This window comes from Bos indicus x Bos taurus, chromosome 6, assembly GCF_003369695.1.
Source record: "Bos indicus x Bos taurus breed Angus x Brahman F1 hybrid chromosome 6, Bos_hybrid_MaternalHap_v2.0, whole genome shotgun sequence".
Classification (NCBI taxonomy): domain Eukaryota; kingdom Metazoa; phylum Chordata; class Mammalia; order Artiodactyla; family Bovidae; genus Bos; species Bos indicus x Bos taurus.
The window spans coordinates 67,836,754-67,978,407 of NC_040081.1; the positions used below are offsets into that span (position 1 = coordinate 67,836,754).

At 41.8% G+C, this 141,654-nt stretch overlaps 1 protein-coding gene and 1 long non-coding RNA gene across 5 annotated transcripts; one reads left to right on the forward strand and one right to left on the reverse strand.

Annotated features, from left to right (window-relative positions):
- Window positions 1-6,652: 6,652 nt before the first annotated feature.
- Window positions 6,653-8,328, reverse strand: LOC113894277. Its single transcript, XR_003511528.1, has 2 exons — window positions 7,975-8,328; window positions 6,653-7,894 (listed from the first exon to the last, which is right to left on the reverse strand). It is a non-coding gene; the product is annotated as an uncharacterized LOC113894277 (long non-coding RNA).
- A 269-nt stretch (window positions 8,329-8,597) lies between these two features.
- On the forward strand, window positions 8,598-79,895 carry DCUN1D4 (defective in cullin neddylation 1 domain containing 4). Of its 4 annotated transcripts, none has more exons than XM_027544482.1 (11): window positions 8,598-8,736; window positions 31,058-31,128; window positions 31,300-31,339; window positions 40,073-40,187; window positions 43,218-43,309; window positions 50,637-50,707; window positions 55,402-55,493; window positions 62,104-62,212; window positions 74,136-74,240; window positions 76,316-76,418; window positions 76,528-79,895. In XM_027544482.1, the coding sequence occupies exons 1-11, from the start codon at window positions 8,712-8,714 to the stop codon at window positions 76,581-76,583; spliced, it is 879 nt and encodes a 292-aa protein (XP_027400283.1). In that variant the 5' UTR covers window positions 8,598-8,711; the 3' UTR covers window positions 76,584-79,895. The 4 variants fall into 4 exon arrangements, with proteins under 4 accessions (XP_027400283.1, XP_027400284.1, XP_027400285.1 ...); XM_027544484.1 differs by lacking the exon at window positions 8,598-8,736 and adding an exon at window positions 9,004-9,205; XM_027544483.1 differs by lacking the exons at window positions 31,058-31,128; window positions 31,300-31,339.
- The last annotated feature ends 61,759 nt before the right edge of the window (window positions 79,896-141,654 follow it).

Consider the following 141,654-nt stretch of genomic DNA (forward strand, 5'->3'; position numbering starts at 1 on the left):
TGATGAACAGGGAGAACACAGGACATTGCCTGGACCCCTAGAACTATAAAAAGTGTTACTGCTTACAGCTTCCACATTAGAGGTCCTGAAGTGTGTGTTGGCGGAGGGGGAATTGGGTGGGTAACCGACCCCCTGTAAAATGCTTTACAAAGATGCAGTATAGAGTAGTGACTAAAAGATAGATCTGAAGCCAGTCTGTCAGTGCAATTCTTTTGGTTCTGTCACTCACTAACTGTATGACTCTGGGCAAGTTACTTTACCTACTTATGCCTCAGTCTCCTCACCTGTAAAACGAGTTGAACAGAAGTTTCTGCCTAGTGAGATTGTTGGGCTTTCCAGGTGGTGCTAGTGATAAAGAATCTGGCTGTCAACGTAAGAGTTGCAGGAACCATGTGTTCAATCCCTGGGTTGGGAAGATCCCCTGGAGAAGGGCATGGCAACCCACTCCAGTATTCATGCCTGGAAATTCCCATGGACAGAGAAGTCTGGTTAACTGCAGTCCATGGGGTCGCAAAGAGTCAGACATGACTGAGCAAGTGGGATTGCTGGGAAGGTTAAACGAATCCACACAAGCACTGGAATAGTACCTGGTGCCAAGTGAGTGATATTGCAAAACTTAAGTGTTTGCCAATATTTATATCCTTCATTCTACCTCCTGAAACTTGAAATGTTTCCCAAAGTTGAAGTTATGGGATTTGAATAGAGGCTTAGAACAGGCTGAAGTTGTGGTGATAGAGCTTGGCAGCCAGAAAAAGTGATCGTGAGGATGGAAGAATGGAGAATAAAATGGAAGCGGTTATAGAGGTGCAAGGCAGGACTTGCAGGATAAACCCATTAGATTGTGGGGTTGGGGGTGGAGGAGGTGCGGGGCTGCTGGGAGGCCTAGAGCCCAGCTGGAGCTGATGAGGACCTGGGGTTGGGGATGCAGGGAAGAAACTTAAAGGACAGAGAAGGCATGAGGCAACACTGGGCAGGGTAGGGCCCACAGGCTGCATGTGGCTGACGCAGAAAGAGTAGTTTTGACTGCAACCCAGTTTGGAACTGGAGGTGAGCAAAATTTGTAGAGATGAAATTTATTTTTGGCACCTCTCCAGAGAGCCCTGCTCCTGTTACTCCGTGTTTGCTACATGCACAGCGCCCTGAAAATGCTGCCCCTCCCCGCCTGAAATTGCCTCCTCACCCTCCACTCCCCTTATCTGAATGTAGGCTCAGAAGTCAGCCTGCCTAAAGGAAAGCTAACAGAGAGGAACTCCTCTCTCAATAACTAAATTACTGCTACCCACGGACTGTCCCTAAGGTGCCTGGATTTTAAAAAGGAAAAACCTGTAAACTAAAATGAATTTCTCATCTAGGAATCCTTAATTTAGGGGGTGATGGGGTGGACGTAGGTAGGTTTCAGGCCTTTGACAGAGAGTCATCATTCTCAGGGATTCTTAAAGGGAGTCTGTGATTCCCAAAACGTTAAGGGCATTTGCTTTAACCTATTTTGGTTAAGGCAGTGGAACAAACTAAAATGGAAGCATTCAGATTAGTTGGAAGAACATAGTTTTCAATTCCGTTAGTGGTTTGTCTGTGTGTCAAAATTCTTTCCTGTTTCTTTTTTGGAACCATAGGTTTTTTTTTTTTTTTTTTTCTTAAATGCTTGGATTCATGCTTTCTTCCTACCGACATGGCTCCTGTGGTAGCTCCGACTGGGGTTCAGGTGTGACTATCAGGAGGTGTGGGGTATCTTGAGACAGGTGTTTCCAGGTTGTAGGGGCTGGAATCTGCTTAGTCATAGGTTTTTGACATCCTACATAGTCTTTTCTTTCTAAAACAGCAAGTTCATACTTCTGTAACGTGGAACCAAGGAAGTGGGTATGCCTTTTCCACAGCATCCCTCCTCCTCTTCCCTCCCCCATTTCCTACTGCTGTCTGCAGCTCCATCCACTCTCCCGGCATGCTTCACTTTGCCATAATGAGATGCTCGGCTGCTGTGCAGCCACGACGTCTGGAGATGGATGGGGCCTCCTGTACTGCCCTGAGAGGGATGTTAAAAAGACATTGTATTCATGGAAGCGGGCTAGAAAAGGCAAGGAGAAATGAAGAGCCTCATTTCAACAACACACAGCAGCCGTTGTCCAAGTAAAATGGTTTTTCCTTCTGTCTTATCCCCTGCTTACTGGAGTAACTAAAGCAATGGTATATTTCTGAAAGTCACTCTAAAGGTCATCCATTGTTTAGATTCTATTGGAAAATTATACCTTCTGAGATTGAATTTAATGCGACCTCATTAGGACTTGATTAGCTCAATGCAATTAAGGTGAAAACACCCAATTCAGAGAAGAACTTGTGGTAATGAATGAATACATTTTTATTCAAATATTCTGTTAAATCCCCAGACAGGTATGATTTCCATAAAATAAAAGGCTCTGGATAAAATAGAAAGGAGTCGTTTTAAGCATCTTACAGTTGGGCTGGAGAAAAGATTAGTTTAAAAAAAAGGCTTATTAATGCTACCCTAATTGTCACATGTCAAGAAATCTTGCAGGTTAGAAATAGTTTTTAAAAATAAATGAAATTGTCTCTACATTGAGGACAGGCAAAAAATTTAGTGCTAAATGAAACTAAAAACTGAAATACCGATGTCAAATCTCAGTGTAATTGAAAAATTCTTAGCTTTTCTGAGAGAAGCCTAAGATGGCTGCTTCATAAAGAAACCAGGCTCTTCTAGAATTCAAAAATACAGACTCATTTTTACTTGAAATAGTCCCAAGCATAACAATTATCCAACTGCATCTCATAAGACTGCATCAGGTTCATATGGAAATATGTGATCCCATCACATAATTGGTGCTCATTCATTCGTGTTTCCCTCTGACTTTTATAAAATGCTTTTATATATTAGTCCTTGCTTCTCCCTTGAAGGTATTAGTCCCATTTTTATAGTTGAAGGAACTGTTCAAGAGTTTAAGTGGTAGGTAGGGTTTAACTCATAATTCAGGCTGGCCCAACGGCAATACTTAAAGACATTTTGCCTTTGCCTCTAGCATGCCGCTCAGTCGTGTCTGACTTTTTGCGACCCCATGGACAGTAGTTCGCCAGGCTCCTCTGCCCATGGGATTCTCCAGGGCAAGAATACTGGAGTGGGTTGCCATTCCCTTCTCCAGGGGAGCTTCCTGACCTAGGGATCGAACCTGGGTCTCCTGCATTGCAAGCAGATTCTTTAGCGTCTGAGCCACCAGGGAAGCCCTGCCTTCTAGTACAGAAGATTTAAACTGTTTTATACCAGTTCCTGTGGCTCTCAGGAAAAGGTAGTAGTACATCAAAGTATGAGTAAGAGAAATTATTCATTATGGAACATAACATGTGTCTCTATTCAGGCAGAATCCCCTGTAACTGATGACGATCTGTTTACTCCTTTGGGGTATACCATCTTTCTATAGCCACAGGAATTTCCTATATCCATTTGAACTTCCAGTATCAATCAATTTTCATTACACAAGTTTTTAAAGAATTTGAACAGTGGACATTGATGTTGGGTACTCACTTTTTATCTCTACTGTATGAAGTCTCACATGTCAGTTCAAACTAATTTCACACCGGTGGCATGTCCTAGGTCCTAGTGAAGGATGTTCTTGAATACTAACTATATGTTTCGCCGTGAACTCTAGAAGGGAAGAAGGAAGCCCAGCTAATAGAAAATAGTGACTGTGGAGTTAGAGACTAGATTAGACGAAAAACAAGCTTGGGATGAAAAGCTGGACATGAAGGGGGAAAAGTTTATTCTAGAATGTGTTGAGTCCTGGAGAGTGTCACACTGATCACAGCAGCTAATGTTTATTGAACATTATTCTATGCCAGGTACATTTAAGTGCTTACTTGTATTTACTCATTCATGTAATCCTTACAACATTGCTATGAGGAAGGTTTTACTATTTTCACTATTTTGCAGGTAAGCAACCAACAGAATTTTAGTCCAGGCAATCTGGCTGCAGAAAGCCTAAATTCTACTTCAGCAAAAGATGGCATAAGTGCTCTGGAGGCTAAATAATGTCCAATGTAGAGGTGGTTCCAGAAAGTTCCATCTGCTAAGTGTTTTTGTATATTGGGAGACATGATATAGCCCCAGTGGAGGCTGATGAAAAAATGGAAGGCTCTTGAATGTACACTATAAGCCCACATGACCAGAGCATATCAATTTTATGAAGTAATCTGTAGTCACTGTTGCTTGCTTGTGTTTAATATCCTCCAGTGTTCTGACCTCCAGTGTAAGAGAGGCAGGGGAAAAGGAAGCTGAAGAAGGGAAAAGTGTAGTAAAGTAAGACAGAAGGCAAATGATGCTGTATTTTTGGCTTGTCAATTACTCCCAGTTTTGAGGAGAGGCTGTCCTTTCTGGCCAATGAGGAAAATATCTACTTCTATGCTTTTTCCTTTAACAACCTGATCACTGGGACCTGACTATGATGCAGGTTTGAAAAATGAAACCAACATTTTTATTATCCTAGTAGCATCTGGAAAATTGCTATTTGCAAAACTGTTCTATGTATATAAGTGAAAAGCAATGGATCTTACTCTGACATACGTAATTAAATTAAGAGCTGAAACTGGTTCCCAATAACACAGGCCTCAGTGGTTAGAAGGTTAATTCCAGTAGGCTGAAGAGGCTTTCCTCTCTTACTGATATAGCGTGAGTGTGTGCTCAGTCAGAGTATTTATTACATTCAGCAGAACCTCATTAGCTACTCTGGATAAATAACCTCATTAATGACATAGCATGAAGTAGACAGATGCTTTTGAAATAAGATCAAAAGGATCAAATAGATAAGAAAGCTGTAGTAACCTGGAAATAATCTTTCTGACTAACATTTCATAATACATATCTACAAAGGCAGCTGGAGTAGCTAGATACTCTAGAAAGAGGCCAGGTTTCATACACTATTTTTGAAAATCACATTCATATCCATATTATTATATTCTTGTAAATAAACCTCTCAGGTAGGAGGGCATGTACCTGCCCCCAGCACAGGAACACGACAACATAGGGAGTTTGACTTCTCAGGGGCACCATTACTTATCAGTGGCAAGTTACTATGGCCTTATTTGTCTGAGCAGGCCCAACTGTATTTCAGTCTTGAGGACTACGCTATTTTCCATTCTGTAACCCCAACCCTAAATGCAAGAAAAGCATGCTATAGTGGAATTTGGGGAGAAGTTTTGAAATTTTATTACAGAGGATTGTTGTTCTTTCTCACTTGACTTTTCCATACTAAATTTCAACCTAGGCTTAAGGTATTAAAAAAAATGATTTAAATTAAGGAGACTTCCCTGGTGGCTCAGACGGTAAAGAAGCTGATTAAAATTAATGTTGTACAACAAATAGAAAAATTCCAATTAAATTATCATTTGAAAAAAAGTAACTTGCTTTAATATTACCTTAAAGCAGTAATTGGATGAAGCAAAATGGCAGAGACTACATTCCTAAATACCTCTACCCACCATAGTCCCAAGACTGTGGTTCTCCAAGGACATGAATATAAATGCACAGAATAACATTATTATCTCAGTAAACATCCCCACAGGAATTGAGTCATTTGGGAACGCTACCAATGAGAAAAAGTGGAAATGTATTATATATTTAAAAAATTCCTTACGGAACTTCATAAAAAAGAAGGCAATATTCTAACTCTGAAGTACAGAATTTGAAGTAGACATAACTTTCCATCTTTGGAATTTGAAGATTTGCTATTAGACAGTGTGATTTAGTAAAAGACCTGGTTTAGGAGTTGGGATACTTGAGTTTAATGCTATTAACTAGCTGAATGACTTTACGTTTAATTCTTTTGGACCTCAAGCCTCATATTCTTAAATGAGGAAGTTGGATTTGATCATCTGCAGGGTTCCTTCCACATCTAAAATTACACCTTACCATCAATGTGCAGTTCACTCTGAGGAAGAGTTAATTAGTGCCTACTCTGAATGCACTGTAGTTGGTGCTGGGGACATAAAGATTAAAAACAAGCTTTCTACCCTCAAAGGTTTATAATCTTGGGGATTGTTAAAATGACAGGGTGATATATACAGAATAGTATGCAGTCACTTGAGCTTCCCTGGTGGCTCAGATAGCAAAGAGTCGGCTTGCAACGATTGAGACCTGGGTTCGATCCCTGGGCCGGGAAGATCCCCTGGAGAAGGGAATGGCTACCTACTCCAGTATTCTTGCCTGGAGAATCCCACAGACAGAGGAGTCCAGCAGGCTACAGTCCCTGGGGTCGCAAAGATTAGGACACAACTAAGCAACTAACACTTTCACTATGCAGTCACTTCATTATATCTGTTTTATTATTCATAAGACTTGTGGGCCAGAGAGGCTTAGCAGACTGTGAGCTTGCCTCCCAATCCTCAGGCTACAGCTGACTCACTATAAACATCTGTGTAAATTACTCTCTAGATCTGTTTTTTTTCTTTAAAAATAATCATACGGACCCAACTGAAAGGCTGTATACAACAAAGGCTGTATATTCTGTACATTTTTATGTGCCAGAGGACAATGTTGGGTGTTGGGGCAAAGCAGCTGGCAGGTGCCTCATGTAGATTAATATTAATATATCAATACATTATTATATAGTTGGCTGCAAATAAATCGATATAGCAAATGACTATCTACAACAAATTAATTTTGGTCTTATTTTAATTTAGAGGTGTCAAATAACAAGTCCATTTTTGTGCAAAAAAACATGTGTCTCGGCCCTTGAAGTACCATTATAAGCAGTAAAAAGCCATACAAATATCACATATTCAAAATATTATAAACTTGGATGAACTATAAGTACTTCTTAGATGTGTAGAATAAGTTGAAAACACAAATGGTATAAAGAATGCAGGAGCAGTTTCTCTGCTCAGGCTAAGGACAGACGTTTGTACAATTAGATCTGCCCCAAAAGGATGCCTCATTTCAGAGTCCAGAGGTAACTATCCATTTCTGCAGGGCCCAGCTGATGCTCTGTTAGGTTAAAGGTCACCAATGAAGAGATGAGATTCTTGTCTTGTCTGAATTGAACCTGAAGTGGATAAATTCAGGTTCAATTCTGAGAATCTATTATTAGATGGAGTGATTCATAAGTATTTTAATGATAGAAGCATAATAGATACAAAATGAGACATTAGGGATTAAGAAAGATGGAGTATATTACAAGGGGAGTGGTGTGGGACGGAGGAACTGGTTTCATCTTGTTCTTTCAAATAGGCTGTTTTTGGCCTTAATATTTATGCCCTGATTTGAAACATAAATTTCAGAACCCTGAAACTCAAAAGCTTTGGCTGTATAAGTCTAAAACCAAACGACTCATTGGTTACCAGCTGTTTTTAGTGTCATCCATTCTCTAAGGCGGGAGGGTGGAATGGCCTAGCTGCAGGATGGGGCAAGGCTTCTGCACACAGGGAAATGGTGTTTGTGTGCTGTGGCTGGGATAGGAGAGGCGGTCCTCCACTAATATCTCAAAATATTATTCCGCTACAATAACATGGTGAGTATGATGAGTTGGTTTGAAAGCCTTGCGAAAAACTCGTCGGAACTCTGGAAAATGGTGAGAATTCTTGACTGAGGAAACTCAAGGATCAGAAGAAGTCATCTAAACTAACTCCTTCCTCTGCCAAATAACAGCCAAACAAGTTTTTCGGACCGCTTCTTGCCGTCATTGACTTAGGTTCGCTTAGCTGACGCTTACTGTCTTTCGAGGGCTGGTGACCTGAGCCCTGGACTTGCTCAGGTGTTAGCCTGAGCCCGAAGCTCAGAGAGTGGCCGCTGGTTTTCTGCATGTGGTCTGCGGGCACACAAATGTGTATCACCGACATGGAGCAGTCGAAGCCTTTAGAACAGCCCATTTGTGACGAAGGAGGAGGAAATGTGTTGTCGCTGGAAAAGAAGCGCATTTCGAAAATGAGGACAGAATGGATTGTTGTGACTTGTTGTGCAAGAAAGAATTTGTTCCTCACCAGAGGGTTTGCTGGAAATAAAGACGCGGCGATTCTTGACCAGTCTCTAGCTGCAGGAAACAGCCAGCAAGCGAAGTCACAGTCCAACTTCGTCGCGGACTGGGCTCCCGTAGAGAGCCGCTCGGAGGCGTGAGAGACAAGCAGGAGACTCCGACGCGTCGAGTCAGCGGAGAAGAGCTAGTTCCCCTACTCAGTGCAGCAGGAACAAGCCGCACCAACAGCTCTTCCCCTTCTCAATTCTTTGGGAAACACTTCGCTTGCTTTGTTTCAGACGCCGACCTATCTTTCTTGGTTGGTCTACAGCTCCACCAGTCCCGCCCACCAGAGGGCGGGGCTCCAGGGTCAAGGTGGACCAATTCCCCAGCCTCGCCCCTACACGCGCTTTTGGACCCCCGGGGCTGAGTGACAGCGGCCAGGTCCAACCTGTTATTCGGAAGCATGGCCCCCGCCAGGGGCGGTACGGGGACGAGCCGCCGGGGCCAATCATATTGGACTTCAGGGGGCGGGGCCTCTTTGCCAGCTCCAGACCAGCTCTCTCCGCACTCTTTTTGTCAAATGAGAGACGCGGGTGGGCGGCCCCTCAGCCGAAGTTCAGCCAATGGAGGAGGCGAGGTGGGCGGGCCGAGAGTGCCCGGCGGCGGGTCCTCAGCTCCCAGCCGAGGTGCGGCGAGCCGGTGGGGGGACCGCGAGGCGAGCGCGGGAGCTTGGGCGGCGAGAGCGGTGTGAGCTGCCCGAAAATGCACTCGGATGCCGCCGCTGTCAGTGAGTAACAGAGAACCAGCCGGCTGGGAGCGGGTGGCTGCCAATACTCTCCGCTCATCTCCCGCAGTCCCCGCCCCGCGCCTCCTGTCCCGAAACGCGCCGGGATCCCCTGCCCGGGAGCCACCCCTTCCCCTCCCGGGGCCGGGGCGGGCGGTGACGCTGCGGGCGGCGCGGGGCGGGGGCGGGCGTGGGGGGAAGGGGCCGGCCTGCCGGGGGAGGGCGGAGGTGAGGGGGGTGGGGACTGGCTCCATTTCAGTGTTGGGGGAAGGGGGGGCGGGACGTGCGATGAAGGGCCGGGACCAGAGTGTCCCGGGTGAATGGAGGTGGAGGCGGCGGCGGGCGCTAGCGAGCAGGGTTGGGGGTTGGCACCGACGGGGGGAGGGAGAGAGGGAGCGAGCAAGCGAGCGGGGCGCAGGGGTGAGGATTTCCTAGGGGCTGAGCGGTGCGGGCGGCTCCGTGAGAAAGGCGGGTGAGTGCTAGGGGAGCGCGGGGGCGGGGACAATGGGAAGAAGGGCTGGATGGCGGGGGTGGGGGGGAACAATGGGGTGGAGGATTGGGGGCAGCGGCCGTGCGGGGCAGGAGGGCAGGCAAGGAGATGAGGGCTGATGTAATGGGAAAGCGAGATGGTGGGAGGGATTGGGGTGTGATGGGATAGTTGGGGAGTCCGGCGAGCAGGAGGGCCATAGGAAACGTGGAGGGATAGAACTGGGGGTGGTGAGAGGGGGCCGACGTTGGGGTAATAGGATGGAGCAGGTGTTGGGAACATAAGGAAATTGGGAGTGAGAGGAGAGGCAGAAGGTGGTTTGGGGTGACAGGATGGGGGCAGGGGTAGAGGAGGTGCTGTGGGGGTGAAGAGCTAGTTGTGAGGGAAGAGAGGTTGGGAGGGGCCGGGGCAGGGGGAACACTGTCTTGTCCAGATTCTGTCCGCGCGGGGCTCGGGGAGGGGGGGGGAAGGTGTCGGACTATGTGTTTGGGGGAGATGTATCCTTCCCTGGATTAAGGCTGGGTCCCTTGAAGGGGAGCCTTGAGCTTCGGAGTATAAGGGGGGGCGGGGCTGGGGTGGAGGGGGCGGGGGAGGTGCCCTGAGGTTGGCGCTTGCCGCGGTTACCCCTGATCGGCGGGAAGCGAGGTCAACGCTGGCGCGGGCTATGGCTGCGGGACTGGGAGGCGGGGCAGGGAAGCAGGCTGCGGGTTTTCCGCTGTGGGTGCTGGAGGGGTCGGGCCCTGGAGTCTAGGGGCGGGGCGGCGGGGGGGGGGGGTCCCTGACGGTCCGAGGATTTGGCAGTCTGTGACGCAGTTGTCTAATTTCTGATCGTCAGGTGTGGAGGCTGGTGCTTCGGGATCCGCTTCCCTGCCGGGAGGGCCGGACCACAAACCCAGCGCAGCGCCCGCGGGGCGCGACCTCTTACAGCCTTGCGGAGAGGGCGCTTTAGGGGTTTCCTTTAGGGTCTGGCACCAGTCGCCGGGTGTGAAGGGGAAAGGCGGTCCCGCGGAATTCTGGGACTTGTAGTCCGGACCGCGGTTGGGTTGGGTGCACGTGGGTAACTGTGGAAACGAGTCCCAGAATGCAGCGCGCCCCTCGGAGCCTCCCAGCTCCGCTAACTCGTGCTTTATTCCCCGCGGACCCTAGCGCACTCCAGGGAGGCGTTCATGTTCCCTGGGACCTTCTCCCCGTGTCAGCGGGTGGGCGAGAACCAAGCCAAGCGCAGTCCTTTCACACTTGGGTTCTTTATCTCCAAGTTGAATATTTCCCACTTGCATTTGGTACCCTTACTTGTAGAATAAACGCTTCGTCTTGAACCATTTAGTACATAGGTTGTGAAAAACATTGAAGATGCGACGCAATTTAAAGCAGCGTTTAGAATAGTGTGTATTTGTGACTTCCTGTGTGTATAAACACCAGGTTAAAAGGTTCCGTCTTAGTTAAATCTAAGAATGCGGTGGAGACACATAAAAATGTTGTGAAGATAGTATGAATTGTGTTTGCAGTTCTTGGGCCGTTTGGATTGCCAAAGAATAAGGGGACTTTTGGGGAAAAGATGGTCTTGAATTTAGTGTGTGTGCATGTACGTGTGCGTGCTTAGTCTCTTCAGTTCTGTCTGATTAATTGGTGATCCTGTAGACTATAATCCGCCAGACTCCTCTGTCCATGGGATTTCCCAGGCAAGAATACTCGAGTGGGTTGCCACTTATACGCCAAAGGATCTTCCTGACCCAGGGATCGAACTCAGGTCTCTTGCGTCTCCTGCAATGGCAGGCGTATTCTTTACCACTGTGCCACCAATTGAGAGCTGGAGGTGGCTTAATGGAATTGCGATGAAAATGATCTCATTTATTTAAGCCAGTGTGAAAATGTCAGGATGAGCAAAGGGAATATTTGATGTCTACGGTTTTCAAAGAAGCATGGAAAGCAAATGAGACTAGAGGAGGGTAAACTTGGTGGAGAGAACCTTAGGTTTTCATGTGTTTTTCTTTAGTATTAGAAACCATCCTTTCAGCCTGTAGACTGCAGACATCACATCCTTTGCCAGTTCCCTTTACCATTTATATGCAATGACGACTCCAAAACGTGTAATGTGGAGGGCTTTCAGGTTAGCTCAGAAATGACAGAGTTTTTTAATGTGATGTATAAAGTATTATGAAACCATTGGTAGCATGGTCACTAGAAGATTATTGTGATGACCCCGATGATAAAAATTTTACGAAGAAGTCCAAAGATTTGGAAACAATCTAGTATGGTTAAAAATATATTGAACTTGAGTGCTTGACTCAATGAACTCATAAGGTTCATTTCATAATGGCTGAAAAATTGGGCAGTGTGTGATTTTATCAGGAAAAGATTTATATCTGTTTTATATTTTTCTTAAGCTTATGGTGACATATCCAGGAACTCCTTTGTTATATGTAAATATTTAACCTGGTTATGTTTTCCTTTTTTTTTTTTAATAGTGCATGTGTCATGAAATTTGCTCTTGTAAAGGGTGAGGTGTATGAGGTTGAAAACCAGAGCTGTAACTGTCTTTAAGGTGGTGTTTTTAAAGAAAATATTAGGCCAGTCATTTTGTTCCCTTTTCTCTTTTTTCAATTTCATCCCAAAGGGCAGGTGCCCTATAGATACACATGACGCTGTCTCTTCCCCAGCACTCAAACCCCAGGTTCCTATACGTTATTATCGTAGCACTTTCTGCTATGGTTTTTAGGTTCCTCTTTGATTTTTGGCCTTTGGGGAGGTTTTATTTTCTTTTGAGCTTAGTTATGCATTTAAACAGATGTTTCTTAAACTTTTCCCAGAACTTTTGCAACTGTTTTAAGCAGATGGTTCCAACTTAAGAATGGTTTGACTTTACAGCGGTGTTCAATCAATCTGCATTTGATAAAAACTGTACCTTGCATTTTGGATTTTGATCTTTTCTCAGGTTAGTGATGCATGGTATTATATTCTCCTGACGCTTGAATGGCGACCTCGGCAACTCCCAGTCAGACACGTAATCAGGAGGGTAAACAACCAGTACATTTGCAATCGTTTTGTACCCAGACAGCAATCCTGTTTTTCACTTTCAGTACAGTTTCAGTAAATTACCTGAGGGGACTTCCCTGGCAGTCCAGCAGTTAAAACTCTGCACTCCCAATGCTGAGAGCACTGATCCTATCCCTGGTGGGGGCACTAAGATCGCGCATGCCACATAGCATAGCCAAAAAAAAAAAAAAAATTACCTGAGATAGTCAATATTTTGTTATAAAATAGGCTTGAAGTGAGATAATTTTGCCCAGCTGTGTGTTAACATAAGAGTTCTGAGCATGTTTAGGATGGGCTAGCCTAAGCTGTTATCTGTAGGTTAGGTTTATTAAATGTATTTTCGACATAGGATATTCTCAGTTAGATAGTGGGTTTACTCAGGGCATAACCCCATCATAAGTAGAGAAAAATCTATAGTGGGAAAATTTTTAGGTTGTTTTACCAGTAACATTGCCAGAAAAGAAAGACCCCCTCATTTTCTCCCTTGGAAGAGAAAATGGTAACCCTCTCCAGTATTCTTGTCAGAAAAATCCCATGGACAGAGGAGCCTGGTGGGCCACAGTCCATGGGGTTGCAAAGAGTAGGACACGACTGAGCTCACATTTCCACTTCTGAGAATTTCTGTACTTTTGTTTTTTCTTCTTCTCTTCTTGCTCCCAAGAAGTACCCCTGTTAACACTTGATCACATTTTTTCAAATGTTCTTTAATGTTATATCCATTTCTCTTTAACTGCTCCCAGAAGCTCTTATTTATTGCTTTTTTCCTATTATATGTGTTTGCCTTGCTCTCATCTCAATAGTAATAGTCTTGTGTAGTCAGCAGTGTAAAAAAATCATAGTTTCAGAAACTGACCTCCTGATAACTTTTGTTGTATGATTTAGGATGCCTCTGGCAAATAAATACTCCATCAAAAGTGGCTTAAGTAATAGAGCTTATTTTTGTTCGGTAGCAAGAAATTTAGAGATGGATGGTTCTAAGGCTGGTACAGAGTCTCAGTATGTCTTTTAAGAATCTAGGCTCTTTGTATACTTTTTTCCTTTATTTTTAGTATTTTGGTTTATCAGGAGCTGTAGGCTCATTGCCTCATGTTCGCAATGTGGTTGCTGTAGCACCAGACATCATGCCTATGTAAGAATAGGGTGAAAGCAGCGTATTTCCTTATAGTTCCCTCCCTTGCAGAGAGGAATCTTTTCTGGAAGGTCACCTTGGAGACTTTCCCTTTAGTTTCATTGGGTAGAATTGGCGTCATGCCACTACTAGTTGTAAGGGAGGTGGAGAAGGTGAAAGTCTGGCATTTTTAGCTTCTGTTGTGGATTCCAGACTTCCCTAGGGCTGAAGAAGGGTGAGGAGAATGCTATGAGTTGGCAGCCTATAGCCTATAGTTATATCCCTGAATCAGCTACTGTGTCCAACTGTCTTTGACTTGGTCTCAATAATTTTAACTGTTGATATATTTTCTGCCAAATTCTAAAATAATTAGAGGTAACTTTAAATAAAATTCTGTCAAGAGAAAGAAAATACAGATTTACAAGCTACACATAAATGCTTGCTGTATGTTAGAAATGGGCCATGTATTTTGGCTCTGAGCTTCCTAGTGGCCAAAATAAAGATGAAAACAAGACCAGTTCACTTTTTTCATTTGGTGAATGAAACTGCAGTTCATTTAATAACCCAGGCTGGAAGCTTAGACGTTGCTCATCCTCTCTTTTCTTGGTTGGTAGCAAGTGCAAGCTTGCATCTCTTCCTATGCCTGTACTCTCTGTTCCATACTGATTGCCATCACCCTAGGTCTGAGCCATCCTTTCTTATAATAACTAGCAAGTAATATTTTTGCCAGGCTCAGCCTCCTATTTATCCTCTTCATCATCAGTTGAATATCTTTGTCCTTATGACCCCTCTACCCCAAAACCTCAAAGCTCCCAGTTGCTTACAGATGTCTCAGAAGCTGGGGTTGAACTGGTTCTATATTTTAAGCTCGGTTTCTTTCCCCTGAACCCTTCTCCTCCCTCGGCCCTCAGTGCCGCTTCTCTTAATTGTTCCTTGTTCCCACTCTAGCAGACTCCTTCCCTCCACTGAATCTCCAAGGACTGTTGACTTTTATTCTCAGTTTTCTTATTAACAGTAGCTGTGTGTTTACTTACTTGTCCCTTTTCCAGTTAGACGATAACTCTCTCTTGAGATCTGGAACTCTGCCTTAGTATCCATGCTGTGGTCCAGTGCATTGCATTGCTTAGGACCTCAAATATGTAATGAACTGAACTTAGATGGTCAGCTCTTGAGCAGGTAGTGAATTATCTGAAAGATTTTAATGCTTCCTCCTGCAATTCTGCTTCTGAGATGTCTTTTGTTATCTTTAGGTTTTTCTTCCAGGAATACGAATTTTCACTTATTCATTCTCTGCCCTTTTTTTGGACAGAGTTGTCCTATGCAAACCAAATTAAATAATATGTATTTTTAAATACATGCAGATATCAGTTTTGAAGAATGTCTGTGGCATGGAGAGGTTCTCCAGAAGGGAGTAGCGCGCCGGTGATGTGCTGAGGGACAAGAGTGTGCATGTAACAGTACTTGTGTCCACTTCTGACCTGGTGTGTAATAGGCCGCGGTGGGGAAGGCTTGGGCAGGGCTTGGCAGGTCTGATGGTAAAGGGCCTGGAAGTGTCTGTCTCCCTTCCTATTTTGTTTTATGAACAGCGTCTGGTCCTAAGGGTTTTTTGTTTTTTTTTTTTAATGTTAAGAATACATTAAGCTCACCAAAGTCTTTCTTTATTTAGAAAGTAAATTGTGTTAGTTGGAGGTGAGTTTTCTGAGGCTCTGACATTAATACTGACATCTCTGTTTAGGTGACCAGCTTAAATTACAGTTAGTAGCCTTTCATAGCATATTCTTTTTTTTTATTCTGAGATTCAGGTTAGCAGAGGTACCTCTCGAGAATTACTCTTTTAAGCAGAACATACATTTAAAGATATTTGTGGCTGGGAATCGGAGAAGGCAATGGCACCCCGCTCCAGTACTTTTGCCTGGAAAATCCATGGACAGAGGAGCCTGGTAGGCTGCAGTCCATGGGGTCGCTAAGAGTCGGGAATGACTGAGCGACTTCACTTTCACTTTTCACTTTCGTGCATTGGAGAAGGAAATGGCAACCCACTCCAGTGTTCTTGCCTGGAGAATCCCAGGGATGGGGAAGCCTGGTGGGCTTCCGTCTATGGGGTCGCACAGAGTTGGACACGACTGAAGCAACTTAGCAGCAGCAGTGGCTGGGAATTCCCTGGTGGTTCAGCGGTTAAAACACCACACTTCTACTGCAGGAAGCACAAGTTTGATCCCTGATTTGGAAACTAAGATCCTGCATGCTGTGCAGCCACAAAAAATAAAAACAAAACAAACAAAAAAAAGTACTAAAAAAATAGTGGTGGCTATCAGTTCAGTTCAATCGCTCATTCGTGTCCAACTCTTTGCAAACACATGGACTGCAGCACGCCAGGCTTCCCTGTCCATCACCAACTCAAACTCCTGTCCATCAAGTCGGTGATGTCATCCAAACATCTCATCCTCTGTCATCCCTGCCTCCTCCTGCCTTCAGTCTTTCCCAGCATCAGGGTCTTTTCCAGTGAGTCAGTTCTTCTCATCAGGTGGGCAAAGTATTGGAGTTTCAGCTTCAGCATCAGTCTTTCCAATGAATATTCAGGACCGATTTCCTTTAGGATGGACTGGTTGGATCTCCTTGTAGTCCAAGGGACCCTCAAGAGTCTTCTGCAACACCGCAGTTCAAAAGCATCATTTCTTCAGTACTCAGCTTTCTTTACAGTCCAACTTTCACGTCTGTACATGACTACTGGGAAAACCATAGCTTTGATGAGATGGACCCTTGGTGGCTATAAGAGAGGCTATTATGTTGGTGGCTATAAAAGAGGCTCCAATTTTTGGCTTATGTTTCAAATAGAAAAAAATGCTGAAGTGCATTTTAAATAGAATCATATATTTTAACAACTGTTGTATGACTGTTCAGATCTAAGGGTCTTTTCTCTATCATGTCCAGTATTCTGGTAGACAAAGTATTTGCTGTTTTAGATTTGAATTGTTTTTGTTTTAATCCGAAGATGCTGTTAATGAGTTATTTTCAATCTAGGAAGGTAGGCTTTGTAGTTTTTGAAACTATTAAATAACGTACAGGTGCTGGTGGTGGTTTATCCGCTAAGTCATGTCTGACTCTTTGTGACCCCCATGGACTGTAGCCCACCAGGCTCCTCTGTCCATGGGATTTTCCAGGCACGAATACTGGTGTGAGTTGCCATTTCCTTCTCCAGGGTATCTTCCCAACCCAGGGATTGAACTTGTGTCTCCTGCATCACAGGCGAATTCTTTATCACCTGAGCCACCATTAAACGTTGAATAATGCGTTGAAAGACCCCCACCCTCCCCAAATCACAGTACCTCTGAGTATGATTCATTTTATTTCCATCTTTGAGGATTGTTTTCCTTGTGAATATTTTTGAAAACCTTTCATTACTTGCTGTCTATGTCAGTAGTATTTGCAAAGATGGGGTGTCATCCCTTTATATCTGTGATGGCCTTTGCCAGTCTCTGGGGCCCTGGTTCTTCCTCTGATTGGGGAATTCTAACTGTCAAAGCAGAGCTGCCCAGACACACCCACACCAGAGTGTGATTCTGAAACTGAAGGCAGGTCCAGGTTATGTCAGTGGTGCACTCTGCCCTTAGATGTTTTGGTTGTACAGCTGGTATGATTGGGCCTCTGGTTTTCCTGGAGATTGTGGGAACTATCTAATAACCTTAGAAAAGAAGAATTGCTGTTCTGTTTAAGTTAGCTAGTTGGTTTGTGATGCTTGCAACTAAGAATTCTGACAAATTCAACATCCAGACCTATCACTGGTCGATACATGGCAGAGGCCGATGTGGAGAAGAGCAGTGATCTGCCTTTCCACCCTGCCTGGACTCTGTTCAGAGTCCAAGAGCCCTGACTTGAGGTGATCCAAAAGACTGAAGAGGGTACTGAGGCAGTGTTTGTGGTAGGAGCTGCCTTTGTCAGTGGTCATTGCAGGACTCTGAGGCATTCAGTCACCCCACTGATCTCACTGTGTAGAGCTCTTTACTGCTATCTTCTCTTAATCACATCTGTGTCCTCTCCCCCACTCCCAAATTGTTGAGAGTATTAGGTGTGGAAATAATACTGGTAGAATATTTATTTTGTTTAGCCAAAAATCATATCTAATATGCTTTTTAGTTGACTTTACACTAAAGACTTTACACTTTAGTTACACTATTGAATGTAATTAATTCTATAAATTGTACTCGTTTGATAAATACGTGTGTGTGTGTAACCACCACAATAATTAAGATATAGAATGTTTTTGTTACCCCTCAAAATACCCTTGTATTCCCTTGCAGTCTGTACTTCTGTACTTTCCACAATTTTTGGCTTTTAATATATATCAGCTTAGGCCTCCTCCATGTTATTTGATGATTTGTCATTTTGCTGTTTGTGAGGATATTACAGTGTAAAAAGATATAATAATCTCTTCTTACTGAACTATTAAATCCAAAAGAAAACTAACAGTGCTGCATAAACTATAAATCTGACAATTAATACTTTACACATAGAACTGACTTGAATTAGTTGACTTGTTCCCTTGACAGATTTTTCTGGTGGATGGCTTTTCTGTGGACCAAAGGCATATAGTTCTAGGATTAGTTCCTTGGATGAGATGATTTGTTTTCTGCGTCAGGTTGGGAGGCAGGGAAGCATAGTAGTTAAGTGTGGGCCCTAGAGTCAGAATATCTGGGTTCTGTCCCTGTTAGCTGTGTGAATGTGGATAAATTACTCAGCTACTCTGTGTAAGCTTCAGGTTCCTCATGCATAAAGCCACCTACTGTGGGGTTTGGAATTGTTCAGTCAGTGGTGTTTATTGAACACCTACTGTGTACTAGGCCCCATTCTTTATCTGGCATGAAGTTTTCATTCCAGCATGGGAAAGTGTGTTCCATGGTGAGCAGTTCATTAGAGAAGAACCAAGCAGGAAAGGGGAGCACACCCGTGCCCCATGTGTGCAGGGGAGGGGAACGAGAGCAGAGGATGTTGTAGTTTACATGGTTTGGGCAGGGAAGGCCTGAAGGAGGTGAAGGGGACATTCTAGGGAGAGGGAATGCAAATTCAGAGACTCCCAGGAGGGGAGCAGACCTGTGTTTGAGGAATGGCAAACAGGCAGTGTGCTTGGAGTGGAGCTGGGGGTTGGGCAGAGAGGAAGAGTAGGAGGCAAGATCAGGAGTGATCCTGAGAATTAAATTAGATAGAACACAAAATGTTTAGAGAAATGCTTGGCACTTTTCTGTTTTTGTTGCTAATGATTACTGTGTAATGACAGTTTTCTTATTAGGCTTTAAAAAGAGGCCCTTGAGGGACTTCCCTAGTGGTCCAGTGGCTAAGACTCTGCTCTTCCAGTGCAGGGGGCCCAGGTTCTATCCCTGGTCAGGGAACAAGAGCTGACATGCCACAATTTAAGATCCCGTGTGACTCAGCTAAGACCCAAAGCAGCCAAATAAATAAATGAAAGGAGACCGTGTTGAGGAAAAGAGGTCATAAGAAACAAAACAGGCAAATGAGGCATTGCCTCACTTGGTCACTCACCAAACCTTTGAGGTTTTTCCTGTAGCCAGGTGCTACTGCGACAAAGACAGCTGAGCCTGGCCCTTGTGTTTAAGGAGCTTCCTTCCAGTGCTTAGTGGTCGAGGCAGAGAAGTCCTGGACAGTTGAAATATGGGACAGGGAAGGTTAGATGGATGCCCAGCATGCTTGGAAACAAATAGGTAGTCATTCAAATTAGACTTCAGGGAAGTGAAGTGACGTGTTAGTCGATCAGTCGTGTCCGAATCTTTGTGACCCTGTGGACTGTGTAGCCTGCCAGGGTCCTGTGTCCATAGAGTTCTCCAGGCAAGATTATTGGAGTGGGTTGCCATTCCCTTCTCCAGGGGATCTTCCAGACCCAGGAACTGAACCCTGGTCACTTGGATTGAAGGCAGATTCCTTTACCATCTGAGTCACCAGGGAAGTCCTTCAGGGAAGGGTTACCTATTATTGTGTAAGCTTAGCTTTTGAAGTTCTATTATGTGAAGGAAAAGATGGGTGTGTGCCTCCAGGGGTGAGGTGGAAGGGTGCTTTCCAAGTAGAGGGAGCAGCCTGGCAGTAGCAAAGAGTTGGGTAAGCCAGAGCTAAGGGGAATCAGGTGGAGGGGTGGGCAGGAGCCACATGGAGAGGGCTAGAAAGAGGCTCCAGGGAGTGGAAAGGAGGTGAGTGGTAAGAGAGAAATCAGAAGATGTAGGATGCAGGGAGAAAGGAGGAAGAAAGCGGGGGGGGGGGGGGGTGCAGGGGAGGAGAGGGACTGACAACATGTTTATACACAGTGATTAATCATAGGCTGTTTCAGTTGCCTTGCCTGCATTCATTCATTTAATCCTCACTCCGGCCCTTGAAAGTAGGAATACGAATGTACTATTATCATCCCCATTTTACAGATGAGGAAGCTGAGGTACAGAATGTGACCTTCTGAAGGTCACACAGCTGGTAAGTGGTGAGTTGAGATGCTAACTCGGGCATTCTGACACTGGTGTTGAGGTGCCTGCGACTGCCTATGAAATAATGTGTGTGCTTAGTTGCGTCCGACTTTTTGGGACCCAATGGACTGTAGCCCGCCATGCTCCTCTGTCCATGGGATTTTCCAGGCAAGAATACTCTGAAATACTATTATTTTATTTGTGCATTTCATTTAATCCTTTGGTAACCTGGCAGGTATACTGGAATTCTGTGTTTTGTCATTGGCTTATGAATGCTGATGGCAGAGCCTGTTATGATTAACTTTGTTTTGCATTTGGTTCTTTTCTTCTTGGAATGGATCCCAACGGGGTCTGGGATGAATTCCTTCTTTCCCACTCCTCCTCTTTCATTATTGCCATTTCACAATGAAACTAGTCATTTATTTAAAAATGCATTCTAGCTGGGCAACTGATTATGGCAAAGAAGAGTATTTCCATACTTTTTCTTGTCACTAATGAAATAGTAATTTTTAGTCTTAAAGGTTTTATTTTAAACAGACATTTGTATTAAGTACCTTTTAAGCATATACTTTTTGAATATAGGAGATACCTAACATCATTGCCGAAAAGCCAGAAAACTTATAGAGCTACTAATGTTGTTTTTGTGTAACATCTTTGAACTGATTTCTTATCTTTTTCTGTAGTTGAGGAGTTTAAGTCTTTTTCCCCTTTAAGATCTCTTTCTACAGATTCCATTCCCAAAATTAGACCACAGATTATTTGTTCTTAATTAAACAGGAAGCTTGAGGAGGAGTGTTGAACATTCAAGTCCAGACAGCTGGCTATTGACGTGAGAGTGTTAAAGACTTGTCCCCTTGTCATTCTTCTGCCCTGTCTTTTTGATCTTCTGGGTTCTGTCTGCCTTAATCTTTTCCATGTTGAATAATAATAATAGGGATTAAAATAATGAACCTTTGTTGGTTCACAGTATGGGCCAGTGCTGTGCTGAGTGCTTGGCACACACCCTAAGAGCCTGGTGAGGAGGGGCCTGGTGATTGATTTAGTGAGGCTGGGTAACAGGAACGTCCTTCAGCTAGGACTCTGCAGAGCAGGGACTCTAACCCGGGGCTTTCCGAGGCCAGAGCTGTACTCTTTACCCCAAATCGGGCCTCTTCTAACATCAGTGAGATGAAATGGATCTGTGTTCTTCAGTGGGTAGGGTGGGGTGAAGCCAGTGAGTCTAGGGCCCTTTGTATCTTGTCAAGGTGGGAGAGCAGCCAGTCTGGCTAGCTCCTTTAAGATGGTGGCACCAGCAGGCGCAGGCTGTGCGGTTGGTGACAGGTGCTGGGTGGCACGCCACCTGTCCTGGATCGGGGCTTCACCTCCCAGCCACTTTTTTTGGGTCCTGTGAGAGTTAGGAGGAAAAAGCCAGAAGCGGTGGTGTGCTTGGATGGCCTTAGCTTCGGATCTTGTGTTCAGTGAAAGGTCCGAGTCACCCACGATGACCTGGTCCCACCTCGTCAGTTTCCTCCTTTCCACGCTCACGTTCCTGACTTTGTGTCTTGTAAATAACAAGTATTTATTGATGAGGAGAGTGATGTTCATGCCTTCCTCCTCACTGCCCCTTGGTTCCTTTCAGTTTGCACCTAGATTTTTGACCTTGAACAGCTTGGATCTTGATCTTGTCTTCATGCTGCGGGGGTTGCCGTGAATGGGTTGGACTCCCCTCTGGCCTGGATGAGATTGTGAACTGGATGTGGATTGGGGATTGAAGAGAGGGTGGGGATGTACGCTCCTCTCTGGTTGCGTGTAGAGTCGCCTGGGCTGCTTGAGAAGCTCTGACAAGTCCACTCCTATTTTTGTTTGGCCTGGATGGGGCCCCAGCAGTGGCAGTTGTTCAGACTCCCCAGGTGATTCTGATGCGCAGCCTCTGGATCAGTGTTCAGCGGCTCAGTGTGTACACGGGGTTTGGTTTGGGCTATGGCAGGGAGGGTGCCAAGGCTGCGGCCAGCCCTCCCCCATACAGGCCACCCTGCTCAGCATGCAAGTGACACTGAGTGACACAGAGCCCCACTCAGGTGGCGGCCGCTCTGTGCCGCGCACTGTGCTGGGCACACTGCAGCAGGGGCTCGTTTGATCCTCACAGTGTTCTCATGAGGCAGGTGCTGTTAGACCAAGAGATTCCTGTTTCTAACAAGTTAGACAAGTGTGTGGTATGAAGCTGACCCACAAACCTGGCTTTTGGTTTTTCCTAGTTTTGCGGTGTGGAAAACTCATTTCAGATCTGTGTGTTTTAATAATTTGGCCTCAAAAGTGAAAATAGGTTTTACAGGTGAGACACGTACTTGTGCTGTCTCACATAGCTCAATGACTTATCAGTTGGTGTGCAGAAGCGTAAGTTGGTTCTAGAATACCAGTTGAAAACACTACTGTTTATAGGGTCAAAAGTAGACTTCATTTTATGGTAGACTTTGTATTTTAAGTCATTTTGAAGTAAAACTGGTTTTTAATGAATTTTTAAACTTAAAGTGCATTTTGTAATTTTTTAAAATCACATATGCTACGTATATTTGTGCTCATATTATAGATCCACCCTGACTTGTAATCTGACCCACTCTATGCGCTCTGGCTTCTGTGACCTTCTAGGGTATGAAGCAAGTTGAATCTCAGCATTTTAAATGTCTCCAGTCTCCTCATTGTTAAGCCCAAACTCAATACCCACTCTGTCCTTTGTGCGTTTCTCCTTTCTCTTCATGGCCCAACTTCTGCAACAAGTTGTTTATGCCTGATGATAGACTGATCCCTCACTTCTTGCTCCAACCATGCCTCATTTCATTCTTCACCACAGTTATAGAGTAACTTGCACATTGCTCAATCCAGTGGCTACTTTTTTTTTTTTTTAAGTTTATTTATTTATTTGGCTGCACTGGGTCTTAGTTGCAGCTTTCAGGATTTAGTTCCCTGCCCTGGGATCCAATCCAGGTCCTCTGCATTGGAAGCTCAGAGTCTTGACCACCAGGGAAGTCCCCAGTGGGTACTTTAAAAACATTTTCCCCCCTTTTATTGGTCATGTGCTGCTGCTGCTGCTAAGTCGCTTCAGTCGTGTCTGACTCTGTGCAACCCCATAGACAGCTTGTACTTTTCTAGGTATTGGGATAAAGTGGTGAACAAAGCTAAAGAAAATGCCTGTCATCATGGAGCTTGGGCTTCAGGGAGTGTGACAAAGGATAAAGATGTAAATATATATAAAATATAATGTCTGGGTCACAAAGGACCTCATATCTTATGATTCTATTGATAGAAAATGTATAAAGGCAAACTGTAGGGTTAGTGGTTGCCTGATGATGTAGCGGTGAGGGGAAAAATGAGGAGTGATTGCTGATGGGGTGATAAAAATTGTTAAATAACATTGTGATGGTTGTGCAGCTGTGTATACACTAAAAAGCATTGACTTGTGTACTTTAGATGGATCAATTGTATGGTGTATGATTTCTATTTCAATAAAGATTTTTAAAAAGGTCAAAAAATAAAGGTTTAAACCCTAACCTGGTAGCTCAGCTGGTAACTCTGGTGGGGATGGAGGTGCTGGTTTGGATAGGGAAGTCAGGGGAGGGAGGCCTCTGGATGAGGTGACGTCTGAACAGATATTTCAGTGATGTCAACGTCAGGCCAGTGATAACAGAGGTGGGAAAGAGGAGGAGGGTATATTAAATAAAATAGACCCTGAGCTAGGAGTTCACTTGAGTAGTCAAGAAGAGTGTGGCTGGAATGGAATGAGCAGGATAATGAAATGGGATGACTTAGGTCAGATCGTGTAGGGCCTTGTTGGAGTTTTTCCTTTTGTGCGGCAGTCACAAATCCAAAATCTTGTGATTACAACCTTACATTATTACTTGTCCTTTGCAGGTTGGCAGGGGTCTCTTTTCCCCTCAGTGACATTCATATCCTCAGTGTACCCGAAACCTGTAGGAAAATGGGCTCCTGTTTCTAGAAGGAAAGAGAAAGAAAGTGAAAGTCACTCAGTCATGTCCGACACTTTGTGACCCCATGGACTGTAGCCGGCCAGGCTCCTCTGTCTGTGGAATTCTCCAGGCCAGAATACTAGAGTGGGTAGCCATTCCCTTCTCCAGGGGATCTTCCCGACTTAGGGATTGAACCCAGGTCTTCCACATTGCTGGTGGATTCTTTACCAGCTGAGCTACCAGGGAAGCTCTCTAGAAGAAAGGGCAGACCTAAACAGTGAATCTTAGTTACATACACTATTATATACTTTTTCCACATCACTGAGTAAAACTAAGGTTTCAGGAGGGTGGGCCATGTAACCAGTGGCGTGGAGCACCCCTCAGCCTTCCCTGTGGAATCACCTTTAGCTCTCTAAAGCGGTGCAGCCCAGCCCTGCATCGCTGCATCTTGCTCTTGTTCTGTTCCAGAAACATGTAGATGAATGCTGATTTTGATAACCTTTAATTTTGTTTCACTTTTTTGGCAATGACATGGTAACGACCCCATGTTCTGTTCTCCACCTCCACCTCCAAAGCCATTACTGGTTTAGTTCGTCATTTTCATTGTCCTCAGAACGCATTAACCCACTCCAGTGTTCTTGCCTGGAGAATCCCAGGGACGGTGGAGCCTGGTGGGCTGCCGTCTATGGGGTCACACAGAGTCGGACACGACTGAAGTGACTTGCAGCAGCAGCAGCAGAATGCATTTATCAGTACATATATGTGCATAGTGCTATATTAAAAACTTTGTACCTGAGAGCATTGCTTACTGATTGACCAGCTGGAGTTTAGCTAATAATAAAATACTTTTATTTTAATTCTTAGTGACAAGAAGAAAGAGGTGTATCTGAAATAGAAATAACATGGATGTTATGTCTTTTCTGCACCATCTTTTGTGGTTTTTTTTTAAGTTGGTAGATTGCTTTTGATTTCACCAGTTTTATTATCTTTTTATTTAATAATAAGGTTCTTTAACTTTGTGTGTTTACTAATTGACAACTTTGGTGGGACATGCTGCCGCTTTTTCCTCCCTGATGCTCTCATCAGAAATGAGTTAGAACAGAAGAAGGGGCTTTGGAATGTGAATTCTCCCCAGCTTGGCCACAACTAGTTACCTGACTCTGCCTGTGCTAGTTTTCATAGCTCAAAGGACAAAAGGACGTGAGCTTCCCTCACAGCTCCTGAAAGCAGTCTTGTTGGTTTTCCTCCTAGTGTAATCACATTTTATATAGAGGTGAGTTCTAAAGTCCATATCTAAGGTGAAATCACCAGTATTAAAAATATCACTGGAGGGATTTCCCTGGTGGTCCAGCAGCTGGGACTTAACACTCCCAATACAGGAGGCCTGGGTTCAATCCCTGGTCAGGAAGCTAGATCCCGCATGCTACAACTAAGACCTTGAGCAGTCAAATAAATAAAATATACTTAAAAAAAAAAAATCGCTGGAAATACTTTCAGAAGGTGCCCCCTCCTTGCAAATTGTCTCTAGCACAGCGGTTTTTTCCTCCAGCATTAGGACAGGTCACCAACTCTTCTTCAGCTGAGCACCAGTTGAAGCAGCTGGCTTATGTTTAGGGACTGTGTTTTATGAAAAATACATCTCCTAAATCCTTGGCTCATACAGTGTTGTTAGGTGCATGTGGAGACTGAGCGGACCCAGCGACTGTCAGAGTCCTGTTGCCCGTCTCCCTGTCATTAAGTAGAGGCCTCAGGGCAGTTACTAGGACGATTGACTTCTCTTCTCTCTCCCTCTTCTTTTTGCCAAGCTGTTGCCCTGAATTGGTGTGAGTTAAATGTGGATGTCCTGCGGTCCCATTGTACTCTCCACTTTTGCTGCCACAGACCACCTGAAAGCCCTAATCATTTCCCACCTTGCTCACTACCAGTAGCCTTCATGAAACACCACTCTGAATCCAGGCCACATTTGCCGTTGGGCAATCTTTCTAAAAAAGGCTGATTTAAACACTGCTATGGCACCCAGGCTCATAGCAGTGCTTCCAGCATTCTGCTGTGCAGAATTAAGTACTCTCTGGATTCTGGTAGCGTAACTTGGCCTGGTGAAATTTCGTTCAGATCTCGTGCCATAGTCGTTTCACCATTTTCATGTGAAACAGCTGTACATGAGTTACCTTTGAGTAGGAGTGCTGGAGAGTGCCACGTTTATCTTATATTTGCATACCCTCCAATGGCCCAGTGGAAATACTCGTCCTTAGATTAACCTCTTAAACAGGGTTCGGAGCCACACTTTTTCTGCCCTGCCCTGCCTTTGAGTCTTCTGTTACCATGCTGCTTCTCACATGTGAAGATCTAGTGATGTGAATGCCCTGAAATACCAAAGCATACTGAATTTAAGTCTTGATGCCCTTGTCCCTACATTCATTTATTCCTTGAGTATTTATTGAGCACCTGATGTGTGCCAGGTATTGCTTTTGGTACTAGGGATATAGCAGTGGACAAGAGCAGGTTCTGGCCTTCGTGAAGCTTATATTCTAATGCTAGAGGAAGATGGCACCCAAATATGACATGAAGTCTGGTGGTACTAATGCCATAAAGAGAACTAAAGCCTGGTAATGGGATAGTGAAGAACGGGTCCGGTTTGTTGGCTCTGGCAAGGTTCTGTAAGATGGTGATGTTTCAGTGGCAACCTGATAAAGTGTGAGAGCAAGCCATGTTATTATTGGAGGAAAGAGGGCTCAGTGCAGAGAGAACAGTGTGTTCAAAGGCCCTGAGTTAAGAGCTTGGTTGGAGTATTCACAGGATAGCAGGAAGCTCTCTGTGACCGAGAAGAGTGAGTGAGGGGAAGATAGGTAAGAGATGAGATTGGGTAGAAGAGGCAGAGAACGTGCGGGGCCCTGAGGCCATAACTTCTCTTTAGCCTTGAGTGCCTTTCCCTTCTATCTGTAACTTCTGAGGTTGGAATTAATTTTAATTTGTTCCACATGGTAGCTAGTTGCCTTCTGCTTGCGGAATAATGATCTCTTCCCTATTGATTTGAAATACCATTTAATCGTATTAATTCTGTGTACTTACACATACACGCAACCATACAGACGTGCGTAGACATGTTTATTAGCTCTCTTTCAATGATTTGTCTTACTGCTCACGTACCGTATTTTATAGCACTGTACCTCTACACCAGGCCTTGGCAAACTACAGCTCATGGTCCAAATCAGGCCCACTACCTAGTGTCTAGAAATAAAGTTTTATTGGAGCACAGCCACACTCATTTGCTTGTGTATTGTTTATGGCTGCTTTTGAGCTCCAGTGGCAAAGTAGCTGCAGCAGAGATCGGATGGTCCACAAAGCCTAAAATATTTAAGATCTGGCACTCGTGCAGAGAGTTTACCAACCTCTGCTTTATATTATGTATGGTCGGATAGGGCCTGTTCTTCATTCTTCATTTTCAACAATTTCTTGGCAAGTCAAGTGTGTTTGTTCTTTTCAGGTGAACTTTAGAATCAATCTGCTAAGCTTGCCTGACTCCCTTCCCTTTCCCTCACCTCTTTTTGGGATGGGGAGGTGGGAAGCAGGGAGAATAGGAATTTGATTGCATTTAATTTTGTAGTTCAGTACAGGGTGAAGTGATCGTCTTACGATACCGGGTCTTTCCATTCCAGAAATATATCTCTGCATCTGTAAACTTTTATTGTTTCTTCACTTGAATGTTGCACATTTAAGTTTATTCCTACGTGTACTATTGCTTTTCGTTGCTATTATAATTGAGATCACCTCCCAGGTATATTTAACAAGTGATTATTTATGGCATAAAAGAAGGGTTTGAATTTTTATGTATTTCAATTGTTTCTGACCCTTTATGGAAGTAAACTCCTGTTAGGACTGTTAATTCTTGAAGTTGATTCTTTTGGTTGATGATGGTCATTGTCTGAACTTACCAGTTTTTGTTGTATTACTTATGTCTCTCTATATTGTGGGATTGTGTATACAAAGGGTAGTTTGGAGGAAGTGAATTTTGACCCTCTCAGTGGCATTCACTTTTTTCTGTTACATAGGTCACAACAAGTGATAATTATTTAAAAAACCCAAAACAAACCCCCAAAACTCCCGGAAAACTTTATGCCACATCAGGATTTGTTGATCATTTTAAAGAATACTCAGAAGATAATTTAGGCAAGCCGTTTATCAAGCATGCTGTGTCTTTCTGTGGAGCCATTTGTCACTTTTAATACAGAATGTTAGGTTTGCACGTCACACATGAGAGTCTAACCAGTGATGGTGGAGAGCCTTTTGATCATGGACTAAAGTTGACTTAACTGAGCATTTAGCCTTTAGAATTGAAATAGGAGCCAGAGGAGATTTTATGAGTCAGTTAGTGCTTTCCCAAATGCGCTTCTGTAAAGCATGCGATCTTCACCCTTAACATCTATTCCTTAAGGATGTGAAATCTATTTTAGATTTCAAGGTCTATTACTTGCCCTGAGCAGTGAACAGATGAACCATGAATTCAATACGTGTTAACCTTTGTGGATTTATCTTTTAATGCCATTTTGGTCTTTTTTTTCCCCCCCCCCGAATTTGTGTCTGCTCCTTAGCTTTTTACCTTGATGAAACTAAAGAAAAACTGTTCTGTTCATGCTGCTGGTTCCTTTTCTTTTTCCTTTTTTTTGATGAGGTGATGATGAGGTGGTTATGATAGTAGACACTGGGTATGGAAATAGAGACTTGGCTGACATATATTATGTGACTTGTGAAATGAACCTTGTTACTTTCATCGTCTGTAAAGTGAAACTTCATGTATAGAACTTTAATGCTCTTGTATATTTTTTTCCACTGCTGAGATATTCTTCCACCATCATTATGAAATCAGTTGGTGGTATATGAATGTAGACATACCATCATAGGCTGTAGAGATGTATCAAGCCGTATGCCTCTGTCACAGAGGCAGCTGCAGCTTTGAGATCTTTGATGTGGGGCTTGACTTGGATCTACAGAAGTAGAAACCATTGTAGGTGGTTGGTGTGGAAAATGGTATAATCTAACAGTGATAATATCTTTTATTGGGCACTCACTATGATCCACACATTACTCTGACTCTCTGCCACATCCAGGCATTGTAGGCTCATTCACAACTGAGGACATTGAAATTTAGGTTAAATAACTGGTGGATCTGAGATTCAAGCTAATTGTTAGACTCCAGAGTCAGGTTGTAAAGCTCAGAGTGTTATTTTGGCAGAAACTGTATGTGTGTGTGTAAAGACGGATTTAGCAATTTTAATTTGTTTAGATTCTCCTGTGTGGATTTTGGCAGTTGAATCAGCAGGTCTGGAGACCTTATTGCTTTGGTGATCTTTGGCAGACTCCTGTGTATCCTCAGTGAAGACAGAATCTAGATCCTTAAGTTTTCTGGTGTTTTTTTTTTTTTTTGCGAGTCCAGAAGTTTAATTTATATATCAAGATATTACTGTAGTGTATCGTTTGTCTTCCAAATTTTAAATTGAGAGAGTACAAAAAGGGAGCTTATGGCTTGATCATAGATGCCAGGGCAGGAGGGGTGGGTAAGATTAAGTTCCCCAAAGCCTTTGTTACTGCTCCTAGCTTTAGAGCCCCCTACCTAGGTTTATGAAATAGAAGTATAAGTACATAAATACACACACGTATATATATATATATATATTCAAACACCCCAAATGATTTAAAATCTTTTTCTGTACAGTTGCACTAATTAAGATGGAAAATCAAGGTCTGCACATATTTATGTCATCATTTACCTTAAATATGGCTCAACCATTCAGATTCTAAATAATTAACACTTGTCTGTATTTGAGGTCCTTCTCTGGTTGTCCCTCAGCCAAGCACTCTGATTCTTTGGACCACTCTCAATGGCTGTGCGTGTGGTGTCAGGCCGGGGGCTGCTGTTGGTCGGGCCAGCGCGTGCACGTGTGCATGTACACTTAGAGCCCGCTGCTCCTGACAGTGGTGTGTGTATGTCAGGGACTCTGCTGCCTGCTGGCCCCTCTGCCCTCCAGGCCAGCCCAGACCTGGATTCCTGGCACGATTTAGAAAAGAAAAGTGGAGCTTTCTAAATACTGGCAGGCAGGTCAGCTTGCTTTCCAGCCCAGAGAGTCCGGCTCAGCAGAGACAATTTGTGTTGTAGTGTTGGCTCCTTGCATCTGACATGCATCCTAAATAAATATTCCAGGAAAGGGTGATTTTTTCTCTCTCTCTCTTTTTTTTATCAGAATGGCATAACTTGGAAAGTTACAGTATCTTTTCAAGGTTACTTTCAGACTAACGTTTACTAATCGTTATAATAGTAAAGAAAAGGAACTAATGTAAATCTTGATATTTTATGAAACTGCTTCTATTGATGCTTATTCAAATATGAAAATAGCCGTCGACTTTTAACTCGTATTCATATAACCTACTATGTAGGCAAGCATACTTTTTATGAAAAACATTTGAAATTGGAGATTCAAAAGCCAAACATAAAGTTTTATGTTGTGCGATATTGTGTGGTAGAGCAGCTTGACTTTGTCTTTTGTGTGTGATTTAGTGTACAGTCCTGAAGTTGTGAGAGATGGCAGGTGGAGACAGTCTTTGATTCTCTGTGAGTGCAAGTTCTGCCTCTGTGTTACTGGCTCTGTGGCACATTTTACTGTTGCAGTGCCAGGAACTATAGACCCCATCCCAGGGCCCTGGCCTCTCAGACAGGCCACTTTCAGGCTGGCCCTTTGATTTATCTGTATTTGTTAAACAGGAGGGGGAGGGGCTTAGATTCCATTTCTGCTCTATGTTGTGTAAGAGTCAACAAAATACGTATATTGTAAGAAATGTCAAGTGATTGAGATGCTTTCCTGTTTATTTTCTTGCCAGGAGCTTGTATTGTGCTAGTAATTCTGGGGAGGAGAAAGAGAAAGTGAATATGGTTCATTTGAGATCTGTCGTCTATTTGTGTTACTTAATTTGCCAGCATCAGTGGTATTTTTCTATTAAGCTTAAGTTCGTTGCTGATAGGATGTTATAACTACTGAAGTATTTTTGTTTTGCCTTACAATTCACATGAAAATTTCATGAACTGTATTGTAACATTTGGTTGGGAATTTAATTTTATTGTTAGACTATTTCTAGCAGATAGGTTGGTAGTTGCATGTTGTATCTTATTTAATAAGTATCAAATATAATGGCGATAGTATTCAATTGTATCAAAACATTTATTTCCACTTTTGAGCTTTATTTTTTAATAGTCTTTTTGCAGTATGGGAAATAAATGACACTGAATTTTCCCCTTTTTCTTTTAAAGACTTTCAGCTGAACTCTCATCTCTCAACACTGGCAAATATTCATAAGATCTACCACACCCTTAATAAGCTAGTAAGTCAATTTTTTAAAGACAAAGCTACCAGCTGTTCAGTTGTTTTAAGTGTATTTGATAAGAATTTAGATTATGGATATTAAGATATCAGCTGTTTATGAAAATACTGAATTTTAAAACTTGCTGTATGGTGTGTGATTTCTTGGTAATAATGAAAATATTTCTTGCAGAATCTAACAGAAGACGTTGGCCAAGACGATCACCAAACAGGTATCTATAAATGCTATCACTACTTAATTTTCAATAAACTTCCTAATAGTTATGAAGGAGAAATACTAGCTGAGACCGCTCCATGTTATTATAATACATCCCATTAGCAAGTTGTTCCTTGGTTGAGGATCTTTCTCAGGGTGTATGGAGGCAGCCATGCCACAGCTCCTTCCCAGGAGGAAATCTGTTCTAGGGCTCCAGTTTACAACGGAGTACTTCAGTTCCTTTAACGGGGTTGGGGATTCTCCCCAGTGGTTTGAAGATAATCATTCCTTTATTAAAGTATTTTAGCTTATACTAAAAAGTAGTGCAGTTTGAAAGGTTTTCCATAAATGCTTGTTGACTTGAGATATAAAATGAGTTGATAAGGAGATAGGAGTATATCTGTGTGTTTTGTATGGGTCCTGTGGATTTATGGGCTTCCCTGGTAGCTCAGACAGTAAAGAATCTGCCTGCAGTGTGGGGGACCTGGTTTTGATCCCTGGGTTGGGAGGATCTCCTGGAGAAGGGAATGGCTACCCACTCCAGTATTCTTGCCTGAAAAATCCCATGGGTAGAGGAGCCTGGCTGGGTACAGTCCATGGGGTTGAGAAAGAGTAGGACACAGCTGAGCAACTAACACTGTCTTTCACTTTGAGGATTTATGACCGGGAAAATTGAAAGTGGCTTATTATAAATCATTCTCTAGCCCTTTGGTTCTCCAACTCTAGCTGGCATTATAATCATGGTGGAGGGAGGGGCTAGTTTCAACGGGTTGCTCGGCTCCACCTCCAGAGCTCTGGGGTAGGGCCCCATAATTTGCATTTCTGACCAGCTCCCATGTGATCCTGATGGAGCTGGTCTGGAGATCACACTTTGAGAACCACTTCTCTAAACCGTGATGATCACAAAGTTCAGAAACTTGCACTTGATATATAGTTATGATAACTTCCAATGAAAGTTATTAAAATATATTTTAAAGTTTTTGAAAGTTACCACAGTAATATATGAACACATGCTTGTTAGAGAATTGTTAGAGAACTGTTAGCTTGTTAGAGAATAGCACAAAAACAAATGAAGGAAAAACCCATAACCCTCCTTTAGTATGCTGTTTTAATACTTACTCCTTCGGATATTTTTGTACCTGCATATGTTTTTATGGTAGTAGAGTAGTATTTTGTTTTGTTTTGTTTTGTTTTAGCATTGATGAGCTCACACTGTATATACTATATAGCATCGGTCTTTTTTTTTCATTTAATTTTTTTATTAAAAAAAATTACCTTGGAGGTTGTTGGGATTTAGGACTCCCTACCCTTCTCCTCCATATTGGTTCAGGATCAGTTGAAAATTAGGCATAATAAGATGGATATTGAACTAACAGTTGTGTTGGAAAACACAGCTTAGATGAACAGCAGAAATGCAGAAGCTTTGCAGTATTTCACCTTAATTAGACAGCCTTATACACAATCACTGCCATAGCCAGTAGAGCACCGCACACCTGGCCCACCTCTAACCTCTCATTTATGGCAGTGTGGGGTAGCAGCTTCTGCTGGCAGGCTGGGCGGAAAGGGAGTTCAGAAGGAGCCGGGCCCCTCTGCTCAGTTCCCCCCACCCCCCATTACCAATTAGATCAGACATTCCTCCTTCCAGGGAAAGGAGTGAGAGAAGGGGAGGTGTGTTTTAGAAGGTCAGGCCACAGAGGGTCCCTTCACCTGGTCTTTCTGTTTTAGTAAACATAGGTCAGGACAGTCAAAAACAGTCTCCATAATAATTTTAAAAGCAGTGTATGCACATGATTTTAAAAGAAGTGTCAAAAAGCAAAGGTTGCCATCCAGTTTTATGAGCGCCAGCTCCCATCCCCCGCTAGTACTACACCCTTGACTCTCCAGAGACAACTCTTATATTCTTGTATTTGTTTCCCAAATGATGATGATGATATATTTTCCCCCAAATACAAGTATACATTTATATATGCCTCTTGTTTTTGTCACTCAGTGTATCTTGGAGATCTTTTTATAGCACATTTATGAAGCTTTATTTTTAATGACTGCATGATTTCCTGTCTTGAGAATATATCATAATGTGTTTCTGTTGATGCACACTTAAATGTGTTTAACTTTTAGCTACTACCAATAATGCTGAATATAATTTTCAGAGCCAGTTCTAATAGTTAAGAAAAAGCACATTTCTGTTTTCTTATTCTGGAAAAATACATTGGTAGGCACTGGAGATTTTTTAAACTTGATAATTGTTTTGATTTTTTAAAACTAAATTTTTTGTTGGTAGAGTCTTTCAGCTATCTTTCCCTTGGCTATGGTAATGAAACATCTAAGTTTTGCCTCTTGTACACTGTTTAGTTACTGTTGAACTTTGGATTTAAGTGAGTATTGTTATTATAGTAATGTCACATTTAAATATTTAACCTGAATGTGGCAGTTTAATAACTGAGGGTTATAATTCAGGAATACTAAAGTGGAGAGTGTGTTTGGCTTCATACCTCCTCTTTTGCCCTTGGGGACAGTGGATGTGTCTGATGTTTGTATATGACTTGCTGGTGCAGTGCCTGGTACCTCATATGTGCCAGTCATTGTCAATTAGCATTAGTAATTTCTTAGAGTAGTCCATTTCATTAACATTTCCCCATCTGGTTTTAGCATCACTTGTGATTATCATATCTGACAGAGCATACTTGAAAAATTAAACAACATAAAATCTGTAATGTTTGGAAATCTGAGAAAGTTAATCACTGTAGTGCCTCTTTGAATCTCTTCGTTCAATGGTAGACTGAGCAATTTCTATACCAACTGTATATGGAAGAGTGAAACCAAGTGCAAGAGGCCAGGATCTTTCTCCTCTCTTTCTTTTAATAATTTTCTTTGATTCTTTCAGTCTTCCTACCACCAAAAAAAGAAAAAGGGGAGAGAGTGTGTACATTAATATTGGAGAAATAGCCCAAAATAGTGGGCATGAATTTAAAAAGCCAGAGAGGACCAATAGTAATAATAATAGTGAAGGAGGATGATAGATGTTGAAAGTCGTATTGTTTAGAGAGAAAGGAAAGGAAATTTTTTGGTCTTTAATAGTAGGATAAAAATTGCACATTTGGACACTAATAGTTTTACTCAAGCAAGTAAGTAGTTCAATGGTGTGTTCAAGAAAATGAAATAAAATATTTTGATACTGATAAAATGTCTTAAAATACAACCTATTTATCAACTTTGGAGGAGGAAATGGCAACCCACTCCAGTATTGCCTGAAAAATTCCATGGCAGAGGAGCCTGGTGGGCTGCAGTCGATGGGATTGCAAAGAGTCGGACACGACTGAGCACACTTGCATTTATCAACTTAAATGACTATACCTTTGTGACTTGTTCTGTGAAAAAGCTATATAAAAATTATTGAAGTGGCAGAATGAACATATAAAATGTTATTGAGTCAAGGCTATATGATACAACAGACTCATAATGATAATTCGATAGTGGGATTTTTGTATTGGAACAAGCATTTATTCTAAGTTTGGAAAAGTCAGAAAAAGATCTCTAATTGTATAGAGCTCTTATTTGAGGATGAAACTGGGCGCCCAATTTAATATGTCATAGGAGAATTAATTCCTGAACAGGACCTTTTTTTAACTTGAGGCCCACGAGCAAAATGATTAAATTTGAAAAAATAGCAGAGCAGCTACTTAGATACCATTTATTAGGAATAACATACTTAGTTAAATTATTATGAAAACAGCCAGCTGCATAGGCATTAAAAGGCTTTGTGGTTTGATCCAGGTGAACTCAATTTGCTGTTCAAAATTGATTTTTCTGGGACCAACTAGTAGATATGTTTAAAATGTTGCAGTATTTCTAATTGTTTAATATAAGAAGAAGAGCTACATTCTTTGACTGATTTATTTGAAAATATGGTCAGATTTATTTGAAAATATGGTCATTTAATAAACTAATTTATTTGTTCTCCTTAAACACTGAACCAAAAAGAAATGAACCTGAACTCAATCATTATAACCTTTGGTTAAAAAATGGAAACAATTTCTGTTGTCTTCCTAAGGATCATACAAACACTTCAGCATCAAAAGTGTTTCTAATGAGGGGAAGGTTTCAGAGTCACTGTCTATCTAATGGAGAGATATTGCAAACTGAACACCAGAATGTCTATCCCTGTAATGTGAAGGAGCCTGAATCATAGTTTGGGATTACTAGTTGAGATTATGCATCCCTTCATCTTCCTACTTCTTTGCTATTGTAATAAAAATGCCTTTCCTTTTTTCATAAGTACCTGCCAAACGTTTCTAATGAGATTTAAGATGGATTCCTAAAATCTTTTTCTTTCCTCTTTTTTCTTTGTTGTTTATTCAGTTGCTCATTCGTGTCTGACTCTATTTGACTCCATGGACTGCAGCACACCAGGCTTCTCTGTCCTTCATGATCGGAAGTTTGCACAAATTCATGTCCATTAAGTCAATGATGTGTTTAAGGCAAACATTGGAAACTTGTAACTCTGATCATTTCCCCCCAAAAAGGCTATAATATGATTGGAAGAGAAACCAGAATATTAACTGATCATTTCAAATGAATTCGTGGGTTAGTTAGCTTTTATTTGTTAATTATTTATTGAATAGGAACTTTTAGGAGCTCAACTTACCAGCCAGTTTTCTTATATGTCGAGTTGGGGTGGTAATAATACCTCTTAGATTTGTGATGATAACTTTGAAAGTGCTTTGTAGTTATTTATTGAAAACTTCAGCCTTAATATTTTGCCTCTTTACCTATAATGGCAGATTATTTGTACCTAAGTGGATACTTGTAGCAGGTTAAAATAGCTAAAGCTTCATTAAAACAGAAAAACATTCCATAAGATTCTTGTTTATATTATTTGCTTGCTAAATTTTCAGTGTAAAAATAAGTGTAATTCAGGTAGATTAAGTGATTCAAGTTCTGAGGCAGTAAAGTCTAAATTTAATGATACAGATAAACACAAATTTGTGAAACATTCATTTGGATTTAAGTGTCTTGATTATAAAAAGATATCACAGAGTTATTTTAAGAAGCAAACGTTCTCAAATATTTGTGTTAAAAAAAATCCTACCTGCTAGGATACTTGAGTCAAGTGCTTGTCTTAACTGATAAATAGGGGGAAAAAAGTCTGAAATGGTGGTGTATTACCTATTCATAGTATTTCAAATCTATGGAAATGTACTGACTTTTTAGCAGAATTTGATTTACAGATGTTTTAGGAACACATTTATTTAACAAATATTTCTTGAGAGTCTACTATAGGATGTATATATATACACCTTATTACTGTATAATGATACTGTATTTGCTGCTGTGTCTGCACGGGCGAACCAGACAGAACCCTGCAAACCAAGGTGTACTTCTGTGCATGGACTTAAAAATCTTGAGTTGTCGCTTTTGCTTGGGTAGGATCCCTGAAGCCATAGTGGGGGTTTGGGGCTACCACACCTTGAGTTGTATGCGCTCTCTAAGTTTTTGCTGACTTGGTTCATGTCACCAAATTATTTTAGGTCACCTTGTTTTCCTCAGCATTAAACACTTGCTTTTGAGTTAGCTTGAAATTTAAGTCCTTGAGTTCCTGGATTCTGCCTATAGTGCTGTGCTGTGTCGTCCTCTGTGACTTCTCTGGGATGTGAGTTGGACACGTTCTTCCTGTGAGGTGGGGGTGAGAGGGTCGAGGAGCCAGTGGGTGCCTGAACTGTAGCAGGCGTCGGGACTGAGCAGACACTGTTTCATTGTGAAGGACGGCCCCCGATAGTCACTTACTTATGCCGATGATTAGAGCACGGCCCCCGATAGTCACTTACTTATGCCGATGATTAGAGCAGAGACATCTGAACAGGGGCCACGTGAATAAATAAAAGAACAAAATGCCAAATTTGAGATGCTTTGAGGCTAAAATATGAATACGTTTTATGCCAGGAAAAGTGATTTGTGAAACTTTTAACAGAAAGCGTTCATTAGTAAGAAAAAAAAAGAAAGTTGAAAAAGTTAGTTAAGTTATGATGGCAGTGTTTCCACAAAGAGGCAACGATAGAGGAGCTGGTGGTGGATCAGATCTTACTGGTGAATATTGGTGGAAACATTGTTTTAAATGATGGTCATCTTCCCACGGGCTGGGGAGAGGTGTGCATTTCCTCTGTGTTCTGCAAACACTGGTGGGAGGGAGAGGTCACTGCCGGACTAGATGCTCAGAACCTGACTGTGACCAGTGCCGGGAGACAGTGTCTCTCCTTCACACGAGCACATCCAAAAGGGAGAAGCAAGCCTCAAGGTTGCTCCTTTCAGAGAAGCGTGGCAGGCTTTCCAGCAAGTTGGGTCACACTTTTTTATTCTGTGAGCCCCACCCCGAGGCATTACTGGACAAGAATAAATCTTGCCTGTTGGCGGTCTGCAAAAGCTCCAGTCTCTGCCCCTCTCAGACCTCTGCGCGTCAGTGTAAACAGGACTGGGTTTCGCAGGGAAGACGGACGGGTATGTATGGTGGCAGCACTTGCTCCGGCTCTTCTGCTTCCTATTCTTGCTGCTGTTGTGAGAGAGATGTGAGGTTGTCTGGTGTCTCTGAAGAACCTTCTACCCCCACCCTGGTTGAGCTCCGGGAAGGGTGGCCGAGGGTCATCTTTCCAGCCTGGTGGGCTCTACCTGTGCACCGAGGAGCCAGCCTGGTCCAATAGCCAGCGCTGGAACCCCGCCTCACTGGCGCCATTGTCCTGGTTTGTTTCAGGAGAGATGCTTTTGGCTGGCCTCTTCCTAAAGTACATCGCCTGGAGGTGGAAGCCTGAGTATGTCCAGGATTTAGGTTCCAGTCCTTGCCCTTGTTCTTTTCATGTTGGAATCGTTAGCTACTGACATCTCTCTCCCTGCCTTCTGAACAGCCTTCTACAAAGAGCTGTCCATGCTTTGTAGATTGCTAGGTTCCTTCTCCAACCTTAGCCGCTCCGCCTCCACCCCTAGCTGCTGCATTTTACTGCTGCCTCCACCCACTGCCTAGCGCACTCCTCCCCCTCAAGCCTCTGGGAGGACAGTGCACTCACCCAGGTTTTCTCCCCACCCAGGTCCTCATCTTCTTTTCCCAGTCCCCAGCATCCACATTCCCCCAGGCTCTAATGGCTTCTCTGATAGCTCAGCTGGTGAAGACTCTGCCTGCAATGCAGGCGACCACAGTTCGATTCCTGGGTTGGGAAGATCTCCTGGAGAAGGGATAGACTACCCATTCCAGTATTCCTTGGGCTTCCTTGGTGTCTCAGATGGTAAAGAATTTGCCTATAATGCAGGAGACGTGGGTTTGATCCCTGGGTTGGGAAGATCCCATGGAGAAGGGAACAGGTACCCACTCCAGTGTTCTGGCCTGGAGAATTCCATGGACAGAGGAGCCTGGCGGGCTACAGTCCACGGGGCTGCAAAGAGTCGGACGCGACTGAGCTACTTTCACTTTGCCCAGGCTCTGGGCTCAGTCCCCTGCTTCTCAGCCTCTGCTGCTGTGGCCGTGTGGGAGTGACAGTGAGTGGTGGCAGGGAGCCAGGGCCTCACTCCTGGGCTGCCTGGGTTCCATCCTTGATCCCACCTGCTGCTTTCCAGCCACTGCTTCATCTCTCTGCCTGAGTTTCCTTATTTATAGGAATGGGGATGCCAAGGATGCCCTCCATCATAGGGTGGTAGTAAGGATCAGGTAAACATGGAGCACTGGCCTGAGCACATACCTTTCTTGTGAAACTCAGTTCGCAACATCTGTCTACATGTGATGCTTGGCACCTGAGCCCTTGCTGAGTGGATGTTTTTCCCTCAGAAAACTCCTGAGAAAGAGTTACCTCAGAACACTGCTGAGAAGGTCTCATTTTTAGATGGTGAACCAGAGACCCAGGATAGGTCATTGGCTGCCCAAGCCAACATGACCAGGTGAGGAGCTGGAGGTCATGCCCAGAGTGCAGAGCACTCGGCCCCTAGTGCCTGCTCTCTGAGGGCCAGGCCTCTCACCAAGGCCCTAGCGGATGAGCAGGATACCATCCAGAGCTCACCACTTAGCATTTCCAAGACCTTGGGACGTCTCTTGAATGCCTGATCCTTAGCTTTTCCCATCTGTCAGTGCGTGCCCTGTGTGTCATGCAGGGTTATTGTGGGAACCAATGACATAATATCTCTGCTAGTACTTGGGCCAAGATAGGGTTGTAATTGTCTTTTAATTTACAGTGATTTAAAACAATCTGAAGTGAGACTGTCTGGGTTTGAATTCCAGTTTTGCCACTTACCTGACCTCTTTCTGCCTCCATTTTCTTATCTACGTAGGCATTATTACTCTGTTTTCATAAACTTGTCATGAAGTTAAGTGAGTTCACACATGTAAGTGTTAAGAGCAGGGCCTGGTGCACGGTAAGGTCTCAACAGGTGTTCTGTGATAGTGTTACATTTTTAATATCTTTTACCAAATTGAAGTTATGTCTCAGAAAACTCTGACCATAAGACCAGAATCTTCTTCAAATGGCGAAACAAGCTAAAAAGTTCTAGGGAAGTTTTGCTGAAGATCATGTCAGGCTTTTGCCCAAAATCCAAATTGTATGTGTAACATTTTCTCAAAGAGGAACTAAAAACCATAGTTTCACCTTGTAGCATTTACAGGTAACATATAAACCCTTTGTAGCATAAACCGTGGAAGCTTTTCATTCAGTGGTGGTGTTCTTCAGAAGGGTTTTGACGTGGCAGTCCTTACTTTTGTGTTCTTCACTGTGTCTTTTAGGAAGTCTGCGGTCTTGCAGTTCTTCAGACTGCTTTAGTAAAGTGATGCCGCCGAGGAAAAAGAGGAGACCTGCTTCTGGAGATGATCTATCTGCCAAGAAAAGTAGACACGATAGGTACGTTGCAGAGACGGTGGATCCACGTTGATGGCATGCATGCCAAAGGGGCACACTGGTCCATGAGCCCAATGTGGGCCTTCCAAGTACACGAGTGCCAACTGGAATGTTGTTTTGGTTCTGCCAGGCAAACTTTCCAAGTGTAATTATTCCGTGATACTTAATGTGTGGGTTCATGAAATAAAAACGAATTAGGTAATCTGGGTTCTTAGAAATTTCAAGTTTTATCTTAGTCCATTGATCACCAAAACTGGTGTAGAGTTTCTTTCTTTCCTTTTAAGGGCTTGCTGTCTGTGCCCGTTGAGGACCTCAGGATAGGTATGTATCTGTTCTTTAAGAGGGTTTCCCTACCTGCAACAGGAGCAGGATTCCCATAGCTGCTTTTGCAAGGACCTGGGTGACGTGACTGAAGGGAGCTGCCTGTCCCCAGTGCTCTGAGCCTGCCTGGAATATTAGCTGAGCTGACGTTCCTTCTCTGAAGAGTGAGGATTTGTTAGGAACCATGAAAAACAAGACTGTTGAAACCACTTCTCTTTCAGACAAGTGACCTGCTAATTTGGGTAACTCCCAAGGTCCGTTAGGTTTGCTTATTTTAGACATTTTACTCTTTCAGCCAGATTTTAATGGCCACTTTTGTTCTCTCTCTCTTTTTTAAACAATGAACAAACATCATAGTTTTAATCTTTTCTGCCTTTTCCTATCTTCCTCCATCTGGCTGTGTAGGTCATTTCACTTCACTGATGTGGCCTGAATTGCCATATTGATAATCAGAGGGATCAGATGAGATCTTTCTGCTTCTTTCTTGCTGTGATGTTTCATATACTACAACTCTTAGAGGGTTAGAGAGATGGACTCTGAGAACATGAAAATCGTGTCACTGTTCCTATCTCAAATGAGTGGAAAGTATTATCTGAGAAAACTGTAGCCGTGATTTAGAAGATAATCAGTAATCAACAACACCATTTCGACCAGTGATTCAGCTTTATGAAGCCAAGCTCCTTGACCATTTGGTGGTACAGATATGATTATCAAGGAATTGTTAAATTCTAGTTATCACATAGCATGGTTGTATGTAGCACTTACTATTTTTTCACTGTCTAAATTCTTTTAGCGTAATAAAGCCAGTTTCAAGTCTGTACAAGGCTGAATTTTCTTCACTAATTCAACCAGAACAGTATATCTCAACAGTCTGAATGTAGAAACAGATAATGAGAACTGAACAGTCTAATATAAAGCCATATTTTTAAAGCATTTGCAAAAATATAAAATAATGCCCCTCTTCTCACTTATTATTTTTAAAACTAGAATTATGTTTCCTTAAAATACAGTGTTTTAATACACACAAAAAAACTGGTAGTTGAGTTGCAGAAAGGTATGAAGTACTCTCATTGATAGCATTTCATTGGTCACCCAGGGCATGGGGAGCTAATTCTATAGCTGGATGATTTAGTTGAGTTTCATTCTTGGTCTTTTTTGGAAAAACTTTATTTACATACCACAATGTGTACAGTTTTAAGTGTACAACTTAGTAATTTTACTAATTTAAGTTAGAATTTTGCAACCATCACTAAAACCAGTTTTAGAAGATTTCTCTCACCCCAGTTAGATCCTTGATGCCCACTTACAGTCAGTCTGTCCTTATTCCCAGCCCCAGGGAACCACAAATTCACTTTCTGTGTCTTCATATTTGCCTTTTCTGAACATTTCACATAAATGAACCTTTGTGTGAAATGCCCCTTTTTTCTTTTTTTAAACTTAGCATAGTTTTTTTGAGATTCTTCCATGTAGTAACATGTATTATTTATTTTTTTCTGAGTGTTATTCCAGTGTCCTTTTTTAGGTAGAATATTATCAAGTAATTCAGACATTACAGTCTTATATAGATCTCCAGTTAATTGACCAGTTACAGACTTTGAGCTGAGATAGAAATGTCCAAACCCAGGACTAGAGCAAATCTTTTTGAACCCCTGGCCGGTATCCACCTTTGTTTCCAGGTGGTATGGCTGCTTTTTATAGAGGAAATACAAAACTAGTGGTTTGTGGTTTCAGTATCTTAATACCCTATAACATATTTGGGGGTTTTTTTGGTATGAAAACCCAGAATCTCTAATTAGCAGTATATACAGATATCCTGGTGAAAGTCTCGATCATGAATAAATGCTCACTTCAAAAGAATTCTGTGTAATACTATATGTTATGTAAATAAAAGCTGTATTCATAAATGTTCATTATAAATAAGGGATAAAACTTACAACTTTTCTGTTGAAATCACTATTTGTAATGATACTGCTTCTTTTCCCCTCCCCAAGTAGGGAATGTCTTGCTCCTCAGCCCCATGTCATCATGAGATAAGGAATTCCTGACGAGGGTCACAGCAGTGCAGGAGGAGGCCCTGTGCTTGCTGACTCAGTTCTCCAGCTTACGCACTGGTTCCACATGGGACACGCCAGGAGAAGGGCAGGAGCCAGGATTTCTCTGTATTTCTTTTTCCTGAGGTTTTTTTTCCCCTGGAGGCTTGTTCATAATTTGATGTTTCTTTTCATTTGCTTAACAAGTTCCTTGGAGGTCTCTCCTATTGCCAGGTTCTTCCTTAGACCGTGCCCTGTGCCCAGCCTGACTCAGATGACATGGGCATCAGGAGAACTTAATTCAGGAACACGATTGAATTCTAGGGTCTTCAGTTGAAGAAAACACCAGTGACATTTCTTGCTACATCTCACTATTGTTCTATAGTTGGTTCTGGCTGGAGAGGTAGAAAGGTGTATATCAGATACTTGTTCTGTTCAGTTTTTACTAGCTATTTGTTCATCAGAGAAAAACGTATATTAAGAGCTTACCATTTAATTCTATACTAGGTATGACTGTGTTTAAAACTATAAAGGTGAAGCTTCCAGATGCAAGAAGTGGAATATTCTAAATGTATGTGAAATACCTATTAACTAGGTATCTATTGGGTAAAAGAATAAAAACTGTTACTTAAAAAACTCAGTATCTTAAAATAACTTCTAAAACTCCTTTCTCAATTTCTAGCATGTATAGAAAATATGATTCAACTAGAATAAAGACTGAAGAAGAAGCCTTTTCAAGTAAGAGGTGCTTAGAATGGTTCTATGAATATGCAGGTAGGTAATCATATCACCTAAGGCTGAGCCTCATAAAAATACAGAGTACTTTAGAGGAAACTAAAGAATTGAAAAATGAGTACTTTTCGAATTTGGTGTGTGTGTGTCTGTGTGTATGTGTGTCTTCCTGTTTTCGAGAGGGAGCACAGTTGAAACAAATCACCAAAGGTTCTATTTATAGCCAGCAGCTAAGCCAAAGAATTCAGAACACTAGAAGGGAACTGAAAAGATGAAGTGTACTTGGGAGAAGTACTCTGGATTGCTAGGAAACCTGTTGAAAATGCTGGTAAGGGGTGGCTGCATGGTTCATGCATCCAAGTTAAAATAGGCTTTGTTGCTTTGAACCTTTATGCGGTGCAGTGGATTTCTTACATCGTGTCTCTATTTTGAAAGATCATTTGGCAGACAGTGTTGGTTTTGTCATTTAAAATATCTTAAAAACAATCCCATTTTTGCAGTTTATTGTAACTGGTTGAATAATATTGAAATAAAAGGTTTGTTTGTTTGTTTGGCTGTGTATGGTGTAAAAAAGGGGAAAAAAAAAACTTTCAGGCAAGTTTGAACTGAAGGCTATTTTACCGTTCCTCTTCCGCATCAGATTTCTATCATAACGTATCCACCTGACAGTTCAATGATCTTCAAACCGATTTACTCAATATGTCTCTACTCCCAATCAGGGTCTATGTGTTGCCTGTTGTCTATAATTTGAAGAAAAAAAAAAAAATGAGCAGATCACACATGTCATTCCCTAACGATCTGTTACACCCTTAACCCCACTTAAAAACCCCTACTACCTGCGGGAGAAAAGACAGCTAACTCACAGTGGTCCCTTTGCCTGGAGTGTTTTTCTCCGCTTTTCCGTTTGACAAGCAAATGGTACATCTCTTAGATTAATTAGCTTAATAACCTTCTTTGTACTCTTACAGGAAGGACATTGCTCATAACTGGTTTTGATGTCCTTTTCTTGGGTATCAGAATGAGAATTCTTCCTGAGGCCAGTGTTTTCCTCCTACCCCACGTTTTTCTGATAAAAGTCTTGCCCTCTTTGGCCACAAAGATTGTTCCTGGGGCTGGCAGGTAACCCAGATCAGGACCATCAGAGAAAATGTCCTGGGGTTTTCCGATTGAAACTGGAAGAAGAGCGTCTTTCTTTTCTTGTGGTAGACTTGAAAGGATGTGACCCTGATTTCCTGTAGTCTTTTGGATTTTTGTGAGCTACCCCAGTGTCTTTCTAGTGAATTCTCTTTCATCACTTGAACTAATTTGAGCTGGGTTTTATTTGCAGGGATGGACACATTGTGTAAACACACATGGTATTAGAATTTATCTGTTTTTCATGTTTACATCTTGAAAGCATGACTCTCTTGAAGACACTTTGTTCCTAGTCAAAGTAGTCGGCACGTTTCCAGGTGTTCAGTACTTGGGTCTGAGTGATGGAGCATTTTCTCGTGTTCCTGTCACTTTGATTACGAAAATCTCTTGCTTTCTTATATTGGTTCACATTTATTTTTATGACATGTATTATAAGAAGGAAAGTTTAAACAGAAAAAGTACACTTAATCCCACCACCATCGCACAGCCATTTTGATACTGTTATGTCCTTTATAAGCAAATATAAATTTTTCCATAGTAAAAGCCACACTTCTGTTTTCCTTTAAAAGGAAACAGTACAGTTTTTCCTTCTTGATTGCTCTTCTCTGGTTCAAAAAGGTGACATTTGGGATAAAGATTAAGCTACATTCTTTAGGTTCCTTGAGACCCCTGCCAGGTGATTCGTTGTGGGGTTCATTACTGCAAGAAGTTTCTGTGGTATGGCTCCCTATTTTTATACCCCCCTCCCTTTTCTTTTGTATCTCATCAGGAAAAATGGCTTGAAATTGGGAATAACTAAATCTCCACCTGGTACCTGCTTTCATTTTGTAATATCCCAACCACATGAATAAAAACTGTAGATCAGTATTGTTCAGGAAAAGCACATGGTGAGGGGCCCCAGGAAGGTTGACAGGCTGTGCTCCGGGCCAGTCTGGGAACAGAGAGTGAGGTGCGGGCCCCAGTGCCTGGATGAGGGCCCTCCCCTGTGGGATGATTGTGTCCCTGGGAGATAGCCACCTGCTGTGGGTTGACCCCTACACTGAACAGAGTGGAGTGGAGGGCGGTAGGGGACCTTGGCCGTGCAGTCCCATGACACAGATGGACCTTCGTTCTTCCCAGAGCTCTCAGCTCCACCTCTTGCCCTGACCTCTGCCCTCCGCCCTCCCGTAGCCTGAGCCTAGCCCTCCTTTGCACCTCTTAGGATACAGCCTCTTGGCTTTTAAAATTCCTGTCAACTCAGTTTCTGATTCTCAGAGATTTGATAAATGAAACTCCCTCAACTGGGGCTCTTGTCCTGTTCTCTGTGGTTATAGGTTTACTCACTTTGGTGCTGTGGTACTCTAGTCCTCTGACTTTAGAAAGTGTTGCTGAGGGCAAGATTGGGGAAGTGTCTTGTTTAGACCTCTGTCTGAAGCTGGAATCTCATTTCTTTTTCATTAAAATAACCAGCTATACATAAATAATTTATCTAATAGCTTTCACCCTCTGAAATATATCTAAGAATAAGAGGTGAGAGCAGGTACCCAAGTGCCAACATTTAAGTCACACTGAAGCTCACACATGTGAGTTGTAAAAGTTCTGCAAGTCCTGATTGTAGGCTCTTCATCTCTACTTTGAATTAGGTCCTGTAGCAGAGCTGTGTTTTGGTTTAGCAGAGTGGGGCTGGGGGTCAGGAGCAGTGGGCTGTGGGTGAAGGAGACAGAGCGGCCCCTTTCGCCCCAGTGATGCAGCGTGGTGCGATTATGGAAACTGCTATGATGGTCTTGGGCCGTCATGAAAAGGTTAAATATATTTAGGTAGGAGCCCCTACTTAAAATAGCAGTGAAAGTGGGAGGACTGCTGTTTTCTAGATTATTGTCAGTATATCTACCTTCTAAATGACCTCTAGTATCATATCACTGCGGCATTCCATAGCTTTTAAACCATCTCCCTCAAACCTACTTTTAATCTACTTTGTGTTAGCGAGTGGCCTGTTTGTTAGATTGTTGTTTATTCACTAAGTCATGTCTGATTCTTTTGTGATCCCATGAACTATTCCCCGCCAGGCTTCTCTGTCCATGGGATTTCCCAGGCAAGAATACTGAAATGTGTTGCCATTTCCTTCTCCAGGGGATCTTCCCAACCCAGGGACTGAACCTGTGTCTCCTGCATTGCAGGAGGATTCTTTACCGCTGAGCCACCTGGGAAGCCCTTTTGTTAGATTAAGATTGCTCAATTCTACAGATAAATGATAGTGTCAGTACACCCATAAGCCCAATGAACAGTGTGATTACAAATAGATCTAAATGTATGCATGGGAATGATAATGAGAAAAAAGGAAAAGTTATTGGAGATAACAGGATTATGGGTAGCCTTTAAGTAATGTTGACTGATAAGCTCTGTTTTAATTTTTTTAGGATAAAATATTAAAGTAATATGAGTCATGCCATTGCAAACCATGCTGTTAAAACCTTGTTTTTTATAAAATATACAGATGCATATGGCATTGCATAAAATGTGAAAAAAAAGAAAAAAGCATAGGAAACTTAATGTCACCACTGCCCAGGGTACCTCAGCAAACCTTTGAGGGCCTGCTGCATGCCAGGCTATGGAGTGCGTGTGGATGGTCGAAGTGCTGTGCTTGAGCTCATTTTGTTGTGTGGTAAACAGACAAATGGAGAAGCGCCATCACTGTGATGAGCATTGACAGGGAGGGGAGGTGGGGTTGGAGAGGGTATGAATGGAACAGCCAGCTGGGAGACCCCCAGGCCCTGTGCCCAGGCAGGGGAAGGGCAGGTGGCTTGCCAGGCTCAGGAATAGGTAGCAGAGAAAGAGGTTTTTTTTTTTAGATCACAAAGTATAGAAACCAAAGACAAAAATTTTTTAAGATTGTGAAGTGCCTTTTTTCCCCTCAGCTTTGTGTAACCACCTTCCAGTGAGTCCTGTCAGTAGATACTAAAAACTCATCTGTTCCTACAAACGGAACCTCTTAGCAGGCTAGAAATAGATGGATACTTCCATCGGATATCATTGCTCTTTAATCTCATAGCTCAAATACTTAACGGTAGTGGAATGAGGGTAGGGACTACGAAACATGGAATTCACACACACAGTGACCTACAGTGGAGTAGTGTACAGAATATCAGCTGGGTGTTTACACAGGAATATTACCAGATGGTAAAATAAAGCAGGATACGGTCTGAACCATGTGTGTAGATAAACAAGTTCAGAACCACATCTCACTATATATTTGCACATACACAAATACATAGCAAAGTGGCCCAAGAGTATACATGCCTGCCTGGTAAGGAGAAGAGGAAGGCAAGCTTTCTCTTTACTTCACTTGGACTTCTCTGTTTGAACGTTTCACCATATGAATGTATTCATGTATCATTTGTATAATATACATGAGTGTGCACATGTAGGTATATGCACACACATGCATATATACGTGGTATAGTCACTCAGTTGTGTCTGACTCTTTGTGACCTCATGGACTGTTGCCCACCAGGCTCCTCTGTTCATGGGATTTTCCAGGCAAAGATACTGGAGTGAGTTGCCATTTCCTCCTCCAGGGGGTCTTCCCAAGCCAGGGATTGAAGCCGGGTCTTCTGCCTTGGCAGGCAGATTCTTTACCACTGGGACACCTGGGAAGCCCATGTGCACACACAGACCCAAATGGTAAAATGCCAGCTGTACTCCCACTTGAGTCAAGACTGAGGAGAGGGTGCCCATTCTCACTCTTTCTTATTTACCATTGTTTTGGGAGATTATTAGCTAATCTTGTTAGATAAGAGAAAGAAGGGGCATAAATACAGGGAAGGAGGAGGCAAAAACAATCATTCATTGAAGATGAAATGATTGTTGGGCACCTGGAGGCCAAAGAGAAATGCCTGAAAAACTTATAGAAATAAATATGTATATATTTACTGTGGCTAAAATTCTATAAAATAGCTCATTTGAGGAAGGATTTTTAAAGAAATTCTTCTGGGGTGTAGGGAAAGGTTAGAAGGAAAACTTTTGCTTTTTTAGCACTTTTATTTTCAGTTTTACTTTTAATTGAAATTTCATATCATTGTATGTATTAATGTTGCCCAAAAAACTAAATTAAAAATTAAGTAAAGTCTTATTTGATTTTCCTGTAATAAGACAAAATTAAGGATACATTGAAAAACATGTAAAACAAAAGGAGAAAAAAAAAAAAGTCCCAAAAAAGGTAACAGATTTGAATTATGTGAAACGAAATTATTTGTGATAAAATAACACATTTGTGATTAAGAGGAAAATAAAGCAGGCAGAAAAAGTATTCGCTCTGGCTAGATTATGTGGAAGAGCCTGAGTTTGGATTTTAAGAGAAGCCAAGGACTAGAAGAGAGAAAAGTGACACAGGACTGACCGATAAGCATGCAAGGTGGATTTAATTGTCACGCTTTGTTGAGACCAACCACCTTATACTTTGATCTAGTTATTACTTTGTATTGAAATTACTCTTGTGCTTTATTTCCAATGTTGGTGGGCAGGGACCATGTATTATTCCTCATCAGCTACTTCTACAGTGATAGCTCCAGGATGTGCCCAGTTGATAATATTTGAATAACAAAGGCATTTAGATGGATTCTGCTGATCTTGGCAGCTTGGTACATCTGAAGGCTATGGAAGATTGTAGAATGATTTTTGTATTCTGATATCCATCCATTCATTCAATAAAATTTATGGAGCAACTACTTCATGCCAGGGTAGTAGGTTGAGATTATAAGAAGAATTAATAGCTCTTACTCTGTTGGAATTTAGAAGGGAAGGTAAATGAGCTGGGACTTGATGCAAATGTGGGTACAGCATTCCTAGCATTGCATGGGGACTGCCTGGCCTGGCCTCCATTGGCGGGGGTGGGGAAGTTGGGAAGACTGCCTGTATGGTTCCCATCTTCAAGATGGAAGGAGCTCACATGAGAAGAGGGGAGAGGGAGATGGACTGAGGCCCCACGAGTAGTACCCCGTGTAGTACCATGCAGTAGTGCCACATGTCAGGGTGTGTGTGCGGAGCAAACCGTGGGTCGGTATTTCTGGATCCTAATTTTTATTCATTCAGCAATATTTATTTGATTCTTTTATTTCCGGGAAACTTGATTTGAAGGTGGAAAGTTACGAGGCTGAAGAGGAAGGGTGGCTATAGATCATAACCTTATTTGATATGCCAGAGACTTTGGACTTCATCCATAGATAGCAGGGAGTTTAAAATCAAAGGATTTTAAGCTAGGATGGAGTTTATGTTTGAGGTGGACCCTCCAGGTGGCTGTGTGCAGGGTGAGTCAGAGCAGGGTGAGGCTCTGGAAATAGGGAGACCCCGAGGGTACTGCTGTGGTCATCTAAGTGAGAGAGTGACGTCTGCATGATAAGTCAGCAGTTAAGAAATATTTGGAAAGTAAAATTGGCAGCACACTGGATCACTGATTGACTCTTGAGAATGTAGGAGAAGGGTGCTACGGGATGAGGCCTTCTGTTTCAGGTGGTGACCCGGGTTGAGACACTACGGAAGGATAATCCCAGCTACTCCAGGGAAGCCACATAAAACAGAGACGGACTGTGTCTATTGGATGTGGTAATTAGAGCTGATGGGTGGCCTTGGCAAGGGGAGTTTCCATGGAGGGAGAGGAACAGAAAACAGTTGCTGTGGTTGAAGAATGAGTGGGGATGCAATAGAGCTGGGATGTGTGGACATTTCTTTCAGGAAGAGAGAGAGCTAACATGGAGTGTGAAAAAAGGCTATTGCCTTGTGTAGAACAAAAAGACTGCTTGATTTTTTTTTTCTGTGTAAAAGAGACAATTATATTACTTCCCAGTTAATTTTATAAAGAATATTAGGTGGTTTTTTACTGTGTTTCCAAAATTTATTTTATGTGTTGAAATTATTATCAAAATAAGAATAGAGATTTATAAGCTACTTTAAAGAATAGAAATTGAATACCTATAACCTTATCTTTAGATATCAATTATATGTACATCTATTTGTAGGTTGAAGGACTTGGCCATAAATTGATGTAAATGATTGTGCAAAGCAGAATCCTTTAAAGATAGAACTTAAATTCTAGAATATTTTTCAACTTACACTTGGTAATTTCTTCCTTCAGAAAGAGTTTATGGTCTTTAGGTGTTATTTGATCTTAATAATAAGTATTTTAACAGTATAATGCTACAGTAGTAGTAATAGTATCTGTACATGGTTAGATTTACTTTATATAAATTGCATTTCATCACAGGTACTGATGATGTTGTAGGTCCTGAGGGCATGGAGAAATTCTGTGAAGACATTGGTGTCGAGCCAGAAAATGTAAGTCTAACTTACTAATTTGGGCAAATCAGTTGATCTGATTTTGTCTCTCAACAAATAATGCAACAGTAAAGAAGTAAGGATATGTTAGTTTTTATGAGGCAATCTAAGAAATAAGTTCCATTCTGAATTGGTTTGTAAAGCAGAACTTTTTTTGCAGTTGATATGGTATAACTACAGTTAGTCATTTTTTTTCTCATTTAATTTCTTAATTTCACTGATCAAGTAACTGAACTAGACGTTTAAAAAGTGGAGTGTGCGTGTGGACCTCCGATGACAGATAACTGGGGACTGGTGGCACTGTGTCTGTTTGTCCTCCTCTGAGGTTGTTCCAGCCTAATGTAGAGTTTGTCCAGGACTTTGAATAATTAATTATTTATAAGAGTTTTGAATAGGTTGTAATTATCAAGGATTTTTCACAGCTTTCACTTCCAGTTGAATTTAGCTTGGAAAGTGATTGATTTTTAGTGTAAAAGCCCTAAGTATTTCCCCTAAAAAATTCAATTAGAAGTTTTTTACATGCTTAATTATTTTTGCCTAATTCTTATCATCATGTTATTATTGAATATTTTTCCTATTCCCACATCTGTCTTACTGTAAAATGAAAAAGTATATAAATGCCCTGGCTCGTTAGCTGTACAGTTTAATATTACAGCCCCCAGTTTAACAAATACTTCTTACATCCTCAATGAATTTATACACTGGTAGAGCTCCCAAGGGATCATCCCTTTCATCAGAGTATTGGTGAGATAACCTGGTGCCCATGCTGATAGGTCATGCTCCTGGAGATTTCACAAAGAAATTTTATTAAACATTTTTTGTTACCATTTCTATGCCTTATATCTTCCCCACTTCCTCCCAGTAACACTTTAAATTTTCTAAAGAGCCTTTGGACTGATTTTTGCCTTGTATTTTTAATTTGAATGTGATCTAGTTCAAGTTGTTGTTCAGTTGCTAAGTCATGTCCAGCTCTTTGCGACACCATGGACTGCAGCATGCCAGGCTTCCCTGTCCTTCACTATCGCCTGGAGTTTGCTCAGATTTGTGTCTGTCGGGTTGATGATGCTGTCTAACCATCACATCCTCTGCTGCCCTCTTCTCCTTTTGCTGTCAGTTTTTCCTAGCATCAGGGTCTTTTCCAGTGAGTGGGCTCTGCATTAGGTGGCCAAAGTTTTGGAGCTTCAGTCCTTCCAATGAATATTCAGGGTTGATTTCCTTTAGGATTGATTGGTTTGATCTTGTAGTTCAAGGGACTCTCAAGAGTCTTCTCCAGCACCACAATTCGAAGGCATCAATTCTTTGGTGCTCAGCCTTCTTTATGGTCCAACTCATATCCATATGTGACTACTGGAAAAACCATAGCTTTGTCTGTTCAGAACTTTGTTAGCAAAGTGATATCTGCTTTTTAATATGCTGTCTAGGTTCGTCATAGCTTTCCGTCCTGTGAGCAAGCGTCTTAGTTTCATGGCTGCAGTCACTGTCCACAGTGATTTTGGAGCCTAAGGAAGTAAAATCTGTCATCTTTTCCCTCATCTGTTTGTCATGGAATGATGGGACTGGATACCATGAATGTTGAGTTTTAAGCCATCTTTGTAGTTCAGATGTCTTGATACATTATTCAGATTGGTGCAAAGGTTTGGGGACAGCTGGGTCAGTAGTGTTGTGCTTAATCTGGTCCATAGCCAGAAAAGAACGTAGACAGAAAAGAACATTTCACTGACTTCAAGAAGGAAGTTTTCTGACAGGGAATGAGCTAAGGTTGACAAGTGTTTTCTGGAGGGTAGTATAAGAGGGGCGAGAGTGAGCTGGCTCAGAGGAGTCCCAAGTTTCTACCCAGGGAACGGCAGTCAGCATGTATCTGGGGGGTGGGCAGCAGGGCCTGATGGTGGGGAGATTGGGAGGTGTCAGGCCGCAGGTGTCAGAGGGATTAAGTGGGCATCTGCTCTCAGGGGAGAAAGGCCTATTGGGTGGGAGGAGTGCTGCAGCTGTTTCTAAGCAAAAAACTAGCAAGGCCCAGCTCTTTAAAGTTCCTCATCCCCAGATACCAGTGAGTGTGTGTGTCAGTCGCTTAATCGTGTCCGACTTTTTGTGGCCCCATTGGACTGTAGCCCGCCAGGCTCCTGTGTCCATGGAATTTTCCAGACAAGAATACTGGAGTGGGTTGCCATTTCCTACTCTAGAGGATCTTCCCAACCCAGGGATCAAACCCTGATCTCCTGCGTTAGCAGGTGGATTCTTTTACCAATGGCACCACCTGGGAAGCCCCCAAATACCAGAACTCAATAAAAAAATAGTTGCTATTATTATCTTTTTTGGTAATGATGAGTCTTTGGTTCTCCATTTCTGTAGGAATAGAAATAATCTTGAAATGTTGAATCACATAGAAGACTAAAAGACCCAATTCAGACTATTATTCCAAAGTATTTATTATTGTATTTCAATTTAAGATGCCACTAATAGAAATTTTATTATTTTATTCATCACTTAAAGGGAAAAATGTTAAGTAAATCTGATAAGCCATCAGGTATGGATGCATCCCAGTTTTAGAAATTGTTTGAAAAACAAACACTGAAATAGTTTTTTTTAAAGGCTTATCTATATTGATAAGTGAGCACTTCTAAGTATTTAAAATCCTCCCCTTGCCTGATATTTATAGCTTATGAAATTTAAGCAGGCTTGTAAAATTCAGGTCAGCTTTCATTTACTAAGGTAATGATGAAGTTCTTTAGTTAGCTTCTTCTTGGCTGTCCTAGGGAGAGGTCTGTTTTGTGTAAAGAAATTCCCATTGTGACAACTGCTTTGGCTGTTTGGCCTCATTACATGCATACTGTGTGTGTGTGTTCCTTTGCCATAACTGTTTTGTTTTTTTTTAACTTATCAAGTGTTTATGCAGAATAGTTAATCTTTCTAATAGAAGATTGAGTATAGATACTGTTTGAGAACATATCAGGTTTGAATTAGAAAGTGTATATGTACCACGTCTTCTTTGTCCATTCCCTTGTTTGTGGACATTTAGGTTGCTTCCATGTCTTGGCTTGCCTCATTTTTTTATGTTATATCACCCTGATTTCCTCTCATTATCACCATCATCTGACCCAGTTGGGCACCATCTGACCCAGATTGTAGTTTAATGGTGTGGGGCAGTTCTTCTGGTGTAAAGAAATGAGATTACCAGCCAAATGCCACGTTTGCTTGTCCCCAGCCAACTGTATTACAGGAACATGTATTTTCTTCCCATTGCCCTTTTTTTTTATTACAACAAATAGACATACAGCCGTTCAGGGTATGTGTGCTCTCCAGTTGAGAACTCGAGTTCCCTTCTGTATGAGTGACTATCCAGAGATTGCCAGCCTTGCAGAGTGGCAGGCTGGTCCTAGGAAGGCCCCATCCTGCTTCGTCACCTCGCCAGGAATGGCATGCTTTGTTTTTAAGTTACTCCTCATCTTGCCTTGGGTCTTGAGGTAGATGAGGTAGGAGGGCTTCCTCCTCTCTCCCTAATCTAGAAGGCCTCAGCTCTGTCCTTGTGTAAGAACCCCAAAGAGCTTGCAGCTGGAGGCATCTTCAAAATGTAATTTTGTCTTTTATACCTTCAGGTATTTATTAAACTCTCCATAACTATCTTGGTGCCACCCTTTTTTCTAAAACATCTAAGTGAAAAAGTGATGAGCAGTGCCACAAACCAGTTGTCACAGTTGCTCACATCAGCAGAGTTTCAGAAGACCCACTAAAGGCAAGGATGGTGCCCACTGAGAAGTGACTGAGTGGCAATCTGTTCAGCCTGTGCTTGTTTCGGGCACAGCGCCATAGACGTGTAGTGTTGGGAAAGTGAAAGAAAGTGAAAGTGAAGTCGCTCAGTCGTGTCCGACTCTTTGTGACCCCATGGACTGTAGCCTATCAGGCCCCTCCGTCCATGGGATTTTCCAGGCAAGAGTGCTGGAGTGGATTGCCATTTCCTTCGCCAGGATCTTCCTGACCCAGGAGTCGAACCCAGGTCTCCCGCGTTGCAGGCAGTGCTTTACCATCTGAGCCACCAGGGAATGTTGGGCTACATTAAAATCATCTCCCCCCCTTTAGAGTTGAATTTACAGATATGTCCACTGTCTGTCCCACCACCTACCTGTTGGGTTTTAACACTCTGTTCTGCGCGTCTCTCTTCATTTTCACTCAAGTCTTGGAAACTGTTCCATATTTGTGTTGATGGCTCCACTTCATTTGTCTCAATAGTGACATCGTTTTCCTTTGTATAGAATGTGTTTAGCAAAGGTGTATTAAGTCGTCCCTTACTAGCAGGTATTTGGTGGTTCTCAGTCTTTTACTACTACAAATGGTCCTGTAGGAAGTCTTGATGCCTGTTCAGCTTTGTGTACATGTGTAGGTGTATCTATGAGATAACTTCCATAAGTGGAACTGCTGGTTCCAGTTTTGATACTGCAGAGCCAGCCTTTGGAGAGGTAATCCCTTTATACTTTCACCATCAGGCATCAACAGAGGTCACGTTTATCCAAACCCTTATCAGCAGACTGAATTATCAAACTTCTAGATGTTTGCCAAATTAAAACTCATTTTCGAGTTACCCTGTTCATATTTCAGTGACTAAACTACTGTGAACATTTGGTGTGATGTTAATGTATTTAATTGCTGAGATCTATTCTCCTGATTTGATTGGTCTTTCTGCTTTGTTTTGTTTTAAACAGGTAGTTATGCTTGTCCTAGCTTGGAAATTGGATGCACAAAATATGGGTTATTTTACTCTACAGGAATGGTTAAAAGGAATGACTTCTCTACAGTAAGTCCTGAGGCTGCCCTGGGATGGGGATGGGAGTGGGGGTCCTTGCTCTCCCCTGGCTGATGGCCTCCCTCTGGTACCTCATCTGGGTTGGGTGACCCCTTGGGGGTCTGGGCAGGCTTCATCTGTGGTTACAGGTATGAAGGCCAAGCCCCATTTTCATATGTGGAGGAGAGGGCTATTATGGATAAATTTTAGCAATTGAAGTTTTTATATAATGTACACTGTTTATTTTAGTATTCTTCTAGAGCAGCTCAATAGAAATGGATCATCCTTTTCTCATATATGTGAGCCACATTATATAATTTAAAATTTTCTAATAGCCACATTAAAAAAAGGAAAAAGAAACAGGTAAAATTTATTTTAATGTATTTTACTTAACCCAGAATATCCAAAATACTATCATCCTAACATTAATCAATATTTTAAAAATCACTGAGCGATTTTACTTTTTTTTTCATATTGAATCTTCGAAATCTGGTGTATATTTTACATTTATGATACATCTCAGTCTTCATTAGCTGCATTTCAGGTGCCCAGTTGCTGTGTATGTTTAGTGGCTACCATGTTCGACAGCATAGGTTTAAAATCATAGTGTTAGCATCTGGTTTATAGTTGGTGAGAACAGTTGAGTGAAGTGTAACTTACAAGTGAAGATATTTATCTTTTATTCAATATATTCTCACATAGCTTTGTGAAAATTTAAAATTTCATTACTCTAGTGATTAAAAATTAATAATAATAAAGATTCTGTTGATGTTACTTGGTGCAGAGTTGAGGAAAAAATCAGTGGTTTTATGTATTCCCTTTGTGCTTACATGCATGTATGTCTGTGTGTGTGTGTTTGCTAAGAGTTTCACTCAGGAAAACATAAATTGTCATTTTATCCACTGAAAGATACAAATGAGGTGAATGATGAAATGATATTAAAAGAGGAAGTGCTAATTCTTGGGATAGTATTGAATAACTGATCTAAAGTACTTGGAATGGCTTTTTCTTTTTACTTTAAGTAGGAATAATAGACTTGTATTAAAATTGGAATTGAGTGGCTTACTGGTTTTATTTAAATAATTTAGAAATTTGTCAACTTTTAATATCATTGTCCCTTTGTCGTTGGTAACAGTACTTTATTTTCACTGTGCTTTAGTACACTTTTATGAGGCCTTTTCACTGTTCTCTTATTTGATCCTCACACCTACCTTGACAGATCAGACGTCATCCTGTCCATTTTACAAATGAGGAGACAGAGGTTTCAAAGGGGTATGTGCTTTGTGATGGGATTAGGGGTAGGAAGAAAACCTAGGACTTCTGATTCTTCGGTCACATTCTTCCTCTAACAACTATTATCTGATGACACATGCATTTTAGGTAAAAGTCAAATCACCCTTTTGCAAATACACTTTGCTCAGCATGCTCTAGAATTTTGGGGTTAAGTCTCTGGGATCTCATAGGATTGTGTTCGTCCTGTTGAGAAATATCTCCTCATGATGTTAAGCCTACTAACTCTTGTATCGTTTTCCTCGCTGCCTCTTTCTGTTGCTTTCCGGATAGAACACAGGATGGCTGCTCCTTTTTAAGTACCCTTGTAATGATGAATGCAAGGTTAAATCAAGATTTTATTCAAGGCTTTAGAGGAGGTATCATCAGCATTTTTTCAGGCACATTTTCATTTGTCTTAGGGTATAATTTCCCATTTTTATGTAGTTCTAGGTTTGTTTTTACGTTTGCCTTTACAGAAGAATATTACCCAGTGCAAGGCCTTGCTCATGTTTTGAGGATCACGTTGTCTGGGAACTGAACTTTGCGGTTTCCTGAAAGAAGCCGTGCCTGTATGCTCTCGGGGTAGGGGGTGCTCCACAAGCGCTTTGTTGGGAACTCTGCTTGATGCTTTGTGTGACACAAGTGGTGCAGGTGGATTCCCAGAGAGTGCTGCCACTCAGTCCTTGAGATTTAATGTGTAGTAACAAACCTGATTCACTGCAAAAAAAAGAGGAATCTTCTTCCTTTTTGTGATGTGAAACTCTGAGAGTAAGTTTCCTCATCAGTGAGGTGAAGATGATTACTTACAATAACCTCTAAGGTTCTTTGTAGTTCAAAAATAGTACAATTTCAAGTTTTATGAATTTCCACCCCCCTCTCCCTCGTGCCTCCCTAAATCTATCATTTGTTCAGCAAATATTTGAGTGGCAGTGATGTGCCAAGCACGGAATTCTAGGTCCTGGGGAAACAAAAGCCAGGAACAAGACAAAGTCCATTTGAGGTAGGAGCTTGGAAGCAGTGTTCAGCCAAAACATCCAAAAGTAATAAGGTCACTTCTGTTTATGCTACTTGTATTTATAAGGTATTTGCACCCAATAAATAAGAAAACTCAGAGGCCAGTCTTTTATGTCTTCTAAAGATGGAAAATAATCCATCTTTTGAATGATCTATTTTGTCTTCTATTTGGAATTTTTTCCTTTTTTCTCATTTTGGGTTTATTAAACCTGTCAAGTGAACTTTCTGGACTCAAGAGGAAATTAAAGTGTAAAAAAGAGACTTTTTTTTTGAAGTTACTGTACTGTGGGTGCATGCTAGAAATAGGAAGCCCAGGGGTTTTAGAACCAGGGAGTTTTGAATCTGCCACTTCCTGGATGTCTCTGGTAGTGTCCCTAAAACCAAGAAGGTTGAAGCGATGGAATATGGGGCACCCAGAAATCAGTCTCCTGGACGCTGTCTGGAGGAGCTGCATGCTTGGCCTCTCCAGGGCTGTATTTCGTGATTCTTGGAAGAAGCGACGGCAGCTGGTAGGGAAGGGAACATTTATCTCCACGCTCCTGCGATGGTTCTTAAAGAAGGCACAGCTCTTATTTTGGCCCTGCCATGTGACTTGTGGGGTATTAGTTCCCTGACCAGGGATTGAACCCATACCCCAGGCAGTGAAACAGAGTACTAACCACTGGACTGCCAGGAAATTCCCAGCTCTTGTTTTAATTGACTGTTTTATTTTTTGTCTTGTTCCAGCATGGGGGTTTAAGGTTACCTCTGATGAATTAAGCTTATAGAGTATTTAAGCTAAATAAAACAAAACCAAAAAAGTATGTTAGCCTTGTAGCTAACTGCGTAGAACTGATGATGGGCTGGAAAAATACCTCTGGGCTGACTGAGTGAAGGGATGAAGGCTGTTCCTGGGTAATAGAAGAGAACTACCTTTGAGTGTATAACCTTTGAAGATTATCCTCATTCTTGTTACTTCTGACTATGTTTCAGCAGCACAGTTCAAATAAGCAGTGATTCCACAAAATGTGCATATTTTCTTGTGGCATATGATGCCCCTTAGCAGCACGGCACTGTCACCCTGTGACTGCCTCATTCTTGTATGTGGTACACAGGAAAGCTGGGGGAAATGGGCTGAATGATGTGGCTGCTTTTCGAAGTCTCAGGCCAAGCCTGTTGCTTCACATCTTTGTGAAGCAAAGCTTCACTGAAAGGAGCTGTCTGCAGATGACCTTGTTGAGTGGCCACTAGATGGCAACGTACGGTTCAGACAGGGTGACTCAGCGAGGCCTGGATCCCTGGTGGGGGTTAGTCCACGGGCTCTATGGGACCAGGCCCCTTTTAAAGCAGATTAAACTCTATTTGGAGAAGGAAATGGCAACCCACTCCAGTATTCTTGCCTGGAGAATCCTATGGACAGAGGAGCCTGGTGAGCTACAGTCCGTAGGGTTGCAACGAGTTGGACAGGACTAAACGACTACTACTAACACTAAACTCGTTATTGACAGCATCATCTCTAACCTCTCTTTAATAGACACAGGAAGTAAAAGATTGCTTTGGGCATTTTACGTGTGACTCTCCAGACCGGCTCTGTGCGTCTTGCAGTGTCAGGACATCTTGCCAGTGTCGGCTGGACTGACTCCGCAGCTCGCTGTAAAACTCCACGTTCACCTTGCGGCTGCGCTGTTTTCTTTCAGCTCTACAGTGGTTCCTGCTCTAGGATCTGCTGAAACAAGCAACTACTCTTCTTCCTTTCACTGGGCAGAACTAAACTAAACCAACTGCCCAAATCTGGCCGCTTTCCTGTGGTTTTGGTCCTTAACCTTTTTTCCAAATGAAGAGGAGAATTCCAGTCTTAGGTGTTTGGGGGTTAGCTGTTTCCCTTCTCTTTACTCCTCCCCCATATTACTACTAATAAAATATTACTCATATATCTATGGTAAGAAAATCAAAACGTAGAGCAGAGAGCCCAATACACAGTAAGCTCTGCTCCTACGCCTGCCTCACAGGTTCCCACACACTGCTTTCTCATGCATCCTTCTAGCCTCCATGAACCCTGTGGGTTCTGGCACTAACTGTCTAACTAGGCTGTCACTCAGTGTCTCCCCCGCCCTGCCATTCCTAACCTTTTTCCACAGAGATCTGGAGTAGGCTTTTCAAGATGGAAGCCTGATCATGGTAACTCTCATGATAGGAGGTAGCTTCCATTGTTTCTAGGTATTCAAAAAAGAAAACATCAAACAAACAAAAAACCCCACTGTGGACCACAAAAACTTTATGGTCTGGCCCTACTTCTCTTTCAGCTTCTTTTTGGACCATATTCCCTTTTACTCTATCTAGTCACATGATTTTCTTTTAGTCTTTAGGCTTGGCATGTTGCTAGACCTTTATGCATACTATTCCTTTAATCTAGAAGGTCCTCCTCTCCAAAAACATCTAGTTTCCATTTATCTTTCAGCTCTCACCTTACAAGTCAGTCCCTTAAAGAAGCCTTTTCTGACTTCTAAAGTTAGCCTAATTTTAATCTTTTTTAGTTTTCAAAGAAATCAAGGATATTCTAAATTCTTGTAAACTCAGATGTGAAACATTTACTGTAACTTTTGACTTTTAGATATTTTATCATCTCAGTACATCATGGGAAGCTTTTTGTAGATGGCTACAAAAAAATTGCAGAAATTTCACAATTTTAGTGCTGAAAATAAATCAGTGTGTTCTATAATGAACTATATTTTGGTTTAATAAAGTATGTAAAATCATTGCATTGTTAATACTTGTAATATGTATTATCTATACTTGGTAGGAGGTAAAAGCTCTATAGGGAAACACAGAGAAACACATCCAGCATTGAAAATCTTTAATATTGCCAGTGAAAATGATGACTCTTGGTTCTCAATTTTAAAGGCTAGTATTAGGAACAGAAAGTTAGCTTGTAACAATATCCAAATAGTCTACTTAGGAAAAAGACTGTGATGCTACTTAAGAAAAAGACCCTGATGCTAGGAAAGATTGAAGGCAGGAGGAGAAAGGGATGACAGAGGCCTAGGTGGTTGGATGGCATCACTAACTCAATGGACACGAGTTTGAGCAAGCTCCAGGAGATGGTGAAGGATAGGGAAGCCTGGCGTGCTGCAGTCCGTGGGGTTGCAAAGAGTTGAACACGACAGAGTGACTGAACGAGAGAAATAAACAGTGTGTCACTTACCTGTGAAAACAGGTTGTCATCACCAGGGCTTCCTGGAGAAATAACTGATTTCAAGTCTAGGTGAACTAGAATATCTTGTGTCAGAAAGCGAGGATGCACTCAGAGACTGATGGTGGGGACGTGTCAGAACGACACTGGAAGGACGGTTGTGCACCATGAAGAATGAGGACAGTAACAGATTATAACCCTGAGTAAAAGGCAGAAGTCCTTTAGTCCAAAACCAAGAAAGGTGGTGAGAGGAGCTCTCTTTATAGAAGAGTTCGGGCCTATAAGTGTAAAAGCATGATAGAATTAGAAAAATCACCATTTTGCATCCTCAAATGTAAAACTGATTTAGGCAGGGATCATAACAGATGCTGAACCCACCTGGTGATAGGTTGTTGAGGAACAGGATTGTCAGTCTCAAGGTACCATCCTCAAGGTTACACACCATTTAGAAGGGGCCAAGAGTACCTTTAAGTGGAGATAGGCGGGTACTACCTTCACCAAATGAGTCATCTTGGTATCACCAGTAATGGAATGGACTGTCCTCATGGGAGGAGAAGCACATAGCGTGGAGTGTTCTTACCATGAGTGCTTAATCTAAGTGTAATCATAGGGAAATTATCTGACAAACTGAGATTCTGCAAAACAACTAATCTGGTCCCTTCAAAAATGAGATTGTCAAGAAAGACAGAAAAAAGGCAGGATGCCTTCTAGAAACTAAGGAGATAGACACCTGAGAGCAGTGCATAAGCCTTGACTGGATCTCTGATGGAAAACAGGAGCTGGGGGAAGATTGGGACATCTGCATGTGAGTCACATGTTAACATTTCTAGGATATTAAGAGTGATGATGGCATTGAGGCATTTAGGAGTAAAGTGGCATTATGTGGGCAACTTACTTTGAAAAGGCACAGAAAAAAGTGCTTGTATGTGAGAGCACAGATATGACAGTGTTCATGGTGGACCCAGGGAATGGGCACGGGGGTGCTTATCTACAGGACCCTCAGCTTTTCCGTACATTCGACATTTCTTGAAAAGCATAGGAAAAAAAGCTCATTGTGGACGTGTTCCAACTCCAGAGTTTTTATTGTCTTTTGGGATTGTGTTTTATATTACTGCCCCACGTCAGAAAAAACTCAGGTTATAATTTGCCTTTATTCTGTTTTTCTAGATGTGATACAACAGAAAAACTCAGAAATACTTTGGATTACTTAAGATCATTATTAAATGATTCTACAAACTTTAAACTTATTTACAGATATGCGTTTGACTTTGCACGGGTGAGTCCTCTGGATCCTATCCAAATGTTTCTCTCTCTCTCCCCCCTCCCCCCTTTCACTGCCTTTTGAGGTTTGTTTTACATGCTACAGCAAGGAAGTTGAGTAAGCTACTCCCAGGATGCTAGTTAGAATTTCTCTTCTACACATAGACTTTCCACCCGAGCTGAGTCTGGGCAAGAATGTAGTATGTCAGCACAAAGCTCTAGTGACAGGCCTTTAATAGCTCATGTGATTGGCTTAGAAGTAATTGTAAAGGGGTACGTCATAGACATTGTTCTAAACAGCTCTTAGGTAAGCTTGGAAAAGCTTTTCCTTCTCACGAAACAGTAAACCTTCACCCATTGAGTTTCCTGGAATAAGGTAGTCAGGTCGAGGCCAGTTTCACTTGGGGTGCTGGATCATACCTGGAAATCATTTGAATTGCAAATGTAAGCTAATTTCAATGGGCAGGATTCAAATGTAGTTTCTAGTCATCATTTTGAAAAATGATCATCTTGTTTGTCACACAGTGAACCAGGCCAAGTTTGTGACGGTGGTTCTACCAGAGTGAAATAAAGCTGTATTTTTCAGCCTGGTCACCACAGGTAGTGAGTAAATCCTGAGGCACCACTTGGCATTGTGTTCATTCACTGTCCACGGCCCGTACATAATGATTATGCTCTATTGCAGGATGGTAGTTTTCTGTTCTGTTTGTGTGTTTGGTGGGTTCCGGCGATTAGGCTTTCTTGACTGGTAATTTTTTTAATTTCTTTTTTTTAAGCAGAGAACTCAGTAACAGTTTTTTTTTTTTTGTAAGCAAAAGATCCACCATGTGGATCTTTTCACTTTTTCTTCACTTTGGCTCTGTTAGTTTAGCCAAAAATTTATTTGCTGTTGAGATCTGGTGCACCTACAGCACAGCCGTAAGTTCAGTGTGGTGTCCTCACGTGTGAAATTTTTGCAGCCTCAAATAAAATTAGGACATGCATGAAAATATATAGATGTTAGAAGTGATACTGTCAAACTCAGATGCAGTGTTTCACTCAATAGCATTTATATAATTGTATCTAGAAGTTGTTGGTCAGATGCTTTTAGAGTAGATGCATAGTTTCCAGGATTAAATGTTTTCCTTCTCAAGATTTTTTTCTTCCCTGAGTCAGCAGTGTCCTATCATATGGCTGAAGTTTTGTTTAGAAGCATCTTGCCTTTTCACCAGAACAACTGTATTTTCTAACTTCCTTGTTTGGGAGTGAAATTTCCCCACATATCCACTGCTTTAGAACTGGGCTCAGTTTTCCTTCAACCTGGCTGTCTGTCCCCTTCTCAGTCTGTCACACAGGCTCCTTCCATTGCCTCTCTCTTGAGCTTCTACTACATCCTTGGGGTTGAGGCTGGGCTCATGGCCTGCACTGCTCCCATGGCCTCTTGTCCACGCCCTCTCCCTTCTCACCAGGCACTCGTACCAGCAGGGCTTGGTCCGTCTTCCCGCAGCCTTGGGCCACTTGTCCACCTTCAGCCATGAACACCATCGCCTCCATGTGAATATAGCACTTCAGTCACCGTGTGGACATCACAGTTGCTTCCCTAGCAGCTGAGTGATGCATGGGATGGTTTCGTTCTCCTTCACCAAGGAGTGGGGTGAACTGGGGCCCCCTGGTTGCTCAGCAGTAGGTCCAGGACCTACTCAGGCTACACACTCAGGCTCTGGCTCCAGGTCCCATCTCCAGGTTCTCCCAGGCCATTGCAGTCCAGTCTCATCCAGGCTTCCCCTTCCACAAGATGTCTGTGCTCTGCTGACCATGAACTAGCTGTTTGCTGAACCTGCCGCCTGCCCCTGCCTTTTGTCATGCCAAGCGCTGTCTGAGCCTTGTCTGTATCCCTGCTGCTTGCTCCATCACCAGCTTCTGGACCAAGCCGCCTGGCTCCACCATCACATAGGATCATCACTTACATGGCCCTCATGTCCCCTCTAGCTTGGCCTGGGAGTTTAGGTCCAGGCCTGCATTTTTTCTGACAGTTTAAGGGACTGCGTGTTTTCTTTCTTCCTATCTCTGGTAGCAGCCTGCAAAAATCTGTGCCTTTTAAGGAGAGTATCAATAAATATCAGTGAATTAAGCCCCATTATGTAAAGCCCCGTTATGTAATGCTGAATAACAGCCACATCATTACCAAATAGATTCAGTTCAGCTAAAATATGCCCTAAGATGAATTTGTTACTGAATTTGTTTTATTTAGCTGTATCCCACAAGTTTTGAGGTGTTAAATATTCATTTGCATTCAGTTCAAAATATTTTCCTGTTTCCCTTGTGATTGTTTTAGACCCATTGATTATGTAGAAGTGTGTTGTGTTATTTGCCAACTACTAGGATTTTTCCACATAATCTATCATTAATTCTGCCATGGTCAGAGAACATGCTCTGTGTAGTCTCAGTCCACTAACAGGTATGGAGGCTAGATTTATGGTCTGAAATGTGACCAAATGGGTCTGCTGTGATGAATATTCTATGTGTGCCCGCAAAGAATGACTATTCTGTTGCTGTTCAGTAGAATGTTGTATAAATGTCAGTTAGGTCAAGTTGGTTGGTAGTAGTGGTCAGGTCTTCTGCATCCTAATGATTTCTGCCTACTGTTGTATTATTTGCTGAGAGACGAATATTAGACTCTCTGACTGTAATTACTTCTGTTGTTTGTGTCTTTTCTCATTTCACCGTATTTCGAGGCTTCAGACTAGATTTAGATATATGTAGTATTGTTAAGTCTTCTTGAAGAATTGACCTTTTAGCATTATGAAATGTCTCTCTTTATCTCTGATAATATTCTTTGTTCTGAAGTCTACTTTGTCTGATAGAAATATAGCCATTTCTGCTTTTAAGTAAAGTCTAGGTGATATGTCTTTTTTCATCCTTTATAAACCTGTTTGTGTCTTTATATTTAAAGTGGGTTTCTTTTAGATAGCATATGCATAGTTGGGGCTGCCAGTACATGTCCTGAGATGCTTAAACCATTTGCATTTAATGTGTTTATTGATATGGTTAAGTTTACATCTCCTGTATTGCTGTTCATTTCCCTTGTTGTCTCATCTATGTTTATTTCTTTTTTCCTCTTTTCATGACTTCTTTTGGATTTTTTTAGACTCCATTGTTATCATTCCATTCCACTATTGTCTTCTTATCTGTATCTCTGTTATTTTTTGTGATTAATCAGGCTTTACAGCACACATCTTTAAATTCTCAGTCTATCTTCCAATAATATTATACCACTTCGTGTATAATGTAAGAGCCTTTATAACAGTACACTTTCATCTTCCCCTTCCGTACTTTTGGCTGCTGTGTCACACATTTTACTTATACATGTGTTACACATCTCACAATATATTGTTTTAGCCTCTTTAGGCTGCTTAACAAAGTCCCAGAGACTCAGAAGCTTATAAATAACAGAAATTTATTTCTCACAGTTTAGGAGGCTGCAAAGTCCAAGCTCATCGTGCTGGCAGGGTAGATGTGTCTCCACTGTAACCTCACGTGGTGGAAGGGAGGAGGGAGCTCGCTACAGTCTTTGTTTTAGGGGAGTTCCTCCACAGGCATGAGGGCCCCACCTCTTATTACCATCACTCGGAAGTGGGGAACACAAACATTCAGTTCATAGCATATATTGATATCATTTTTGCTTTGAATAAGCAAAAATGTCTTTTTTTAAAAAAGCAACTTTAAAAAAATTATTTATTTGACTGCACCGGGTGTTAGTTGCAGCATGCAGGATCTGTAGTTGCGGCATATGGGCTTTTAACTGTAGCATATGGGATCTAGTTCCCCGACCAGGGGTTGGACCTGGGCCCTGTGTTGGGGAGCACAGAGTCTTAGCCACTGGACCACCAGGGAAGTCCCAAAAATGTCTTTTATATTTACCCAGATATATTCCACTTGTCTGTGCTTCCTTCTCTTTGTGTGGATCCATATTTCTATCTGGTATCATTTATCTTCTGCCTAAAAATTTCCTTCAGCATTGCTCATAGTACAGATTTTCTGGTGATGAGTTTCTAAGCTTTTATTTTGCCTTCAATTTAGAAGGTACTTATCTAGATAAAGATGTCTAGGTTGACCGTTTTTTCTCTTAGCGCTTTCATGCTGGCTCTCATTGTCTTCTGTCTTGTGGAGTTTCTGATGATAAGTCTGATGTCATTCATAATGCCTTTGAACATAGTGCCTTGTTTTGTTCTCTGGTTGCTTTTATTCTCTTTTCACTGATTTTCAGCAAGTTGACTATGGTGTGCCTCAACATAATTTCCTTATGTTTACTCTGATTAGGATTTGTTGAGTTTTTAGGCCTTTGAACTTAAACAGTTTGTATTAAACTGGGAAATTTCTCAGCTGTTATTTCTTCAAATAGTTCTCCTGTTCTCCCTCTCTCTTCCTTGTGGGGCTACAGTTATACTTGTGTTAGATGCTTGATACTGTCACACAAGCTACTGATGCTATGTTCAGGTTTTTCTGTTTTTGTTTTCTCTTTTTGTTTCCCTTTGGGTAATATTTATTACTATATCTTCTAATCCTAATCTTTTCTTCTGCTCACCCCAGCTGGTATATTTTCATTTCAGATGCTGTATTTTTCATCTCTAGAAATTCTGTTTGTGACTTTTTATATCCATTTCTCTCATCTTGATAATATTTTCTTCTACCATCTTAAACTTCTCGGATGTGTTTATGACAGGTGTTTTAACAGCATTGTGCTGTGGTTCTGTCATATCTGTCATGTCTTTATTTCTTTCTCTGGTTAAAGTTTTTATCTTCGTTATGGGTCATATTTTACTGCTTCTTTGTATTCCTGATAGTTTTTTTTTTTTTTTTCTGTTTTTTAATTGGATGCTGAGTATTGTGTTTTAGGTTGTTGGTTGCTTGGATTTGTTGTATTCCTTTTAATGTTGGATTAAAATTTTTTTCCTGGTGTGTATTTAAGTTACTTGGAATCATGTTGTTCCTTTGAAAGGACTGGTCCAGAGCAGCCTCAGTCTAGGGATGACATAGCCCCATCAGGAAGATAACACCCTCCTGAGGATTCCACCCAAAGCCCTGTGTATTTTGAGAATTCAGACTGTTCCCAGCCCCGTGTGAGCTCGGGAATTTCTGCAAGTTCTTCTCCAGTGTTTCTCTCCCTCGACTCAGGCGGTTTCCTCTCACATGTGCAAAGACAAGTCCTCAGCCAGCAACTGGGGAGACAGTGTGGGTCCCCAGGTCTCTCTGTGCAGTTCTACCTCGCTGGTATTTTGCCCCACAAATTATATGCCTCCTTGAAATCCACAAACTGTCTTTTCCAGTTTAGTGAGTTGGGGTTCCACTGGGCTGGGGTTGGGTTCCCCCTTCTTGCTGTAGCCTGGAAAGCACCTCCACACAGTTTGCTGGTGTCACTGGGGGGCTCATTTCTTTTTCTCAAAGACCACACAGTAGCATTTTTAAAATTTTCTGAATTACCCTTTAACCCACTCCAGTATTCTTGGGGCTTCCCTGGTGGCTCAGTTGATAAAGAATCTGCCTGTAATGCAGGAGACCCTGGTACAATCCTTGGGTTGGAAAGATCCCCTGGAGGGGAGGCTATGGCAACCCACTCCAGTATTCTTGCTTGGAGAATCCCCATGGACAAAGGAGCCTGGTGGGCTATAATCCATGGGGTCACAAAGAGTCAGACACAGCTGAGCAACTTACATTTTGGCTTCACCCTTTAATATATCTGGAAAGAAACTATAGTAAAATACCAGGAAAAGATAAAATACCCATTTTTAACATCTCTCTACCAAAATTATAGTCCTAAAGGTATGCTTGTTTTCCCCCTCACCTTAGAACCTTGTAGCCAATTAAAAATAGCACTTGATTGTAAAGTTATATTAATTTTCTCCTAAGTTTACTTTGGCTTGAGCTTACATATAGTCTTACAGATGTCAGAGAATTGCAACACTTAAGAGTTGAAAGAAACTGTGGAGGACGCTGGGTTCAGTCTTGTCACTGTGCAGATGATGAGCCTGAGGGCCAGAGGGGAGGGGACAGCATGAGGGCCTGAGCTCTGTCCCTGAGCCACACCACCTTCCTGACTCAAACTGCCACTGTCCTGTGGGGTCCTGTTTCAGGAAGGGGAGGGGATAGAGACTTGGGCTGAAATGGCCAGTTCTTCTGCAAGTGGAATTTTGTCTTGAATGTTTTTATGCTTAGTGTTTTTTCCCCTAATATAAATTTTATAAACAAATGTTGTCTGGATTCCTTTAAGTAAAACAGTCATTTTTGGCTTGATTCCTTTAAAAGGACCTAGTGAGAATAAGATGGGACAAAGAGAATGAGATAAAAGACTAAATAGAGTGATATTTTTGGTTGCTCCGATGCTGGTTCTTATATATCAGTTAAATTTGCTTTTTCTGTATCCTCTGGGGCAAAGACAAGGTACTGTGCTGAAAGCCACAGATGGAGTTGCCTCTTGGGGTTCTGAGAAGGGTGAATGTTGGGCTGAGTGAGGCGCTGAGAACGACAGCATCTTAGCCTGGCTGAGAGTTGACACCATGAATTGATGACCCACTCTGGGAGGCCTTCCAGCAGCGCATCCCACAGCCTGGGTGCAGGAAGGCGAGAATGATGGGGAGGACTGAGGGAAGTTTCTAGGCTCGGTGGGGAGATGGGAGCTGAGTGGAGCTTTCTGAGTGACTGAGGCAGAGAGGCTTCTGGATGGGTAGAAGGGGGCTTTTGGGGGGTGAGAGAGAAGAAGTGCAGTGAGCAAGAGAAGGATGGGAGATTTCTTTAGGGGCGAGTCCTGGCTTTTCAGCCCTTGCAGTGAAGCTTTAAGAAGTTGTCTTGCAGGGTTTTGTGGAGGCAGAAGGTACTAGTGGGAATCCCGCCTTCTTGAGAGGTGATCCTGCAATGGTTAATCTGTTGTTAGAAATTAGTCCTCACAGCCTGTCCCGTGATGCACCCAACTTTTCCAACTGCCTGTGCTTTTATTTAGTTTTTGAGGTGTTTCAGGAAGGTGCTAGGAGGTCACATGTTAGAGCTAATGTCTAAGTCACTTCCATTTAGTGGAATGGTTGTGGATGTTACTCATAGGATTTGCTGAGGAAGATTTTGTTGGGTCTTGTGTTCAACACCCTGTTACCAGAGAACTCTGTCCAACTTTAACCTGAGATCTGCTGTGACCATTTGATTCATTTCCTCTTCTAACTTGAGTCAGTTCTTATTTCTTAACCAGTGTGTTTGTCTGGTTTCCCTCTCCACACAACCCACAACACACCAGACATAGACGGGCACACACTCTTCACTACTTGTTATACTTTTATTGTAAATTATGAGGAAAACAGAAGGCAGGCATGGGTGAGGACAGAAGTAGAAGAATATATGGTCATTTAATCCCAGGTTCGTTCCTGTGAACATCTTGTTGGCTTTACCGTTAAGGTTACCCTTTGGTTATTGCTGAATTTGCTCAGCAGTTGTTTGTAAAGTGAATTGAACTCTGAAGAGCTGAGAAGGCGGCAGATGGGTACACGATGAAATGCTCAGGTTTGGAATCAGACTCCTGGTGCAGACCCAGCTCTTATCGACAGTCATTTAACTCTTGGGCCTCAGTTTCCTTATTTATAAATTGGGGATTATAATAATGCCTCATGTAATAGGCATATAATAATAGCCTCTTGCATTACTTGAGTATTGAGTATAAGGCACTTAAAACAGTTGCTGGTTCAGTTCTCAATAAAAGTTAGCCATAAAATTAGAAATAGTGGTTGAATTTTTCTTCATTGACATTACTCAGGTGCTTGTAACCCCGTAGTGGCTCAGACAGTAAAGAATCTGCCTGCAAACACAGGAGACATGGGTTCAATCTTTGGGTTGGGAAGATCCCCTGGAGAAAGAAATGGCAACCCACTCCAGTATTCTTGCCTGGAGAATCCCATGGACAGAGGACCCTGGCAGACTACAGTCCATGGGATCACAAAGAGTTGGACACATCTAAGCCCACTAACACACACAAACCTCAGGTTTCAAATAATATCTTATGTTCCAAGAGTACAGTAATAGAATCTATACCAAATAAAATGACTGGGGAAAAGCTGTGCCAGTTGAAAGATCTTTTTTGTTTTTCTTTATGTTTTAAAGGAAGTATCACTAGTTGAGCTTAATTAAGTAATTGCCTTGCAAACATTATTATTTGAGAACTAGGCTGGGTAAATTCTCTAAGCATCTTGTTTTAGTTTCACTTTTCCCAGTGAGAGGGCACTCATGAGTTTTAAGACCTTTTTGCTTGTTTCTAATGTGTAATTAAAAAAAAAAAAAGGACTCCCATTCAGAAAACTGATTTGCTGTTTTCAGCTTTGTAAACAACCACATTGATTCAAGTTCTTTAGCACTCTGTTTTTGCCTTATGTTTGTTGAACTGTGATAAGGAAGACTGCATTGTCTCTTTATATTTTGTAATCCCCATGGTTTCAAATAAAAATTCTGTGACCTGTATTACAGGTCTTCAGTGACAGTCTTTGGATTTCACGTAAATTGTTACCAGTTTCTTGGTTGTCACCATCAACATGCTTGTGATCATGGGCACTTGTATATTGTTTCTTATGTATTCTAGCCTCTCCCGAAATCTTATGGATGTCTTTTTTAATGTTAAAGATTTTTTTCTTTATAATTTTAGTAATTCAGCATTCCCCTTTTTCAAGTACTATTAAAACTTTGGGGAAATTGGAAATTGGTCATCTGACAGAGGTCTGTGACATAGCGTGTCTGAATACCTAGATGTTTGGAGAATCATTTTTGTAATATTTATATTTACATATTTACAGTTGATTAATTATTTTGTTTTAGTTTGTGTCACCTGTGCCATTTAAGGAAAAAAAAAAGCTTAACTATCACATCTTACAGGAAGACCTGTATTTGAACAGTCTTACATAAACAAAAGCACTATTTGTTTTCAAAGTTGAATGTCAAATCAGAACTTGATAAAACTTCATTATTCACTCCATTAGTGGTTAATAGTCTTTAGCTTGAGGAGTGCGTTCTCGTAAACGAAACATAGCTTTTTAGAATATTCAGAGTAGGATCCTTTGGTTTTACAGCTGCAAATAACATCTGTAACTGCTTTTAAAAATATGTGTTTAAGGAAGACCACAAAGCAGAATCTAGTTGTGTATTGTAGGGGGTTAATAGGTCTTTGGTGTGTGTGTGTGGAGCCTGCTTGGTTCCTATTAGTATTTGATGGATACAATGAAAGTTGTTTGTTTTGTTGTCTTAGAAAAATGAAAGCTGTGAAATCCATACCTGCACATTGTGGGTCGAGAGGTGGACAGGGAGAGCAGTTCTTCTGCTTTCCCCTTAGCCTTGAGGGGCCTTTGGGGGTGCTGGTTGACTCTGGACAGTCTGTCTCAAGGTACTCGCTGCTTAGATTCTGACCTTGAGATGCTGAAGTCTGCCTCTCTCACCCTGATGCTCCACGAGCAGAGTCACAGGGTCAGTGTTGACAGCGAACTATTTGAATTTCCTTCGAAGGGCTTCTAGATGTTTTTAGCTGTATTCCTTGGATTTGTTAAGGTGATTCAAAAAACAACAACAACAACACTCAGTGTTGATGGCCGCTTCATAGCATCCTGGGAGATTCAGTTCACTTAGTTGGGAACACCTTTGAGAATGCCATTAGGATCACTGTCAGAGAACCCCCGGGCGTGTCTCCATTTTGCTGTTTCGTAGATGTTTGCTCTGGGATCTCTCAGTTGTGCTGTCCCCAGGAATCCGCAGTGTTTGCAGTCATGGTCATTTGCACGTAGCCTCACATCCCCCCACAGGCAACATTGGTGATCAGCGAGATGCCACTGTTCAGATCGCGAGTGCCTCCATAATATCTCTCTCTTGTTTGCTAGGCAGAAGATGGTGTTAGTGATTGCGAGCTGCTGGCTGGCACCCTGGCAGAGCAGGAGTGAGTGAGTGCTGTTCAGCTTTCCGGCCCTGTGAGTCTGATGCCTTCCCTCCATGTTTTGGCATCGCTGCCAAACACATGCATTGAAATCCTTCATGATCACCAGTTTGTCAGATGGTTGCACTGTTTCCAAGAGTCTGTCCAGGTCCTCTGTATCTTCTTTTCTGTCACCTTAGTGTATGTCCATTGTGATGGGGACGTGGATGGTGTTGGAAGAAGGCACAGTGTGTATCAGGGCCAGACTGGCGACTTTAGGTCTAGTGAACGACTACAGGCTCCTCAGAGGGAGAGCATTTCCAGAGCGTCCATGCCCTCAGCCCAGCGCTGCCTGAGCTGTTGTTCAACTGGGGCCCGGTCCTGTGGTGCCGCGTGCGTTTTCAGCAGGTCCCTGGTTTTCTTCCATGGGACTGTGGAGGGTGCTCCATAGTGGGGTATGCTGCTGCTGCTGCACCCACGTGACAGGACAAGAGGAAGTCTTCTGTTTCCTTGCACAGTGCATTGCAGAAGCATGAGCCATGCAGTGCAACACCCCACGAGGCTCGGGGGCAGAAGGGGGGCCCCCACGAGGGTGCCCTTCCCACTGTCGTCCTCTCCTCGGAATGAGCCCTGCACCCTTGAGCAGGGTGATGTACGTGGCCAGGGGAGGGCAGGACAGGCTGTAGAGGGCAGGCCCCTGCTTGCCCTGAACTATGGAGCCCTCCTCAGACTTAAGCTGTGTGGCCAGGACAGGGCCGGGTGACTGAGAGCCATCTGACCCGGCCTGTGGTTGCATGGCCGTCATGCCGCACAACTGGGGCCGAAAGGCAGACCCGTCGCACATCTCCATTGTTGGCTGTTGAGTGAGGTGCTTACGTTTGCTGTATTGTTTAGGTCCTTTACTTTAAAATCAGTGTCAGGGCCAGAAATTCTCCTTGTACTCAAGAGCGCTTCACTGTTAGAAAATTTGAGGTAACAGCTTTATCAGGAGGTGTGTGTGGCTGCACATGTGGCTGGCACGGGGTCATGCATCCTCCCTTAATCTGGTGAACATTTAGATTCCACTCCACATGAAACAGCCAGGCACTTTCTCCCTTTGTAGAAAGATACTTTTGCAAAGTTTCTTTGAAACTAAGATACCATGACGAGGCTAGCTAGCATTTGATGTCTAAGTTTACCACTCAAGGTCCCAGGTCCTCTGTCCTTTTACATAGAAACTGCCCACTTTTTAGTTCCCAAATGGAATCTTGTAAGAAAGATCAGTGAGAAATTAACATTCTTAATTGTAAATATAAGTAGAAGGAGCTTAATCTGCCCATAATCTGCCCAGGCTTATGTAAATGTCTTTTCTGGATTCCTCATGCAATGTCATCTTTCACCTGGCTGTTAGTTAGGGGTGTTGTGCTAGGAGATGTCGCGTGCAGCAAATCTAAGGTAAGAAGCACTGTGGCAGGTAGACAGGTGGACATACTGCTTTCCCCGAAGGTGGGGGATGGAAGGTTCTCCAGAGCCCCGATGTTCATTAGGAGCTCCACTGAACTCCATCATTTTTAGGTGCAAAAAAAGCATTTACCAGTGAAATAAAATTGGTGGAAGAAAGATTTTTTTTCAAGAAAACCTGATTCCTAAGCATGAAATTTGAAACCTTTAAACTCTATTTAGTTAAGTTATAGGTTTTGGGGATCAGTAATTATGATGTCAGTAATAATCATAAATGTCAAACAGCTAGTGATTGAGTTATGGATTTTTATTTATCCCAAGAAATAATCACAGATAACAATCATATCCCATGAAATAATCATAGATTAGGGTGATCATTCAGTTGATATGACTCTTTCTCACAGTAAAACTCTATAGTACAAAACTGTTTAACCCTTCCATTATGTCTGACCACCTCCCCTCCCCCTACCTTAGTCTTGACTCAGGATTTTTATGGTGTATGATACAGGAACTGTTTACTAATTCCTCACTGAAGTGAAATAGGAATTTGGATTGTTTGGGGGCACCTGGCTCATCCTTGTTTTTGTTTGTTAAACAGGAAAAGGACCAGCGAAGCCTAGACATAAACACTGCCAAGTGCATGTTGGGACTGTTACTAGGAAAAATCTGGCCCCTTTTTCCAGTTTTTCACCAATTCTTAGAGGTACTAAATTGTTATTTTATGGAATGTATGTTTGCTTGCTTAGAACTACCAAGTAAACTTTACTCGATCCTCTTCTGTACTTTTCTGTTTGTCATACTTCTCTGCCTGTAGGAACTGTGGCGACGTACTGGCTGCCCCTGAGCACGTTCCCGAGTCCCGAGCATCCCCGTGTGTGCACATGGCCCCGGCCCCCTACAAATGCTCCAGACACCGCAGCTCTGGCCTTTCCTCTCTTGTCCCCCTTTTGTTTGTGTTTAGATTTCCTGCTTTTTATAACAAGAGTAAAACAAGATTTACCTTATTTTGTGGCTTTAGATGAAGTTCCACTTTTATGAAGTGAAGGTTGGAGAACAGCCATCCACTCTCTCACTAAATTCAGTCTGTGTAACATGTCCTTACCTACTCTTATCTCCAAGAAACTTCAGTCTCAGTGGCCAGTTCCTTCATTTGGTATCTCCTGCAGTTTAAATTTTCTTCACGTTTGTGTTTGAAATAATCCAGCACTTTCCTCCATTGTTATCATTTGTTTGCTCTAAGTATTAATGAGAGAAATTCTGAGCTGCTGGTTATTAGGAACTGGCTCTGATGCCAATGTAATACTGTTAAGACTTGGAAGAACCTGAGGTGAAAGTCTGAGTTACTTGGGTTGTCATATATAGCCTCCTTCTTGCGCTCCAGTCCCCAAACCCCTTTAAAAATTGCTTTTTCCTTGAAAGGATAAGGGTGTTGGATCTTGGAGAAATTCCTGGACTTTACACTGACTCCAGCCTCACTCTTGAAATAATCTTCCTTACAACTTGTTGGTGTAATGGTCCAGAAAAACTTCTGACAGGCTTCTTTGAGAACTGTTATTAAAATTTGCTTTTAACATTACTAACTGGGATTCCTGAAGAAAGGTATGAAAACAAGTTTTTAATATAAGAAGCACTTGTTTACATGACAGCCCGTATTTACCAGTGATCTCTTCCAGTTTCTCTGACAACCCTCAGAAATGTTAGCTTTATTTGGAAAGTGAGTAGCAATGGGCTCCTGATCTCAGGATCCTGGGAAGAATTTAAGGCTGGGTGTGAAGGTCCTTCTGTAGCTGAAAGACTACAGCAGATTTGACTTCACACAGTTCCAGGAGCACCATCAACTGTTTCAGTGACTGGGTTTTGCTTTTAGTTGCTTAGAAAGTTTATAGTCTGTGCTTTGTTCTCTCTCTCACACCAGTTTGCATTTTTCTTTTAAAAGGACCCAGTAATCCTTTCATTTGAGCTTTTCTTGTGTTTACATCCTCCAAACCATTGGCTCAACTCTCTTTGCTTTTTATGTACTTGCTTTGTTTTCCAGTGTTCCCAATTTTAGTGGCAAAGATTTAAGAATTATCAGACTGGGTTTTATTTTTAGATTTTTATACAGGGATATTGTATTTTGAAATATGCATGTAGCCTTTTTCCTGTCTGGGAGGAAGAGAAAAACTATTTCATGGCTGTTCTTAGTCCTTTTATGATCAGACTCAAGTTTTTAATTATCAGAACAGTAACTCTTCAGTGACTGGACCACCTAGTCCTGAGAGTGCTTGCAGCACTTAGCAAGGTCTCATTGAGTAAACCCACGGTGGCATGTGCCGTTAGCTGACAGCTTGACAGGAAGCATGATGTTCATGTCAGGGCCTGTTAATGGGAGCAACTCTTTATTTAGCACTTACTGTGTGCCACACACTCAATAAAGTGCTTTTTATAAATTATAGAAATTATCTGCATTAATCCTTACCACATCTCTGTGAAATGGATATTATCCCTCTTTTACATAAAAGTGCTTTTGCCATCTAGAAATTTCACTCCTAGGGATGTAACGTTGTGTTTCTTCGATGCATTTGTTGTTTTATGTTGAGCCCCCATAATATTTTTGTAATGAAAATTGTCATCCACAGTTCCCCTCTCGCTATCTCTCACCCTTCTCCTAGAATGGTGCCTAACACACCTCAAATGGAAAGTGATAACCTTCATGAGCTTTTATCAAGTTGATTGTCACAGCAGTTGAAACTGTCTGATTTGTTGTGTCAGTAATTCATATTATTTTTCCTCCACCAGCAATCAAAATATAAAGTTATTAATAAAGACCAATGGTGCAATGTGCTAGAGTTTAGCAGAACAATTAACCTTGACCTCAGCAACTACGATGAAGATGGAGCATGTAAGTACTGGGTGGGTGTCGTTTTCCCCCTGCCCCCCGCACGTTTGCTCCTCAGCCTCTGAGAAGTCTCATAAGTGTTGTTCCCTGCCTCTCTTCTCTCTCTCTCCAGGGCCAGTTTTGTTGGACGAGTTTGTGGAGTGGTATAAAGACAAACAGATGTCCTAGGACTTTATGCATAGCAGCGAGAGAGTCACTGTTACCACAGTTATGTCAACCATTAGCCATAAATTGCTGTTTGTACCCAGCGCATGCTGCTTTTCTCGCACGGTCTCCCTTTGGCAGGGACGCGTCGGTGTTTGCTGTTGAATGGGCCAGCTCTGCTTGCTGTGTGGCACTGTTCTCTTGGAAGGCTGCTTTGCAGTTTGTATTTACACTACAGATTGGTGAATTTGCCAGCGTCCTCACTGTGATTATGTGTATATTGCTGTTTAAATTTTGTATATGTGTATAAAAAGACAAAGCTTCACCTAGAGATTATTTCTGCAAAAATGTATTGTAAAATAATTTTTGTGGCATATTTCTAGTCCCTTTTTTCAAATGACCCAATTACACTTTTCTTTGGTCTCAAAATGTAGCATTTCAGATATAAGACAGAACAGCTGTTATCATATGCAAATGTTGCCAGAATTAACCTTATTATTTAAGAGGCCAACTTTGGAAGGAGGTGGGAGTCGTAACTTTTCAGAGGCGTTATGCCAAATCTAATTTGGTTTCCTTAAATATTAGCATTTTGAAATGATGCAAGTTAGAATAATTGAACATATAGACCCATACCATGCCACACATCATTTCCACCGTGCAGTATATAGGTTTTGATTTTCTAATGTTAAAGCTGTCATAGTTTGAATATAGGTACAGATGAACAAATTACAATTGCACCTTTTTTTCCCATTGGTTTTAAACCCTTGTACACTTTTTTAGTGCTTTTTTTTTCCTTTTGCATTCTTCTAGTCAGTGTTTGGTCTGCTGATGCTTTCTATGCCATTCTAAGTAAAATTTATTTTGCCGCCTCCATGAAAACCTAATGGTTTGCTGGCAATTTATAACTGCAGAGCACTTTTAGTTGTGGCTTGAATTTTTAGTTAAGCTTTCATGGTGTCTGATTTTCTAGTTTTGCGGGGGCGGGTGGGGGGAAGAACTATACTGTAAGTGAGAGGTGTTTTGTTTTGTTTTCCTTTTTTTGTTTCTTTCATGCTAGGCTTTTCCTGGCAGAATGTCCATTGCAGGCAGTGGACACGACACCACCAGCATTGAGCTAAAAACTCTATTACACGGTAGGACCTTTCCTGGAGGGGCCGCTCGTCATTACCTGAGTAATATGTACAGAGAGGTGATAGCCATTATTTATGTGGGTGAAGAAACAGGAGTAAATGGGATGGTATTTTTAGGTTTGTATTTTATGTATTTTTTTTTTTTTTTTTCTTTTCTTGTCTTAGCCCTTCTCAAGGAAATGTACAAAAAAACATGCTTCTCCCTCAACTCTCTGGTGCTATTGAATGACTTAATTTAGTCCCTAAAGTTTGTGAGAACACAATAGTCTAATGACTTAGACTGTCATTAGACAGTCTAATGACTTTCAACCAAGTGAAAGCTAGTGGTGCATTTGAGCAAGAAAATGCATAGTTGTGAGCAAAATCCATGACTGAACATGTGACAGTTGGAAGAGGTTCAGATTATTTCAAAACCTGGCCCCAAAACCTTTTGGGTCAAATGTGAACCTTTTAACGGCATTATATGAGTAAAGCACACAGACAATGCTACTGTTTGACCACGATTTCACAGTTTCTTTGCAAACAGTGTTCATATTTTCATATTTTGTTTTTCCCTAACTGAACCACCAAAGACAGGAATTTTGTGTGTATATACAGTGTGTGTGCATATACAAAATCATGATCTGGTAGAATGAAACTCACTTCCTTTTTCTACCAAATAGAAAGGTTTGGTTTGCTGTGAAATAAACCAGAAGTTTGAAAAACTCTGTAGTGATTAAGCATACTTAATCATTCCTTGTTTAGAAGCTGTAGACTCCCCTTCTACTTTACACATTCACACCAATTTGCACAAATTCATCCCTGAAAAGAACAGAAGACGTTGACAGCAAGCACAGCTCCTGAGACCAGCGTGTTGAAAGGGCTTCCGTTCCGACGGGTGCCTGTTAACTCCACTGGTGACTGGCTATAGGCAGGTTCCAATCTGTGGAGAACTTGATTCATTTTCAAAAGGATCCCATGAAGTTAACAAATCACACTTTAAAGGCAGCAGTTCTTAAATTCGATCAACTCTAGTTTTGTTTAAAGCAAATAGAAATCATCAATGAAATTATTTTCAAAGGTACTGTAACAAACTGGAAAATTTTTTTTAACAGTAAGCACAGTTAATCCCAAAATAAGAGGGTGGCTACAGGGAAAATGTTACATTTTAACACACAGTGAACATTTTGATGACAGGGGTTTTGGAAAAGCCAAGCAAAAATTATTTCATGATGTGTAACATGGAAGTAAATATTCCAGAAGGGTGATCTTGCCTATTTAGAAAAGGCCAAATAATCTCTGAATTCCCTTGAAAAATAAATCTTTGTGACTGCAGCGTGCTTGCCCTTGGTTTCTGTGATTTTATGCAGTTATTTTTAAGGGGAAGAAGAGCCAGAAGTAATAAGATATTTTTTCATAAAAATCTCCCTAAGTTACATAAGTTGAGCAGTCACCAAGCACTTATTTATGGGCAAATGATAAGTAAACGAGGGTGCCTTTTTCTGGTTTTTCTTTATCACCTACATCTCCACCCTTTCTTTCTTTCCATTGTGTTTTGGCCTCCACGTTGCAATACTCTGTGATAACGGAATCCAACTTTTAGATGTTGACTGTTGCGGTAGGTCGGAAATTGCATTATTTGATTTGCCATAATCACCCTCTATAATGTTACGTGCAGCTTATTTGAAGCATGACCTCTGAACTAAGTTTTTATAAAGCTCACTAGACAGACTTCTAGGATCTGGATTAACAACAGACTTCTGTTGCCTCTCAGTCTCCATCTTAACAGTGCTTTTGAAGTTTATACAGAAAGCTTTAAAAGTTAGTTTGTGCCCTTGGTTTTTACTCTTACAACTGCTAAAATACCTCTGTAAGCCTTATCTTTTATTCTTTCATATGTTGTATAATAAATGTATAGAATCCATTGACCAACTAAATTGTTGGGTGTCTGTAAATGAGACCAAAATGTGGGTTGCTTCTTTTCATGAAGTCATTTCTCTCGGGGGTTACTGTCAGTGAACTGCAGCTAACCTGTAACTGTGAATGCTTCGTGTCGTCAGTATTTGCATCACCTTCATAAACGTGTGCAAGTCCTGTGACTCCCAGCTTAACTGAAATATTGTTATGCCACCTAACTTGAGTACAGCAAACTGGTTTTAGGTTTTAATGTAATTGATGTAAAACGATACCCCATAAATAAAAAAGTTATTTGTGTTTGGTTTCAGAACTGATTTGTTTATTTTTCTCTTTTCATGGCTTTCTCTTAAAAAATCCCTTAAGGTAGTTTTAGACTTCCCTGGGTGGCTCAGACGGTAAAGAATCTGCCTGCAGTGCGGGAGACCTGGGTTCTCTACCTGGGTTGGGAAGATCCCCTGGAGGAGGGCATGGCAACCCACTTCAGTATTCTTGCCTGGAAAATCCCCATGACAGAGGAGCCTGGCGGGCTGTAGCCCATGGGGTCGCAAAGAGTCAGACATGACTGAGCAGCTAAGCACAGCACACACGGTAGTTTTAAAGTATTTCATGTATCATCAAGTCAGCCCCAAGGCTACAGAAGTGAGGTGGCAAACCGCTCTTTCTGAACTTTCTTCATTTGTTTGAACCTATAGGAAGGCAGGACCTAGTTCCCATGATGCTGTGACTTGGTTACATCATACTGAAATGACTCATTTGAATGTTCTTCCCAAATTCTGGTGGGAAGAATAACTTTTAGGCAGAAGCTTAGAGAAAAGCTTTTGTGATTCCTTGAGAAAAGAATTGCCCTTGGAACTTTGTTATAGCTAGAAAGGAAAGAAAAAAGAAACCTATCATGTGAGCAAACAATACATCAAACTTTCTGGCCCTGTGTACCTAAGCTAAGCTTGTGGTGCAGGAGGTATTCCAAAATAAGGCATGTTCACCACTTCTGGCACATTCAACAGAAAATACTTTGGGTTCCACCCCCTCCTCGAATTGGTTCCTAACATTTATCTTCAGTTGCCTTAACAAAAAATAAAATCATCCCATGTATAGAAGTGTACTTGCTGAGAAATTATGATAAGTAGCCTGTGCTGAGAATAATAATTGGAAACTGAAAAAACAAAAATTGGCTGTAGTAATTAAATGGAAAATTTTTTTAAACATCATTTAAAATGTAAATCTCTTCTCCCAAAGAAATGTATTCAGTCCTCTGAAGGAAATTCTTTTGCAGTCCTTCCCTGGAGAGTGGATTATGAAGAACTCTGGCCTTGAGAAAGCATGCTGAAGAGGTTTGGTTTTCCCTCTGACACTTTCCAGCAGAGACATCTCAGAATTGCCTAATCTGAATATCTGAAATTCAAACTAGTGTTCTGTAGAAGTCTTAGATAAATGTATGATGATTAAAGAGAGCTGCAGCTGTACTTGTTACCAGTGAACTAACTCTCCAGAGAGTTTTGGTCTAACTTCTAATAGTATATTGAAAGCCACTGTGTTTTTTTCCTCTTGATGGCCTATTATTTATTTTGGCTTCATTACTTGTTGGCTCCTACATATCCTACCTCGAGAGTAGGATTTGGACAAGGGTTATCCTATCACAGAGGACTTCCCTAGAGCTCAAAACGGTAGAGAATCTGCCTGCAATGCAGGATACCCGGGTTTGATCCCTGGGTCGGGAAGATCTGCTGGAAAAGGGAATGGCAGTCCACTCCAGTATTCTTGCCTGGAGAATTCCATTGATAGAGGAGGCTGGTGGGCTACAGTTCGCGGGGTCGCAGAGAGTTGGGCATGACAGCAACTATTACTTCATCACATAAGTTCCCAGAATCACTCCATAAAATAATAGATGCCTTTGAATAACCTATTCTGCATGTCTTAAAGTGCTCATAAATCCTTCCAAACCTTATACTCCCCCCATCAAGGTTGATTTTCAGATTCTCAGTTTAATCATTATCTTTATTAACTTGAATTGTATGTTGAGGCAGAATTCCTATGTGAAATTGAGAACATAAGAATCAAATTTTATAAGTGTGCAGAGAGGGGACTGGAATAAATAGAAAATCAACAGACTGAAGAATTAGGGAGGATCTCTGGATGGAAAGTTTTATGGTGATTGGGTTTAAGTGGCACCTTATCAATTATACATGGTAGGCCAGAAAGATACTGACTCAGCTGGAGATGAGTGTTCCTTTTGGAGAGTTGGGCATTATGGGGACTCATCCAAGAACTGTCCCTAAGGAGGTGCAGCAGTGTACACAAAGATATCAGTGGAGGTGGCAGAATCTTTCTAGTCCATCATACTGATTGTCATTACTTTAGCACACCATTGCTAAGTGTTTATGTGTGGATTTTTGTTTTGAGATCTGGTTACCAGCAGGCTGTAAGGATTCGAGGGATGCAGTTGAGAAGGCCAGTTGTTGACTTAATGACATCATGTAGCTCCTTTTGGAAGAGAAGGCGGCAAGTCAGACCATGTGCTGTATCCTGATCTCCTGGAAATACGTAGAGGAAACAAGTTCAGAGCGTTTGAGTGACTTGTCCTAAGTCACATAGCTGGAAGGGAGCCGAGGTGTAAACTCAGGTGGATGTCTCTACCCAGAATTTGCTGGGGTGCTCATACAGAGTGAGAGAGTTGGCCTGCAGGAGGATGAAAGCGTGTAAGCTCTCTGTGCGCTGCTGGGTTCTCTGATGGACTTACTGGTGCCCCTCTCCTGCTAATTTTATTAAGAGTTTGGGAGAAACTGGAGTTCAGGGTTGGCCAATTTTTCAGAAGTGGGCATTTTAGGGATTTGTTGAGCATCAGTCAAGGAATTGAGGTCACTGGAGTAAGGCTATTTGTTGCTAATTAGCCAATTTCAGAAGTGTGGGGCTGGCTTCCAAAGGCATCGTCTGGTGTGTGGGTGTTTTCCAACAGTACCAAGCAATTCAGTTCTGACATGATCTACCCAGAAAGAATGTTAGATCCCACAGGTTAAGGGCTCAGTCCTGCAAGACTGCACCCCTACCCCGCTTCAGATGCCAATTCCAAGTCCAGGTTGTCACCTGTGCTTCTAACCAACTGGCTATAATTTGCTAAATCTCCCACAACTCTTCATTAGGTTCAATTAATTTGCTATAGTGATTCATAGAACTTAGAGAAATAGTCGCTTCCAATGTCGTTGTTTAGTCACTAAGTTGTGTCGGACTCTTTTGGGACCCCATGGACTGTATCTCCCCCAGGCTTCTCTGTCCACGGGTTTTCCCAGGCAAGAATACTGGAGTGGGTTGACATTTTCTTCTCTAGGGGATCTTCTGACCCAGGGATTGAACCTGCGTCTGCTGCATTGGCCGGTGGATTCTTTACCACTGCATCACCTGGGAAACCCCTTCCTTCCATTACCAGTTTATTATAAAAGAATGTAATTCAGAAACAGCCTAATGGAAGAGACAGAGGGCAAGGTACGTGGGGCATGGAGCTCCCATGCTTCCTAAGTGCACCACTCTCCCCACATCTTCACGTGTTCATGAAAGCTATCTGAAGTCTGTCCTTTCGAGTTTTTAAAGAGGCTTCATAACAGCCCTGATTGGTTAAATCATTGGCTATTGGTAATTGAATGCAATCTCCAGCTCTTCTCTGAAGATGAGGGGTTTAGACTGGAAATTCCAACCCTCTAATCACAGGGCTGGTTCCCCTGGCAAGCAGCCCCATTAGGGGCTTTCTAAAAGGCATCTCATTGACATAACAAAAGACACCATAATTTCTATTCACTTATAGAAATCCCAAGGATTTTAGGAGCTCTGTGTCAGGAACTGGGACAAAGACCAAACATACCAAACTTTTAAGTCAAAGTACCACATGTGGGTCCCCATACAAAACTGTCATTGATCAATAGAGACGAGTTTAAAAATGAGTTCTAGCAGTTACATGTTCCTATGATCAGTGAACAATCCACTTTCCCCTCCTTTTTTGGATTTGAAATACTCTCAACATGTGAAATGGAGTATTCCCTGCCGTATCAGTAAACAAGGATGCCGCAGCCATTGGTGATTTTGGGCCTCCAGATGTGAATTTCTGAGCCCCAAGAGTGCTCAAAAAGGGAGAACAATGCTTGCAATCCAGCAATTGTTGACTGCTGATATTCTACAGTGAATGGTGAGTGAGGAACTAAGGATGTGAAAAACCAAAAGCAGGATGCTGGCCCCAGATAGCCGCGATGCATATGAAAGGAATGATTTTGGTGTACCCAGACATTTGCATCTTCCATACAAAGAAGAGTGCTGTATTCCTTAATTTGAGATACCTGGCTTTTCCATAATTCACAATAATCTTTGACATTTGTTGCACACTTCTACATAACCTGACTCCTTCCCCTACCTGCTTGAAACTTCTTTCAGGGTTACTTGAGATGCTGTCTTCCAGGCTTGAAATCCTAAAAATTGCCACCAAATAAAACATAACCCTCAATTTCTTTGCATTGATTGCTGAGGAAGGCTTTATTATCTCTCCTTGGTATTCTTTGGAACTTTGCATTCAAATGGGTATATCTTTCCTTTTCTCCTTTGCTTTTGCTTCTTTTCACAGCTAATTGTAAGGCCTTCTCAGACAGCCTTTTTTTTTTGCTTTTTTGCTCTTTTGCTTTTTCTTGGGGATGGTCTTAATTCCTGTCTCCTGTACAATGTCATGAACCTCCATCCATAGGGAGCATTTCATGCAAAGATGGGCTCAATAAAGGACAGAAATGGTATGGACCTAACAGAAGCAGAAGATATTAAGAAGAGGTGGCAAGAATACACAAGAACTGTACAAAAAAGATCTTCATGACCCAGATAATCACGATGGTGTGATCACTCACACTCACCTAGAGCCAGACATCCTGGAATGTGAGGTCAAGTGGGCCTTAGGAAGCATCACTATGAACAAAGCTAATAGAGGTGATGGAATTCCAGTTGAGCTATTTCAAATCCTGAAAGATGATGCTATGAAAGTGCTGCACTCAATATGCCAGCAAAGTTGGAAAACTCAGCAGTAGCCACAGGACTAGAAAATGTCAGTTTTTATTCTAATCCCAAAGAAAGGCAATGCCAAAGAAGACATACAGATGGCTAACAAACACATGAAAATATGCTCAACATCACTCATTATCAGAGAAATGCAAATCAAAACCACTATGAGGTACCATTTCACGCCAGTCAGAATGGCTGCGATCCAAAAGTCTACAAGCAATAAATGCTGGAGAGGGTGTGGAGAAAAGGGAACCCTCTTACACTGTTGGTGGGAATGCAAACTAATACAGCCACTATGGAGAACAGTGTGGAGAGTCCTTAAAAAACTGGAAATAGAACTGCCTTATGATCCAGCAATCCCACTGCTGGGCATACACACTGAGGAAACCAGAAGGGAAAGAGACACGTGTACCCCAATGTTCATCGCAGCACTGTTTATAATAGCCAGGACATGGAAGCAACCTAGATGTCCATCAGCAGATGAATGGATAAGAAAGCAGTGGTACATATACACAATGGAGTATTACTCAGCCATTAAAAAGAATACATTTGAATCAGTTCTAATGAGGTGGATGAAACTGGAGCCTATTATACAGAGTGAAGTAAGCCAGAAGGAAAAACACCAATACAGTATACTAACGCATATATATGGAATTTAGAAAGATGTTAACAATAACCCTGTGTACGAGACAGCAAAAGAGACACTGATGTATAGAACAGTCTTATGGACTCTGAGGGAGAGGGAGAGGGTGGGAAGATTTGGGAGAATGGCATTGAAACATGTAAAATATCATGTAAGAAACGAGTTGCCAGTCCAGGTTCGATGCACGATACTGGATGCTTGGGGCTAGTGCACTGGGACGACCCAGAGGGATGGTATGGGGAGGGAGGAGGGAGGAGGGTTCAGGATGGGGAACACATGTATACCTGTGGCAGATTCATTTTGATATTTGGCAAAACTAATACAATTTGTGAAGTTTAAAAATAAAATAAAATTAATTAAAAAAAAAAAGAAAATTTAAAGCAAATTTGAAAGAAATGTAAAAAAAAAAAAAAACAACAACTTTGAATCAGTCCCAGAATAAATGAAAACCACAAAGTGAGAAACCTTCACGACCTCCTACCCATTTACAAGAATCTTCTGTTTTCTGCTGTCTTGGGAAAATTGGTCCAACTTGTCCTGCTACTAAATCTCCACCTATGCTTTGGAATCCTTTCTGCTTATTCCTTCAGTCCTTCACACCAATATCATCTCTTGTCTCTCCTTTATCTTGTCGTCTTAAAAAACAGTCAGAACATAGAAATTGAGTCAGTCAGTCAGTTCAGTCACTCAGTTGTGTCCGACTCTTTGCGACCACTTGAACTGCAGCATACCAGGCCTCCCTGTCCATCACCAACTCCCAGAGCCTACCCAAACCCATGTCCATTTAGTCGGTGATGCTGTCCAACCACCTCATCCTCTGTCATCCCCTTCTCCTCCTGCCTTCAATCTTTCCCAGCATCAGGGTCTTTTCAAATGAGTCAGCTCTTCACAACAGGTGGCCAAAGTATTGGAGTTTCAGCTTCAGCATCAGTCCTTCCAATGAACACCCAGGACTCCTTTAGGATGGACTGGTTGGATCTCCTTGCAGTCCAAGGGACTCTCAAGAGTCTTCTCCAACACCACAGTTCAAAAGCATCAATTCTTTGGCACTCAGCTTTCTTTATAGTCCAATTCTCACATCCATACATAACTACTGGAAAAACCATAGCCTTGACTAGACGGACCTTTGTTGGCAAAGTAATGTCTCTGCTTTTCAATATGCTGTCTAGGTTGGTCATAACTTTTCTTCCAAGGAGTAAGCGTCTTTTAATTTCATGGCTGCAGTCACCATCTGCAGTGATTTTGGATCCCAAAAAGATAAAGTCTGACACTGTTTCCCCATCTATTTCCCATGAAGTGATGGGACCAGATGCCATGATCTTCGTTTTCTGAATGCTGACCTTTAAGCCAAATTTTTCACTCTCCTCTTTCATCAAGAGGCTTTTTAGTTCTTCTTCACTTTCTGCCATAAGGGTGGTGTCATCTGCATATCTGAGGTTATTGATATTTCTCCTGGCAATCTTGATTCCAGCTTGTGCTTCTTCCAGTCCAGTGTTTCTCATGATGTACTCTGCATATAAGTTAAATAAGCACGGTGACAATATACAGCCTTGACGTACTCCTTTTCCTATCTGGAACCAGTCTGTTGTTCCATGTCCAGTTCTAACTGTTGCTTCCTGACCTGCATACAGATTTCTCAAGAGGCAGGTCCGGTGGTCTGGTATTCCCATCTCTTTCAGGATTTTCCACAGTTCATTGTGATCCACACAGTCAAAGGCTTTGGCATAGTCAATAAAGCAGAAATAGATGTTTTTCTGGAACTCTCTTGCTTTTTCCATGATCCAGCAGATGTTGGCAATTTGATCTCTGGTTCCTCTGCATAGGAACCTGGAATGTCAGGTCCATGAATCAAGGCAAATTGGAAGTGGTCAAACAAGAGATGGCAAGAGTGAATGTCGACATTCTAGGAATCAGTGAACTGAAATGGACTGGAATGGGTGAATTTAACTCAGATGACCATTATATCTACTACTGCGGGCAGGAATCCCTCAGAAGAAATGGGGTAGCCATCATGGTCAACGAAAGAGTCCAAAATGCAGTACTTGGATGCAATCTCAAAAACGACAGAATGATCTCTGTTCGTTTCCAAGGGAAACCATTCAATATCACAGTAATCCAAGTCTATGCCCCAACCAGTAACGCTGAAGAAGCTGAAGTTGAACGGTTCTATGAAGACCTACAAGACCTTTGAGAACTAACACTCAAAAAAGATGTCCTTTTCATTATAAGGGACTGGAAGGCAAAAGTAGGAAGTCAAGAAACACCTCTCCAGGCAAATTTGGCCTTGGAATACAGAATGAAGCAGGGCAAAGACTAATAGAGTTTTGCCAAGAAAATGCACTGGTCATAACAAACACCCTCTTCCAACAACACAAGAGAAGACTCTACACATGGACATGACCAGATGGTCAACACCGAAATCAGATTGATTATATTCTTTGCAGCCAAAGATGGAGATGCAGCAAAAACAAGACCAGGAGCTGACTGTGGCTCAGACCATGAACTCCTTATTGCCAAACTCAGACTTAAAGTGAAGAAAGTAGGGAAAACCACTAGACCCTTCAGATATGACCTAAATCAAATCCCTTATGATTATACAGTGGAAGTGAGAAATAGATTTAAGGGCCTAGATCTGATAGATAGAGTGCCTGATGAACTATGGAATGAGGTTCGTGACATTGTACAGGAGACAGGGATCAAGACCATGCCCATGGAAAAGAAATGCAAAAAAGCAAAATGGCTGTCTGGGGAGGCCTTACAAATAGCTGTGAAAAGAAGAGAAGTGAAAAGCAAAGGAGAAAAGGAAAGATATAAATATCTGAATGCAGAGTTCCAAAGAATAGCAAGAAGAGATAAGAAAGCCTTCTTCAGTGATCAATGCAAAGAAATAGAGGAAAACAACAGAATGGGAAAGACTAGAGATCTCTTCAAGAAAATCAGAGATATCAAAGGAACATTTCATGCAAAGATGGGCTTGATAAAGGACAGAAATGGTATGGACCTAACAAATGCAGAAGCTATTAAGAAGAGATGGCAAGAATACACAGAAGAACTGTACAAAAAAGATCTTCACGACCCAGATAATCACGATGGTGTGATCACTGACCTAGAACCAGACATCCTGCAATGTGAAGTCAAGTGGGCCTTAGAAAGCATCACTACGAACAAAGCTAGTGGAGGTGATAGAATTCCAGTTGAGCTATTTCAAATTGTAAAAGATGATGCTGTGAAAGTGCTGCACTCAATATGCCAGCAAATTTGGAAAACTCAGCAGTGGCCACAGGACTGGAAAAGGTCATTTTTCATTCCAGTCCCAAAGAAAGGCAATGCCAAAGAATGCTCAAACTACCGCACAATTGCATTAATCTCACACGCTAGTAAAGTAGTGTTCAAAATTCTCCAAGCCGGGCTTCAGCAATATGTGAACCGTGAACTTCCAGATGTTCAAGCTGGTTTTAGAAAAGGCAGAGGAACCAGAGATCAAATTGCCAACATCTGCTGGATCATGGAAAAAGCAAGAGAGTTCCAGAAAAACATCTATTTCTGCTTTATTGACTATGCCAAAGCCTTTGACTGTGTGGATCACAATGAACTGTGGAAAATCCTGAAAGAGATGGGAATACCAGACCACCGGACCTGCCTCTTGAGAAATCTGTATGCAGGTCAGGAAGCAACAGTTAGAACTGGACATGGAACAACAGACTGGTTCCAGATAGGAAAAGGAGTACGTCAAGGCTGTATATTGTCACCCTGCTTATTTAACTTATATGCAGAGTACATCATGAGAAACGCTGGACTGGAAGAAGCACAAGCTGGAATCAAGATTGCCAGGAGAAATATCAATAACCTCAGATATGCAGATGACACCACCCTTATGGCAGAAAGCGAAGAAGAACTAAAAAGCCTCTTGATGAAAGTGAAAGAGGAGAGTGAAAAATTTGGCTTAAAGGTCAGCATTCAGAAAACGAAGATCATGGCATCTGGTCCCATCACTTCATGGGAAATAGATGGGGAAACAGTGTCAGACTTTATCTTTTTGGGCTCCAAAATCACTGCAGATGGTGACTGCAGCCATAAAATTAAAAGACGCTTACTCCTTGGAAGGAAAGTTATGACCAACCTAGATAGCATGTTCAAAAGCAGAGACATTACTTTGCCAACAAAGGTCCGTTTAGTCAAGGCTATGGTTTTTCCTGTGGTCATGTATGGATGTGAGAGTTGGACTGTGAAGAAGGCTGAGCGCCGAAGAATTGATGCTTTTGAACTGTGGTGTTGGAGAAGACTCTTGAGAGTCCCTTGGACTGCAAGGAGATCCAACCAGTCCATTCTGAAGGAGATCAGCCCTGGGATTTCTTAGGAAGGAATGATGCTAAAGCTGAAACTCCAGTACTTCAGCCACCTCATGCGAAGAGTTGACTCATTGGAAAAGACTCTGATGCTGGGAGGGATTGGGGGCAGGAGGAGAAGGGGACGACATAGGATGAGATGGGTGGATTGCATCACTGACTCGATGGACGTGTCTCAGTGAACTCCGGGAGTTGGTGATGGACAGGGAGGCCTGGCGTGCTGTGATTCATGGGGTCGCAAAGAGTCGGACACGACTGAGCGACTGATCTGATCTGATCTGATCCTCTGCCTTTTCTAAAACCAGCTTGAACATCTGTAAGTTCACGGTTCACGTATTGCTGAAGCCTGGCTTGGAGAATTTTGAGCATTACTTTACTAGAGTGTGAGATGAATGCAGTTGTGCGGTAGTTTAAGCATTCTTTTTTTTTTAATTTTATGTTTAAACTTTACATAATTGTATTAGTTTTGCCAAATATCAAAATGAATCTGCCACAGGTATACATGTGTTCCCCATCCTGAACCCTCCTCCCTCCTCCCTCCCCATACCATCCCTCTGGGTCGTCCCAGTGCACTAGCCCCAAGCATCCAGTATCGTGCATCGAACCTGGACTGGCAACTCGTTTCTTACATGATATTTTACATGTTTCAATGCCATTCTCCCAAATCTTCCCACCCTCTCCCTCTCCCTCAGAGTCCATAAGACTGTTCTATACATCAGTGTCTCTTTTGCTGTCTCGTACACAGGGTTATTGTTAACATCTTTCTAAATTCCATATATATGCGTTAGTATACTGTATTGGTGTTTTTCCTTCTGGCTTACTTCACTCTGTATAGTAGGCTCCATTTTCATCCACCTCATTAGAACTGATTCAAATGTATTCTTTTTAATGGCTGAGTAATACTCCATTGTGTATATGTACCACTGCTTTCTTATCCATTCATCTGCTGATGGACATCTAGGTTGCTTCCATGTCCTGGCTATTATAAACAGTGCTGCGATGAACATTGGGGTACACGTGTCTCTTTCCCTTCTGGTTTCCTCAGTGTGTATGCCCAGCAGTGGGATTGCTGGATCATAAGGCAGTTCTATTTCCAGTTTTTTAAGGACTCTCCACACTGTTCTCCATAGTGGCTGTATTAGTTTGCATTCCCACCAACAGTGTAAGAGGGTTCCCTTTTCTCCACACCCTCTCCAGCATTTATTGCTTGTAGACTTTTGGATCGCAGCCATTCTGACTGGCGTGAAATGGTACCTCATAGTGGTTTTGATTTGCATTTCTCTGATAATGAGTGATGTTGAGCATATTTTCATGTGTTTGTTAGCCATCTGTATGTCTTCTTTGGAGAAATGTCTATTTAGTTCTTTGGCCCATTTTTTGATTGGGTCATTTATTTTTCTGGAGTTGAGCTGTAGGAGTTGCTTGTATATTTTTGAGATTAGTTGTTTGTCAGTTGCTTCATTTGCTATTATTTTCTCCCATTCTGAAGGCTGCCTTTTCACCTTGCTAATAGTTTCCTTTGTTGTGCAGAAGCTTTTAAGTTTAATTAGGTCCCATTTGTTAATTTTTGCTTTTATTTCCAATATTCTGGGAGGTGTGTCATAGAGGATCCTGCTGTGATGTATGTCAGAGAGTGTCTTGCCTATGTTCTCCTCTAGGAGTTTTATAGTTTCTGGTCTTACGTTGAGATCTTTAATCCATTTTGAGTTTGTTTTTGTGTATGGTGTTAGAAAGTGTTCTAGTTTCATTCTTTTACAAGTGGTTGACCAGTTTTCCCAGCACCACTTGTTAAAGAGGTTGTCTTTAATCCATTGTATATTCTTGCCTCCTTTGTCAAAGATAAGGTGTCCATATGTGCGTGGATTTATCTCTGGGCTTTCTATTTTGTTCCATTGATCAATATTTCTGTCTTTGTGCCAGTACCATACTGTCTTGATAACTGTGGCTTTGTAGTAGAGCCTGAAGTCAGGTAGGTTGATTCCTCCAGTTCCATTCTTCTTTCTCAAGATAGCTTTGGCTATTCGAGGTTTTTTGTATTTCCATACAAATTGTGGAATTATTTGTTCTAGCTCTGTGAAGAATACCGTTGGTAGCTTGATAGGGATTGCATTGAATCTATAAATTGCTTTGGGTAGTGTACTCATTTTCACTATATTGATTCTTCCAATCCATGAACATGGTATATTTCTCCATCTATTAGTGTCCTCTTGGATTTCTTTCACCAGTGTTTTATAGTTTTCTATGTATAGGTCTTTAGTTTCTCTAGGTATATATATTCCTAAGTATTTTATTCTTTCCGTTGCAATGGTGAATGGAATTGTTTCCTTAATTTCTCTTTCTGTTTTCTCATTATTAGTGTATAGGAATGCAAGGGATTTCTGTGTGTTGATTTTATATCCTGCAACTTTACTATAATCATTGATTAGTTCTAGTAATTTTCTGGTGGAGTCTTTAGGGTTTTCTATGTAGAGGATCATGTCATCTGCAAACAGTGAGAGTTTTACTTCTTCTTTTCCAATTTGGATTCCTTTTATTTCTTTTTCTGCTCTGATTGCTGTGGCCAAAACTTCCAAAACTATGTTGAATAGTAATGGTGAAAGTGGGCACCCTTGTCTTGTTCCTGACTTTAGAGGAAATGCTTTCAATTTTTTACCATTGAGGATAATGTTTGCTGTGGGTTTGTCATATATAGCTTTTATTATGTTGAGATATGTTCCTTCTATTCCTGCTTTCTGGAGAGTTTTTATCATAAATGGATGTTGAATTTTGTCAAAGGCTTTCTCTGCATCTATTGAGATAATCACATGGTTTTTATTTTTCAATTTGTTAATGTGGTGTATTACATTGATTGATTTGCGGATATTGAAGAATCCTTGCATCCCTGGGATAAAACCCACTTGGTCATGGTGTATGATCTTTTTAATGTGTTGTTGGATTCTGATTGCTAGAATTTTGTTAAGGATTTTTACATCTATGTTCATCAGTGATATTGGCCTGTAGTTTTCTTTTTTTGTGGGATCTTTGTCAGGTTTTGGTATTAGGGTGATGGTGGCCTCATAGAATGAGTTTGGAAGTTTACCTTCCTCTGCAATTTTCTGGAAGAGTTTGAGCAGGATAGGTGTTAGCTCTTCTCTAAATTTTTGGTAGAATTCAGCTGTGAAGCCGTCTGGACCTGGGCTTTTGTTTGCTGGAAGATTTTTGATTACAGTTTCAATTTCCATGCTTGTGATGGGTCTGTTAAGATATTCTATTTCTTTCTGGTCCAGTTTTGGAAAGTTATACTTTTCTAAGAATTTGTCCATTTCTTCCACATTGTCCATTTTATTGGCATATAATTGTTGATAGTAGTCTCTTATGATCCTTTGTATTTCTGTGTTGTCTGTTGTGATCTCTTCATTTTCATTTCTAATTTTATTGATTTGATTTTTCTCCCTTTGTTTCTTGATGAGTCTGGCTAATGGTTTGTCAATTTTATTTATCCTTTCAAAGAACCAGCTTTTGGCTTTGTTGATTTTTGCTATGGTCTCTTTTGTTTCTTTTGCATTTATTTCTGCCCTAATTTTTACGATTTCTTTCCTTCTACTAACCCTGGGGTTCTTCATTTCTTCCTTTTCTAGTTGCTTTAGGTGTAGAGTTAGGTTATTTATTTGACTTTTTTCTTATTTCTTGAGGTATGCCTGTATTGCTATGAACTTTCCCCTTAGGACTGCTTTTACAGTGTCCCACAGGTTTTGGGTTGTTGTGTTTTCATTTTCATTCATTTCTATGCAAATTTTGATTTCTTTTTTGATTTCTTCTGTGATTTGTTGGTTATTCAGCAGGGTGTTGTTCAGCCTCCATATGTTGGAATTTTAATAGTTTTTCTCCTGTAATTGAGATCTAATCTTACTGCATTGTGGTCAGAAAAGATGCTTGGAATGATTTCTATTTTTTTGAATTTACCAAGGCTAGATTTATGGCCCAGGATGTGATCTATCCTGGAGAAGGTTCCATGTGCGCTTGAGAAAAAGGTGAAATTCATTGTTTTGGGATGAAATGTCCTATAGATATCAATTAGGTCTAACTGGTCTATTGTATCGTTTAAAGTTTGTGTTTCCTTGTTAATTTTCTGTTTAGTTGATCTATCCATAGGTGTGAGTGGGGTATTAAAGTCTCCCACTATTATTGTGTTATTGTTAATTTCTCCTTTCATACTTGTTAGCATTTGTCTTACATATTGCGGTGCTCCCGTGTTGGGTGCATATATATTTATAATTGTTATATCTTCTTCTTGGATTGATCCTTTGATCATTATGTAGTGACCATCTTTGTCTCTTTTCACAGCCTTTGTTTTAAAGTCTATTTTATCTGATATGAGTATTGCTACTCCTGCTTTCTGTTGGTCCCTATTTGCATGGAAAATCTTTTTCCAGCCCTTCACTTTCAGTCTGTATGTGTCCCCTGTTTTGAGGTGGGTCTCTTGTAGACAACGTATGTAGGGGTCTTGTTTTTGTATCTATTCAGCCAGTCTTTGTCTTTTGGTTGGGGCATTCAACCCAGTTATGTTTAAGGTAATTACTGATAAGTATGATCCCATTGCCATTTACTTTATTGTTTTGGGTTCGAATTTATACACCGTTTTTGTGTTTCCTGTCTAGAGAATATCCTTTAGTATTTTTTGGAGAGCTGGTTTGGTGGTGCAGAATTCTCTCAGCTTTTGCTTGTCTGAAAAGCTTTTGATTTCTCCTTCATACTTGAATGAGATCCTTGCTGCTTACAATAATCTGGGCTGTAGGTTATTTTCTTTCATCATTTTAAGTATGTCTTGCCACTCCCTCCTGGCTTGAAGAGTTTCTATTGAAAGATCAGCTGTTATCCTTATGGGAATTCCCTTGTGTGTTATTTGTTGTTTTTCCCTTGCTGCTTTTAATATTTGTTCTTTGTGTTTGATCTTTGTTAATTTGATTAATATGTGTCTTGGGGTGTTTTGCCTTGGGTTTATCCTGTTTGGGACTCTCTGGGTTTCTTGGACTTGGGTGAATATTTCTTTTCCCATTTTAGGGAAGTTTTCAACTATTATCTCCTCAAGTGTTTTCTCATGGTCTTTCTTTTTGTCGTCTTCTTCTGGGACTCCTATGATTCGAATGTTGTAGCATTTAATATTGTCCTGGAGGTCTCTGAGATTGTCCTCATTTCTTTTAATTCATTTTTCTTTTATCCTCTCTGATTCATTTATTTCTACCATTCTATCTTCCAATTCACTAATCCTATCTTCTGCCTCTGTTATTCTACTATTTGTTGCCTCCAGAGTGTTTTTAATTTCATTTATTGCATTATTCATTATATATTGACTCTTTTTTATTTCTTCTAGGTCCTTGTTAAACCTTTCTTGCATCTTCTCAATCCTTGTCTCCAGGCTATTTATCTGTGATTCCATTTTGATTTCAAGATTTTGGATCAATTTCACTATCATTATTCTGAATTCTTTATCAGGTAGATTCCCTATCTCTTCCTCTTTTGTTTGGTTTGGTGGGCATTTATCCTGTTCCTTTACCTGCTGGGTATTCCTCTGTCTCTTCATCTTATTTAAATTGCTGATTTTGGGGTGTCCTTTCTGTATTCTGGCAGTTTGTGGAGTTCTCTTTATTGTGGCGTTTCCTCTCTGTGTGTGGGTTTGTACAGGTGGCTTGTCAAGGTTTCCTGGTTATGGAAGCTTGTGTTGGTGTTCTGGTGGGTGGAGCTGTATTTCTTCTCTCTGGAGTGCAATGAAGTGTCCAGTAATGAGTTATGAGATGTCTATGGTTTGGGGGTGACTTTGGGCAGCCTGTATCTTGGAGCTCAGGGCTGTGTTCCTGTGTTGCTGGAGAATTTGCTTGGTATGTCTTGCCCTGGAACTTGTTGGCCCTTCTGTGGTGCTTGGTTTCAGTGTCGGTATGGAGGCGTTTGATGAGCTCCTGTCAATTAATGTTCCTTGGAGTCAGGAATTCCCTGGAGTCAGGGTTTGGATTTAAGCCTCCTGCTTCCAGTTATTGGTCTTATTTTTACAGTAGTTTCAAAACTTCTCCTTCTATACAGCACCATTGATAAAACATCTACGTTAAAGATGAAAAGTTTATCTACCATGAGGGTCACCCAGAGAGGTTCACAGCGTTACATGGAGAAGAGAAGAGGGAGGAGGGAGTTAGAGGTGACCCGAATGAGATGAGGTGGAATCAATAGTGGAGAGAGTGGGCTAGCCAATAATCACTTCCTTATGTGCACTCCACACCTGGACCGCTCAGAGATGTTCACGGAGTTATACAGAGAAGAGAAGACAGAGGAAGGAGACAGAGGTGGCCAGAAGGATAAAGGGGGGGAATGAAAAGGAGGGAGACAGATCCAGCCAGTAATCAGTTCCCTAAGTGTTCTCCACCATCTGGAACACACAGAAATTCACAGAGTTGGGTAGAGTAGAGAGGGGTTAGGGAGGAGACACAGGCGACCTGGTGGAGAAAAAGGAGAGTCCAAAGGGAGAGAGAGCAGTTAAGCCAGTAATCTCGTTCCCTAGTGAAAAATGGGTACTGAAGATTGGGTTCTTAAAGGTACAAAATTGGTAACAAATACATAAAAGCAAAAATTAAAAATCTAGAGTAGAGTTTGGAATTTTAAAAATACGATGTTAAAGAAAAGAAGAAGGAAAAGAAAGAAAAAACAAACAAACAAAAACAAGGTTGCGAAAATTATAAAGAAAATATAGGTACAAAATTGATAACTAATACCAAAAAGCAAAAGTTAAAAATCTAGAGTAGAGTTTGGAATTTCAAAAGTACAATGTTAAAAAAAAAGAAGAAGAAAAAGAAAGAGAAAAGAAAAACAAAAACAAACAATGTTGCAAAAATTATAAAGAAAATACAGGTACAAAATTGATATCAAATACCAAAAAGCATAAATTAAAAACCTAGAGTAGAGTTTGGAATTTCAGATATACAATGTTATATAAAAGAAGAATAGAAAGAAACAGAGAAAAAAAAAGTCACAGAAATTATAAAAAAACTATAGGTACAAAATTGATAACAAATACCAAAAAGCTAAACTTAAAAATCTAGAGTAGAGTTTGGAATTTCAAAAATACAATGTTAAAGAAAAGAAGGAAAAAAAAAAAACAAGGTCAAAAAATTATTAAAAATATATATGTGAAGTTTGCTGAAGAAAAAAAAATAGGGTCTTTTTTTTTGCATAGTAATAGGTTATAAAAGTGAAAATTAAAGGAATAATAGACTTAAAATTTTTTTAAAAAATTAAAAAAAAAGAAAGAAAGAATGATCGTAAAAATAGTAAAAATATATCGAGGACTTTCTCTGGTTTTGTTGTGAGTATTGTGGGTTCAGCTCATTTTTGGCTAGTTCCTTGGTCCGACTTCTATTTCTCAAGATCTATAGGCCCCTTCCTATGTAGTCAGTAGTAACCACAGGGTTTTAATCTATTGCCTGTAGCTTCCAAGGCGGTTCCCTCTGTTATAGCTTCTTCTGTTTGCTGGACTCTTCAGTGTCTGGTTTCTGCCCTGACACAAAGGGGACGGTGGAGGACACTTTTTTTTTTTTTTTTTTCTTTTAGGCTCACTTGTTCAGTCGCGCTGTGGGGAGGGAGGGAGGGATGCTGCAAATAAGTAACACTGGCGTGTGCTTGCAGTGCCTCAGCCACACTGGGTCTGCCCCCTCTCACGGGGCGTGTAGCCTCCCTGCCCACACTGCTCAGGCTCTAGGTTGTTCCACCGGGAACCATTCGTGGCCGGCCCTGGGCTGCCTGCACCTCCCAGGTCCAAGCCACTCAGGTTCAGGCACTCGGGTAGTCCTCAGAGGCACAGACTCGGTTGGGCCTGCGTTTTGTGCCCTTCCCAGGTCCAAGCAGCTCAGGTGATAAGGTGTTTCGCGAGCGCGATTGCTGTGACTTATCGCCTCCCCGCCGATCGGTTATCTAGGTGTACAACCGGCGCACCTTCTCAGGGAGATGTTGACCATCCAGACCCCCAAGAAGTTTTAGTTAGCAAAGAAGCCTGCTTACAGTTTTATAGATAATGTCTCTCTGGGGCTGCGATTGCCCCTTTCCGGCTCTGGCTGCGTGTCACCGGAGGGGGAAGGTCTGCAGCCGGCTATCTCTGTTCAGTCCTTTGTTCCGTGCGCGGACCTGGCGGTGTCTTAGGTTAGGGCTGGCTTTTCGCGTGATAGATATCCCACAGTCTGGTTTGCTAGCCCAGATTATTTTGCTCAGATAGCGCTCGAATATTCAGGCCAGGTCCTTACTCTAAGCGATGCAGCCCGCGCCGCGCCTCCCTGCCCAGCCCCCGCTTGCTAATGGCGTGTGCAGGCGTCTGCGCTGCTTCTCCGCTGCGGGAGTTACCGTAGGGCTCGCAATCTGCGAGTTTTAATTGTTTATTTATTTTTTCTCCTTGTTATGTTGCCCTCTGTGCTTCCAAAGCTCGGCACAGATTCGGCAGTGAGAAGGTTTCCTGATGTTTGGAAACTTCTCTCTTTTTAAGACTCCCTTCCCGGGACGGAACTCTGTCCCTCCCTCTTTTGTCTCTTTTTTTGTCTTTTATATTTTTTCCTACCTTCTTTTGAAGACTTGGGTTGCTTTTCTGGGTGCCTGATGTCCTCTGCCGACATTCAGAAGTTGTTTTGTGGAATTTACTTGGCTTTTAAATGCTCTTTTGATGAATTTGTGGGGGAGAAAGTGTTCTCTCCATCCTACTCCTCCACCATCTTGGCTCCTCCCCGATTCACAGATTTCTAATGAGAGGGAGAGAAGAGGTAGAGAAATGAAAGTTTGAAAGAGCCTCTGGACAGAATGAGAACAGATGATTAAGAAATAGGTCTCATTGCCCTGAGAGAAATGAAAAGTAAAAATGAGACTAGGCTGTGTAACAAGAGAAGGCAATGGCACCCCACTCCAGTACTCTTGCCTGGAAAATCCCATGGACAGAGGAGCCTGGTAGGCTGCAGTCCATGGGGTCACTAGGAGTCAGACACAACTGAGTGACTTCACTTTCATGCATTGGAGAAGGAAATGGCAACCCACTCCGGTATTCTTGCCTGGAGAATCCCAGGGACGGGGGAGCCTGGTGGGCTGCCATCTATGAGGTCTCACAGAGTCAGACACGACTGAAGCAACTTAGCAGCAGCAACAGCAGGCTGTGTAACTGGCACAGCAAGAAGTGATGGATCTAGGACATTCAGTCTAGATGACATGGCTGGCAGGCTCCAGCCCCCGACTGATATGAAAAGCAGTAAGATTTGGAAGTCAGCCTCCTCTGACCTAGGAAACTCCTCTCTCTTTGCAGACTGCTGAGACCACCCGTCTCTGGACATGCCTTTTGAGAAATAAGGGAGAGCCAACAAACCCAGTTCCCCTAGCTTGAACTATCGTACATCTCCAAAGGCTTGCATATACTTTGCATTGTTTTCCAGGTGAAGGGATGATAAAAAAACAAAGTGGGAAGTTTCCATAGCTGAGCTGAGTTGCCATTCCCCGTCCCTGTGTAATAGTAACTAGACTGGGGTGGAATGACCTCAAGTATAAGAAGGTTATACTTGAGGTATAAGACTGGTTCCAAATTGGAAAAGGAGTATGTCAAGGCTATATATCGTCACCCAGCTTATTTAACTTTATGTAAAGTACATCATGCAAAATGCTAGGCTGAGTGAAGCACAAGCTGCAATCAAGATTGCTGGGAGAAATATCAATAACCTCATACGCAGATGGCACCACCCTTAGGGCAAAAAGCGAAGAAGAACTAAAGAGCCTCTTGATGAAAGTGAAAGAGGAGAATGAAAAAGCTGGCTTAAAACTCAAACATTCAAAAAACTAAGATCATGGCATCCAGTCCCATCAGATCAGATCAGATCAGATCAGATCAGTCACTCAGTCATGTCTGACTCTTTGCAACCCCATGAATCGCAGCACGCCAGGCCTCCCTGTCTATCACCAACTCCCAGAGTTCACCCAGACTCATGTCCATCGAGTCAGTGATGCCATCCAGCCATCTCATCCTCTGTCGTCCCCTTCTCCTCTTGCCCCCAATCCCTCCCAGCATTAGAGTCTTTTCCAATGAGTCAACTCTTCGCATGAGGTGGCCAAAGTACTGGAGTTTCCACTTTAGCATCATTCCTTCCAAACAAATCCCAGGGCTGATTTCCTTCAGAATGAACTGGTTGGATCTCCTTGCATGGCAAATAGATGGAGAAACAATGGAAACAGTGATAGACTTCATTTTCTTGGGCTGCAAAATCACTGCAGATGGTGACTGCAGCCATGAAACTAAAAGACGCTTACTTCTTGGAAGAAAAACTATGACAAACCTAGACAGTGTATTAAAAAGCAGAGACATTACTTTGCCAACAAAGGTCCGTCTAGTCAAAGCTATGGTTTTTCCAGTAGTCACGTATGGATGTGAGAGCTGGACCATAAATAAAGCTAAACACTGAACTGATGCTTTTGAACTGTGGTGTTGGAGAAGACTCTTGAGAGTCCCTTGGACTGCAAGGAGAGCCAACCAGTCCATCCTAAAGGAAATCAGTCCTGAATATTCATTGGAAGGACTGATGCTGAAGCTGAAACTCCAATACTTTGGCCACGTGATGTGAAAAACTGACTCATTGGAAAAGACCCTGATTCTGGGCAAGATTGAAAGCAGGAATAGAAGGGGATTATAGAGGATGAGGTGGTTGGATGGCATCACCAATTCGATGGACATGAGTTTGAGTAAGCTCTGGGAGTTGGTGATGGACATGGAGGCCTGTTGTGCTGCAGTCCATGGGGTGGCAAAGAATCAGACATGACTGAGCGACTAAACTGACTGATAAGAAGGTGGCAGGGTAAGACTGCAGCAAGCATGAGAAACTTCATAAGTTCCTGGAGTGATGTAATCAGCCAGGGCTTTCTATGGCTTTTGAGCTGCAGGCACAATGGAGGATGGCATCTGTGAGATTATTTGGGGGCACTGGAGGGGATCAGCTGGTGGAATAAAAAGGAAAAGTGGGACAAGGGGGTAGGCTGTGCCTCAGAATCACAATACCAGGAATACTAGATGACTCCTTACTAGTTTGGAACAAGCATCAGAGGAGGTCAAATTTTCCAAGGCAGAGAATGAGATATACTAAGGTAGAGGACAATTAATGACCACTTAGGTAAAGAGGGCTCACCCAGGGGTGCTCCACTGTCCAGCTCCCGGGCTAGATTCCTGCCTGGCATACAGGAGATGTTGAAGGATGTCCTGGAGGAAGGGCATGTAGAAGACCAAGACTCTCAGTAGGAGACGATCACTCCAGTGGGGAGAGATCTAGAAATAGAACTGATGGTCAGTGGAAGGAAATGGAAGAATGGATCTCGTGGCCTGACCCCAGGACTATGACATTGTCATAGGCACAACAACACATTTAAGAAGCAGAGAAAGAAGCATTGTCATCATTATCCCACTTGCCACATCCTAGCTGGATGAGGCTTAGATAACACTGTTCCATATTCACAGGTTGCTCACCCTGAGCTTGGGATCTCTCTTTGAGACAAGGGGCAAGAGCAGAAAATGTGCCAAATGGGCTTATATTTTCAGAAAGCTGTTGAGAAAAAGCATCAGGTGAGACAATTAATATAAAAGTTAGATATAAGATCTTCCGTAATATGGAGTGACCAAAGATCCCAGGAATAAGACCAATTCTTATTCTAAAATGATAACATTCTTGGGAAGTACATGGATGACATACAAAGTTTGGCTTTCTGCAGTGGCTAAGTTGTCTGGGACAACCTCCTGCAACCTAAGAATAACTAGATAAGTTAGGCAAAATATTAAAAATCTATTTGAAGGAATTGAAAAGCTACTAAGGAAGTGAACATTTGTTAGGCAAAGATCTAGAAGAAGAAAGAAGCCAAGAGAAATGAGCCTGGTATTCAAGGCTCATCTTTTTCCCTCCAGGCAGTTTTCAAGTATGAAAGTGAAAGCAGAGGCTGAGGGGCTCAGATCTTTTGAAGGTCTCATGGGGAGGGGGGATGACAAAATTCCCAGAGTTCAGAGTATGCCAAGGAGGATGGGTTCTGGTCACCAGATCTAAGGTTAGGACCCTGAGAATCTGTGAGAGTCAAGGCTGTCTATGAATAACGATGATCTAGAAATAGACCAATACTCACAGGACTAAAACTCTGTTCCAAATCAATTCAGTCCCTCATGAAATTAAGGTAATAGCCTCTAACAGCCTGACAAAACCAGAAGTAAATTCTCTCTGGAAAAATGTGTCATCCACGAGGGATACATATATGAAGTCAAATTCTATTCACTCATGGAAAAATTCAAATTAAAAGCAGAGATGTAATTTATCTTCAGAGAAGCTAACAGATTAAATGTGTGCATGCATGCTAAGTCGCTTCAGTTGTGTCCAACTGTTTGCCACCCTGTGGACTGTAGCCCGCCAAGCTGCTTTGTCCGTAGGGTTCTCCAGGCAAGAATACTGGAGTGGATTGCCATGCCCTCCTCCAGGGGACCTTCCTGACCCAGGGATTGAACCTATATCTCATTTCTCCTGCATTGGCAGGCAGATTCTTTACCACTAGAACCACCTGGGAAGCCCAAATGAAGAAAATAACGCAAAATCTAGTGATGCTGACCTTAATGTTTTCACACTAGATATGAGTATCTTTGGTTTCTACTGAGACTTCTTTTTAAATTTTATTTATTTATTTGCTGCCTGAGGTCTTGTTTGTGGCATGTGGGATCTTTTATTGTGGCGCGAGGGCACATGGGATTAGTTGCCCCATGGCATGTGGCATCTTAGTTCTCTGACTGAAGATTGAACCCACGTCCCCTGCATTGGAAGGCACATTCTTAACCACTGAACTGCCAGGCAAGTCCCTGCTGAGACTTACTTCTAAGCTTGATCTTGCTGCCTTTTTGGAACATGTGAGTTCACACCTCTCCACCTGTTCCAGCAGGTGCCAATCAGCCACAGACTTGGCCAAGTCTTTAATATCCTCTTCCTTAGAAATTTGAACTAAGATATACTGAGTCAGTCAGGAAGGTATAGGTGAGTATGAGATCTATAATGTCATGAAGATTTGGGGTAGGTTGACATTTTACATTGTTTATATTGGATGGCATCACTGACTCAATGGACATAAGTTTGAGCAGACTCCAGGAGATGGTGAAGGACAGGGAAGCCTGGCATGCTGCAGTCCACGGGGTCACAAAGAGTCGAATACGACTGAGCGACTGAACAACAACAACAACAACATGCTAATAAATCAGAAATAAAAGCTGATTAGCAAAGAGCAGGAGCAAGAAGCAGATATGGGACATGCAGTTCCTTGAGAGATGGATGGGACAGCTTGGTCCCCAGTTTCAGGTCCATAACCCATTTCCCCAGGTCTTTGCTCAGCTTTTTGATGTCTATTTTTGGATATCTATAAGACTATTGGGAGAAGGCAATGGCAACCCACTCCAGTACTCTTGCCTGGAAAATCCCATGGATGGAGGAGCCTGGTAGGCTACCGTCCATGGGGTCATGAGAGTTGGCCATGACTGAGCGACTTCACTTTCACTTTTCACTTTCATGCACTGGAGAAGGAAATGGCAACCCACTCCAGGGTTCTTGCCTGGAGAATCCCAGGAACAGGGGAGCCTGGTGGGCTGCTGTCTATGGAGTCACACAGAGTCGGACATGACTGAAGCAACTTAGCAGCAGCAGCAGCATAAGACTATTGAAGCCTTGACATAAGCTTTCCTTTATTAAAAACTACCATACAGAACCTCATGTGATGTCTATAATTTCTTGTTCGCAGTGTTAGCAATCATTAAAATAAAAACCAGGCCTATAAAAAGAACAAGATTTTTTGAAGGGGGAACATCAGTAGGAAAAAGACTCATAAGTGATTCAGATATTAGGATTATCTGACATGGAATTTAAATTAAATGAATATTTGTAAGGAAATTCAGCAGAGAACTGGAAACTATAAAAAAGAAACAAGATGAAAATTCTGGAACTGGAAAACCCACTTAGATGAAATTAACTCAGTGGATTGCATTTAACTGAAGATTAAACACTATGTAGACAGAATTAGTGTTGAGAAGATATGTCAGAGAAAATCCAGATGAAAGCACAGAGAAATTTTAAAATGTAGAAAATATGAAGACAAGTCAAGAGATGTATGGCACAGTGAAAAGCTGTAAAATACACATAATTTGAGTCTTGGGAAAATAGAAAGTAGAAGCAGCAGTATTTAAAGAAATGTTTTTTTTTGGTCATTAAATCATGTCCGACTCTTTCGTGACCCCCATAGACTGTAATGTTCAATAATTTCCAAAAAGTAATGAAAGAAGACAAGCCCCAATTAGAGTCCTGCAAACACCCAAGCAGGATGAATATAAAGGAACAAGACTTAAGTACATACAAGTAGAACTTCTGACAAAAACAAAACAAAACAAAACAAAACAAAACAGAAAGTCTTTAAAAATGGCCAGACCTATAAGTAACAACAGTAAAATATTATCAACAAGTTAAAAACAAATATATATATATGACTGAATCATTTTGCTATATACCAGAAACTAACACACATTGTAAGTCAACTATACTGCTATTAAAAAAAAGATAAGGAAAAGTTTGCAAAGGCAGTAAGGGTAAAAAGGAATACATTTCTTTGGCAACAAGAGCCTCAGTGGCAATAACAATGGCTACAGCCATTTCGAGAACCACCACTTCTCATCAAACATAATGAAACTGAGAAGACAGACCATACTTTCAATGTGCCAAAGTGAAAAATAAATTTGTTAACCCAGAATATTTACTCCATTGAAAATATCCTTTAAGAATAAAAGCAAAATAAAGACACCTTCAGATAACTGTAAATCAAAAGAATATGTTCCCAGCAGTTTTGCAGTACATTTAGCAGCTCATGCTAGATTGATGGACTGGATATTTTACTATTATGAAATATCCCTTCTTATCTTTAGTAATATCCATTGCCTTGAAATCTACTTTGATATTACTGACGTAAGGAGAGATATTTCAAAACAGTAAAATCTTCAATCTATCAGTTTGTTATATCTATCTATTGATATATTCAATCTATTCAACTTGTTTTATCAATCTATTATATATTCAATTTATTATATCAATAAAATATAACAAAAAGGGACAGAACCAAAAAGAAGATGAGACAGATCCACATAGAGATTTTATCACATCTCTCACTGATAGAATAAGCAGATAAATAGACATTAAGGATATTCAACATTTGAAGAGCAAAATGGTCAAACTTCATTGACTTACATAGCACACAGCTTTCAACAGCTTCAGAATAGGCATTTTTTCAGGTGTATGTAAAACAATACCAAAAGTAACCATGCTAAGTCACTTCAATCCTGTCCGACTCTGTGCGACCCTACTGGTTCAAAAAACAAATCTCAGATTTGCTTAACAGATTCCAATAAGGTACCAACAGCAAAACTAAATAATTGTCTCAGAAGTCAGGTTGGGGATTACTCTTGAGAAGGGGGATAATAACAGGAAGAGGAAAAGAAATAGGCATTTGGGATGCTGATTCATCTGTTTCTCAACAGAAAAACCTTCCTACAAAACAAAATGAGGCAAAACTTCAAGCCTGGAGAACCCCATCAGTGAATTCATCTCAACATTTGAGGAAGAGGTAACATTAACATTTTAAATATTGCTTTATAATGCCAGTGTAACCTAAGGACTTTACAAGAAAGAATCCTTTAGACCAGTTTCTTTTGTGTCATATGTGCAAAATCTTAAACAAAATATTAAATTGAAGTTGATAAAGATGATCAAACTGGATTTATTCCAAGAGTGAAAAGTTAAACTTTTGAAAATCAGTCAATGCAATCTACTGTATTTACAATTGTATAATCTCAATAGTTGAAAAAATATTTAACAAAAGCATCTGATATTCATGAATTAAGTGTCAGATGATCCATACACTTAGTCATCTGAGAAATATAAATTAGAACCCCTAGAGGGGCTACAATGAAAAATAAAATGTCTGACTATCCCCAGTTTAGTGAGGAGATTGAATGACTGAAACTCTTATCCATGGCTGGTGTGAGTACACTTTGCTACCCATACCATGGAAAATCATTTGTCATTTGAACATACAAACTAAATTTGAACATACATAATCCCTGTGATTCATCATTTTCCCCCTAGGTATAACTCATCAGAAATGCTCGTGTCTGTGTGCCAAATGATATTGAAATGGAAGCAAACCACCCCTACGTGCAGTGCTGTGTGATTATTACAGTTCTACTACCAAATGAAAGAAATAAGATGCAGTTCATTCTCTGTAATTCCCTTTACATAAGGTTCAAAACCAGGAAAACTAATCTGCACGGTTAGAAGCGAGGTTTCCTCTGAGGAAAAGAAGAGTCGTCATTTGGAACCAGAGTAGGTGGGGGGCGGTGATGAAGTTCTAAGTTTCTGGTAGTGACTTGTTTGTCTTAGAATGATGGTTGTACAGGTTTTTTCACTTTGGAATTGCTTCTGGAGCTCTCCAATATTTATACCCCTTTTAGTTATATATATTCTACTTCAGTAAAAGAATTTATATTAACATGAAAGCATAGAAATTGTCCACTTTACTGAAGTTGTGAAATTTTTGCACTGCCATACAAATACTGCCCTGGTTTCTTTTTCTGAAAGGCAGCAGTAATTCATCCTATGAATGTATAAACCCCAACACAACTCAAGAATCAGGCAAGTGGGTGCAATGTATGTGGTATGTGAAGAATCCAAATAGATCCCTCGGCTGTCACAGCTGAGCTGTGGGGCTGCCAGGAATCTCAAGGATGAGAAGACAATTAAAGAAAATCCTTTATGGGACAAGGGCTTTGAAGAAGCCTCAGGTTAACAAATATCCAATGGGAACTCTCCTCCTCTGCTAACAGGTAGTCATGGATCACAAGCAATCGAGGCATGTAAAATTTGCCACCAAAGTAATTGTACGTGGGGCTTCCCTGGTGGTCCAGTGGTTAAGAATCCACCTTGCAATGCAAGGGACACAGGTTTGATCCCTGGTCTGGAGGATCCCACATGCCGCAGAGCAACTAAGCCAGTGCACCACAGCTAATGAGCCAGTGCTCCCGAGCCTGCGAGCTGCAACTGCTGAGCCCATGCACCGCAACTACTGAAGCCCTAGAGCCCAGGCTCTGCAAAAAGAGAAGTCACCACAATGAGAAGTCTGTGAACCCCAACGAAGAGTAGCCCCTGCTCGCCATGACTAGAGAAAGCCCACGTGCAGCAACGAAGACCCAGAGCAGCCAAAAAAAAAATAGAATAAATAAATAAATTTTTTAAAAAAATAATTATACATAATACCTGCTGAGCTCTTTTTATGACCTGGGCCCACTTTGCAAGCAATAACTTATTTTATCCTCACGATAACCTTTTTCTAATTACACAGATGAAAATATCAGAGGCACAGACTGGTGTAGCAATTTGCCACAGTGTGGGAGTAAAGAGGCAAGATGTGAACCCAGGCAGTCTGGCCACAGGGCTCAAACTCCTAACGTCTGTCCACACAGCTGTTCCAGGCTAATTAGCAACTTTACAAACTGGTCTTGCACACATCTCAGTAATGTGACGGAAGGAATACAATTTTTTTTTTTAAATGTTCTGGTAGAATGTTTTTCCCACCCAAAGAAAATATTTTTGTTTTCTCCATTGCTGTGGTTAGAAACTCATCTGCCTGAAAAGCCCTTCCTTTGGCAGCTTTACAATAGAAAATTCTTCCTCCTGCCTAGTCGAGGGGGAGGCTTAGAATTAGGGGAGGCTGCTAGAAAGTTCTGACCTTAGGAGAGCTTCGCTGTGACAGCGAGTAACTACCTGTTTCTAGAAGCAATAGAAGCTCTCTCTTTAAGCCTGTTCTGCTCAGGACCCCATCTGTTTCCAATCCTAATTCTTCAGGAAAAGGGGAGATTAGAGACTGTGAAGAATCCACCTGCAATGAGGGAGAACTGGGTTTGATCTCTGGGTTGGGACGATTCCCCTGGAGAACAGCATGTCAACTCACTCCAGTATTCTTAACCTGGAGAATCCCCATGGACAGAGGACCCTGGTGGGCTCTAGTCCATGGGGTCGCAATGAGTTGGTCATGACCCAACGACTAAGCACAGCACACATCATTTTGTAACATCAGACTTTCCTCTGGGACACCATTCAGTTTTTTGTTTGTTTTTTGGTCAGGGCTTCTTGGTTTTTATTTATCTCTTTATTTGAAAATACATGAAATTCTATGAATTTGGTTTTTGTCTCTCTGATGAGAAACTGTGGTGTTGGAGAAGACTCTTGAGAGTCCCTTGGACTGCAAAGAGATCCAACCATCCATCCTAAAGGAGATCAGTCCTGGGTGTTCATTGGAAGGACCGATGATGAAGCTGAAACTCCAATACTTTGGCCACCTGATACGAAGAACTGACTCATTTGAAAAGACCCTGATGCTGGGAAAGATTGAGGGCAGGAGGAGAAGGGGACAACGGCAGATGAGATGGTTGGATGGCATCACCAACACAATGGACATGGGTTAGGATGGACTCAGGGAGTTGGTGATGGACAGGGAGTCCTGGCACACTGCAGTTCGTGGGGTTGCAAAGAGTCAGACGCGACTGAACTGAACTGAACTGATGAGCAACTGGGTCAATGTGGGAACCAGAAATCCAGATTTTGACACTCTACCACCTCCTTTAAGCTGTTAAGAACATTCTGCATTTCCAAAGTTTCACATTTTGGCTTAATCTGACTTAATTTTATAGTGACTGAAAGCTAGTTCCTTCTTCAGATTAAGTTCTAAGCAACTACATGTCCAAGGAATATACTACCAGCTATTACACATATGTATTTATGACTTGTTTCATTCTGTAAATGTGTTTCTGGAAATGGTTGATTAAAGAAAGTGACTTCAGAGAAGATAAGTCAACCCTGACACGGCTCGGATTGTTTAGGGGTGCCAGGCTGTCTGGGAACTCTGATTCCAGCCCAGGTAACTGTTGGGTGTCAGCAGATGGCAAAGGGTTCGCTGGGATGAAGTCTGACTGAAGCCAGTGTGAATGGTAACCGTTGCGGTGTTTCTGCTTGTCCGGGCAGCAATCTCAATGTGTGAGACCTGCTAGCCTGTCTCATCTCATACAGCTTAATTATATGAATACTAATTTTATAGATTCCTTTAAATGCCTACTTGGTGCCACAAACAATTCAAATATTTTTAGTCATCAAATAGGTTAAGAATTGGCATAGAAAGGCCAAGTTTACAAGGAGCCAGCCCTTCCCAGACTTCTAATTTCTGTTTCTTGGAGAAGAAATGATTCCAGTGTTCTCAATGAGACACATTTCAGTTCTATTGTTTTCATGTTGTGTCCCCAGATCGTAGCAGCAATCAACAACATGTGGCTGGGATGCTTTGCTTATTGCTCATGACTTACTAGTAAAATGTGTTCCTTCTCTAACTTTAAAATATTTTCAAATGATAAATGAGCATGGTTATAAGTTATATAATGCAGAGAGGATTCTAATGAAAACATCATCCACATCACTCACTCATTCCCAGCTCAATTCAAGCTGAACTGTGAAACTCTACAGATGCTAGAATTTTCTTAACAGCTTAATATACAAGAGTTAATATGGGTTTTAAGAAAACAAAAACAAGGGTTTTCTCTTGCTGTTTGAAGGTTTGTTCTCCAATTTCTCCATTTACTACTGAGTCATGTTATTCAGTTGGCTTATCATATCTTTTTCTCTAGTGTTTTAGATCTTAATCAAATATATGATGTTCGGGCAGAAAATCTGCATATTCATTTCTCTTGAATCTGTCAGAGAGTTGAGGTTGTGTCAACCAACTGACTTGAAATCTAAGGAATTCCCTGTGGTCCAGTGATTAGGTCCACACTTCACTGCCGTGGCCTGGGTTCAATCCTTAGTTGGGGAACTAAGATCCCACAAGCTGCTTGGCTAAAAAAAAGAGAGAGAGAGAGAAAAAATCTAAGGTAAAACAGGCATCTCCAAGAAGGAATGGGCTGTGAGCCCTTTCTTGACCAGGGCAGATGCTTTTAGATACAAGTTGGTAAGAATTCAACTACGGTTTTTAATGAATTGCTAAGGGCTAAATGTTACTAGAATAAAAATACAAAACTCCTTGGAGCTACAGAATTTGCACCAATTTGCAGGTTCTTTTGGAGAAGGAAATGTCAACCCACTCCAGTATTCTTGCCTGGAGAATCCCATGGACAGAAGAACCTGGTGGGCTGCTGTCCATGGCGTCACCCAGAGTCAGCCACGACTGAAGCGACTTAGCAGCTGCAGCACCAGCAGCAGCAGCAGGTTCTCTGGGGCTTTCTGGGTGGCGCTAGTGATAAAGAATCCACCTGACAATTCAGGAGACACGAGAGATGTGTGTTCGATTCTTGGGTTGGGAAGATCCTCTGGAGGAGGGCATGGCAACCCACTCTAGTATTTTGGCCTGGAGAATCCCAAGGACAGAAGAGCCTGGCAGGCTATGTACGGTCCATGTAGTCGCAAAGAGTCGGACATGGCTGACGCAACTTAGCATGCCCACACGTTCTTCACTGGAACTTACCAGGTGCTCATAGAAAGGCTGGGGACAGAGTGGTGACCATGACTGGGGTCATGACCAAGGAACACTGAGCTTCAGGATCACCTGCTCTTTATCTTCAGGGAGAGGCTGCCCTGTCCCTCAGGCCGCTCCTTGCACACACAGCCCTGAGACGTGGCCTGGGAAAGGGGCTGAGAGCTGGGGCTCCTGGCACTCCCAGTGGGAACGTGCCAGCACCTGCATGGTGGATCACCTCTCCCAACAAGGCCAGGAACCAGTCCTGGAGGCCCCGCCCAGAGGGTTCTTCCACGGAACCAGGCCTAGGCCACGGGCCTGCTGTTGAGCAGGAGGATGTGAAATAGTGGAACTGAAAGGTCAGAACTGCCCCTCTGGCCCTGAGGGATTGTAGGCAGTGATAAGAGAGGAAACAGGAGGGGAAGAATGAGATGAGGAAGGAGGAACTTAGGGATAAGACCAGGGAATGCTGAGGGCATCAGTGAAGACTCTGGGAGGAGGTCCCTCAGATCCTACTGCCTCCCACACACCTGGGGCTGCCAGAGCCCAGGCACCTCAGCCATGCAGCAAGTCCAGGAGGTAGGGGCTGGAAGTTAGCTGCTGTCTGTAGGCTGTGGTATGGCTCAGACCAGGCTGACAAGGGCCCAGAAGGGGATGCACTGGACCTAACCTACGTGCCTCCCTGGACTGCCTTGGCCACCCACCCCTGGGCCCAGTCATGGGGCTGCGGCCAGCCATGCTGGGCCTTGTCCACCCTCTGCAGCTCTTCTCTCGTGGTAGCCAGCCTGGGCCAGCAATGTGTGGCCCGAGTGAGCAACTGCCCTGGGCCTGCTATGGACCTCACCCTCTAACGGTGAAATGTGGGTCCCATGGAAGCCATTACAGCTGAAGCCAGAGCCCCGCCATTTTCAAGTTCAGGCACAGCATGCTTTCACAGGGGTTTGGCTTCTCTGAGTGCTGCACAGCGGGTCTGGGGAATGCAACCCAGACGTGCAGGAAAGTTTTGATTTGTGGGGTAAAGTTGGAACAGGGAGACAGGAAATGGAAGGAGCCCACAAATGCATTCCTTGCCCTTCCTCCTCTCCCCTTCCTCCCCCATTCTTGACTATTTAATGACTCCAGTATCCAGGCAGCAATTCTAGAGACATCCACAACCTTGGGCAGTCAGCTATGTGTCCTTGAACATCATCTTGTATTTGTATTCCCTTGTCCTTGTTCGGTGACCTTTTCCTCTCACTCTGGCTTCCTAGGGATTGTTCCCCATCCGCAGAACCCCCTAGGCTTCCCAGGTGGCTAGTGGTAAAGAACCTGCCTGTCAATGCAGGAGACAAAAGATGCAGGTTTGGTCTCTGGGTTGGGAAGATCCCCTGGAGGAGGGAATGACAACCCACTCCAGTATTCATGCCTGGAGAATCCCATGGACAGAGGAGCCTCGCAGGCTATGGTCTATAGGGTCGCAAAGAGTCGGACATGACTGAAGTGACTTAGCACGCACACGCAGGTCTCCCTGCTAATAATACACTGGCTTTTAAATTTGACCACAGGATCTATTTTCTAGGGACCCCAGGATCAGGCAGCAAGTGTGGAGGGTGGTTAAGGTTTTCTTCTGGGGATCTTGCCCTAAAGCAGACTATGTGGCCAGGTGGCCCTTGATGGAGGGCTTTAGGGCTAGAAGTGCAGGCCAACCTTAGTGTTTATGAGAGCCTGGGAAGGGTCTGGCAGGTGAGGAACAGCAAGAAAATGACAATAAGAGGTGCAGCCACTGGGCTGTCCAGTGACACCTTCCGCAAAGCCTAGTCTTTTATTTATTTATTTATTTAGCATTTAATTATTTGACTGCACCAAGTCTTAGTTGCTGCATGTGGGATCTGTTTCCCTGACCAGGAATCGAATCTGGGTCCCCACCATTGGGAGCGCAGAATCTCAGCCACTGGACCACCAGGGGAGTCCCCTTGCAAAGCCTAATTTGAGAATACTTTCTCCCCAAAGCCCCCAAAACAGAGTGTGTTCCTCATGTACCCAGACACTGACCAGAGAGGGAAAGAAAGGAGATAAAAATCAGAGATGAATTCGTCCTGGTGAGGCTGCTCAAACCAGTCCAGACAGTTCCCTTACTTTTCAACAGATTAAAATTTTATTCAGAAAGGAGACAATTTAGATTTGGGAAAGATATAAATATTTTTTATTGGCAAGTCTAAGTTGTTTCTCCTAACCTAGGAAGAATATCAGTTAACAAGTGAAAGAAAAAATCCAATTTACTCTGCAAGCCTACATGGCCTTTGAGCAGTTTTGTGGGCTACCTGTAACTCACTGGAGGACTCGGTGAGAACCAGGATTACAGGACTGAGGAGCATCAGAAGTGGCCATGGACTGGCAGATGGCTGGCCAGTACAGCCATTAGCTGACTTTGTGATTGGGAGGTAGTTCTTTCTTTATCTTGAAACGTGGCTGCTTGGCCAGATCCATGTTTCTAAGGCAGAGGTTGCAAACTGCAGGTGGCCACAAGGGCCAGGGAGTTACTGGAGTGGATGAAGTGGACCTCACGGGAACTGTGTGAACTGGAGAATGTTTGCTCCGTATGAACAGGCAGGCACTGCAGAAAAGAGGGTATGGTGTTCCCAGGGAATAGCTTACATTTATGGAGGCAGATAGATGATCTCATTTTAAGCTCACAGTAACCCTACATGGAGCTACTGTTACTATCCCTATTTTTCAGATGAAGATGATAACATGAGTTGCTTCGAGTCCTGAGGCACAGAGAGGTTAAATAATTTGAGGTCCAAACAAGCAGGAAAGTGGCTGAGCTGAGCTTCAGACACAAGCAGTCTGATGCCAGAACATGCCTGGTAATGATAGCACAACTCTGCTGATTTCCCATGATTAGTCAGAAACTGAGATTTTAAAAACTTTCAGAAAATGATCAAATGAACTTATTTATATAATAGAAACAGACTCACAGACTTAGAAAACAAACTTATGGTTACCAAAGGAGAAAGGTTTAGAGAGGGAGAGGGATAAATTAGGAGTTTGGGATTAACATGTACACACTACCATGTATAAAACAGATAATCAACAAGGTCCTACTGTATAGCACAGGGAACTGTATTTAAATATTCTATAATAACCTAACTGGGAAAAGAATCTGAAAAAGAATAGACATGTGTATAACTGAATCACTTTGCTGTACACTTGAAAATCATACAACATTGTCAATCAACTACAACATTAAATAAAATTTTGCAATTAATTAAAAAAATTTAATATCCCAATTTAAATATTCAGAGTTTAAAAATACTCTGCAAGCCAAAGAAAACAGAAGTGTAGGCCAAGACATGGCCTGTGTTGCCAGCATGTGTCTGGCGTTCCATGAACAGTAGTTAGGCAGTATCCTTGGAAAGCAAAATTTTTGTTTTTTTCCCCCCAGATATTCATGGCAAAGTTTTAACTTGGTTTTTCTACAGAGCAGTCAAGCTGGGCACCTACACTTTTACCGATAATGTTTTTTCATTGCTCCACACATTTCCAGAATTCTTTTGGAATTGTCTTCACAAAGGTTTACAAACCAGCTATATTATTTTGTAACCGTATCTCCTTTTTAAACGAAACTAGCATTTCCCTGTGTGATTCCAATCATCTTCACCAGATGTGGCTCTGAATCACTTCTAGTTATTTCCAGAAATCACATCCATTCCGAATGCATGGCAATTTACTGCCCGGGGAATCATTCAAAAGAATGTATTTCAGAAATCATTAAAATACATTTATAGCCTTCAAGATAACAACCTTTAAACAGACACAGCGATTCATCTCTTCATGTTCTTATTGGTTAAAAAAACCCAGCCTCTGATATCAGGCTTCATCTCATTTATATTAGCTGAGTTGATATTCTGGGCAATGATGTGATATTATCCCTTATAAATTCTGCCATACAAAATCAATCATCTCTTTCTTTCTCTCTCTCTTTGGTGCTAAAAATTATGGCAAGGTACAGAAATTTAGATAGTTTAAGTCTACAATAGGATAATACCTGAGGTCTTGTAAAGCTGATCAGTGTGCACTAGATTCGTTTTTCTAGACTTTTTGCTGTGTATGAAGGTGGCTCTGTGTAGCATAGCCTTTCTAAACACACCTGCAGTTTTCCTTTAGTTCCTGGGATGTGAAATAAATTCCAGTGTAGTTACCAGCCACATAAAGAGTACAGTTTTCCACAAGTAATTTAATGGGGAAAAAAACTAAAGAGGAATATGAAATGAAGAATATCAGTGGTGGCCAGTTGGACAGATCATCCTGTTTCTGTTGCATCCATTCTCAACTCACAGTCTTCCCGAAATGGGGTGGGGAGGCTGGGCCCTACCCCATTACCATCTGCTCCCCCTCCTAGCTTAGCAGGAATAGGACTGGCTTCCAGCTAAGCAATATTATTCTGTCTCTATTGCATATGTTCTACAATCCACATATTTTCTTTCTTTCTTTTTTGTATTTTAAACCCATCATCTTCTTACCCTAAGCAAGTATTAGTGCATTTATTGTTCTTTCTGCCCAATAGTTTCTAGACTTGGATGTTTTGATCAGAAGTTTTTCTTTTAAAAATGGCTGGAATTAACATAGTAATGTCAATTTAAAATTTTTCCATGTAAGGATATTAAAAAGAATACCTTCTTTTAAAATGAATAAACAACAGGGTACTAATATATAGCATGGGGAACAATGGCCTGTGATAAACTATACTGTAAAACAATTTTTTAAAATATGGAAAAAAAGCCTGCTAAAATGTGTTCAAATATGTGGAGTATAGATGTACCCGATACTGAAACAACGCCAGGGTACTTCAAAACAGGACAAGCTGAGCAAATTAGTACATGCTCTTTATATTCCCTAGATTGGGAATTGTTTATAATTATAGTGGCAGAGAGTAGCATAGTTTGTCTTTTATACTAAACTTTATTGGCTATTCTGGACCAAAAGAGGAATATTTATTGTATAAATATTTCAAATGGGAACACATTTGTCTGTTTGTTTTAAAAAAAAATACCATCTATGATTGCTGCCATTTGATTAAAGGTGATTTTAATCTTTAAAAGAGTAAAAAAAAAAAGACACAATCCTAGAATAAAAGATGATGAAATAAAAATTTCTCTTCACACCCTATATGATCACACCCATTCTTGAAATGAAATGAAAATAACAAGTGTAGGTAAGAATGTGGAGATATTGTAACCCATGTTCCCTGTTGGTGCAAATGTAAAGTGGTGTTCTAGAAAACAATTTAAAAAATTAAAATTTTCATATGCTCCAACTCTTCTACTTTTGGATATATATATACCTGTAAAAATTGAAAGCAAGGTCTTGAAGAAATATTTGTACACCCATATTCATAGCAGCACTATTCACAATAGCCAAAAGGTGGAAGCAACCAAACTGTTCACTGGCAGATCAATGGATGAACAAAAAGTGGTATATAGATGCCAAATAATGTACAAATCAAGAAAGAATGAAATTCTGACATATGCAACCACATAAATGAAACTTGAGGACATTATGCTAAGTGAAATAAGCCAGTCACAAAAAGACAAATACTGTATGATTCCACTTATATTAGGGACCTAGAGTTATCAAACTTTTAGAGAAAATAGAATGGTGGTTGCCAGGGATGAAGGAGAGGGGGATATGGGAGTTATTATTTGATAGGTACAGAGTGGCAGTTTTGCACATTGAAAAAATTCTGCATAATAACGCGAGTATACTTGATACTACTGAACTGTAGACTTAAAAATGCTAAAGATGGAAAATTTTATATGTTATGTATTTCATAACAGTTAAAAATGAAAAAAATTAAAGAAACCATTGTTCTCCTCTTCAAAACAGAACAAACCCCATTGTATATGGGTGTGTCTCTTGCTTCACTCATGTCTCAGCAGGCTGGTAAAACCTCATCATAGTTGGACACTGATCCTCAGTGGCTGCTTGGGGATCACTGGACCAGGAGGCCTCATGCTTCTAGGAGGGAGCCCGGGTTCTAGGCAAGAAACAGAAGGAATAGTGAAATGTCCTTGGCCTCAACCAACAGGGAGTTTACCTGGGACAGGGCAGGGTTCTAGGAGGAGCTTGGCTATGTCCTCTAGGCAGTGGGAGCCTGCCAGTCTCTGGCCACTCAATTTCAGATGAGGAATCTAACTCTGGAAATGTGTAATCTTATTTATTCCCCTTAGCATGGGGTAACAGTCAACTATTTTAAGGACAAGCATTGATCAGTGGAATGGATGCTGGCTGAGTGTTGAGGCAGGAATCTGGAGCACCCCCGGCTGCTTTAGTGGGTGCTCTGCCTTTGATTGTACAGCAAGGAAATCAAATCAACATTGAATATTCATTAGAAGGACTGTTGCTGAATCTGAAGTTCCAATATTTTGGCCACCTGATGCAAAGAGGCAACTGCTTGAAAAAGATCCTGATACTGGTAAAGACTGAAGGCAAAAGGAGAAGGGGAGGCAGAGTATGAGATGGTTAGATAGCATCACTGGCTTAATGGATATGAATTTGAACAAACTCTATCATTCACTCTATCATAGTGAATAGGGGTCTGGTGTGCTGCAGTCCCACGGGGTTGCAAAGAGTGGGACACAACTTAGACACTGAACAACAACAACTACCTTTGTTGGTGGGACTTCCCTGGTGGCTCAGTCAGTAAAGAATCCACCTGCAACGTCGAAGACCTGGGTTCGATCCCTGAATTTGGAAGATCCCCTCAAGAAAGGAATGGCTACCCACTCCAGTATTCTGGCCTGGAGAATTCCATGGACAGAGGCGCCTAGTGGGCTGAAGTCCATAGGGTCACAAGGAGTAGGACACAACTGAATGACTTGCACCTTCAGGAATCTTGGGGAAGCTGCTGAATGGATACCAGTGTTTTAATCTCCTACCCTCACCCACTAGCTTTATTAAGGTGTAATTGACAAATAAAAATTATAAATATTTACAGTGTATGATGATGTTTTGATATATGGATACATTGTGAAGTGATAACCTTAGTCAACTCAACATACCCATTGCTTCACATAATTACTATTTCTGTGTGTGTTGATGAGAACATGTTGCTTGACCAGATTTCAAGTATACAATTGTTACTTATAGTCATGATGCTATATATTTGTTGTTGTTGAATTGCTAAGTGGTCTCTGACTCTTCTACAACCTCAAGAATACTGGAGTGGGTTGCCATTTCCTTCTCCAGGGCGTCTTCCTGACCCAGGGATCAAACCTCAGCCTCCTGCATTGCAGGTGGATTCTTTACAACTGAGCCACCAGGGAAGCCCATGCTATGCATTAGATCTCCATAATTTATTTATCCAACCTGCAGATTTGAAGCTTTGTACCCTTTTACAAACATCACCTCATTTTCTCTACCCCCCACTCCCTGGCAACCACCATTCTACTCTCTGCTTCTAAGTTTGACTTTTTTAGATTCCACATATAGGTGAGATCATGCAGCATTTGTCTTTCTGTGCCTTGTTTATTTTCCTTAACATAATGTCCTCTAGGTTCATCCCTGTTGTCACAAAAGATAGGATTTCCTTCTTTTCTAAAGCCTAATGATATTCCTCTGTGTATATATACACCACATTTTCTTTATTCATTCATCCATTGATGGACACTTAGGTTGATTCTATATCTTGGCTATTGTAAGTAATGCTGCAGGGAACATGGGCATGCAGATATTTCTTCAAGACTCAATTTCATTTCCTTTGGAAATATACTGAGAAGTTGTACTTCTGGATCATAGTGCCAACTAAAAATTGGCCCTTGCCATCTGCCTCTACCACTGAAGGAGATGTGGGTTTGATCCTTGGATTGGGAAGGTCCTCTAGAGAAGGAAAGGGCAACCCATCCCAGTATTCTTGCCTGGGAAATCCCATGGACAGGGGAGCCTGGCAGGCTACAGTCCATAGGGTCCCAAAGCAATCTTCCTCTGCAGGGATTAAGCCACAAACTGCTGTACTGCTAATCTTCAGCACACCCTGAAAGGAGTTCGGGATGGAGATCAGGAATGTGTTCTCTGGGAAAAAACAGCAGAACAAACCTTCAGATGGTTAGATATTTTCAGGAGACAATTTTATGAGCCCAATTCTTGTACCTCCTCATGTCTAGAAAAGCACTAAAATCATTAATGATGACCTCTGCTCTTCATGACTAGCAGCAAGCCCTTACCAAAATGTACGTTTTACTGCATATAACCCCCTACACTAAAATCGTATATAATACTGACCTCTCATCTACCTCTTTTGAGCAGTTTCTCAGAGCTATCTGAAATGCTGTCTTCTGGGCTATAGTCTTCATTTTGTGCCCAAATAAACTTTACTTACGACTCTCATGTTGTGCATTTTTTTTCTGTTGAAAACAGGTGGTTTCAATTTTTAATTTTTTGAGGGATATCCATACGATATTCCATAATGGCTGTACCAATTTACATTCCTACCAACAGTGTATATGTGTTCCCCTTTCTCTGCATCCAAAACTTGTCTTTTGAAAATAGCTATTCTAACAGATGGAAGTTACACCTTATTGTGGTTTTTGGTTTGTATTTTTCTAATGATTAGGGATGTTGTATTTTTTCATGTATGTGTTCTTTTGTGAAATGTCTTTTTAGGTCCTTTGCCTACTTTTTAAAAAAAATTATTTTAATTGGAGGCTACTTTCTTTACAATATTGTCGTGGGTTTTGCCATACATTCACATGAATCAGCCATGGGTGTACATGCGTTCCCCATCCAGAACCCCCCTCCCACCTCCCTCCCCATCCCATCCCTCAGGGTCATCTCAGTGCACCAGCCCTGAGAACCCTTTCTCATGTATCAAACCTGGACTGATGATCTATTTAGCATATGATAATGTACATGTTTCAATGCTATTCTCTCAAATCATCCCACTCTCGCCTTATCCCACAGAGTCCAAAAGTCTGTTCTTTACATCTGTGTCTCTTTTGCTGTCTCTCATATAGGGTCATCATTCCCATCTTTCTAAATTCCACATATATGTGTTAATATACTATATTGATATTTTTCTTTCTGACTTACTTCGCTCTGTATAATAGGCTCCAGTTTCATCCACCTCATTAGAACTGATTCAAATGCATTCTTTTTAATAGCTGTGTAATATTCCATTGTGTATATGTACCACAGCTTTCTTATCCATTTGTCTGCCGATGGACATCTAGGTTGCTTCCATGTCCTGGCTATTGTAAACAGTGTTGCGATGAACATTGGGGTACATGTGTCTCTTTCAATTCTGGTTTCCTCTGCGTGTATGCCCAGCAGTGGGATTGCTGGGTTGTATGGCAGAAAGTGAAGAGGAACTAAAAAGCCTCTTGATGAAGGTGAAAGAGGAGAGTGAAAAAGTTGGCTTAAAACTCAACATTCAGAAAACAAGATCATGGCATCTGGTCCCATCACTTCATGGGAAATAGATGGGGAAACAGTGGAAACAGTGTCAGACTTTATTTTGGGGGGCTCCAAAATCACTGCAGATGGTGACTGCAGCCATGAAATTAAAAGACGCTTACTCCTTGGAAGGAAAATTATGACCAACCTAGATAGCATATTGAAAAGCAAGGTCCATCTAGACAAGGCTATGGTTTTTCCAGTGGTCATGTATAGATGTGAGAGTTGGACTGTGAAGAAAGTTGAGTGCCGAAGAATTGGTGCCTTTGAACTGTGGTGTTGGAGAAGACTCTTGAGAGTCCTTTGGACTGAAAGGAGATCCAACCAGTCCATTCTGAAGGAGATCAGCCCTGGGATTTCTTTGGAAGGAATGATGCTAAAGCTGAAACTCCAGGACTTTGGCCACCTCATGAGAAGAGTTGACTCATTGGAAAAGACTCTGATGCTGGGAGGGATTGGGGGCAGGAGGAGAAGGGGACGACAGAGGATGAGATGGCTGGATGGCATCACTGACTCGATGGGCATGAGTCTGGGTGAACTCCGGGAGTTGGTGATGGACAGGGAGGCCTGGCGTGCTGCGATTCATGGGGTCGCAAAGAGTCGGACACGACTGAGCGACTGAACTGAACTGAACTGAATGCCGGTTCTATTTCCAGTTTTTTAAGGAATCTCCACACTGTTCTCCATAGTGGCTGTACTAGTTTGCATTCCCATCAACAGTGTAAGAGGGTTCCTTTTTCTCCACACCCTCTCCAATATTTATTGTTTGTAGACTTTTTGATAGCAGCCATTCTGACTGGCGTGAGATGGTACCTCATTGTGGTTTTGATTTGCATTTCTCTGATAATGAGTGATGTTGAGCATCTTTTCATGTGTTTGTTAGCCATCTGTATGTCTTCTTTGGAGAAATGTCTATTTAGTTCTTTGGCCCATTTTTTGATTGGGTCACTTATTTTTTTGGAATTGAGCTGCAGGAGTTGTTTGTATATTTTTGAGATTAATTCTTTGTCACTTGCTTCATTTGCTATTATTTTCTCCCATTCTGAAGGCTGTCTTTTCACCTTGCGTATAGTTTCCTTCATTGCACAAAAGGTTTTAAGTTTAATTAGGTCCCATTTGTTTATTTTTGCTTTTATTTCCATTACTCTGGGAGGTGGGTCATAGAGGATCATGATTTACGTCAGAGTGTTTTGCCTATGTTTTAGGAGTTTTATAGTTTCTGGTCTTACATTTAGATCTGTGATCCATTTTGAGTTTATTTTTGTGTGTGGTGTTAGAAAGTGTTCTAGTTTCATTCTTTTACAAGTAGTTGACCAGTTTTCCCAGCACCACTTGTTAAAGAGATTGTCTTTTCTCCATTGTATATTCTTGCCTCCTTTGTCAAAGATAAGGTGTCCATAGATATGTGGATTTATCTCTGGGCTTTCTATTTTGTTCCACTGATCTATGTTTCTGTCTTTGTGCCAGTACCATAGTGTCTTGATGACTGTAGCTTTGTAGTATAGCCAGGCAGGCAGGTTGATTCCTCCAGTTCCATTCTTCTTTCTCAAGATTGCTTTGGCTATTCAAGGTTTTTTGTGTTTCCATACAAATTGTAAAATTATTTGTCCTAATTCTCTGAAAAAATACCATTGGTAGCTTGATAGGGATTGCATTGAGTCTACAGATTGCTTTGGGTAGTATACTCATTTTCACTATATTGATTCTTCTGATCCATGAACATGGTATATTTATCCATCTATTTGTGTTATCTGATTTCTTTCATCAGTGTTTTATAGTTTTCTACATATAGGTCTTTTGTTTCTTTAGGTAGCTTTATTTCTAAGTATTTTATTATTTTCATTGCAATGGTGAATTGAATTGTTTCCTTAATTCCTCTTTCTGTTTTATTATTGTTAGTGTATAGGAATGTGAGGGATTTCTGTGTGTTAATTTTATATCCTGCAACTTTACTATATTCATTGATTAGCTCTAGCAATTTTCTGGTGGAGTCTTTAGGGTTTTCTATGTAGAGGATCATGTCATCTGCAAACAGTGAGAGTTTTACTTCTTTTCCAATCTGGATTCCTTTTATTTATTTTTCTGCTCTGATTGCTGTGGCTAAAACTTCCAAAACTATGTTGAATAGTAGTGGTGAGAGTAGGCATCCTTGTCTTGTTCCTGACTTTAGGGGAAATGCTTTCAATTTTTCACCATTGAGCATAATATTTGCTGTGGGTTTATCTTATATGGCTTTTATTATGTTGAGGTATGTTCCTTCTATGCCTGCTTTCTGGAGGGTTTTTATCATAAATGGATGTTGAATTTTGTCAAAGGCTTTCTCTGCATCTATTGAGATAATCATATGGTCTACTTTTTAATAGAGTTATTTTTTTTTCTTGCAATTGAGTAGTTTGAATTCCTCATATTTTTTCAATATTAGCCCCTTACCAAAGGTATAGTTTGCAAATGCTTTCTCCTGTTTCATGTTGTCTATTTACTCTGTTGATTGTTTCCTTTGCTATGCAAAAGCTTTTCAGCTTGATGGAATCCCATTTGTCTATTTTTTTTTTCTGTTGCCTATGATTTTGGGTGTTATATCCAAAAAAATAATTGTCCAGACCAATTCAAGAAGTGTCTCCCCTATGTTTTCATCTAATAATTTTACAGTTTCAGGTATATTTAAGTTTTTAATCCATTTTGAGTTGATTTTTCATATGGTATGACATAAGGGTCTAGTTTCATTCTTCCATATGTGGCTATCCAGTTTTCTCAACACTGTGTATTGAAGAGATTATTCTTTTCTATGTGTATTCTTGGAACTTTGCCAATGATAAATTGCCTGAAAATGCATAGATTTATTTCTAGAATCTCTATTCTGTTCCATTGGTCTATATGTCTGTTTTTAATGCCATTACCATACTGTTTTGATTTACTATAGCTTTGTAGTGTATTTTGAAATCAGAAAGTGTGATGACTTCGGTTTTGTTCTTGTTTAAGATTGCTTTGGCTATTTGGGGTCTTTTGTGGTTCCATATAAATTTTAGGATATTTTTTTCTATTTCTGTGAAAAATGTCATTTGAATTTTGTTAGAGATTACATTGAATCTATATATTTCTTTGGATAATATAGATATTTTAATAATATTAATTTTTGTAATTTAAGAACATGGAATCTTTTACCATTTACTTGTGTCTTTTTCAATTTCTTTCATCAATGTTTTATAGTTTTCAGTGTACAGATATTTTATCTTTTTATTAAATTTATTCCTAAATATTTTACTGGTTTTGATGCCATTACAAGTGAAATTTTTTAAAAAGTTTTTTCTTGGATAGTTTGTTGTTAGTGTATAGAAATGCTACTGCTTCTTGTATATTGATTCTGCATCTTGCAACTTTACTGAATTTGTTGATCACTTCTGGTATAGAGCTACTGCTAAGTCACTTCAGTCGTGTTCGACTCTGTGTGACCCCAGAGACAGCAGCCCACCCGGCTCCGCCATCCCCGGGACTCTCCAGGCAAGAACACTGGAGTGGGTTGCCATCTCCTTCTCCAATGCATGAAAGTGAAAAGTGAAAGTGAAGTCGCTCAGTTGTGTCCGACTCCTAGCGACCCCATGGACCGCAGCCCCCCAGGCTCCTCCGTCCATGGGATTTTCCAGGCAAGAGTACTGGAGTGGGGTGCCATTGCCTTCTCTGAGAAGTTATAGAGAGAGAGCCCTAAAGAGCCCTATAGGGCTCTCTCTCTATAAGATCATGTCATTTGCAATATTTCAGTGACTTTATAACCAGTTTCGGAGAAGGCAATGGCACCCCACTCCAGTACTCTTGCCTGGAAAATGCCATGGACGGAGGAGCCTGGTGGGCTGCAGTCCATGGGGTCGCTAAGAGTCGGACACGACTGAGCAACTTCACTTTCACTTTCATGCATCGGAGAAGGCAATGGCACCCCACTCCATGTTCTTGCCTGGAGCATCCCAGGGACGGGGGAGCCTGGTGGGCTGCCGTCTATGGGGTCGCACAGAGTCGGACACGACTGAAGTGACTTAGCAGTAGCATAACCAGTTGGATCACAGTGGTGAATACCAGCTCAATACTAGTTTGCCCATTAGGTTCTTAATAAAAGTCTTTCAAAAAATTTCCAAACTCTGCTGCACTGAACTGAGGAGGAAGGAAATTTGTTTGTATCTGGAACAAATTCGCTATGGAAAACAAAGTGGTTCAGATCAGGTGTATGGGTTTAGGGAAGATCAGGGAGGAGGGATGGTCAGCAGCTGGCCAACAGGAAAATCATGGAAGAGCCAGGTAAGCTGTGGTAAGGATGTGGGCAGAAAGAGTAAGTTGGAAATAACAGGTGGAAAAATACCTCTCCCTTCTCTCTTTTCAAGGAAGTGTGCAGAGCCTTGGCATAAGTGAATAACTTTGCAAAGTCTGAAAGTAAGGACAACTCATAATCTTCCTTCCTCCACTCTGTTGGAGCTCAGAGCAAATCACAAAGCAGATTTTCTTTAAGCCAGCAAACCAGATAAATGACTGGTTAGTTCAGGGAAAAGTTAGCTTTGGTATACAATCATGCTTAATAGCCTTTTGGCATCTCCTGGGCACATCTCTCCTACTTTCTCTTCTTCCATTGGGAGGTGATGATATTGACAGACAAGAAAAGCTGAAAGCCAAACAAGAAATAGAAAAAGCAGTGAACGGTCTGGAGAGCATCCATGAAGACTGGGTGGTAGGCAGCATCTTCCATCAGAGAGACAACCATCACGGTTTAAACATGAGAATCCTCCTGCACTGGGGGTGGTGGTAAGCCCCATCTGAGAAGAGAGGCAAAAAATTTGCTCTGTGTGTGCACAGATTGGAGCTGGAGGCAGCACCATTGCGTCTCTGCGAAGAGGACTTAAGCCAAACCCCCAAAGCAATTCCCTGCACACTAACAGCAGAGCCAGAGCTCAAACCTAGGTCTCACCCTAAAGCTGTCCTCCTCATCAGCGCACTAGAGCACCTTGTGATAAATCACCCGGGAGTGTAAAAAGGGCCCACCTAGAGGAGGGTGGTAGTGACAAAGGAGAGAAAGGATGCCTGAGAGAGGTTTTTTGCAGAAAGCACTCTAAAAGACGAATGTTATTCATTTTTCTCAGCACAGCAGTCTGAAAAAGCATAGTTCAAAGATCAATGACCAATTAATATCCAGCTGCTGAAAGAGAACAGTGCTTTGACCTTAGCAGAAAGTTACATAAACTCTCCCCAGGGCAAGAGACTTTTTAGGGAGCATTAAGAGCTAGCATAAACACAGCTCATTTTTGAAGAACTGGAAGAACTTTCCTGTTGAATCCTTGGAATTCCACTGAAAGCTGTGGTGGGTGGAGCCCAGAGGGGACTCAGCAATAGCTCTAGAGGTTCTATTAATAGGATTAGGGGATCAGGTTTCTAGAGGTATCTCAAAGACAGTGAAGCGGTGGTGGTATTGGGCAGTGATTTCCAAATTCTTCTTTTATGCTTCTGTGTTGCTCTCTGGACCCAAGCTTGACTGTGGCAATAAAGGCTCTGACTTGCTTGGGCCCCTGACACGTGGTGCTTGGTCTGATAAGCACAGACAGAGAGTGGTGTGTTGGAAAGAGCTCTGAACTGGGTTCTGGTCTGGGCTCTGCATTATGGGCCAGCTCACCTTGGCTGTGTTACACTGAGATGACTTTTATCATTTAAAATCCAAAAGGGTGGGGCTCGATTAATTTTTAAAAATTCACTCCAGCTCTGAAAGGGTATGATTCTGTGACCCTGGAATATTTTCATTTCCTAAGAGAAGTGAAATTTTCGTAAGTTTCACACAGGAACATTCATGAAGCAAATCTAACTTAGAAGTAGAATAACAATGACAATAAACATCTGTATGGTGCTTATTGGTACCAGACATGGTTTAAGTGTTTTACAAATATTGAATCATTTAATTCTTAGATCAATCATTTGAAATAGAGAGTAGTATTATCTTCATGTTGCAAATGACGAAACCTAAGTGCAAAGAAGTTATATAAGCCTGTGGGGTCAGGCTACTCTTATCCCTATTCCACAGGTGAAGACACAAAGACTTACAGGTGGGCACATGCTTCTGGCTTTGGGCAAAGAATGGAAAGGGTCCAGCATGGCTGGACCAGGAGCACGTGGCCACAGCAGTCCAGGGAGGCAGGTTTGTCCAGGGCACCCCCTTCTGGGCCCTTGCAGGACTGCCTGATCTGAACCACACCACAGCGGTACAGAGAGCAGCTCTGGAAAGCTAGCTTCCAGCCCCTACCTCTTGGCCTTGCTGCATGGCTGAGGCGCCTGGACTCTGGCAGCCCCAGGTGTGTGGGAGGGGGTAGCAGCTGAGGGACCCCCTCCCAAAGTCCTCACTGATGCCCTCAGCATCCGCTCATCTCATCCTCAATTCCCTTCCTCTTTATCTCACTCTTCCCCTCTTGTTTCCTCTCTTATCACCGCCTACAATCCCTCAGGGCCAGAGGGACAGTTCTGACTTTTTAGTTCCAGTATTTCACATCCTCCTGCTCAACAGCAGGCCTGTGGCCTAGGCCTGGTTCCGTGGAAGAACCCTCTGGGCGGGGCCTCCAGGACTGGTTTCTGGCCTTGTTGGGAGAGGTGATCCACCATGCCGGTCCTGGCATGTTCCCACTGGGAGTGCCAGGAGCCCCAGCTCTCAGCCCCTTTCCTAGGCCTTGTCTCAGGGCTGGTGCGTGCAAGGAGCAGCCTGAGGGACAGGGCAGCCTCTCCCTGAAGATAAAGAGCAGGTGATCCTGAAGCTCAGTGTTCCTTGGTCATGACTCCAGTCATCGTCACCACCCCATCCCCAGCCTTCCTGTGAGCACTTGGTGAGCTTGGAGGAGGGAACGATTGGGAACATTTATGGCTTTTCTCGTAGAAAACTTCAATCAGTTTTCTTCAATCAATGGATCAATCAGTGGCTACTGTGGAGCCTGAATGTGTACAAAGGTTACACGTTTGTACAGGTGTACAGGGTTTCAGGTGGCTACAGGTTTCTGGAAACAATGAGCTGTTTGTTGACTTCCTGGCTGCAGACAATCTGGTCTGTGATTTGATATGAGCTCCAGCAGAGCAGTGGGATGAAGATGAATTATTCACTATCCCTACTTTTAAAGTTTTTAAGATAACTTTTTTTAATGCCAGGGTTATACATACGTCCTTGAAAAGATTTTTCAAGGTAAGCAGACAGATGAAAGATCTCACAATTAGATGTAGGGAGGCCCTCGGTTTCTGGCTGTCCTCACTGTGCCAGGTTTGTCTACTGAGACGCTGAGACCCAGGGAGGGTTATAGAAATCTGCCCCTGGCCCTTGGGGAGGAGCTCAACACATCCTCCCTGATGGGACTGATGGCGACTATAATAAGTGGCTCCCACTGAAGCATGACTGCATTAGGCACATGGGTCATGTAGAAATACAGGTGGGGTCCTGGGGAGCCAGGGCAAGTTCAAGGCTTGGGTAAAAGCATGAACGAGGCTAGGGAAGGTATTACGTTAGACTCAAGAGAGATGTGGGTAGATACTGCCAGGGACCTAGAAATCCCAGGAATCTTTACCCAAACCCTTTTAAAACACATCTACAAGTGGGTTTCCACTTACCAAAGCATCTAAAAGCTAGATCCAAACAGCCCACTTGCAATGGTAAAGACTGTCAGAGAGTACTTGGTCACCTTTTCTACTGAAATTCTATGAAAATGTTCTAAGTGAAGGGAAAGTTAGACTGAAAGTCAGGAATAGTTAACATTTTTCTACTTTTAAAATTTTCTTGATCATGATGATGCTTCCCAAGAGATCACATAAAGTTAGTAAAAGAGATTAACTGCATTCTTCTTTAGTGAGTTCTGCAAAGTGAACAGTCTGAGACCACCTTCCCATCACTAACATGTGTGTCTTTTCTAGCAGAAGTATGTTGAAAAGCACTTTTTTGGGCTTCACTTGAAATTTATTTGCTCAGTCAAAAATGTTTCTTGAGCACTTACTGTGTGTCAGGCACTGTCCCCAGTCCATCGGGGTGCTCTAGTGACCAAGACAAAAAATGATTTTTGTTCTTATTGAGAAGAGAGATAATATAGAAGGAAATATTTAAATAAGCAACGATTTTGCAGATAATTTTAGGAGGTATGAATGTGATAAAGAATGCTTCAGGTGGGGTGTGCTACTTTAGATAGGATAGGATAGGAAAATCTATCTGTGGAGGTGAGATCTGAGCTAAGATCTTTATGACAATAAGAAGCCCTGGTGGGAACACTCCACACAAAGGCACTGCCGAGTGCCCATTCCTGCAGTGGGAAGAGGCCCTGCATGTTCTGGGAGCCAAGGGTGGCCAGTGTGGCTGAAGCAGTGAAAGGAGAGTAGCTTGGTGAGGGGTGGCCAGGAGGTGGCAGCATAGATGTCACAAGTAGGGACATGGGCCAAGCAGGGAACCCATTTGGAAGGTTTTCTACAGGACGATGCTGAGGTCGTTCTCCTGAAAGTGTGGTCTTTACCTACCTCCTGGGAGAAGTTAGAAATGCAGAATCTAGGGTGCTTGACTCCTCTGCATCTTAACCAGGTCTCTTGTGATTCTGTGATTTGTTTGCACAGTGGGGATTTGAGAATTGCTGTCCTAGAGGGTCTGGACTTTGTGGTTCTGGGATCTCACTTGGAGAAACTCTGGTAATAGCGAACTTAGAAGACAGAGACTGGCTTCACTCCTGACCCTGGGCACTGTTCCTTTTCTAGGAACTTACTCTACTAAGTCTGGAAAAGGAAATGGCAACCCACTCAAGTATTCTTGTCTGGAGAAGCCCATGGACAGAGGAGCCTGGAGGGTTGCAGTCCATGGGGTTGCAAAGAGTCAGACACGACTGAGCAAGTAGCACAACAACAACTACAGGACAATGACATGATCTGGTCACCCCATGAAAACCCTGCAAGTCCCAGCTATGTTTGAATGGAGAAGAGCAAAAGAGTAAACTGTATACCTTCACAGCTGGGTCAGGATTCCCTTTTTTAAGAACCCCTTCATGTGGTTTAGTGGTGACCTTCATGTACAGGGAAATGAGCCCCAGCACATCTTCCTTGGGTTGAGTTTCACTCACGTATTGCAGTTTGTAATATCACGTGCTTGAAGACAAAATCCCCAGGTGCTGCCATCTCTAGGTTTAGGCTGGGCTGCATAGTTGGACCTTCATTACTAAATATAAAGCGAATCTTGATTGTAAATCTGTAAAATGATTTTTCCTCTAATGACCATGTAGGACCAGAGCCCATCCCATTTAGCACTTTTGAATTCAATTTAACACCTATTATTTAGATAAGTGTCAGACTTTATTTTGGGGGGCTCCAAAGTCACTGCAGATGGTGATTACGCCATGAAATTAAAAGACACTTACTCCTTGGAAGGAAAGTTATGACCAACCTTTATAGCATATTAAAAAGCAGAGACATTACTTTGCCAACAAAGGTCCGTCTAGTCAAGGCTATGGTTTTTCCAGTGGTCACGTATGGATGTGAGAGTTGGACTGTGAAGAAAGCTGAGTGCTGAAGAATTGATGCTTTTGAACTGTGGTGTTGGAGAAGACTCTTGAGAGTCCCTTGGACTGCAAGGAGATCCAACCAGTCCATCCTAAAGGAGATCAGTCCTGGATGTTCTTTGGAAGGACTGATGTTAAAGCTGAAACTCCAATACTTTGGCCACCTCATGCGAAGAGTTGACTCATTGGAAAAGACCCTGATGCTGGGAGGGACTGGGGGCAGGAGGAGAAGGGGATGACAGAGGATGAGATGGCTGGATGGCATCACCGACTCGATGGACATGAGTTTGAGTAAACTCCAGGAGATGGTGAAGGACAGGGAGGCCTGGCATGCTGCGATTCATGGGGTCACAAGGAGTCGGACACAACTGAACAAGTGAACTGAACTGACTGATTTAGATAAGTGATTTAAACAATACATTGGCACTCATCTGGCATACACCCATAAGTCACTTCATAATATGGACAGAATATTCATACTCCCACCTTGTCCAGCTTCTTATCCCATCACCCCAGCCCCAGCCCCCGGAATGGCCCTCATGGCATTTTGCACATGAGAGCTTTCCCTTGAATGGAGAGGTAAATTTAAGCGCATTTCCACATCTGTGTGTGTACAATTTAGGGAGCCAAAGTCAGCCTGCCATAAATACCATAAATACTTGAGTTCAGTTCAATCACTCAGTTGTGTCTGACTCTTTGCAACCCCATGAATTGCAGCACACCAGGCCTCCCTTTAGGGATCTCCTTTAGGATGGACTGGTTGGATCTCCTTGCAGTCCAAGGGACTCTCATGAGTCTTCTCCAACACCACCGTTCAAAAGCATCAATTCTTCGGCGCTCAGCCTTCTTCACAGTTCAACTCTCACATCCATACATGACCACTGGAAAAACCATAGCCTTGACTAGACGGACCTTTGTTGGCAAAGTAATGTCTCTGCTTTTTAATATACTATCTAGGTTGGTCATAACTTTCCTTCCAAGGAGTAAGTGTCTTTTAATTTCATGGCTGCAATCACCATCTGCAGTGATTTGGGAGCCCCAAAAAATAAAGTCTGACACTGTTTCCACTGTTTCCCCATCTATTTCCCATGAAGTAATGGGACCGGATGCCATGATCTTTGTTTTCTGAATGTTGAGCTTTATGCCAACTTTTTCACTCTCCTCTTTCACTTTCATCAAGAGGCATTTTAGTTCCTCTTCACTTTCTGCCATAAGGGTGGTGTCATCTGCATATCTGAGGTTATTGATATTTCTCCCGGCAATCTTGATTCCAGCTTGTGCTTCTTCCAGTCCAGTGTTTCTCGTGATGTACTCTGCATATAAGTTAAATAAGCAGGGTGACAATATTGCAGCCTTGACGTACTCCTTTTCCTATTTGGAACCAGTCTGTTGTTCCATGTCCAGTTCTAACTGTTGCTTCCTGACCTGCATATAGGTTTCTCAAGAGGCAGGTCAGGTGGTCTGGTATTCCCATCTCTTTCAGAATTTTCCACAGTTCATTGTGATCCACACAGTCAAAGGCTTTGGCATAGTCAATAAAGCAGAAATAGATGTTTTTCTGGAACTCTCTTGCTTTTTCCGTGATCCAGCGGATGTTGGCAATTTGATCTCTGGTTCCTCTGCCTTTTCTAAAACCAGCTTGAACATCAGGAAGTTCACGGTTCACATATTGCTGAAGCCTGGCTTGGAGAATTTTGAGAATTACTTTACTAGCATGTGAGATGAGTGCAGTTGTGTGGTATTTTGAGCATTCTTTGGCATTGCCTTTCTTTGAGATTGGAATGAAAACTGACTTTTTCTAGTCCTGTGGCCACTGCTGAGTTTTCCAAATTTGCTGGCATATTGAGGGCAGCACTTTCACAGCATCATTTACAATTTGAAATAGCTCAACTGGAATTCCATCACCTCCACTAGCTTTGTTCATAGGGATGCTTTCTAAGACCCACTTGACTTCACATTTCAGGATGTCTGGCTCTAGGTCAGTGATCACACCATAGTGATTATCTTGGTCATGAAGATCTTTTTTGTACAGTTCTTCTGTGTATTCTTGGCACCTCTTCTTAATATCTTCTGCTTCTGTTAGGTTCATACCATTTCTGTCTTTTGTTGAGCCCATCTTTACATGAAATGTTCCCTTGGTATCTCTAATTTTCTTGAAGAGATCTCTAGTCTTTCCCATTCTGTTGTTTTCCTCTATTTGTTTGCACTGATCGCTGAGGAAGGCTTTCTTATCTCTCCTTGCTATTCTTTGGAACTCTGCATTCAGATGCTTATATCTTTCCTTTTCTCCTTTGCTTTTCTCTTCTCTTCTTTTCACAGCTATTTGTAAGGCCTCCTCAGACAGCCATTTTGCTTTTTTGCATTTCTTTTCCATAGGGATGGTCTTGATCCCTGTCTCCTGTACAATGTCACGAACCTCCGTCCATAGTTCATCAGGCACTCTATCTATCAGATCTAGTCCCTTAAATCTATTTCTCACTTCCACTGTATAATCATAAGGAATTTTATTTACCCATACCTGAATGGTCTAGTGGTTTCCCCTACTTTCTTCAATTTAAGTCTGAATTTGGCAATATTTTAAATATGTCACTGATTTAACTGAAAGTGAGTCATTCCAGGCTGCTGAGTCAGCCAAAGTAAAAGCTGATAGGATTTGAAGCCAGCAGGTCGAGGAGTTGGTGGAATACTTGGGGTGACCGGTAGTGGCAGGGTTTACAGAATGGGAAGATCTTAGGAGTGGCTCCTATGGAAACGGCAAGAGTTTACAAACCCACTCTCCCTACAAGTAACTCTTTGCTTCTGTATAAGGGAATGCTTTTGCAACTATTTGGCTTTGTCATGGTTTATTTTGTTTTTTACCTTGACAACTGCAGGCAGAACTTGTTCTGGGTTTTCTGCCCTCTGGATTTGGGTGTGAGTGAATTTCAATTTTTACTACTTGTAAATCATTTTCTAGCTTTGAGGAGGCAGTTTTGCAAGCACGGGTGGCATATGCGTAATGCCCCACCTAGGACATACCAGACATCTAATCACTGCTCGTGGCAGCAAATGTAGCTCACCAATGTGCCCTGCCTCGCACCCTTGCTGGAGCTGCAGATCCTTTCAGGACCTTGCAGATTTTTCAGCTCCTCTTATTTCAATATGAAAATAAGGTTTCCAGGTGAAACACAGGTCACCCAGTTGGATCTAAATTTCAGGTAAACAACAAATCCTATCTTAGTATAAATAAGTCTCAAATATTGCATGAGACATACCTACATAGTTGGAGAACATTTGTTGTTTAGCTTAAAGGCAGACTCAGCTGGGTGTCCTGTATTTTTATTTGCTAAACCTGGCAACCTTAATTAAAGAGAAAGACAAATACCTCATCCATATGATAGCTTCTATGTGTGGAATCTAAAATATGGCACAAACGAACCTGTCTACAAAACAGAAACACGTGCGTACGTATAGAAAACAGACTCGAGTTTGCCCAGCAGCAGTGGGGAAGGGAGAGAGATGGACTGGGAGTTTGTGGTTGGCAGATACAAACTATTGCACTTAGAATGGATAAACAGCAAGGAACTATATCCAATCTCCTGGATAAACCATAAGGGAAAAGAAGATTAAAAAAGAATGTGTATCTGTGTTTAAGTGAGTCATTTTGCAGAAATTAGCACAACAATGTAAATCAATTACATTTCATTTAAAAAATAGAAAAGGAAAAATCGGTGTGTGCAGCTAACGTGGTGCTGGCAGGAGGCAGGGAGGCTGCTCTCAGAGCAAATGGCCTCTGCCAGCTGGGTGGCGGCTGTCTGTAGCAGGAATAACTCCAGGCCAAACAAACGCACTCCAGCTGTTTGAGATTTTTTAAAAAGTTGGTGGTGGGGGGAGCAACCGAGGGCCGTTTTAGCTGCTACCACCCATAGGGTCCTAGCTGCCAAGTACAGCCAGCTCACCTGAGGGAAGGAGCAGGGTGGGAAGGGCAGTGTAGGAGTTCATCCCCAGAGGGAGAACCTCAGGGCTCACCTGGATCTGGAGGGAGCGATGGAAGCAGGAAGAGGGAAGCCTTGGCCCTTGAAGACAGCTCCGTGGAGCCCATCCCAGAAAGCAGGAGGGTGAAGACAGGGCTGCAACAGCCTGGGACTACACCCTGGGTACTACCCCGCAGCCCCATGCATGGGGCAGGAGGATGCCAGGTGTGGCGTCTGCTGCAGCAGGCACTAGTCTTCTTGGGAAGAAACACCTGGAAGATACTGTGACATCCTGAAGAGAATGTTTTCTACATCTCCTGGCTGGCAGGGCCTCCCTGTCAAGCCAGCCAGCGAGAGAGGCAAGGATAAGGACCGTCCTCACTGGTGGGGGACATCCAGAGTGAATTCTGGTTGGAAACAAGGACTAGCTGGGTGACCGTGGGCACAGCAGTTTACTAATCTGTTGCTTCAGTTTCTCCCTCTACAGGATAAGGTTAGAATCAATGGTGGGCTCTGCCATCTCTGATCCATTATTCTCCTGGAAACTGCTCCAAGTTGGAACAGAGTTTCCCCAGTCAGGTCAGTTACCTACACCAGCTATAAGAAAGAATGAAATGACAAAGCTAAAAAAAAAAAAGAAAGAAAGAAGAAGGAGGGGAAGCAAATTTATTCCCTGCATAATTATCAACATTATTTCTCATCATTTGCCATCAGAAATTCATTCCCCTTGCTGAGGGATGGCATTCTGAATGTGACCCACATTAATAAATTGATGCGGAGGCAAGACAAATATGTAGTTATAATGATTTTGGTATCTACAAGATGTCCATAGGAATCATAGATAATACTGTTTTACTTTTTTTTCATATTGAAGATATTTGTGACATTATTCACCCACATTTCTGGGATGTATATACATGCATATATATAATAATAAATGATATATATTAAATATATAATTATATAATATATAAAATACATATATATGTTTTTAGTGTGTGTGGCACAGTGTATAAGGAAAAAATAAATATGGCAAATATTAATAATTAGTGAATCTTAAAAATAGTCAATGAAAGTAAATACAACTCTAGGTTTTCCACTGGTGTATTCAGGTAACTACTATTTAACCAGTTGAAACATTGCATTTGAATGGAAAAACAAGCTTTCAAATCAGTGAGGTGTAAGAAATGATTGCAATATTTATGTTAGTTACTAAGGGCATTGTTGTTTAGCTGCTAAGTTGTGTCCGACTCTTTTGCAACCCCATGGACTATAGCCTGCCAGGCTCCTTTGTTCATGGGATTTTCCAAGCAAGAATACTGACATGGGTTGCCATTTCTTTCTCTAGGGGATCTTCCCAACTCAAGGATCGAACCCACGTCTCCTGCTTGGCAGGTGGTTTCTTTATCATTGAGCCACCTGGAAGACTGTATTAAGGGCATTAAATATACAGAAAGAAGGCTTTATATTAATGCAAAGAATTTATGGAAAATATCTAGTCTTATTTTTATTTCTGTTCATTTTGTAACTTTACATTTGATATGAAAAGCATTTCTAATTTCTACATCACATCCTAGCAAAAATTGTAGGAATCCATGGGTTTAAGCTCAACATTCAGAAAACTAAGATCATGGCATCTGGTCCTATCAGTTCATGGGAAATAGATGGGGAAACAGTGGAAACAGTGTCAGACTTTATTTTTTTGGGCTCCAAAATCACTGCAGATGGTGATTTAATTCAGCCATGAAATTAAAAGACACTTAACTCCTTGGAAGGTAAGTTATGACCAACCTAGATAGCATATTCAAAAGTAGAGACATTACTTTACCAACAAAGGTCCATCTAGTCAAGGCTATGGTCTTTCCAGTGGTCATGTATGGATGTGAGAGTTCGACTGTGAAGAAAGCTGAGTGCCAAAGAATTGATGCTTTTGAACTGTGGTGTTGGAGAAGACTCTTGAAAGTCCCTTGGACTGCAAGGAGATCCAACCAGTATATTCTAAAGGACATTAGTCCTGGGTGTTCTTTGGAAGGACTGATGCTGAAGCTGAAACTCTAATACTTTGGCCACCTCATGCAAAGAGTTGACTCATTGGAAAAGACCCTGATGCTGGGAGGGATTGGGGGCAGGAGGAAAAGGGGATGATAGAGGATGAGATGGCTGGATGGCATCACCGACTCTATGGACATGAGTTTGAGTAAACTCTGGGAGTTGGTGATGGACAGGGAGGCCTGGCGTGCTGCAATTTATGGGGTCGCAAAGAGTTGGACACGACTGAGCGACTGAACTGAACTAAACTGAACTGATGGGTTTACTCCTTCGGGCTACATCTGCTACTGACTGAATGGTTACACTGCTCCACCCAGAACTGATCAAGGTCTTGCTAATGCTCCTTGTTTATGAGCTACTCCAGACTACTTTTCATTAAAACTGAAGCATCAACTCTGTGTTTAATTATTTTGATGAAATAATTCACCAAATAAGAATTATTTGAAATCCATTTCTCCCTTCAGTTCAGTTCAGTCGCTCAGTTGTGTCCGACTCTTTGCGACCCCATGAATCGCAGCACGCCAGACCTCCCTGTCCATCACCAATTCCTGGAGTTCACCCAGACTCATGTCCATTGAGTCAGTGATGCAATCCAGCCATCTCATCCGCTGTCATCCCCTTCTCCTCCTGCCCCCAATCCCTCCCAGCATCAGAGTCTTTTCCAATGAGTCAACTCTTCGCATGAGGTGGCCAAAGTACTGGAGTTTCAGCTTCAGCATCAGTCCTTCCAAAGAAATCCCAGGGCTGATCTCCTTCAGAATGGACTGGTTGGATCTCCTTGCAGTCCAAGGGACTCTCAAGAGTCTTCTCCAACACCACAGTTCAAAAGCATCAATTCTTTGGCACTCTGCCTTCTTCACAGTCCAACTCTCACATCCATACGTGACCACAGGAAAAACCATAGCCTTGACTAGATGGACCTTTGTTGGCAAAGTAATGTCTCTGCTTTTTAATATGCTATCTAGGTTGGTCATAACTTTTCTTCCAAGGAGTAAGCATCTTTTAATTTCATGGATGCAATCACCATCTGCAGTGATTTGGGAGCCCCAAAAAATAAAGTCTGACACTGTTTCCCCATCTATTTCCCATGAAGTGATGGGACCAGATGCCATGATCTTTGTTTTCTGAATGTTGAGCTTTAAGCCAAGTTTTTCACTCTCCACTTTCACCTTCATCAAGAGGCTTTTGAGTTCCTCTTCACTTTCTGCCATAAGAGTGGTGTCACCTGCATCTGCATTTTTCCCTTAAGTTCAGATCAATATTTGATTGCTGGAATGTAGGGGTGGGAGTTATGTATAAAGCATGACCTTAGTCTCAGTAAGCTTGGGGTTCCAGATGCTATAGGACACAGGTTGCATGAAGACTGCTGTTCTAGTTCTGGTGATGGAATTGAAAGCAGGGTCTTTTTTTTCCTAAAGGAATGGATCTTCATACAGCCACAAAAGGTATGGGTAAAACCACAGTAAGCATCAAAGCTATCTCCAGCCCTTCTGAGTAGAGCAAAGCTTGTTGTCAGAGAAAGAAGAAGGACCTGTTCTGACAGCCTGGAGTCACTGAGTGCTACCCAGTATACCACCCAGGGCACATCCTATTGCTTTTGGGCTACCCTGCAGAGGAAGTCAGCGGGCCCTCTGTTTATTGAGGTCAGTGACGTAGTCCTGACCATATCAAGAGAGATTAACTTTCAGCCTGGGCTGCAGTACCACAATAGCCCACTATCTTGTAAAAATATATGGCAGAAAGTCCCACACTTATATTTCAAATATAATATTGGGGCCTAAATTTAAGCTGCTATTGAGCAATCAAGTTTCATCAGCCAGCTGTTTGTCTCAATACATTTGGAGGATTTTCCAGGCAAGAATACTGGAGTGGGTTGCCATTTCCTTCTCCAGGAGATCTTCCCAACTCAGGGATTGAACCCAGGTCTCCTGCATTGAAAGCAGATGCTTTGCCGTCTGAGCCACCAGGGAAGTCCATTTGGAGGACAGTGTTTAATCTTTTGAGAAAGATAGGGGCAAAAAAAGTTTAAGTCTCTTTAAGAAAGGAAAGTATTTTAATGAAAAAGAACTGTAGGACTTCCTGGTGGGCCTGTGGTTAAGAATCCGCCTGCCAATGCAGGGGACACCGGTTCAATCCCTGGTCTGGAAAGATTCCACATGCCACAGGGCAACTACGCCCACACAGCAGCAACTACTGAAGCTCTCGCACCCTAGAGCTCCTGATCCAAAACAAGAGAAATCACTGCACTAAGAAGCCCAAGCACCACAACAAAAAGTAGCCCCCACTTGCCACAACTAGAGAAAGTCCATGCATGGCAAGGAAGACCCAGTCAAAAATATAATAATAATAATAAAACAGTAGTCTTTCTAAAAAAAAAAAAAAAGGAACTGTAAACCAACTCTAGCACCTAAAGGTACATTTGTTTAATTGGGCATTATATGCAAATAATACCTCTTTGTTGAAAAGAGAAGGTGCTGCTGCTACCAGTGCATATTTGCTAAATAATACGGTTAAGACAAAGTCTCAGGTAAGAGAGACTGTCTGTATCTCTGGTGGTAATTCTTTTTGGTTGTGTTTCTCAGCCATCCAGTGTAAAGCCATCAGAACTCTCGTTATCAAATTGCTTTATGATGAAAGTTTTTTTACCACGTGAAATGTAAACCTCTTTTATTTGTTTGGATGTCAGTAATCATGAAACAGATGAAAAGTCACAAAATGCCAGGTAAGAAACAGTAATAGATGACAATGGTACTTGTTAATGACTGCAAATATAAATAAACTAAAACAAGTTGTGTTTTCTCCTTTCCTATGAAAAGCTATGTCTGGTTCTGCTAATGCTTTAGAAAGTACATTATAATTTCTGGTATTTGAAACAGTAGCATGGTAAAAATAGGACTTTCAAAAATCTTAAAACCAAAACACAACAGGAAGCTTTGTTTATGTTTCAACCGCAATAAATCAAAGCAAAAGAATTTGAGTAGCAATCAGTAATGGGTTATTTACAAATACAGCTGCCAAACACTGCAATATTAAACCTTATTAATCATCCAGTAGTCTTATTATCTGTGTTAATATTAACATTTTCACTTTAGACTTGATTTGTGTGGAAGGATAAAAAATAAGTAGTTATATCATTTAAGTTATAAATAAATCCGGCTTCCCTGGTGGCTTAGATGGTAAAGAATCTGCCTGCAATGCAGGAGACCCGGGTTTGATACCTGGATCAGGAAGATGCCCTGGAAAAGGAAATGGCAACCCACTCCAGTATTCTTGCCTGGAGAATCTCATGGACAGAGGAACCTAGCAGGCTACGGAGTCCATAGGGTTGTAAATAGTCAGACATGATGAGCGACTCACCCTTTCACTTTCATAAATAAATCTATGACTCAGCAAGTTATGAAAGAAAAGAACTTAAAATCAAAGTTTGGTAGATTCTGCAACCCCATGGATTGTAGCCCACCAGGCTTCTCTGTCCATGGAATTCTCCAGGCAAGAATACTGGAGTGGGTTGCCATTCCCTCCTCCAGGGGATCTTCTCAACCCAGGGATTGAACCCAGGTCTCCCACACTGCATGTGGATTCTTTACCATCTGAGCGACCAAGGAAACCCAAGAATCCTGGAGTGGGTAGCATGTCCCTTCTCCAGCGCATCTTCCTAACCCAGGAATCAAACTGGGGTCTCCTGCATTCTGCGTTGCAGGTGGATTCTTTATCAGCTGAGCTACCAGGGAAGCCCCAATAGAAGCTAAAATTTTTAGCAGGTATAGCACAGAGGAAATGTAAAACTAAACCTTGAAAGTGTTCATGTGAGCTCATGTATACAAAGGAGATCTTTTCTAACTCTGCCTCTAAATAGCCCAGCTACAGTTATCCCAACACTACACTCAAGACAGATAATCTATCCTCCATACCTATGCTTAATTTTCATACACTAGTATAGTATATTTCTCTATGTTCTGGTCAACTACATAATATATCACCCTAAAACTTTGTGGTTGTTCAGTCACTAAGTCATGTCCGACTCTTTGAGACCCCATGAACTTCAGCACACAAGGCTTCTCTGTCCATCACTATCTCCCTGAGTTTCCTGAAACTCATGTCCATTGAGTCAGTGATGCCACCCAACCATCTCATCCTCTGTCATTCCCTTCTCCTCTTGTCCTCAATTTTTCCTAGCATCAGGGTCTTTTCCAATGAGTCAGCTCTTTGCATCAGGTGGCTGAAGTATTGGATCTTCAGCATAAGTTCTTCCAATGAATATTCAGGGTTGATTTCCTTTAGGATTTACTGGTTTTATCTCCTTGCAGTCCAAGGGACTCTAAGAGTTTTCTCCAGTACCACAGTTTGAAAGCGACAATTCTTCGGTGCTCAGCCTTCTTCATAGTCAAATTTTCACATCCATACGTGACTACTGGAAAAGCCATAGTTTGACTATATAGATCTTGTCAGCAAAGTGATGTCTCTGTTTTTTAAAACACTGTCTAGGTTTGACATAACTATTCTTCCAAGGAGCAAGTGTCTTTCAATTTCATGGCTGCAGTCACCATCTGCATTGATTTTGGAGCCCAAGAAAATGAAATCTGACACTGTTTCCACATTTTCCCCATCTCTTTACTATTAAGTGATAGGACCAGATGCCATGATCTTAGTTTTTGAATGCTGAGTTTTAAGCCAGCTTTTTCACTCTCCTCTTTCACCTTCATCAAGAGGCTCTTTAGTTCCTCTTCAGTTTCTGTCTTTAAAGTGATAAAATAACCCTAAAACTTAATGGCTTAAAACAACAATCACTATTATCTCTCACAGTTCTGGAGTTTAACAGGTTTGATTGAGTTGTTCTTGCTTTGGGTCTTTTTAGGGTTACAGTCAGGTGTGGCTATGGTTGAAGTCATCATCTTTATTGTATATCTTTTTTTGGGGGGGGGGGGCGCTGTGCCTCACAGCTTGTAGGATCTCTGTTCCTTAACCAGGGATTGAACCCAGCCACAGCAATGAAGTGCTGAGTCCTAACCGCTAGACCACCAAGGAACTCCCTGAAGTCATCATCTTTAAATGTCTGACATCTGGGATGGGATGTCTGGAACAATGGGGAGCTAGTTGGGGATCTCTCTCTCCACGTGGCTAGCTTGGGCTTCCTTACAGTATGGTGGGCTTAGGGTAACTGAATTTCTTAGGTGGGGGCTGGCATCATCCAGAGTGAGCATTCCAAGGCACCTAGGCAGAAGCTGTAAAAGTTCTTATGACAATCTTGGAAGCCCTACAGTCACTTCTGCTGTGCTCTGGTAGTTAAAGCAGCTGCAGGTCAGCTCAGATTCAGGGAGGTGGGAGGAGATCTGCATGTACAGAGAGAGAAGAAATTGATGGCTTTGCAAAGCATGTTTCTGCCATAGGAATTAGTTCGTGGGTGATTAGAGAATGATGTCAGTCTAACCTAAAAGTCAAGCCTGGTCATATCAGATTTTTCTAGGTGAGGAGCGCCAGAAGAGCAGGAGCAGAATTGAAACCTTCAGCAGAAAGGAAAGCACTCCCGCCGCTCAGTGCTGTACTGGGAGTAGGATTCCTCGAATTGTTTTGTGGACATTGAAAATGAGCACCTGTACCAGACACCTCTCTGTGGCAGCCCAGAGAGGTGGACCCCAGCTTTGTGTCACTTTTGGCTCCTGTGCCTGGGAAGTTCTTGGCTCAGAGCTGGTTCCGGCTGGATTGTCCCAGCAACCTCCTGGTTCTGCTCTAACTGAACAGTGGCCAGTATTGCCATTCAATGTTTATGTGGATGTTTAATGTCTACTCTGGTAGCCTCTAGCCATATCTAGCTGCCTGCATGTGTGGTCCAAGGTGACTGCCAAGGTACCAATGATTGTTTTTCTTAGCACTTTAGTCACAAGGTGGCCTATCTTTTGAGCGGTCTCCCCAGCTTTATTTATCCCATAAGCCCCATGACTTTTAATGTGTATTTTTGTAAAACATGAGGTTTTTCATTAATGCACATTTCACATTATAGCAGACAAACCAGAACTATTTATTTAATCAGGTCTATTTAAGCAGGTCTCTTTGGAGAGAAGCTGATTCCATTCTTGGGGTAACATTCTAGATGGACTTGGAACATTTATTGCCAGAAAGTAATGATGCTTTAGAAATTCTGGAGAAAGATGGAGAAACTGTCCTAAAGGAGGATTGATCGCAACAATCTAAGTATCAAAAACTAAAAATAAAACAAAAAAATATGGTTAATTAAAATATATTGTCATGAAAAGCCACAGTCAATAATAACATTCAAAGAAAAATAAGAATTTTCTTTTCCAATAACAAGTGTTATATTTGGGTTGCATCTATTCAAATGAGCCAAGATGTTATGTGTAAGCACACACATTGCTTCAGGACTGCAGATACGTATACACACAAAGGCAGACAAAATGCCTATCAACAAAAGACTGAAAAGATTTCGTGCCCGGGTTTGGGATGTCCTTGTTCATTATGGTGACTGAAGTATGCTTGTTATATTGAGTATGTGAAATTATATAGAGTCTGCAGAACC

Excerpts from the sequence above, each read along its gene's own strand:
- DCUN1D4 (XM_027544482.1), top strand. The coding sequence starts at position 8,712 with ATGCACTCGGATGCCGCCGCTGTCA. Across the intron at positions 31,340-40,072 it reads CCAAGACGATCACCAAACAG|GAAGTCTGCGGTCTTGCAGT; the intron begins GTATCTATAAAT and ends TGTGTCTTTTAG. Across the intron at positions 55,494-62,103 it reads AAAGGAATGACTTCTCTACA|ATGTGATACAACAGAAAAAC; the intron begins GTAAGTCCTGAG and ends CTGTTTTTCTAG.